The following is a 144,179-nucleotide window of genomic DNA, read 5'->3' on the forward strand; positions in this document are numbered from 1 at the left end:
GCTAATGGGAGGATTTGCCCCTATCACCGCCCAACTGGTGCCAGCCCCAACAAAAAGATTCCTTATATATTTTTTAATTAAACTTTTAAATTTATTGTGTTAACATGGATTCAACTGTCCTACCTTCAATGCCCAAAAACAAGCCCCCTATTTTATGTCCTTGGACCCCCTACTTTTGGCTCCCTCCCTCATTCCCTCTGGGATTTGCTGTTCTGTATCTATGTGTTATGTCTATATAATTTCACTAATCCCTTCACCTTTTCAGATCCCATCCCCTGATCCCCCTTCCCTCTGACAGCTGTCTGTTCCTTTGCTCCCTGTGACTCACCTCTGCCTCCATTCTGTTCCTCAGTTCACCATGTTCATTAGCTTCCATATATAAGTGAGATCATATGATATTTGTCTTTTTCTGCCTGACTTATTTGACTTGGCATAATAATCTCCAGGTCCATCCATGCCATTTCAAAAGGTAAGATTTCCTTCTTTTTCAGGGTCAAGTAATATTCTATTGTATATATAATATCAAGCTTTTTTATCCAGTTATCCACTGATGGACACTTGGGCTATTTCCAGGTCTTTGTTATTGTAAACAATTCTGCAATCAACAAGGAAATCCATATTTTTTAATTAGTTTTGGGATTCTTAGGATATACAGGATATATTTCTAAAAGTGAGATACGTAGGTTAAAAGGCAGTTCCATTTTTAACTTTTTGACAAAAAATGAAATTGAAACAGTTATCAAGCCATAAGAAATGATGACAGAGTGACATCTACGACAACATGGATGGACCTTGAGAACATTATATTGAGTGAAATAAGTAAATCAGTAAAAGCTAAGAACTGTATGATTTCACATGTAGGTGGGATATAAAACTGAGACTCATGGACATATATAAAAATGAAGTGGTTACCATAAGGAAGGGGATCTGGGGGAGAGGGATGAGAAAGGGGTGGGGGAGAAGGGTGTAAAAAAGGACAAATATAAGGTGATATAAAATGATTTGACTTTGAATGATGAGTATACAACATAAACAACAGTTCAAATGCTATAAAAATGTTTACCTAAAACCTATGTGCTTTTATTGATCAATGTCACCCTATTAAAATTAATTTTCTAAATAAAATTTAAAAATCAAAAGAGAAATTATCAAATAACTCACAGAAGACAAAAGTCCTGGACTGGAAGGATTCAGAGGCAAATTTTACCAAACATTCAAAGAGGACCTAACAGCTATCCTTCTCAAGCTATTCCAAAAATTTCAAGAGGAGGGAAGACTTCCAAGCTCATTTTATGAGGCAAGAATTATCCTCATTCTAAAACCAGGTAAAGACACTACAAAGAAAGAAACTACAGTGTTACCTTGAGATACAAGCAGACCAACATACGACTTTTTAAGATACGAGCAGACCAACATATGATATTTTTAAGATATGAGCTGCGATTTGGTCCATATTTTTGTTCGAGATCTGAGCAAAGTTCCAAGATACGAGTCATGATTCGGAAAGGTGCCACTAATTGGCGCGTTGGCACACAGGTTCAGTATAGACAGCACACCACCAGCATCTCATTCTTTCTCATGTGTTACCTGCAGAATCAAGTAGAATCTCATGCGCTGTACTCGTTCTTGCATCATTTTTGCATTTTTTACTAATTTATTTTATGTGCTATCATGGGGCTAAAGAAACTGAGTGTAAAGGACAGTGGTGAGAAGAAGAAGAGAATGATGTCGATAGAAGTAAAGCAAAATAATAGAAAAACATGAGCGTGATGTACGAGTGATTGAACTGGTAAGGCTGTATGACCACAATACATTTACAATTTGTACCATCCTTAACCAAAAGGATGCCATCAAAAGTGCAAATCCAGCAAAAGGAACTACAATTCTGTCCCAATTAAGGACAAATATCCATGAAGAAATGGAGAAGCTTCTGCTGGTATGGGTGAAAGAGAAAGAACTGGCAGGAGATACAGGGATGGAGACTGTAATATGCAAAAAGGTACATATTATTTACATCGACTTGAAGAAGAAAGAACCATTAACCTCAAAAGAGGCAGCAGAAGATACATTTAAAACAAGTCACGGCTGGTTTGAAAATTTTAAGAAGAGATCTGGCATCCACTCGGTAGTGAGGCATGGTGAAGCTGTGAGTTGATGTTAAGGTAGCTGAGGAGTACATCGCACATTTTGCTGTGCATATCCTAAAGGAAGGCTACATCCCCCAACAAGTGTTCAACTGTGATGAAACAGGATTGTTTTGGGAAAAAATGCCCCAAAGGACTTTCATCACTGCAGAGGAGAAGAAGCTGCCAGGCCATAAACCCATGAAGGACTGTCTGACCCTTGCATTGTGTACAAATATTAGCAGTGACTGTAAAGTAAAGCCACTTCTAGTGTATCATTCCGAAAATCCTAGAGCCTTTAAGACTCACAAGATTTTTAAAGAAAAACTGAAGGTTATGTGGCATGCCAATGCTAGGGCATGGGTTACACCGCAGTTTTTTATTGAATGGGTAAATCTTGTCTTTGGTCTTGCAGTGAAGAAATATCTTTAAGAAAATAAACTCCCAATGAAAGCATTACTAATCCTTGAAAATGCTCCAGCCCACCCACCTGCTCTTGAAGATGACATTCTTGATAAGTTCAAATTCATGAAAGTCCTCTACCTCCCACCCAACATGACTTCAATCTTGCAACCTATAGATCAGCGGGTCATTTCCAACCTTAAAAAGCTTTACACAAAGCACTTGTTCCGCCACTGCTTTGAGGTGACTGAGAATACAAATCTAACCCTTCGAGAGTTTTGAAAAAATCACTACAACATTGTGATATGTTTATGCATTATTGACTTGGCATGGCAAGAGGTTACAAGAAGAACCTTGAACTGGGCATGGAAAAAGTTATGATGTTGTTGCAGACAGATACTTTTAAGGATTTGAACCAGAGACTGAGACCAAGGTAGAAGCATTGGAGGAGATTGTGTCCCTCGGAAAGTCAATGGGTCTGGAGGTATACGAGGGTGATGTAAACGAGCTCATTGAGGAACATGAGGAGAAATTCTCAGCTGAGGAGTTGAAAGAGCTACAGATGATGCAACATACAGAGCTTCTGCAAGAGATTAGTAGCGAGGAGGATGTAGAGCCAGAGGAAGTGATTTCTACAAGTGAAATTAAAGACTTACTGGCAATGTGGGAGAAGCTTTCAAATTTCATTGAAAAGAAACACCCAGAAAAATTTCAACTGGTCATGCTTCAGCACTTTTTAATGACAAACACTTGTTTGTCACATTTCCGTAACATTTTAAAAGGCAGACAAAGGCAAACCTCTTTGAATAGATTTTTATTCAAAAGTCCTGCAAGTGAAATTGCTGAAAGTGCAGCCAAAAAGGCAAAAACAGGTGATGATTAAATGAAAAATACCTAACGCTAAGCTTAGGTTAAGTTTAAAGTTAAGAAAGTGGATTTTTTTTTATAATTAAGTTTATGTGGTTTCATTTTAAGTAAAGAAATTGTAGTTTTAGTTTTGTTTAAAGTGAAGAAAATGCAGTTTTAGTTCACATTTAGTGTTAAGAAAGTGCAGTTTTAGTTTACGTATCTACAATGCCTGCATCCCTTCCTCTCTCCCTCCTCCTCTGCCATTCACCTCTGTTAGCCGCACTCATCTGTCTCCAAGATAAGAATACAGTACTAAATAACACTTTTTTCTTTTATGTCATATATTTTGTTATGCATTGGTAAAGTATACATGTGTGTTTCTTAATTAAAAACATGTCTTTTTTCATAATTTAGGATGGTTTGGGGGTGTTTCACAGGGCTGGAATGGATTAAATCTATTTCAGTTATTTTAAATGGGAGAAATTTGTGTGATATATGAGTTAACTGGCCTACGAGCTCGGTTATAGGATGAATTAAACTCATATCTCAAGGTGCCACTATATATGCCAATATCTCTGATGAATATAGATGCTAAAATTCTCAACAAGTATTATCAAACCAGATCCAGCAATACACTGAAAAGATCATACCTTATGATCAAGTCGGATTTGTTCCAGGGAGGCAAAGCGGTACAATATTCACAAATCAATAAATGGGATTCATCACATAAACAAAATGAAGGACAAAAATCACATGATTATATCAATAGATGCACAGAAAGCACCCATTAATGATCAAAACTCTGAGCAGAGTGGGAATACAGGAAACCAACCTCAACAGAATAAATGCCATCTATGACAAACTGACAGCCAATATCATACTCATTGGGTAAATATATAAAAACAATGTCCTTAAGATCAGAAACAAGGCAGGGGTGCCCCCTTTTACCATTCTTCTTCAACATAGTTCTGGAAGTCCTAGACACAGCAATCAGACAAGAAGAAGAAATAAAAGGCATCCACATTGGAAAAGAAGAAATAAAACTGTCATTATTTGCTGATGACAAGATACTGTACACAGAACACCCTAAAGTCTCTGTTAAAATACTACTAGATCTGATAAATGAATTTGGCTAGGTGGCAGGATATTAAATTAATATTCAGAAATCAGTGGCATTTTTATATACCAACCATAAACTGTCAGAAAGAGAAATGAAGGAAACAATCCCCTTCACTATACCAACAAAAAGAATTAAGTACCTAAGAATAAATTTAACCAAGGACATAAAAGACATGTTCTCATAAAATCATAAGACATTGAAAAAAGAAATCAAGAAAGAAACAATGGAAGCATAAACCATGTTCATGGATAGGAAGAATTAACATCATTCAAATGTCTATATTACCCAAAGCACTCTTTAGATTCAATGTAATTCCTATTAAAATACCAATGGCATACTTCACAGATCTAGAAAAAATATCCCCAAAATTTATATGGAACCAAAAAAATAGCTTCATCAATCTTAAATAATAGACCCTGAATAGCTTCAGCAATCTTAAAAATGAGGAACAAAATAGGAAGTATTAAACTTCCTGATATCAACTTATACTACACAGCCATCATCATCAGAACAGCTTGGTATTGGCATAAGAACAGGCATACAGATCAATGGAACAGAACAGAGAACTCAGAAATAAACCCATGCCTTTATGATCAGCTGATATTTGACAAAGGCATATAGAGTGAAGAGAGTCTCCTTAATACACAGTGTTGGGAAAATTGTTAGGTACATGCAAAAAAAAATATCCTTACCTGTGGTAGCACAGTGGATAAAGCATCTATCTGGAATGCTGAAGTCACCAGTTCAAAACCCTGGGCTTGCCTGGTCAAGGCACATATGAGAGTTGGTGCTTCCTGCTCCTCCCCTTCTCTCTCTCTTTCTCTCTCTCTCTCTCTCTCTCTCTCTCTTTCTCTCTCTCTCCATCCCCTCTCAAAAATGAATTAAAAAATGAAACTAGACCACCAACTCATACTATATACAGAAACAAACTAAAAATGGATAAAAGACTTAAATGTAAGTCATGAAACTATAAAAATCTTGGACAAAAATATAGGCCATAAAATCTCCGATATCTCTTGTAGCAATATTTTTACTGATACATCTCCACAAGCAAGTCAAATAAAGGACAAAATAAACAAATCAAACTAAAAGGCTTTTGCACAGCAAAGACACACAATGGAAGAACATATTCACCATATGTCTGATAAGGGGTTAATAACCAAAATTAATAAAGAATTTCTAAAGCCCAACACCAAAAATGTAAACAACCCAATTTTAAAACGAGCAAAGGAACTAAATAGACACTTCTTAAAAGAGGATATACAGATGGCCAATAGGCATATGAAAAAATGTTGGTCACTACTCATCAGAGAAATGCAAATTATAACAATGAGATACTACTCAGACCTGTCAGAATGGTTCTCATTAACATATCAACACACAAGTGCTGGCAAGGGTGTGGAGAAAAGGAAACCTTCCTGTACTGCTGGTGCAGCTACTGTGGAAAAGAATATAGCCTTTCCAAAAAAAATTTAAAATGGAACTGCCTTTTGACCCACTTATCCCACTTTTGGGAATATATCCTAAGAATCCCAGAACACTAATTCAAAAGAAAATGTGCACACTCGTGTTTATTGCAGCATTGTTTACAATAGCCAAGATCTGGAAATATCCCAAGTGTCCATCAGTGGACAAGTCAACAAAAAAGCTTGGTACACATACACAATGGAATACTATTTAACTGTGAAAAGGAAAGAAATCTTACATTTTGCAATGGCATGGGTGGACCTGGAGATTATTATGCTAAATCAAATAAGCCAGATAAGAAAGACAAACATCGACAAGATGGTGATGGAGTAGGCAGATGTACCAACTTCCACCTCCCAGAACTAAAGTGGATTACAAACTAATTTGAAGAACCATCATCTGGATAACCAACTTTGGACTAAACTAAGAGGACTCTTCAACCAAGGAACACTGAAGAAGCCACACGAAGACTGGTAGGAAAAGCGGAAACACTGAGAGGGCTGCCCAGCTCCCCAGAGCCAACGGCAGCCAGGAGAGACTCTTGTGGCAGGAAGTGAGTTTAGCAGAGAGAGGAAGGTTCTGAGTCCCAGGAACAAAGCCCCAGCCTGCAGCCTCAGAGCCTAGAAAAGGCATATGGACAGTATTTAGCTGGAAAGAAGCAGGATACTGTTTGTGAGAAAAAGACAGACTTCTCAGACCCAGGATTCTTCTTAAAGGGACTGCACGGAAAACCTCTCTCACAACCACTCACCCGGGACTCCGGGGGACAGGGAGAGAGGAGAGGACTGGAGTAGCAGGAAGAGAGTGTAATCTAGGAGGCACAGGGAGAAGCATTTTGAGAGACAGCCACCCTAATCTCTGGGACAAGTCACTCCCCAAATCTGAAGTGAATATTTCCCCTGGAAACAGCAATACCAGCAAAGGGAAGCAGGACATCAGCCAAACAAGCTTTCCCGTGGCACTCAGAGCAGAGTCACTTAGAAGGAGGGAGCTTCCGGGACTACAGTAGTGAGTCTTAGGGTCTGAGTTGCAGTGCCCCCATCCACATGGCTGAGGGCTCACCTGAGGGCTGGTGGTGGCGGGACATGGAACTGTGGTTCTGTTGGCAAGGGCGGAAGCCGGCTGGCCACCACAGAAGCCCAGGTGTGAGCTCAGTCTTGCCTAGCTGGGGAGGAGGGGACAGCAAAAGAGGTCAAGCCCAGCTGCAGCTGCCTGAAATCCAGCCTGCGGGGAGGGGGAACCCCAGAAGGGGTGGAGACCTGCCCTTGAGCAAGGGCACAGAAGGACAGCCCTGTCCAGCCCATGGAACCACGGCTTGTGGCCTGATTGGGAGCCGGCTCCTCCCACAGGGGTGGAGCCAAGAGCCCAGAACAGGCAGAGTCCCACTACTGATTGTGGGCATGCACTCCTGCCCAGCCTGTGGAGCCAAGGCTTGCAGCCGTCCCATGAGTGGGCTCCTCCTGCAGGGGCGGGGCAAAAGCCTGGAATCAGGCCGAGACCCACAACTGAGCAAATGTGCTCACCCCTGATCTCAGGGTTGAGCATAATGACACCCGTAGGGGTGGGGCCAAGGCCAAGGCCACCGAGGCTTGTACACCCAAGCACATGATCACAGCCACTCCCTTGAAGGAGAGGCAGAAAAAACAGCAACAGCCCCAGTGGGCAGGAACCGGCAACACCCATACCTGAATGCCCTAAGCAGCAACAGCAGAAGGGGTGGTGGGCCTGCAGACAGAACACACCTAGGGAACACAGAGGCCACACCCAGTGGACTCCAGTGGCCAAAACCTTCTTTTACATAGTCAAAATCGGAAAGCAGAGAAATGCAACACAAATGAATCAAGAGAAATCCCAAGAAAAGGACCTGAATGAGTCAGATATAACCAAATTACCAGATGCAGAGTTTAAAATAATGATTGTTAGGATGCTCAAAGATTTCAGAACAACAATAGATGGTCATTATGAACACCTAAATAAAGAGATAGAAAATATAAAAAAGGACATTGAAATAATAAAAAAGAATCAGTCAAAAATGACAAATACAATATCAGAAATGAAGAACACAATGAACGGAATAAAAGCAGGATGGATGAAGCTGAGAATTGAATCAGCGAGTTAGAGGACAAGATAAATAAAGGCACTAAAGCAGAGCAGAAAAAAGAAAAGAGACTCAAAAAGTTTGAGGAAACTCTAAGAGAGCTCTGTGACAACATGAAGAGAAATAACATCTGCATCATAGGGGTTCCTGAAGAAAAAGAGAAAGAACAAGGGATAGAGACTTTGTTTAAACATATCATAGCTGAAAACTTCCCTCAATTAAGTCAGGAAAACATCTCACAAGTTCAAGAAGCACAGAAAACTCCATTAAAGAGAAACCCAAAGAAATCTACACCAAGACACATCATAATTAAAATACCAAAGCTAAGTGATAAAGAGAAAATATTAAAAGCTGCTAGAGGAAAAAAGACTATTACCCACAAAGGAGCCCCCATAAGGATGACTTCCAACTTCTCAACAGAAACACTTGAGGTCAGAAGGGAATGGCAAGAAATATTCAAAGTAATGCAAAACAAGAGCCTACAACCAAGACTACTTTATCCAGCAAGGCTATTGTTTAAAATTGAAGGAGAAATAAAAAGCTTTCCAGACAAAAAAAAAAAAAACCCTCAAAATTCACTACAACCAAACCAAGGCTGCAAGAAATGCTAAGGGGCCTGTTGTAAACAGATCAAAGGAGAAAAAGAATGTAGCAAAAGAGGAATACAGTTTTAAAGAATAAAATGGCAATAAACAATTACATATCAATAATTACCTTAAATGTAAATGGATTAAATGATCCAATCAAAAACATAGGGTAGCTGCGTGGATAAGAAAACAGGACCTATACATATGATGTCTACAAGAGACACACCTTAAAACAAAAGTTGCACATAGACTGAAGATAAAAGGATGGAAAAAAATATTTCATGCAAATGGAAATGAAAAGAAAGCTGGGGTAGCAATACTTATATCAGACAAAATGGACTTTAAAACAAAGACTATAGTAAGAGATAAAGAAGGTCACTACATAATGATAAAGGGAGCAATCCAACAGGAAGATATAACCATTATAAATATCTACACACCTAATATAGGAGCACCTAAATATATAAAGCAAACTTTGATGGATTTAAAGGGTGAGATCAACAGCAGTACTATAATAGTAGGGGATTTCAATACCCCATTAACATCACTAGATAGATCCTCAAGAAAGAAAATTAACAAAGAAACAGCAGACTTAAAGGACATCCTAGGTCAACTCAATTTAATAGATATCTTCAGAACCTTTCACCCTAAAGCAGCAGAATATACATTCTTTTCAAATGCTCATGATACATTCTCCAGGATAGACTACATGTTAGGGCACAAAAGCGGTCTCAACAAATTTAAGAAGATTGAAACCATATCGAGCACTTTTTCTAATCACAATGGCATGAAACCAGAAATCAACCACAACAGAAAATCTGAAAAATACTCAAACACTTGGAAACTAAATAGCGTGTTATTAAATAATGAATGGGTTAACAATGAAATCAAAGAAGAACTTTTAAAATTCCTAGAAACGAACGATAATGAGAATACATCAACTCAAAATTTATGGGACATAGCAAAAGCAGTGCTGAGAGGGAAGTTCATAGCATTACAGGCATACCTCAAGAAGCTAGAAAAAGCTCAAATAAACAACTTGACCCTGCATCTAAAAGAACTAGAAAAAAGAACAGCAAGTAAAGCCCAGAGCTAGTAGAAAGAAGGAAATAATAAAGATCAGAGCAGAAATAAATGACATAGAGGCTAAAGAAACATTACAGAGCATCAATGAAATCAGGAGCTGGTTCTTTGAAAAGGTAAACAAGATCAATGAACCTTTAACCAGACTCACCAAGAAAAAAAGAGAGAGGACTCAAATAAGTAAAATTAGAAATGAGAGGGGAGAAATAACAACTGACACAACAGAAATACAAAATATTGTAAGAAAATACAATGAAGAACTGTACATCAAAAAAGTAGACAACTTAGATGAAATGGACAAATTCCTTGAAACATATAATCTTCCAAAAATTAATCTGGAAGAATCAGAAAACCTAAACAGACTGATTGCAACAAATGAGATAGAAACAGTTATCAAAAAACTCCCAACAAAGAAAAGCCCTGGGCCAGATGGCTTCACAAGTGAATTCTACCAAATATTCAAAGAAGAACTAACTCCTATCTTCTTAAGTTATTTCAAAAAATTCAAGAGGAAGGAAGACTTCCAACCTCCTTTTATGAGGCGAGTATAATTCTGATTCCAAAACCAGGCAAAGACAACACAAAGAAAGAAAATTATAGGCCAATATCCCTGATGAATTTAGATGCTAAAATCTTCAACAAAATATTAGCAAACCGGATCCAGCAATATATGAAAAAAATCATACACCATATTCAAGTGGGATTTATTTTTGGGAGGCAAGGCTGGTACAATATTCGCAAATCAATCAATGTGATTCATCACATAAACAAAAAGAAGGACAAAAACCACATGATAACTTCAATAGATGCAGAAAAAGCATTTGATAAAATCTAGTACCCATTCATGATCAAAACTCTCAGCAAAGTGGGAATACAGGGAACATACCTCAACATGATAAAGACCATCTATGACAAACCCAGAGCCAACATCATACTCAATGGGCAAAAATTAAAAGCAATCCCCTTAAGATCAGGAACAAGGCAGGGGTGCCCCCTTTCACCACTCTTATTCAACATAGTTCTGGAAGTCCTAGCCACAGCATTCATACAAGAAAAGGAAATAAAAAGCATTAAAATTGGAAAAGAAGTAAAACTATCATTATTTGCAGATGATATGATATTGTATATTTCTATAGGTATATAGAAAACCCTAAAGTCTCAGCCAAAAAACTACTAGACCTGATAAATGAATTCAGCAAGGTGGCAGGATATAAAATTAATACTCAGAAATCAGAGGCATTTTTATATACTAACAATGAACTGTCAGAAAGAGAAATTAAGAAAGCAATCCCCTTTACCATTGCAACCAAAAAAATAAAGTACCTAGGAATAAATTTAACCTGGGAGATTAAAGACTTGTACTCGGAAAATTATAAAACACTGATAAAAGAAATCAGGGAAGATACAAACAAGTGGAAGCATATACCATGCTCATGGTTAGGAAGAATAAACATCATTAAAATGTCTATATTACCCAAAGCAATTTATAAATTCAATGCAATACCTATTAAAATACCAATGACTTACTTCAAAGATATAGAACACATATTCGAAAACTTTATATGGAACCAAAAGAGAACACGAATAGCCTCAGCAATCTTGAAAAGGAAGAATAAAGTGGGAGGTATCACACTTCCGGATATCAAGTTATACTACAAGGCCATTGTACTCAAAACAGCCTGGTACTGGCATAAGAACAAGCATATAGATCAATGGAACAGAACAGAGAACCCACAAATAAACCCACAGCTCTATAGACAACTGATATTTGACAAAGGAGGTAAGAGTATACAATGAAGTAAAGATAGCCTCTTTAATAAATGGTATTGGGAAAATTGGACAGCTACCTGCAAAAAAATGAAACTAGACCACCAACTTACACCATTCACAAAAATAAACTCAAAATGGTTAAAAGACTTAAATGTAAGCCGTGAAACCATAAGTATCTTAGAAGAAAACATAGGCAGTAATCTCTCCGACATCTCTCGCAGCAATATATTTGCCGATTTATCTCCAGGGGCAAGTGAAATAAAAGACAGGATAAACAAATGGGACTATATCAAAATAAAAAGCTTTTGCACAGCTAAAGACAATAAGAACAGAATAAAAAGAGAATATATTTGACAATATGTCTGATAAGGGGTTAATAACCAAAATTTATAAAGAACTTGTAAAACTCAATACCAGGAAGATAAACAATCCAATCAAAAAATGGGCGAAAGAAATGAATAGACATTTCTCCAAAGAGGACATACAGATGGCCAATAGGCATATGAAAAAATGCTCAACCTCACTAATCATTAGAGAAATGCAAATTAAAACCACAATGAGATATCACCTCATGCCAGTTAGAATGGCGCTCATCAATAAAACAACACAGAATAAGTGCTGGCGAGGATGTGGAGAAAAGGGAACCCTCTTGCACTGCTGGTGGGAATGCAAACTGGTGCAGCCACTGTGGAAAACAGTATGGAGATTCCTCAAAAAATTAAAAATCAAACTGCCTTTTGACCCAGTTATATCACTTTTAGGAATATACCCCAAGAATACCATAGCACTGTTTCAAAAAAAGAAATACATCCCCATGTTTATGGCAGCATTGTTCACAATAGCGAAGATCTGGAAACAGCCCAAGTGTCCTTCAGTGGACAAGTGGATTAAGAAGCTTTGGTACATATATACTATGGAATACTACTCAGCCATAAGAAATTATGACATCGGATAATTTACAACAACATGGATGGACCTTGATAACGTTATACTGAGCGAAATAAGTAAATCAGAAAAAACTAAGAACTTTATGATTCCATACAGAGATGGGACATAAAAATGAGACTCAGAGACATGGACAAGAGTGCGGGGGGTTACGGAGGGGGAGGAGATTGAGAGGGTTGGGGGAGGGGAGGGTCACAAAGAAAACCAGTTAGAAGGTGACGGAAGACAATTGGACTTTGGGTGATGGTAATGCAGCATAATCAAATGTCAAAATAACCTAGAGATGTTTTCTCTGAACATATGTACCCTGATTTATCAATGTCACCCCATTAAAATTAATAAAAAAAAAGACAGACAAACATCATATGACCTCACTTATATGTGGAACCTAATGAACAAAGTGAACTGAGGAACAGAATAGAGGCAGAGCAGGGTCGCAGGGAGCAGAGGGACAGCTGTCAGAGGGAAGGGGGGATGTGGGGATTGGATCAGAGAAGGTGAAGGGATTAGTGAAATTATACATACATAACACACAGATACAGGTAACAGGACAACAAATCCCAGAGGAAAGGCAGGGCAGGAGTCACGGGGAGGGAGGTAAAGGTGGTGTAATGAGGGGCACGTTGTTGGGTGGTGAGGGTGTAATATTTAGTGGGACATTTGAATCCATGTTAACACAATAAATTTAAATTTTTAATTAAAATATTAAAAAATATATATCATGGGGACATCTGGCAAAACTTGAATGCAGTTTTAGAATCAGATGGTAGCAATGTATCACTGTTAACTTTTTGATATTGATGGATTGTGGTTATGGAGGAGGAAAGTGTTCTTTCTTATAGGAAATACATACGATTTAGAGGTTATAAGACAATAGGTCAGAAACTTACTCAGGAAAAGAACAGTCATTTTGCTATACTTCCAATTTTGAAAATAAGTTTGTGGTTGTTTCAAAAATTTTTTATAAAAGAAGAAAACAGGGCCCTGGCCAGTTGGTTCAGTGGTAGAGCGTCGGCCTGGCATGCAGAAGTCCCGGGTTCGATTCCCGGCCAGGGCACACAGGAAAAGCACCCATCTGCTTCTCCACCCCTCCCCCTCTCCCTCCTCTCTGTCTCTCTCTTCCCCTCCCGCAGCAGAGGCTCCATTGGAGCAAAGATGGCCCGGGCGCTGGGGATGGCTCCTTGGCCTCTGCCCCAGGCGCTAGAGTGGCTCTGGTCGCGGCAGAGCGACGCCCCGGAGGGGCAGAGCATCGCCCCCTGGTAGGCAGAGCATCGCCCCCTGGTGGGCATGCCGGGTGGATCCCGGTCGGGCGCATGCGGGAGTCTGTCTGACTGTCTCTCCCCATTTCCAGCTTCAGAAAAATACAAAAAAAAAAAAAAGAAGAAGAAGAAGAAAATGGGGGAAAGGAAGGAAGAATAATGAAGGAAGGAAGGGAGAGGGATGGAGTAAGGGAGGGAGGGAGGGAGGGAAATGAAAATAGTGACTTTTCTAAGCATTGCAACTGACTTCAAGGACAATGGCAAAGTCGCTGAAGTAATCATTTCCCTCCCCCAAGAAAACACTGAAAGGTATTTTAAGTTGCTGAATATTAAATGTTTATTATTTTGCTTCCTACTACTGCTGAAATCCATTTTGTAAGTAGCTTCTCTTAAAACCAGTTTTATTTCACAGAAATGGTATCTTTCAATCATTTACTTCGAAATGTCCCAGGATGAGGATTGTTCAGGGCCCAGCTTGGACAATCAGGACACAGAAAGGGTCTCCCTCCCCCACTCCGAGCCCTGACCAAGAAAGCTGCAAATAACTCAGGGAACACTTCTGCAAAGCCAGACGGGTTGTTTCAATCAGCTGAAAACAGAGAACACTATACTTGATTCAAATTACAAATTCAGTATTGTACTGTATGCATCCAGCATTACCCATGCTTAAAATAATATAAACATGCATAATGACACACCGGGTTTTACTTTCAAAAAAGTAAACTCTAAGCAGGCAACTACAGAATTTAAAATTACTAAATAACCCCATTTCACCTAAAGTTAAAAATGTTGTTGAATACACATTGGCTGTTTCAGAAGTCTTTGGCATGCACAAAAGAAGTAGAGAAAATATCCAGGCTACGAATAATCATGTTACATGTATTTAAGAATCTTTCCAACCAAATCGTATTCAAAGGAAAACTATCTTGAAGGGTCGGGCCAGTTTCCAGACTGAACGGTTTCTACGAGAGGCAATCATGCTGATGCTCCCTGACACAGCTGTGCTTCTTCATCAATCCTGGAAGTACAACTGCAGGCTGATTCTCTTTGGTCCCCAGGGTGACTTCAGCCTCTGGAGGCAAGAGCACCTGGCGGTCCCTAACTCAGGGGAGTTTCTCAGCTGTTGGAACTCCACTCAGGTCTGGATGGCTGCTCCAGGCTGATAAGGGTCATTTCAACCTGCCGAGCAGGGAGGCAGGACAGCTATTCTTTGGCAGTGACCTCCAGAAACTGTAGTTTTGATGCTGAATAGATCATTGGCTCTATCCCAGGAAAATACTTGACAGTCATACATGGTTTTATTTGCTCATTTGTAATTGTAATATGACCTACAAAAATAGCCTACCTTGTAACTAATAGCACCTTGAAAACATAGAGAATGGTAGAAAACAGGATCATAAGATAAAGTCACTTTTCATTCTGGCCATTACGCTACCACTAATACCAACAAGCCAAGAAAGTACACTATTTTAACTGAATTTGGAAAAAAAGAAAAGGTGTCTTTTTTTGGAGCAAAATATTCTTGTAGGAAGAATATAGGTAAATCATATTCATTGGGCTATGAATATAAATGTATAATATATTATATGTAACCTATAGTATATGTGTATTTTACTGAGCGGTAGAGGAGAAAATGTGGACGTAGCTCCCGACTCAGAGTGTCTGTCAAATAGTCATGTAGAAGTATTATATATTAAAAGTAAAATTAGGACTAGAAGGCATCTAAACTCTTGGGGGAGTGGTGAACTGGGGTTCAGAAGTTGGAGAATACTCTGTACTAATGTATTAGCACACTATATTTACACGTTGACACCTTGGCAATAAAATGGCTACAGTTTTGAAGTATCTCCTTCTACTGTCTGATTTAAAAAGGAATGCTCATCCTACAAGAAGAGGTAGTTAGTCTGTTACTGAAATACGAACAGTTGCCGGCCCTTGGCTGCCCATTTGTTTTGTAGATTCAGTACCCTTGGCATATTTTTAAAAATGTTTGTAGATATGTTTGTTTTACTGGTGGGTGCATTGCTAGAAGCAGATGTGAAGACAGTGATTCCATCCCAGCGTGGTCTATTTGTTGAGCACGCATAAGCCGGGCTTTCTGTAAAGCTAATTGCAAGAGGATGTTTGTTTTGATAGAACGCAACAGTCCTGAGGCAGTCTGTTAACACCCCTGTTGACTGATAGAGTCACTGGTCCAGACTGAACAAAACACCAGTAAATGATGTATGTAGTCAAATTGAGCCAGACTCTCCATGGTCCAGGAAATGAGGAAATCTTGCACTTCAAGTAGGGAGGAGATGGCCAACGTGGTTCATGCCTGGGTGCCTGAGAGTCCCAAGTTACGAGTAACATCTGCAACAAAAAATTCAGCATAAATTCTTTAAAAGCTCTTCATGTGCCAGTTCCCTTCAACAAGCTTTCTCCTTTTCTCTGCCTCTTATAAACCCGTGTGTGTGCATACATGCACAGTACCCCCCATTCAAACTTCTTTATCCATCAAGACCCAGCACCGGTTCTGCATTTTCCATAAAGTTTTAATCAGCTAACTTTCAACTCTTAGAGCAGATGTTATTTGAACTTTACATGTCACAATTGAGTATGCTTGACACGGTCATGTGACTGTACCCTCCATGCAAACATATCACCTCTAAAAACAAAGACTGTCTTGGGTCTTCCCTCCCTCTACCCAACACACATTACTCAGCACAGTGTGATTTGTGATTCGCATAATAATCATTCAATATTTGACAGAGGTTCTGAGTCAGTCTGCTTGGAATTGTGTATGTGTAATGCCTTCAGAGTATAGAGAAGAAAGATCCTGGCTCCTCTCAAGAAGCTTACACTCTGGACATTTTCACAATTATTTGTTTAAATTTAATTGCAAGATATAAGCTAGGTTTGGTAGGCTAGGCATGATTTCAGAGCCGCAACTGTAGTAGACAATCCTACGCAGGCTGACTATTCTAACGCAGTAACACATTTCCATCAGACATTTATCTGCTTTTCTGCCTCAGAGCTTACTCTGAAGACTTGTGAGTCTGCTCATTCCAAGTCCAGGGCGCACAGCTCAGGGACCAGGGAGATTTATGTGCCCTCCAAACCAGTGAGGATGGGAGTCAGTGAATAAATGCCCCACTTACGGGAAACATCTGGACACCCTTCAGAGGTCTTATGGCCTCTAGCTGAGATCTCAGTAACACAACTTTCATTTGATTTTCCTCCCTACCTGCCTCACTCTCTCTGCTCCTTGACCCACTTTGCGGGGGCAGCTTCCACTTAAACTACTTGCACCCAAGTCTCTGTCTCAAGGTCTATTTTCAGGGTTCCAAAGCAAGACAGGCACATTATTATGAGCACAAATATTGGGAGAAATGTTTACTTTTGTTTTTCATTAACAAAGTTATATGAAAGACAAGCTCTTTGCTCGTATCAAAAATATGATATTCAATTTCTGGGAAACAAAGTCATTGAACATCAATTTCTTGCATCTAAAAAAAATGAGATGGACTAAAGGAGCATTCAGCTCCCTTCCCATGTGTTAATTCTAGGATGAGAAATGTTTTGTGTGTTCCTTTTTTTTTCTGACAGAGACAGAGAGTCAGAGAGAGGGACAGATAGGGACAGACAGACAAGAAGGAAGAGAGTTGAGAAGCATCAATTCTTTATTGTGGCAAATTTGTTGTTCATTGATTCCTCTCTCATATGTGCCTTGACTGGGGTGCTACATCAGACTGAGTGACCCCTGGTTTGAGCCAGCGACCTTGGGCTCAAGCTGCTGAGCCTTGCTCAAACCAGATGAGCCTGTGTTCAGGGTCTCGAACCTGGGTTTTCTGTGTCTCAGTCTGACGCTCTATCCACTGCACCACCGCCCGGTCAGGCTGTGTTTCTTTAATATAAGTTCTTCACCACTGAGTTGTGGCAAAAGTGTAATGGCTTCTGTCTCATTATGTATCTCAAATCATTGCTACCTCAAAAGCATAAAAATTATGCATTTTCCATAATAGATGCTTTAAACTTTCTGAATGCTACTCAAGTTAATGACAGTCAAGTTGACAACACTTATTCTGAATGAAAAAGGTCAAATACCACCTAACTGGCCTTCTGTGGACATCTGAGTTCTTTAAACCTGCAACAATATCCTCACCAATTCTTCCTTCTTCCCCTGGTAACACCAGCCCAGAACTCTCTTCCAAATCCCAGTAAAAAAACCCTCCATATATCGATATTAACTGATAGTCCGTAAACCTCATTGAATGACTTAATAAATTTTTTAACAAGAAAGTCTTAGACTCATCCTAATTTTATTTATTTATTTATTTATTTATTTATTTATTTATTTATTTTGTGGCAGAGACAGAGAGAGTCAGAGAGAGGGACAGAGAGGGACAGACAGACAGGAAGAAAGAGAGATGAGAAACATAAATTCTTCATTGCGGTTCCTTAGTTGTTCATTGATTGATTTCTCATATGTGCCTTGATTAGGGGCTGCAGCAGACTGAATAACCCTTTGCTCGAGCCAGCAACCTTGGTTCAAGCTGGTGAGCCTTGCTCAAACCAGATGAGCCCGTGCTCAAGCTGGCAACCTCAGGGTCTCAAACCTGGGTCCTCCACATCCCAGTCTGACACTCTATTGACTGTGCCACCGCCTGGTCAGGCTCATCTCAATTTTTAAAATAACAATTAGAATATTTCCTCGACACAATAGTGATTTATAAACTTTGTTCATTATTACAAACTTTTGTTCATTTTTAATAGCAGTTTTAAAATTTGTTTTCAATGCACTGTAGAAAATGTAAATTCAGTTAAAATAAAAATTTACTTTTTCATGGAAAATACTAAACTTTAGACTTAGAAGCATTTCCCCTTCCTTTAAAGTCATAAATTAAAAGTCCAAGCTTACTGGGAAGCATGCTCTTCCTTTCCCAAACCCATCAATGTTGCTATACCTGTGAATCCAGGCTTCTTAGCCGTGTTCACTGCTGCCATGAACATGTATTCACTATTAGGGTCATGCACACTGGATTTATATTTCTGAAAGAAAAAGTCAGAACATGGTTTGTCATTTGTTCTCCATCTCCATCCCTGTCTTGTTGTTGTTCTCTTGTTTATTAGTTTATTGTTTTCTATTCTTTATTGAAGTGGTGTATGTGACAACTATATAATGGGGCTTAGGTTCCTGACTTTAAGCTAAGTAGAAAAATAATATGAAAAGGGCTTGAGATCTTGCTAGTTGGCTCAGTGGTAGTGCATTGGTCCAGTGTGTGGATATCCTTAGTTCAATTCCCGGTCAGGCCACACAGGAGAAGTGCCCATCTGCTTCTCCACCCCTCCCCCTCTTGCTTCTCTCTCTCTCTCTCTCTCTCTCTCTCTCTCTCTCTCTCCCTCTCTCTCCTCTTCCTGCAGCCATGGCTCAATTGGAGTGAGTTGGCCCCATACTCTAAGGATGGTTCCATAGCCTTGCCTTAGGCACTAAGAAGAGCTTGGTTGCTGAGCAACAGAGCAACACCACAGATGTGTAGATTGCCCCTTAGTGAGTTTGCCAGGTGGATTCTGGTTGAGATACATGTGGATGTGTGTCTCTCTGCCTCCCCTCCAAGAAAGAAGGAAAGAAAGAAAGAAAGAAAGAAAGAAAGAAAGAAAGAAAGAAAGAGAAAGAAAGAAGGAAAGAAAGAAAGAAAGAGGAAAGAAAGGAGGAAGGGGAGGGAGGGAGGGAGGGAGGGAGGGAGGGAGGGAGGGAGGGAGGGAGGAAGAAAGGGCTTTAAATAAAAAGAGCTTTCTGCTAAACTAACTTCCTCACTTTTGCCTTTATTGTTTTTCCCATGATTAGGATCATGGGACCTATCTCACTGTCTTACTTCTTCATCTCTCTTTTCATATTCCATTCTGGCACAAATATACACAATGTCTGGCCAATGATCACACTATGGATACACTTGAGTGTTAGCATACTTTCCTAATATGCAGGATGGTTTAAGTTTTTTGAGAACTTGTAGTGTAAAAGACCAAAAAGAAAATACTTCCAGCAAAGAAAGATTTTTGTTGTTGCCATTATTGTTGGTTATTATCTTTCTGCATTCCTTTCCAGTTGTTTTCTTTATAAACAAGGAGTCCTAATAATCTACCATCCAAAGAAACTGGCCATGGACTTCTCAGCTATTCCTGGTACCTTATAAGACTTTTCCTGATTATCTTTTAACTGACCAATTGAGTGAAACATAATTGTTTCATCTTTTCCTGACTCTTAGGATGCTTAGAATCAAACATGCAACACACATTAAATAATTTGTTAAAGTCAGAAGCATCTATTTTTATGTTTTTATCTGGGGAATAGAACTGGCAACCTGTGCTTTCTGGGACAATACCCCAATCAACTTCATTATCTGGCCAGGGATTTTTTTTTTTTTTTAGAGAAAGACAGAGAGAGAAAAGGAGAGAGAGGGGAGGAGGAAAGAAAACACCCATTTGTTATTCCACTTTGTCGTCCATTCATTGGTTGCCTCCCTTGTGTGATTCCTGACCAGGGATCAAATCCATCAAATTAATGAAGCAACTGAAAAATAAATAAGCTTCTGGTCCAAGTTAGTGGTTTAACTAGTAGATATATCTTGAGAAATAGAAATTGCCTACCTGTTGATCAATTTATCTTGGCAAGAGCAACATGTACTTTGATAAGTGAATAATCACTGATACCCCTCTGTTAGAGCAGATACAAGAAAGGATAGACATTGCTCACCTTTTTGGTAAGCCAACATAAAAATATGCATGCAAAATTGTAGACTGCAACAAAAGCTGCACATCCTACGGGTAACCAGAACTTCAGTTGGCAACAAAGCTGTGATTCTGGGTTAGAAAAGAAGATCTGTTAAGAAAAAATTCTGAAAATCAAATATCCTCCGTCGTTGCTGAACTACAAGTTCTTTTACCAAATTTAAAAGAGTTATTTAATCAAATGAGCTTGTCTTCATTACTACCATGATATCCAGTCAGCAGTAAATAGATCATGTTAATATAGCAAAGATCCAAAAACTAAAATCTAAAAGACTTTATGCACATATATGTTTACAAATTTGGTTAATAAAAAATGACATTTTGTCTATATTTTGCAAAAGAATAAGTGAAAAAAGTAATGACATAAAATATTATTTTCAACGCTCTCAATGCATTCCATAAACCCAGCATAATCAAAACCTTGAGCCTTAAATGAAAAGAAGTAATAGCATTAAACTATGGGTTTAGGTATTTGTTTATATTTTTCCTGATTTTGAATGGCATATGTGTTTTAAAGACAACCTGTTTCTAACTCAGCAGTCCACATGATTAAATTTCATATTACTGATTAAAACTAATTATTCATAATAAAAAAACCCAGAAATAAACATAAAATAAAAGACAACACAAAACAAATAATAAATCATTCCTTGCATATTTTCATTATAAGTGATTGCTATCAGTTGCACCTAAATGAACTCCAACACAAAAGATAACTTGTTTGTTTTCATTAGTGAGAAAAATTGTCAAAATGCATACGTACACTACATCCAGAAGATGAAAACAATATCTTACCACGAACATGCAAATATTCTTTGTGAAGAATCTCTTGAAAAGGAGGAGGATCAAATATTAATAGTTTGCAGGAGTAATAGCTGTCAAGAGAACTGTTCAAGTTATTCATAAAAAGAGAGACACTGTAATTGGACAGCTGACAGAATTTCTGATTCTGAGTGGACGCTGCGTTTCCATTTCCGTCTGTCTTACTGACATCACAGATTACTTGCGTTCCTTTCAGCAACTGCATTTTAAATTGCCGGACACTCTCAGGGCATTTGCATAAAATTTGTACACCTCCATTGTGAAATGTAAACATCTCAGAGGAGGTGGAAACATTGATTTCTCCTGGATAAAAAGAAAAAAGCCAAAGTGATACTTTATAAATATGTTGCCCTAATAATTATATTTAAATACAAAAGTAATCTCTTTGTACAATCACTTCTATTGCACCCAAATGAAAGAACTTTACAACAAAAAAGGAACATGACAATAGTGAAAACTATACCTAAGCAGAAACTTGCTTGTCATACATGAATATATAATATGCAATATATTAGATAATATATTTACGAAGTATGAATCAGATATGGTTTCTGCCCTTTGGCAACTTCTGTATTGGAAACGGATGGTGAAAAAATAAATATGTAGTAATGCGCCATAATTTGTGCAAGGAATGGAGTACTAATCAAATAAGGGTGGTGGGATGGATTCTAATTTTGACTAGAGAATCAGAAAATGCCACTTTGAGGAAACAACTTTAATATTGAAATTGATGGAGGATTAGCATCCACTCAAACATGGAGAGGTTAGGGGAGAGAGTTGGAAAATACTGGAGTCAAGAAAAAAAAATTTAAAGTGCAAATAGCTTAAACTAAAAATAAGCGATTGTATTTAAATATATATTTACATTATACCCCCCTGCTAGAGCGTAAAAGAAACAGATGAATCTTCAAATGCTAGAAATGTTTCTATTCTGAACATTGAAAACTAAATCAAGGTCTGATGAGAAAGGTAAGGCCCCAGAATTTTGCTGTTTCTTTTATTTTATTTTTTAACTTGAAGCTAGAGATTGGAAGCCAAGGTTGTTTTGGTGGGCTACATAAGGATCACAGAAGTAAGGCTTGGCTACGGATTCTGAGTTATTACACTATAAATTCCAAATGTTTTTTCTTTTCTTTTTATTTAAATTTTTTATTATTTATTTATTTGTTTATTTTGAAAGAAAGAGAGAGAAGAGGGGATAGAGAGTGACAGGCAGACAGAAAGGGAGTGAAATGAGAAGCAGCCAGCGACTTTAAACTTCAAGTCAGCAACCATAATGTCATGTCTGTGATCCCTCACTCAAGCCAGCGGCCCTCTGCTCAAGCTGGTGAGACCACGCTCAAGCTGGATGAGCCCACACTCAAGCCCACAACCTTGGGGTTTCAAACCTGAGTCCTCAGCATCCCAGGCTGATGCTCTATCTACTGTGCCACTGCATGGTCAGGTTTTTTCTTTTCTTTTCTTTTCTTATGTGAGAAAGTTTTATGCTGAAATTGTTTGGAAAATTTTTATCACAACAGTTTTTTTTACTTGTTTTAAAATATCTGTCTTTATTCTGAAATATTTGTGTATTTTTGCTTTTTATCATTTAGATTTATACTTGTTTTATGTAGGAAGCATACTATTTTGTGTTCCTCTATTCTCACTTAATATTGCATCATAAACCTTCCATTTTGACATGGACATCATAATTATCCTTTTTAATGATTGTGTAAAAAGCCATAATATTACTCTATTGTAATCTGTTAATGCATTCTACTAATGTTGAATATTGAGGGTTTTAATATTTTACTTTTATGTAAATATTACAACATTTAGTAAAAATTTTTAAACATTGCTAGGACACTGTATTGCCATATTGCTGAAAGAACTACTCCAATTTATGATGTAACCAACATTATGCAGAAAAATTCATTTACCACAACTCTACTTGCACTATTTGCCTTAATTTTATTTAATATTGCCACAGTTACTTATTTTACCTGATATCTGTAGGCTTCAATTTATATCTTTCATATTACTAAGAAATAGATTTTCAACTTGAGGTTTCTTGTGAATATACACTCAAGTATTCTGGTTATCAGTTATGGTAGTACAGATTATCCAAACTAATTCCCACACCCAAACAACTAAAATGCTGAGTAAAATGTCTGAAAATATTATTTAAAATATTATAGAGCTGACACAAAGAGAAGAAATTACTAGATCAAATTTGAAGATCCAGAACCCAGAGAGATAAGCAGAGTTTAGGAGCTGCTTTTACTTTGATAGCAAATACTGTTGTCCCAGATTAAAGCTTTTGTTTCCACATTTCAACTCCCAGAGTTTGAAAAGTGATTAATCTAGTAGAAGACTCTTTCCTCAATAAGCTGGGATCCAAAAAGGTTACATTCTTGGAGTACAGGTAAACCAGTCTTCATGCAGATTATAATCTGCCTTTGAATCACTTTAAGCGTTCACAAAACTTCAATTCTTATATTTGTTTAAGATTATTTTGGATTATTATCACCCCCTAGCCTTTTGCAAACACAAATATAAATTATTTCAGGAAGAAAAGACTTACATTCTAGGCAAATCATATCTACAAATAATTTTTAAATACAATGACCAGCACACCATAAAAAATAATCAGATACAAAGAAAACAAGATAGCAATAGAATTAACAAACTACAGAAACAAACTTAAAATAATCATGTTTTTGAATTATCAGATTCACAAAATATAACAATTGAGTTTATTATGTTGAAGAAAACCAAAAACAAACTTTTAATATCCAGATCATAGAACACTTGAAAACAATCAATTAATTTGAAAAAGAACCAACTGGAACTGGCAAAAACTACACTAACTCAGATTAAAAACTCAATGGAAAGGTTAAGAGAATTAGAACTAAAGAGAGAGTTGATGAACTGGAAAATAGATTAGAAAAATTATTCAGAGTGCAGTCATAATCCACATATTCAAGAATCCCAACAAATCACAAGCAGATGTTTTTAAAATATTTACATTGACTGACCAGGTGATGGTGCAGTGGATAGAGTGTTGGCCTGGGACACTAAAGACCCAGGCTGGAAACCCCAAGGTTGCTGGCTTGAGTTTGGGATCATAGACACAACCCCACGATCTCTGGCTTGAGCTCAAAGATCACTGGCTTGAAGCCCAAGGTCACCAATTTAAGCCCAAGGTTGCTGGCTTGAGCAAGAGGTCACAGGCTTGGCTGGAACTCCTCAGTCAAAACACATAAGAGAAAGCAATCAGTGACAAACTAGGGCACTGCAACAAAGAATTGATGTCTTTCGTCTCTCTTCCTTCTGTTTTTCCCTGTCTGTTTATCTTTCTTGTGTGCATGTGCACATGCACTAAAAAAGTAAAAATAAAAAATAAAATATTTACATCTACATATAACATAATGAAAACTCTAAAAGCAGCAGGATAAAAAAAACACTGATTGCCTTCCAAGGAGGTAATTAGATTATTAGACTTATAGATTAGTCTATTAGATTGACAGGTGATGTTGCAATATCAATAATAAAAGCCATGGTACAGCGGAATCATGTCTTGTATCTTCGGTGTGCTGAAAGAAACTACCAGTCAACCTAGAACATACGGTCTAAAACAGTGATTTTCAAGCAGTGTGCTGCAAGAAATTTTAAAGCATGCAATTCAGTCAGAGGCACTGGCCTCTTTTCCCTTAGATTGTCAAATAAAAAAAAAATTACAACAGTCAGTATAACAATAGCTATCCAGTATGAATGAATCAAAATAATACCTATTTTTTTGTTAGCTCAGCAAAAAAATATATATATTTTTTGTGTATGCCACAGAATTTTAGTAATTAACTTATGTGTGCCATCAGATGAAAATGTTGAAAATCACTGGTATAAGACAATCAAAGTATTTGTGTAACTTGAAACTTGGATAAATGAAGTATGCATGTTGTGATGACTAAAAGAATAGATGGAGACAGAATATATGGCCTAAATGAATACCACAAAGTTCAATCTGAAGGGGTTGAGGAGTTGGAATAGTTGAAATCAGGAAGGCCAACACAGGCAATGGAAAGGCTTCTGTGTGCTGACAATGTTTTACTTCTTGACCTGTAGTAATTGTAGGAATGAGGTAGTGCTCTTTATTATTATTCTTTAACAGAACATTTATGATTGTTCCCTTTTCTTTATAGATGTTTTGTTCTAGAATTTAAAAGTTTTAAAAGTATAGAGAAAATAATGCTTGTTTTATCTTTTCAATAGAGGGAATAATACAAGCAAAGGGGAAAGAACCAATAGCATGAGAATAGACGAAGTCTGCGTTATAAAAATGAAAGGTGTTTGACTTAGGGACTTATTTGAGTAAATTACATTGTACTACTCCTTGTGTTGATGCTTATGTCTCTACTGTCTGTTGTAGAAGGTAAAATCATGGAGCAGGTTCTCAAGTCCTTTAGAAATTATCAGAGTAAATTACCCATGGACTTGAGAATGGTAACAAGTGAACCACAAAGACTCTTTGAGTAAAAGTTTCTGTGGTCACTATGTGTAGAAACAGACATAAAAGCATTGCTTTCTATTTCTGAAGATGATTTTGTCATCAACTTCTTCCCCTTTTGTATCCACAGAATGACTTATAACCCAACACAAGATGAAATGCAATGGTTGGTGGTACCGGATGGTAGAAGTCCGATGCAGTGGCACCCAAGGAAACCAGAAGCAAATTCTAGCTCTGGCATTAGCAAGACTCTGTGACTAAAGTACCTTTCTGGACTTCAGTCTCTTCATCTGTGGAATAAGGAAGTGAGACAAAAACATCTTAAAGTTCTTTCTAACACTTATTCTTTATGGATCCAGGACCAGAGCATACCCATATGAGACATTTACAAATAACTGAGAGAGCTATTACTTTGCTATTGGATCTTCCAAAGAAGAAATTGTTTTCCCATATACCTTTTTCTGTCCCTGCATCTTACTGGACTGTTCCAGGGATTCAAAAAAAATAAAAAATGAATGAAACTATCTTATTTTCCATTAAAGTATTTAGGTCTAGAAAGACTACCTAAGGTTTTCTTGAGTGACAGTGCCAAGGGTGTGTGCCAGCAACATCAGAAGAATAAATGGAGATTCCAAAGTGTCATTGCTACCGGACATTCTTAATTTTTCATTTCATCATAGTTAATCTAAAAACCACCTAGGTTACCCATTTATTATCAAATGTCATAACAAGAAGCCTGACTTCAATTTCCACATATACGATGCTTAAGCTCTCCATTCAGAAAACTACTTGGCAAATCTAAGTCTTCAAATTGAATAATTTCAACTAAAGGAACCAGGGGTGGTATTAAATCAATTGTTTCATAATTACTTTAGCATCTATAGACTAGATATGCTCAAATACCTAATCATAAGTTCTCCTTAGTCTTTGGTGATATTTAAAAAACGGTATCAAATTGAGATTATACCCATAACCATGACTAAAGCATTTAATAGATAGACTAAATTTAAGGAAAATCTGTACATTAATTTCATAAAAAGTACAGAAACAGAATCTTTTCTCCACCCTTCCTGGTTGTTCTTAACTCCAAAGCTAATATTCAACTGGGAGTACTGATAGGATAGCACCATTTTTATAAGTAGAGTCTGTTTTAACCAGTTGGGTGTCAAATTTGTTTGGTCAGTTCCTCTGCCATACCATTAGTTAAAAATTGTGAGGGTGCCCTTCACCAATCTGTTTATTCTTGTTCTTTCTTTCCTTTTATCACTCTTAAAATTTCTTCACACATCACCTCTTAATATAAAGCCATTCCCCCAAATATCCTCTCCCAAACTGTCTATGTTCCTCACTCTCTGCAACACAACATCTCTATCTCTACTGCACATAAATTCTTACATACATTGTCCATGTTTCAGACATCCTGTAAACACTCCCACACTCTCATACACATTTCCTATCACATAATTCAAACTTTCCCCAGCATCATGCACAGTCATACCTGGTAAACTTAGAAATCATACATTGATCTGATTCTTTCGTGTACAGACAACTGATGGCTTAGACAGTTTAGATTTGTTGTCTGTAAGGTCTCACATAACCTCTTGGGTACATGAAAGATTTGGGGTTTGATCTAAGGTTGGGATGCCACTAGCAACAACCAAGGGAAGTGCAATAGAAGCAGGCAACCACATGAAGCTAGACAATAGTCACCTCAGACTGAGTCTTCCTGGACTACTGTTAAAATCTGTCTACAGAAAGAAAGTCTAATTTCCTGTACCTCTGTCTTATGCCCAGGAAAACATATTCACTTTTTCTCCATCTAAAGTATGACTGTCCAAATCAGCATCCTCTCTCTGGGATTACAAAAGTATACTAACTCTCTGATATCACTCTTGCCCATTTACCATCCAATCTCTTCAAAGCAACCAGAATGATTTTTTAACACACACAATCGGCTAGTGCCATTGTCCTGCTTATAAGATATCTAAGGTCTTCCCATTTCACTTAGAATAAAATCTAAGTCCCTACCCTGGTTTCCATAACCTGCATGACATACTCTTTTTCTCTAAAATTATTTATACCAGTCATTCACTACATTGCAGTCACATTGCTCCTCCTCTTCCTCAAACACAAGAAGCTGGTCCCCAAGCTTTGAAACTGTTGCCTGGAATGTTCTCTCTGATCTTCATATGCTTCTTACTACTGCAGCAACCACTGACCACTCAACCCAAAGTGCACCCCAAGTCACCTTCTAGCATATTACCTGAGGGAAAGTATTTATCATTGCCTGAAATCATCTGATTAATTCATTTATTTGCTTGCCTGGTTACCCCACCATAATGTAATCTTTAAAATCAGGGACCTTCTTTATCTTATCATGGATTTATCCCAAAGTATCTATAAGAGTATCTGGTAGGTAATAGATCACAATAAAAATTTCTTGGGTGGATGGATGAAGAATGGATGGATGAATGGACAAATAAATATGTAGATATTCATAAATCTGGAGAGATTAAACATTGAATATAGAATGTAAGAAACAAAGGGCTCTCAATAAACTCAAAAACATTGGTACGCAAAGACACATGCACCCCCACGCTCATCACGGCATGATTCACAATGGCCAAAACAGGGAAGCAAGCGAAGTATCCCTGATAGAGGACTAGATAAAGAAGATGTGGTACATATATACAATGGAATACTACTCAACCATAAGAAATGATGATATATTGTGATGCACAACAACATGGATAGAACTTAAGAAAATCAGGAAAAGCTAAAAACCATATAATTTCTCACATAGGTGGGATATAAAACTGAGACTCATGGACATAGATAAAAATGAAGCAGTTGCCATGGGAAAAGGATTGGTGAGGAAGGGACTGGAGAAAGACAAATATATGGTGACGGAAAATTATTTGACTTTGGGTGATGGGTACACAACATAATCAACAGTTCAAATTCTATAGAAATGTTTACCTGAAACCTATGTAATCTTATTGATCAATGTCACCTTGTTAAATTTAACTTTATAAATGAAATGATCTATTTAAGCTTCATTTTAAATTTACGCTTATCAATCTAAACTGAGGCCAAAAAAGTGAGTAGCTTGCCCAGGATTATAGCTCGTCTGTGGAGTGGGACATGATCCCAAGGTTAGCTACACCATGTAGCCTTTCTTCTGGAAACAAGGACATGAAAATATACACTCAAGAGTAAAACACACCTTCTCAACTAAGATGTCAGATTTTAATTTAAATTGTCTCTCTGAGCTTCAAAGAAACAGGTTATTTACCTATAAACATCCCCCAGGTTCTTAAAAATTTGTTTAGATGGTTAATGATACTCTTAGTTCTTTTATGTTTATAGAGGGAAGGTTAGGTTTAAATCTCGTTGATTATTTTATCTCCAGAGTGCATAGTCATTAAATTTTTCCAATGTACAGGGGTCCTGGGACCAATAACTGTTCTAATACACCTAGATGTTTCATAACCACAGCATGTTAGTAATTTTTTATATAAACATCATACTATATCTTTTAGCATTTACATTATTAAAAACACAAATAATCAATATATTCTCTTAAACCCTGGTGATGAGTCTTAAAATCTGAATATTCTTAGTTTTTGTTTTGATATTATATCTGTTTATTTCTTGTTGATACTCTCGGATTTTAAGTACTCTAGAGTAGCAATTTTGAACCTTTTTTCATCTCATGGTACTAAATTAATTGCTAAAATTCTATATAGCACACCAAAAAATATTTTTGCCAATCTGACAAAAAACAAAACAAAAACTGGTTTAATTTTGGTTCATTCACACCAGACAGCTACTGTTGTATTAGTTATTACCTTTTTTATTTGACAATCTAAGGGAAAAGAGGTGAGTGCCCTTGAGTAAATAGATAGGTAATCCATGTTTTAATATTTCCTATGGCACACCAGTTGGAAATTGCTGCTCTAGAGCACAGGTACTATATCTTTTTAATCATATAAACTGCTATGTCTAAAGGGTACAATCTTCCCCATAGAGGTTCAAATCTGTTAACTATGGTTTTTATAATATTACTGTTGATATCAGTAGACTAATGTTTTCAAGAGAAAAATCAGAATCTTTATATAGGTAATTTCTTTAGGTTTCCAAATTTTTCATCTTCATTTTTTAGGAGCTGTTAAGAAAATCTCTGAAGAAAATTGTATTCACCTGAGAGTTACACTATGGTTCAAAAGTTTATTTGCTCATTTATTATTTTAAGATATAAACTATTTCATTTCTTGAGCCATAAGATGGTCTTACTAGAACCCATACTGTCAGCACTCTTTGTAAGCAGTTGTATTATCCCCAGTTGAAAAACTTTTGACAAAAACATTCAGAAAATACACACAATACAAGCGATGTGAGACAAATCAGCAATCTGACTTTATTCTTCTTAGCTCAGACTTCTAACCACAATCCTCCCAAAGGTGTCAGAGTAATAGAAAGATAAAATCTCCTGAGGTCACAATTATTGATAGTGCTTATTAAAAACATTTTCTGTAATCAGACAATGATAAGCTTTAGCTGAGCATCATACATGAATGTGACATAAGAGACAAAGTACTAAAAAATATAATGTTTATTTTAGATTTTTGTAACCTTTGCTCTTTTACTAAGAAATTCTAAAAATGTGCTTTCTATCACTTTTTTTTTACCTTTCAAAAAAGCATTGTCATTTCTTATGAATCTACTAGCTAAAATTTTATATATATGCACCATTTCTATATTTGCATTATTAAGCAAAGGTATCTGTAATATAAAGAAATGAAAAAAAAAAGAAATGATTAAAATTGGTAGAAAGAGTAGGGAAAATATTTTTATAAAGATTTTATTTATTCATTTTTGAGAGGAGAGAGAAAGAGAAGAAAGAACGAAAGGGGGAGGAGAGGAAGCATCAACTCCCACATGTGCCTTGACCAGGTAAACCCAGGGTTTCAAACTGGTGACCTCAGCATTCCATGTCAACATTTTATCCACTGTGATGCCACAGGTCAGGCACAGTCTAAATTCTTAACATTTGCAGAAAAGAAAGACAAAAGTGTGAAAAAGAAAGTGAAGAGAAAAATTTTAAAAACTAAAAGAGTGCACACTTTCTCACACACACAATGTGTGAGTTGTTTATACTCTCCAAGCCACCCTGTAGCAGAGAATTAAAAAATCCTTGGCACTTCAAGTTAAATGAAAGATTCATTTTCCTCTGTTAAAAACCCTTTTTCTTCGAGAAAATGGAAAAATTCAAGAAATGTTATAAAACTTTGTAGCAAATACTTATAAAGTAATTAATCTGTAAACAAGTTAATTCTTTAATTATTTCCATTTTACTATTGCCATTGATTTGAAATTGCCCTACTAGAGAAATCACATGAGATTAAACAGACCCAACTCTCTTCCAGGAAGGAGAGGGAATTTTATCAGTATCCATAAATATTCACATCACTTTCTATCCTTCAGCTGCTGTGTAAAGCGCTTTGGGCACACAGAGCAGATGTTCAGTGGGTGAACTTGTTTATAATTAAGGGTCCAGCTCTTATTTCTACCTAAGAGACCCATACCTTTCTCTCAAACCCACCTCTTCCCTTGGCTCCAGGCAATATTTCCAATTTCCTTTCAGCATCTCTATCTGGAAATCCCCTGACACATCAAGAATAACATTTCCAAACTGAATTCAATATTCACTTACAAACCTAAACCTCTTAAGGGAGTCATTAGTTTGACTCACATCTCAGAGTTTTCCTCATTTCTTCTTTGACACTCCTGATCCAATTGGTCACCAGGTCCAATTTATTCTACATCAAGGGAATCTCTTGAATTCAATTATTTTTCTCCACTCTTACTGCCAATCCAGATCTTTTCATGTCTCCCTTCATCTGTGAAAGCATCTTCTTCTGTCCTTTCCAACAGCAGTCTTTCCCTTCTGAGTCCCCCCAAGTTGCTCCCCAAATTGTACTTCTAAAAAAAATTACACTTCCCAGTTTAAAAATATACATTACATTGTTGTTTATGAGGTAAAAAAAAAAAATCAAGTTTTTGGCATGACACAAAATTCTTTGAAAATCTTATAGACTATATATTCAAGTCACATTGAATTTTTTGGCCATTCCTTCTACATTCTTAATCTTATTTCCATAGACTAGACTTTTTTACCCCTTTATCTGCCTAGAAACCCTCCTTTATTCTTTTTTTTTTTTTTTTTTTGCATTTTTCTGAAGCTGGAAACAGGGAGAGACAGTCAGACAGACTCCCGCATGCGCCCGACCGGGATCCACCCGGCACGCCCACCAGGGGGCGACGCTCTGCCCACCAGGGGGCGATGCTCTGCCCATCCTGGGCGTCGCCATGTTGCGACCCTCCTGGGTGTCGCCATGTTGCGACCAGAGCCACTCTAGCGCCTGAGGCAGAGGCCACAGAGCCATCCCCAGCGCCTGGGCCATCTTTGCTCCAATGGAGCCTTGGCTGCGGGAGGGGAAGAGAGAGACAGAGAGGAAAGCGCGGCGGAGGGGTGGAGAAGCAAATGGGCGCTTCTCCTATGTGCCCTGGCCGGGAATCGAACCCGGGTCCTCCGCACGCTAGGCCGACGCTCTACCGCTGAGCCAACCGGCCAGGGCCCCTCCTTTATTCTTTAAGAATCATTTTGTATTGGTCTTGAGCACTCGCCCCCCACCCAACAAATACTACAACCTCTATTGTCTCAATAGTACTTTGCTTACAGTAATATACTTATAATGTAAATACACTTAGAGCATAATTATTTTGTTTATCTTTCTCATTTGACCATGAGCTTCATAAGAATAAGGATGGCATCATGGTCCCCTAAATAATCCCAGGATCTAGAATATATTAGAAGCTCAATAATATTAAATAAATGAGTACATAGAAGAATATAAAGGTTGAACAGGGCTGGTAAATGTCCTGCAAAAGGCTAAGAAAAAGAGCAAAAAAGGCAGGGTAAGGAATCCTATTTACTGGAGATTGGAGAATACTTGTTTCCCAGTCCAAAGACAAAGACTCATACTGAATGATTCCCAGCCAATTTTCTGGAGCCTAACACGTCTAGAAATTATATCTATAAATATCTAAGCTTTCAATAAGCAAAGCTAAGGTGAGAATTCAGGTCCTTCTTACATACCTACATTCTGTTTCTACCAAGAAATGAGAACATGCTGCTAGTAATTTAAAAACTATAATATTCCATTTCATCTGAGGGAATTATTAACAGCAATGGCAAGTTAAGAAAACCATTTTGTTCACTAATGATAAAAAATAAGAGACTCCAGATCTCATAAGACATTAATAAGTACTCCTAGAAATAAGAAGGGGGAAAAAAAGAAAAAGATATAATTTATTAAACTAATGGGAAAAAAAGAAAAAGATATAATTTATTAAACTAATGGAAGAAAAATATCCTTGAACTAAAAAAAAAAAAAAAAGAACACAGCATGTCAGGTTGCAGATTGAAAAGGCTCACCTAATCCCAAATAACACTAATAAAAATAATCACAGAAACAGGAAATCCGGTTGCAGTTCCTGAATTCCAATAAAATGGGTAGCTCACAAGATTCTAGAGAATTTTTAAAACTGCTTACAAAGGAATGAGAATGGGATTAGCATGGAATTCTCCATGACAACCCTACTAGCCAGCAGACAGTGAGTGAATAGTCACAAACTATTAAAAGAATAATGAGAATCAAATCAGCAATTTGGAATATAAGAAAGCAAAAAACACTTAATCAGAACAGCAAAAAGAAAAAAGAATCCAAAAAAATTAAATATAGTGTAAGGAGCCTCTGGGACAACTTCAAGCATACCAACATTTGCATCATGGGTGTACTGGAAGGAGAAGAGAGAGAACAAAAAAAATTAAAAACCTATTTTAAAAAATAATGACAGAAAACCTTCCTTAACCTGGGGAAGGAAATAGACATACAAGTCCAGGAAGCACAGAGTTCCAAACAGGATGAACCCAAAGAGGCCCATACTATGACACATCATAATTACAATAAAAAAGGTTAAAGCCAAAGAATTTTAAAAGCAGAAAGAGAATAGCAGTTAGTTACCAAACAAAGAATCTTCCATGAGACTGTCAACTGATTTCCCAACAGAAACACTTCAGGCCAGAAGGGAGAGGCAAGAAATATTCAAAGTGATGAAAAGCAAGGATTTACAACCAACATTACTCTACCTAGCAAAACAATTATTTAGAATTGAAGGACATATAAAGAGCTTTAGAGACAAGAAAAAGCTAAAGGAGTTCATCACCACCAAACCAGTATTGTATAAAATTTAAAAGGGTCTTCTTTAAGAAGAAGAAAAAAGCAGATGCAAAATATGAACAATAAAATGGCAATAAATACATATCTATCCACAACTGAATCTAGAAAATAAAATAAGTAAGTAGAACATAAAGAAACTCATAGATACAGAGAACATTTTGACTGTTGCCAAATGGGTGAGGGGTTAGAAGGGCAGGTAAAGAAGGTGAAGGGATTAAGAAATACAAATTGATTGTTAGAGGATAATCATGGAGATGTAAAGTACAACGTAGGGAATATAGTTAATAATACTCTAATAACCATATGGTGTCAGATGGGTAAGACATTTATTAGGTACAGCTCTCTTAGTAAATTATATGCTGTCTAATGACTGTGTTGTACACCTGAAACTAATATAATAATGAATGTCAACTGTAATTGAAAATAAAAAATGATTAAATAATTTAAATGGTAAATAAATAAAAGATTGCGGTCCAAGAATCCATCCCCAGAAAAGGTGTTTAGTCACCCATTAGAGTAAAAGAAAGATATCTTCCTCGTGCTAGAATTTAGAGTTTGTAACTGAAGAAAATAATGGAAATCTTCAGATCATCGGATCAGAATATAGATCATAACACAGGAGAACATGGCAAGAGGAATATTGTCACTGTTGACACAAGTCCTTTTGCCTTTCATCTTTCTCTAAGAATAGTAAGTCACTCTTCTAGTTTAACCATTAAAAGATAACTTCAAGCCGGTAATTTAAAATTTTAATGGTCTGATAAAACATTTTTCTTTATCTTAAAACATAGAATCAAAGGAAGCAGTACAAACTCCATGCCATCAACAGTGACATGGGTGACAAACGCCCTCCGCCATCCGTGTACCTGGGCGCTTCTGCAATTGTTCTTATTTAAAAAGAAAACAAAAACCTTGTTTGGTGCCAGATTTTCTACCTTTGATTTCTTTTTACTCTTATCTTGAATTAGAACTTAATAAGAAATATTCAATAGACCACTTACCTGTTAGAACTTCAACCTGGAAACAGAAGAGAAAAAAATACCAAAGGTCTAACTTCATCTTTGCCCAGAATAGATAAAATCCTCTCCTTCAGTGTTGAAAAAAAAAATGACAGCAAAATTCATGTTCCCAGCTGTTTTCTACTTGCTGGAAAGGAAGTGGTTTTGTGGGGGTTGACATAATGTCACACTATCAAGGCAAAGAGGTGTCTTTTAATTGGTGACAAGTGGCTATATGAGAGGCATTATTGCCAATGGGGACGAAGCATAATTCAAGGATTGTTGATGATTTTGAAGACAGAGGAAAACTCTACCTTCATTCTGGTTCATCAAACAGGGAAAGTAACACTGCCTCTTTTCAAAACCATACTACTTCTCTTTTTGTTTTCTTTGTATTTTCCCAAAGTGAGAAGCCAGAGAGGCAGGGGGCAGGGCACAGTTAGCAGACAGACAGACTCCTGCATGTGCCCGACTGGGTCCACTCGGCATTCCCACCAAGAGGCGATGCTCTGCCCATTTGGGCTGTTGCTCCACTGCAATCAGAGCCATTCTAGCACCTGAGGTGGAGGCCATGGAGCCATCCTCAGCGCCGGGGCCAACTTTGCTCCAATGGAACCTTGGCTATGGGAAGGGAAGAGAGAGATAGAGAGAAAGGACAGGAGGAAGGGTGGAGAAGCAGATGGGCACTTCTCCTGTGTGCCCTGGTGGGGAATCAAACCTGGGACTTCCACACACTGGGCCAATGCTCGACCACTGAGCCAACTGGCCAGGACCCTCCTACTTTTCTAAATCAGTAGTTATTGCGGATAATAGGATCTAAAAATAATTACATGATAAATAATATATTTTGATATACAGTGTGTCCATAAAGTCATGGTGCACTTTTGACCGGTCACAGGAAATCAACAAAAGATGATAGAAATGTGAAATCTGCACCAAATAAAAGGAAAACCCTCCCAGTTTCTGTAGGATGATGTGGCAGCATGTGCGCATGCACAGATGATGACGTAACACCGTGTATACAGCGGAGCAGCCCACGGCCATGCCAGTTGAGATGTGGATGGTACAGAGGAAAGTTCAGTGTGTTCTGTGGCTCGCTAAATTTGAATTCATGACCAAAGTGCAACATGAATATCGGCACGTTTATAACGAAGTGCCACCACATAGGAATAACATTACTCAGTGGGATAAGCAGTTGAAAGAAACCGGCAGTTTGGTGGAGAAACCCTGTTCTGGTAGGCCATCAGTCAGTGACGAGTCTGTAGAGGCTATACAGGATAGCTACCTAAGGAGCCCTAAAAAATCTGTGCGTGAGCCCACATTGAACTTCACTGAATAGGTATGAAACTGGGAGAGTTTTCCTTTTATTTGGTGCAGATTTTACATTTCTATCATCTTTTGTTGCTTTCCTGTGACAGGTCAAAAGTACACCATGACTTTACGGGCACACTGTACTGTATTTCTCTTATGCTATTTGCTTGAGAAAAGGAAAGTCTTTGAAATAGGATAAGAAATAAAATCATTACAGAAATTTAAGAGAAGTTATCTGAAAGAGGAGCAACATGATAATCTGAGAAATAATATTTACATGGCAGTCATTGTTGATTATAATTCTCCAAATGATGGAGTCAGTTTTAATCCATGTAAACCCTGCTCTGCATATTTTGGAGAGTCTGAAAAACCAGAGACCCTGCATTTATAGCCTCAGATGAAAGTTGAAAAGTTTACCCCTGGCCCTGGCCAGTTGGCTCAGTGGTAGAGCGTCGGCCTGGCGTGCGGGGGACCCGGGTTCGATTCCCGGCCAGGGCACATAGGAGAAGTGCCCATCTGCTTCTCCACCCCCCCCCCCTCCTCTCTGTCTCTCTCTTCCCCTCCTGCAGCCGAGGCTCCATTGGAGCAGGGATGGCCCGGGCGCTGGGGATGGCTCCTTGGCCTCGAGTGGCTCTGGTCGCGGCAGAGCGATGCCCCCGAAGGGGCAGAGCATCGCCCCCTGGTGGGCAGAGCTTCACCGTGGTGGGCGTGCCGGGTGGATCCCAGTCGGGCGCATGCGGGAGTCTGACTGTCTCTCCCCGTTTCCAGCTTCAGAAAAATATACAAAAAAGAAAAAGAAAAAGAAAAGTTTACCCCTGATTTCTCTGCCTCTTCAGGGAGATAGATAAACAAAAACAACAATAATAGCAATATAAATAATTATATTTATATGTACACAAATGTTTTATATAAAATAATACATGTTAATGCAAAAAAGTATAAAATTAAATGTAAATAGTATATATTTAATATGTATAAAATATAATATGAATATAGCTAATATTTTTATGTTTTCACTTGTGTTTCCATGAATTAGTTGTATATACAGTGTGGGACAAAAGTAGATTTACAGTTGTTCATATGAAAAATAATACAATAACTAATAAACAATAATACAAGAATAAGCTGTTTTGCATACTCACAACTGTAAATCCACTTTTGCTACACCCTGTGTATTTATATTATGTTTTATACATGTATTACTCTATTTAACCTTCTTAACTATCCTAGGAGATGGGAACTACTAGTCATTCATTTTACAGATAAGTAAAACTGAGGCACAAGAGTATAAAGGACTTGTCTCAAGCTCTGTAAGTGGCAAGGCTGGGACTTGGCGAGTCTGGCTGTAGAGGCCTCACTCTTAACCAAGCAGGTGAAACCATTAGTGCCATGAGTTCTGAGAATACCATCCAGAGGTCTGAACAGTTTCCAGAAGGCTGAATCCAGGCTTGTTTTCTGAGGAGTGACAGAGAAGGAGCAACTCTCAGCCTGCAGTGGTGACATCCAAGTGAAGTTGAAGCAGTTGGGTAGGGCAACCAAGGTGGCAGTCCAAAATGTGCAGATTCTAAAGTGGAATCCAGGTTTTGGGCTATAGAATAGAACAAGTAAGGATACAAAGGGGAAGGAGGAGGCTGATTCTGCAATGATTTCCTTAAGATGCTAAGGTTTTCCCAGGCACAGTTTTTTAGGGCTCATGGGCCTCAGTAGTAGATATGAGAAAGCTATTTGTGATGTTGAGTCAGCTCCAGCTGTAAAGATTGATCCTCCAGGATCTCTTGGAACCTGCTACACTGATTCTTTCCTTTCCCTTCCACTATCTCCCCTGGACAGCACCAAGAGGAAGTGCTTCCAGATACATTGTCACTGCCTTGGAGTCCTTTTCCAGCAAAGATACAAGCAGTGGAAAATAATTGACTTTTTTTAACATTTTTGTGGCCTAGCTCTGGAATGAAATATTGTATGGAGAGTTTTTACTTAATTTGATGAAAGCTGCCACAGATTCTAGAGCTCAGGTGCAATGATGCAGAGGGAATTAGGGTAGGCCTCTAATAATGAACATTTATTGAGCACATACTATGTGCCAGACACTCTACCTCATGTGAATTATCTCATTCAGTTCTCACAGCTACTCTCTGAGGTATACCCCATTATTATTCCCATTTTACAGATGAAGAAACTGATAGCTACAGAGACTAAGTAATTTGCCCAGGATCACACAGCCATTAATTGATTGAGCCAGGTCAGACCCAGACAAAGAAACTCTGCATTCCACACTCTTAATTACCACACCACACTCTCACATCAATCTTTATTTATTTAGACAAAAATTACTAGTAACATAATTTTTTGGCTTCATATTTTAGTTGAAGAAGGGTACTTTTAGATCCTAGATGAAGTTTCAAAACATTTAAATAAAAAAGAGATTTCCTAATAAAATTTAAGTGCGGTGTTTCTATCTCAAGAGGAGAAAAGTGCACAACAGTAAATACAATTACTTATGATTTAAAATATTTAGAACACTTTTCATGCGCCTACAAAATAAACTGAGCAAAAATTTCCACTCACCGCACAGGAAGCAATCATGTTTGCTTTTATGTTATTTTTTTTTTCATTCCATGACTTAAGAAGGTTTTGATTTGTGTGTGCAGATGCCTGGGGCAAAGGCGGGGAATGGAAAGTCTGTTACATTAAAAGTGAAATGTTTATTATTACTTGTCTTCTGGGCACCAGAGTTCATTGATGTTGAGTTCTTGCTTTTCTGAAGTTCCACAGGTAAATACCTTTCTTACGCTCTGCTTGAAACTTACTGAAAGCAACATTTGATGTTTAGGGGCCCACACACCAAGGCCTCTGAGTCCAAACAATGAGGTTAAAAAGTACCCCCAAAGTATCTATGTGCCCCTGAACTCGGCTTGCCAATTTGATAGACAAACCTGGAAAGAGAAGGGTTCTTCCTTATCAAAATTGTCTCTCCTCATTTATTCCCTTTATTGTTGCGTGGCAACACCATCCAGTCACTTAGCCAGGAATCTGTGTGTCAGCCCTCTCTGCTCTGCATTAACTCAATAATAAGCCCTTTTCTTCTTCCTGCTGTCTGCCACATTTTCTTCCCCTTCTCTTGCCAGGGACACTGCCTCCAGTATTACTCTCCTGGTCTTTCTGTCCCCACTCTTACTCCATTTCAATCTGCCTCCACACCACAACCAGAGTAAATAATCTTTGCAAAATGTAAATCTAATTCATCTGGCCTCCACTGTTTCACTTCTTGTCAGTCAAAGATAAGGCCCAAACCCCTTTACGTTAGACCTCCAATTCAGCTCCATCTCTTGACACATTTGTTTCTTCTTCCTCCTGCACTGGAAACATCAGCCATATGGAATGATGCTGCCTCCTCCAAATTCCCCAAGCTAATGCTTCCTCCAACTGTCAGGAGTCCTCTCCCATCTCACTGCCCCTCTTTACCACTCTAGTCTCTTTTCTTCTGCAGAAATCCTACCATTCTTCAGATCTCTGCTTACATGTGTATCAATTCATCACATACACAAAAAAAGGCTTTCCTGTTCCATTCACACACAACCAACCACTTCCATAACTAGTGTCCATTAGGTAGCTTTCTGCATCTTCTTAAAGCCCTTATGCAGCCGCCATTCTGTAATAGAATTCATCCTGCTACTGTAATGGCCTGTTTGCATTCTTACAGCCCCCACTGCATTGTGAACATCATCAGAACAAGGACTGAAGATGCCTTCTCTGAAGCCATACCTGCAATAGCCAACACAGTGCCTGCTCCCTAACTATGTCTTCAATGAATGAGTGTTTGAAGAATCATTGACTTTCAAAGGAACTATATTACCTCAGGAACAACTAACACTGCTCCTTCAATCATAATGCATAATGTGAGAAGAGAAAATTATCAAGATATTTTAGTATTTCACATTGAAATTAATTCAATAACTATAATAATTATCCTCATTTATCTCTTATTTGATCACTTTCCATCCTAATCATCAAATCAAAAGAACATTCTGTTTCAACAGCCAAATCATATTTTCTCATTTAAAAGTTATTAATTTATTAAGCCTAGAAAACTAATTGCACATTTCCATGAATGGTAAATAAATCACAGTATAAGATATGACTCTAAAGTAATATGATTGATTATTTTTAACATAAATATCCCAACTTGGTCATGTTGGCAGCAAAGCTTTCATTCTGATGATGATGCCATTGCTCAGCATCGTAAAGCACCTCACTGGACCTCATTTTCCCTTCATCCTCTACAGGGTTCTGGATCCCTCAGTTCTATCTTTTTTTTTTAGGTGAGAGGAGGGGATAGTGAGGCAGACTCCCGTATGCACCCTGACCAGGATCCACCCAGCAACCCCATTTAAGGCCAATGCTCTAGTACTGAGCTATTTTTAGCACCTCAGGCTGATACGCTCCAATGGAGCTATCCTCAGTGACCAGGGCCACGCTTAAACCAGTCAAGCCACTGGTTGTGGGAGGGGAAGAGGAAGAGAAGGGAAAGTGAAAGGTGGGGAGAAGCAGATGGTTACTTCTCTTGTGTACTCTGACTGGGAATTGAACCCAGGATATCTGCATACTGTGCCAACACTCTATCCACTGAGCCACTGTCCAGGGCCCCCTCAGTCCTGCTTTTGTTCCTGGACTGCCTGCCATCCAAAGCTCCTTCCCTTATTTATGAACATGAGAGTATGTCTTCAATCATTAACACATACAAACACATTTCCTCATATCCTATAAGCCCTGCCATCTATATTTCTCTCTTCTTTCTTAGTAAAGACAAGTTCACACTTAGCCTCAACCCCTTGATGCTTCTTAGATGATCCTCAACCCACTGTAGATGGGTTTCTAACTCAATCATACCCCTGAAACTGCTTCCCCAAAGCCCACCCATGAACTCCACATTGCCAGGTCTCACCACCACTCTCTAGCCTTCCCTTCCTTGACCTTTGTAAATCATTTGATGCTATACTTACTGTATGTTGAAACAGTACCAACCATTCCTGACTGACTTACCAGAACTAAGGGCCATTCTGCATATTTTAGGTTGCTTTGCATGCTTCTACTCTGATTTCTTCTATGTTAAATTTTAGATCTAAGTCTCAGAAGAAAATCTTTATCCTCTTAATTTTAAACAATACTTCATTGAAACCCCTCTGTGGTCCCTAGGTATGGTCAGAATTATTGCTTTCTTCTTTATTACTCACATCTCAGTTGCCTTCCAGCTTGGGTTTTTCTGCCAGTTGTAATCCCTCTCTTCTCCTAAATGTTAATGTTATATTGCCCAGAACTGGAGCTCTTATTCTCGGCTTCCTTCATTCTGTCTACTCCTCCTGAGTGATCAAGTAGATAATGTCCCTTGTTAGTTAAAAAAATTAAGAAGGCTAAAATACCAACACTATTTTTCTTCTGTGATCTTAATCTGATACTGAAAGCTATTTCAAAAATATTTGAACCATAATTACATTGTTAAAGTGAGTACCTAATTCTTCCAAAAGACTAAAACTCAAACACTTACAGATATTCAAGGGCCAACCAGTTGGAAAAAATGAAAGAAGTAGACCTGGTATAAAGCAATAAGGAGTAGTGAAAATTGAGGCAAATTAAAAAACACAAAAATTAGAAGAAGCAGCCACTTAGATTCTATGTACAGTGCCACAAGGGAATGTGAGTCCAATATAGACATATCTTCTGATTTTTTTCCAAATAAATATGAAAGTCTAGCCTTTGTGGATATATTCTAATGTTTAAATTTTTCGACTTATTTAAAATATTTTTATTAATTTTAATGGGATGACATTGATAAATCAGGGTACATATGTTCAGAGAAAACATCTCCAGATTATTTTGACATTTGATTATGTTGCATTCCCATCACCCAAAGTCAAATTGTCTTCCGTCACCTTCTATCTGGTTTTCTTTGTGCCCCTCCCCTCCCCCCCACCCCTTCCCTCTTCTTCCTCTTCCCCCCCCCCCCCCGTTACCATTACATTCTTGTCCATGTCTCTGAGTCTCATTTTTATGTCCCATCTATGTATATAATCATATAGTTCTTAGTTTTTTCTGATTTACTTATTTCACTCAGTATAATGTTATCAAGGTCCATCCATGTTATTGTAAATGATCCTATGTCATCATTTCTTATGGCTGAGTAGTATTTCATAGTAAAGACAGCCTCTTTAATAAATAGTGTTGGGAAAATTGGACCTGCAAATAAATGAAACTAGACCACCAACTTACTCCATTCACAAAAATAAACTCAAAATGGATAAAAGACTTAAATGTAAACAGTGAAACCATAAGCATCTTAGAAGAAAACATAGGCAGTAAGCTCTCCGACCTCTCTCACAGCAATATATTTGCCGATTTATCTCCACGGGCAAGGATAAACAAAGGGGACTATATCAAAACATTTTAAGTACAGTGTGAGCCAACACTATAAGAAGCAAACAAAACACATCTGAAGATCCAGTTTGGCCCATGGACTATCAATTTTTAACCTCTGCTTCAAAGGATAACACGCATTTGAAAGTACCTACACATATATATGCATATAAATTCAGGAGATCCTTGTTCTAGACTTGTCTGTATCATTTACTAGTGGGGTGGCCCTGAGCAAAACCAGGGCCTTTTCTGGCAGTTTATTCATTTGTAACCTCAGAGGATTCTTGCGCAGACCCAAAGGTAATGAATGGATAGGAAAGGTCTTAAGAACTATTACATGATACCAAAAAAAATCTGGCTCTTATAATCAAATTTTGACTTAAAATTTTATGACTTTTAAATAATTTTTGATATTTTAAAAATATCTCATTACATTTCAACTTATCTTGAATTTTTATACATGGGATTAAGATTGGTAAACATTTTGAAAAAATAAAAACAAAAAAACATGACAATAGCTTCACTGACCTTTGTGGATGCCTATTCAGTGTAAGATTTTAATAACCTCTTAGAGTAATTAATGTATTTTTAGAAAAATAAAATGATCACTCCAAGTCTATTTAATGCATTCCATTTCAAAACTGGTCTTTTGTTTCTTTTTTTCTTTCTTTGCAAGCAATTTAAGGGCAAAGGTAGCATCTTCTCCAATTTCTGTTTAGTACCTAGATGCCCTTCACCCAAGTGTCTCAGATCAGCTAGAAGACAGTACTGGAATTCAGTAGATATTACAGAGATTAAGTTAAATTATATTAGGTTTCTTGGGTGAGCTTTTTGCGAACGGATGACACCTACTGGTATAAACTGATAATGTGCATTTTATTTTCAAGATGAAAAAGAATTGTTCATTTTTTTAAGCCAAGAGAAAACACAAGAGAAAGAAAACTATATCCAGCAGAGTCCAATGCTGTCAAAAGTATAATTACCAGAAGTATCCATCAAGGGTTTTATAAAATCATGAGAAAATGTTCAAGATACAGTAAGTGGAAAAAAGCAAGTTATATGTATTACATGTATGTGAGCTTAATGTTTAAATTTTTATAGAAAAATTTACAAGAAGGCATATATAATACCATACATAAAAACTATAATAGACAATATTCAAAGGGGAAGCACCAGAAATTAGTTTGCTAGTATTACAAATTATGTTTCCATTTTGTATTTCTGCACTTTTGAATTTTTTCCTATGACCAAGTATCATTCTCATACCAAGAATAAACAAACACAGTGTGTGCTTGTGTTTGTGTGTACGTGTGTGTGACAGTTCTTTCTTTCCTAAAGGTTTTATTAAATTACCTTATACAGGAGAAAGCAGGATACCTAAAACACAAAGGACAAAAGTGATTAAAACGCTTAATAGTGAGCTTGAAATTTTGCCTGGCAAAGACCTCCGATTTGTTTTTCTTTTTCAAAAATATCCATTGTTACCTAATTGTTTTTCCACTTACACCTGAGAATCATTGTCATATTTTTACAAGTTCTCCCTGTCCAACTTCCACACCTCAAATTCCACTGATATTTGATTCAATACTGTATTGAGTGCCCAGAACTTTGTTACTACTTCACAAGTCTAGGAGCATCTTACAGCCCAGTAGTTCTTAGCTTTCATAAACCACTTTATTTAAAAGTCAAATGAAAGTTAAACAGATATAAAACTAATTTTATACTTTTATCAATGTTCACCTTTATTTCTTAATCACTATCTCATGCTTTGAAGAAGCTTTGGTGACTATAAAAAATGAACATGTCACAAGAGTTTTCCCCATTCCCTAGTGCTGAACCATTTGAAGAAAGAGGCAAGGATCTCATAATGGCTAGTGGGATTTGACAGAAAATTATATGAGCAATAAGAACTAAGGCACATGGATAGCTGTGTAGGACTCATGATGAGTCAAGAAAAAAATAAGAGAGGGCTTAAAAGTTTGAAGAAGAAGATAGAGCAGAACCTTGACAATTAAAGTAGATTAAAAGAGTATAAAGGACTGTATAAGTTAACTCACATTTGTATGGCATGAGAGAGTTTACATAATATCTACACATACATTGTGTTAAAAACCAATGACTTTCACAGAACAGGTAGAAATGGAAACCTGTATTAAAGAGAAGTTAAATGTTTTACCTAAATTAACTAGTCCAGAACTCACACATACTTGTTTATAGATTAGTGCTCTTATAAAGGTCTGGATAGAAAGAGAAAGAGAAAAAAAACATGCTAGGCTTATAGAAGTTTGTTCTGGAAGCTTGGTTCTATTTCACTCTCTGAGTTTACATTTTCCTATGCCAAAAGAATGCAACTTTAAATAATCTTGTTCTCAACCTCTTCAGATTATAGAACATTAAATTGTCCAACCTTTTTAAAAAAATTTTTTTATTAATTTTAATGGGGTGACATTGATCAGTCAGGGTACATAGGTTTAGAGAAAACATCTCCAGGTTATTTTGACATTTGATTATGTTGCATACCCATCACTCAAAGTCAAATTGTCTTCCATCACCTTCTATCGGGTTTTCTTCGTGCCCTTCCCCTCCCCCCACCCCTCCCTTTCTCCCCCCCTATAACCCCCACACTCTGTCCACGTCCCTGAGTCTCATTTTTATGTCCCACCTCTATATGGAATCATATAGTTCTTAGTTTTTTCTGATTTACTTATTTCACTCAGTATAATGTTATCAAGGTCCATCCATGTTGTTGTAAATGATCCAATGTCATCATTTCTTATGGCTGATTAGTATTCCATAGTGTATAGGTACCACATCTTCTTTATCCAGTCATCTATTGAAGGGCTTTTGGGTTGTTTCCATGTCTTGGCCACTGTGAACAATGCTGCAATGAACATGGGGCTGCATGTGTCTTTACATAACAATGTTTTTGAGTTTTGGAGGTATATACCTAGTAGAGGGATTGCTGAGTCATATGGTAGTTCTATTTTTAATGTTTTTTAATTTTTTAAAAATTTTATTTATTCATTTTAGAGAGGAGAGAGAAAGGAAGAGAGGGGGGGAGAGAGAGAGAGAGAGGAGAGAGAGACAAAGAGAGAAGGTGGGGAGGAACTGAAAGCATCAACTCCCATATGTGCCTTGACCAGGCAAGCCCAGGGTTTTGAAACGGCGACCTCAGCATTTCCAGGTTGATGCTTTATCCACTGGGCCACCACAGGTCAGGCTATTTTTAATTTTTTGAGGAACCACCATACTTTCTTTCATAATGGTTGTACTACTTTACATTCCCACCAACAGTGGATGAGGGTTCCTTTTTCTCCACAGCCTCTCCAACACTTATTATTACCTGTCTTGTTGATAGTAGCTAATCTAACAGATGTGAGGTGGTATCTCATTGTAGTTTTGATTTGTATTTCTCTAATAGTTAGTGAAGATGAACATCTTTTCATATATCTGTTGGTCATTTGTGTTTCTTCCTGGGAGAAGCGTCTGTTCATGTCCTCTTCTCATTTTTTTATTGGATTGTTTGCTTGTTTGTTGTTGAGTTTTATGAGTTCTTTGTATATTTTGGATGTTAGGCCCTTATCTGAGCTGTTGTTTGAAAACATCAACTCCCATTTAGTTGGCTGTCTGTTTATTTTGTTATCAGTTTCTCTTGCTGTGCAAAAACTTCTTAGTCTGATGTGGTCCCATTCATTTATCTTTGTCTTCACTTCCCTTGCCTTTGGAGTCAAATTTATAAAATGCACTTTATAACCAAGGTCCATGAGTTTAGTACCTATGTTTTTGTGTATGTCATTTATTGTTTCAGGTCTTGTATTTAGATCTTTGATCCATTTTGAATTAATTTTAGTACAAGGGTACAAACTATAGTCAAGTTTCATTCTTTAGCATGTGGCTTTCCAGTTTTCCCAGCACCATTTGTTGAAGAGGCTTTCTTTTCTCCACTGTGTGTTGTTGGCCCCTTGATCAAAAATTACTTGACCATATACATGTGGTTTTATTTCTGGGCTTTCTATTCTGTTCTATTGGTCTGAATGTCTATTTTTCTGTCAATGTTTTCCATTTCATTATATCTTTTTCAATTTCCCTTAACAATGCTTTGTTGTTTTCATTATATAGGTCCTTTATATTCTTTGTTATGTTTATTCCTAGGTATTTTATTTTTTTGGTTGCAACCATGAGGGGGATTATTTTTTTAGCTCGTTTTCTGATGTTTTATTGTTGGCATATAGGAAGACAATGGACTTTTGTATATTAATTTTGTATCCTGTGACCTTACTGTATTGGTTTATATTGGTTTATTGTTTCTAGTAGTCTTTTTGTGGAGTCTGTAGTTTTCGATGTATAGGATCATATATCATCTGCAAAAAGTGAAACCTTTACTTCTTCTTTCCCAGTATGAATGCCTTTTATTTATTTCTCTTGTCTGATTGCTCTGGCTAGAACTTCTAGCAGTACGTTGAATAAGAGTGGAGAGAGTGGACAACCTTGTCTTGTTGATGATTTTAGGGGAAAAGTTCTCAGTTTTATGCCATTTAATATGATGTTAGCTGATGGTTTATCATAGATGGCTTTTACTATGTTGAGGTTTTTTCCTTCTATACCTATTTTGTTGAGTGTTTTAAACATAAAATGATGTTGTATTTTATCAAATGCCTTTTCTGCATCTATTGATAAGATCATATGGTTTTTGTTCTTTGTTTTGTTGATATGATGTATTATATTAACCATTTTACGTATGTTGAACCATCCCCTTGAGATTCTGGGATGAATCCCACTTGATCATGATGAATTATTTTTTTAATGTGTTGTTGAATTCAATTTGCTAGTGTTTTATTTAGTATTTTAGCATCTGTATTTATTAGAGATATTGGTCTGTAGTTTTCCTTTTTTGTGTTGTCTTTGCCAGGTTTTGGTATGAGGGTTATGTTATTGTCCAACCTCTTTGATGTTAGCTTTTCATAAGTTATTTAATATAAAAATATAAACAAAGTTTTGGCAGGTGCTATTACAAAGCCATGGAAATTAATGTCACATTTTATTACTAAAACCTCATCTTAAGTTCTTAGAATTATTTTGTGACAATTTTACTAGGTTTATTTTCAAGATACTGTGAAGCCCAACCTGGATCTCCAGCCCAGATAATGAGCAGTTACCTCAAGTGGCATATTGAATCAAAATCCCCAAGGGATAGAATGAGTGTAGAGTGAGGACTATGAGGAAATTGTCTGTTATACTAAGGGAAGTCCAGAAGAGTATTTTTAAATATTGGTTTGCCATATATTAAAGTATATTATAAAGTTATAATAATTGCATCATTTTGTACTGTCACAAAAATAGACAATTCAAAGAAAAAGGATATATATTCAGAACTAAGTACCTATACATATAGGAATTTAATGTTTGATAAAGGCAATGTACTAGATATGGTTCGGTTGCAGATAACAGAAACCATTCTGTTTAGTTTAACCCAAGCAGGCTTTGTTACCAGAGATTACAAAATTTTCAGAAGGATTGGAGAAGCAGATTCTGGGCTGAGCATGCAGAAATAATTTCCAGTTCCTAGACTTACATGGTTTTTCTATTATGATCCTAAGGGTTGCCAAGGCCACTGTTGGAGGCTGCCATATCAGGAATATACTGACTTTAAGACATTCTACCTCTGCCATAATTTGTGCTAGTAAAATAGATGATTTCCCCTTTTCTTCCATTATGTGATCCCAAAAGTAAATGTTGTTGGTTGTACCAAAATTACATCTGAACCATAGCTGCAAGAGATCCCAGAAGAGTAGTTATCAGATTTACTCTAAAATATAAGAAGGTTCACTTGGAGGTTGAAATAAAATTTGAGCAAGCCAATTTTCAGTATCTACCAAACAGCATTTCACATCAGCTAGAAAGGAAAAGTTTTTGAAAAAAATGGTGCCAGAATATTTGGATAGCTAAGTGGGAAAAAATTATTTAAATCTACACCTTACAAAATACATAAAAATAAACTGCATATGAATTTGAGTTAAATTGTACAATTCACATTAAAAATAAAAGAATAAAAAATTATATTCTAACTATAAAAATAATTTCATAAAAACATTAATGGATTGTGTCAAAATAAAATTTTCTACACATGAAAATAAGGATCCTAATTCAAACAGATTAGAAACAATAATTATAAGAGGCAAATAATTTTTTTCATATGTAAAATGCTTAGGCAAATTGATAAAAACAAAACTATTAACACTTGATAGATAGGCAAAGCATTTGCATATAGAATTGACAAAAGAGGAAAAATGTAAAAAGATGTTCATAAAACAGTAATAAATCAAAAGAAAAAATGGGGTCAAAATATTAATATCAAAAAAAAACTAAAGACAAAAAGTCATTTTATTTTATTTTGTGTGTGTGTGTGACAGAGACAGAGAGAGGGGCAGACAGGAAGGAAGAGAGATGAGAAGCATCAATTCTTTGTTGTGGCACTTGAGTTGTTCACTGATTGCTTTGTTATATGTGCTTTGACGGGGGGAGGGAGGTGCTACAGCAGACTGAGTGACCCCCTTGCTCAAGTCAGTGACCTTGGGCTCAAGCTGGTGAGCCTTGCTCAAACCAGATGAGCCTGCACTCTAGCTGGCAACCTCAGAGTCTTGAACCTGGGTCCTCCAAGTCCTAGTCCAACACTCTATCCACTGTGCCACCACCTGGTCAGGCTGAAAAGTCATTTTATTTTGATGAAAAGTACAATTCACAATGAAACTCTAGTGGCCATAAAACTTCACATTTACAGGGGTCCTTGGGTAATGCAGTCTTGACATACAACGTTTCAAGTTTACAACACTCACTCCCATAAAAACTTAAAAAATATTGAGATATGAGTTTTTCAGCTTATGCCATCAGCATCATACTTATGTGCTATGCAGGCAAATTAGTTTGGTTGTGCACAGTAGAATAAGAGCAGTAATGTGACATGTGTTTTTTTTTATGTTCTAGATTATAATTTTATAACTGTGTTAGGATAGCTAAGTGACAGGCTAGGGTGTGTTTCAACTTACACCAATATTTGGGCTACATCACTGTCATGGGAAAAAAAAACTGTGTCATAACCCAAGGACTCCCTATAAATACCACTGAAATATAGAAAATAAAAACTACCAGAAATACATGAAAAATTGACAGAAACACATTAGTAACAGATTATTTCTGGACTTGAAGAGTTAAATCAGAAAATTTTTAAAGATAGTATTTGAATAACAAAATTATAGAAGTTAATTTATTGAAAATATATTAAATTTTTTGTCTATTAGAGAATATATCTGTTTTTTAACACATCTAGAACATTTATAAAATGACTATGTACTAAGACTCAAAGAAACTTTCAATGTAAATCAAAGGCAGCTAATATATACTTTCTTTGATTACTATGCAATAAAACTAAAAATTAGTAAGAAAAGTTTGTGTTAAAACATGACTTAAAAATTTCAAAAATCACTTTAATTACTTTGGTCAAAGAGTAAAAGTAAATTTCAGTTATAGACTAGTTGGGGGAAATGATAATAAAATAAAACTTATCAAAACATGTTAGATGCGGCTAAAGCTATAATTAGGCTAAAATGTATTCATATAACTTTAGTTTTTTATTATAAAATATGAAATAATGCTAATGAATTAACCATTTAGATCAAGAGATACAGAGAAAAAACTAAACAAGCTTTTAAAACACAGAAACATAGAATTAATATATATTTTAAATAAAAAAATAGCTAATTAAGAAAGAGAAACTATAATAAATTGAAAGTTGCTTTTGTTTTTTAAAAATATTAATTTGAGCATGCTTAACTATAGGAATCACCTAAAATTTTAAGGAAGCATGACTCTTGCTATTTTCCAATATTTAGAAATATATTTAAAAGAAATAGTGCTATACATTTTTAAAAAGAAGAAAAACAATAATCAGATATTTGTTGTGATATGATTGATTACCAAGGAAGTCTAAGAGAATGAACTAGACTGTATGATAATTAAAAAAGTTTAGTAAGGCAGCCAACAACAAAATAAATATAGTAAAAATTGTAGTTTTTTCATATGTCAGGGGAAAAATGAATAGTTAGAAAACTATAAGGAGAAAATAACAATAAGTATGTATAATCTTTATGAAGAAAGTTATGACTTGCTAAGGGACTTACAAAAATATTTAAATAAATGGAAAAGCACACCAATGCCTCTGGAAGACTCAATGTTATAAAAGTATTAATTCTTTCCAAATTAACTTATAAATGAAATGTTTTTCTAACCAAAATACCAACTGGATTTTTCATGTTTGAGATTCCAACCAAATGATCCAAGAGTTCTTTTGAAAGGATAAAGTTAAGAATATCCTAGACAATTAATGGACTGGAATGTGAAGTGACAAGGGGGTTGAGCATTAAGAATGGGTATAAGCATTAGTTAAACCAAATACAAAATCTAGGCACAAATCCAAATAACATAAGAACTTAGTAAAATGATAGATACACAGAGTTTCAAGTCAGTGGGGGAAATTTGCATTTTTCAGTAAATAAGGAATTAGTAATAACTAGCCTACTATTTGGGGAAAAAACTTAAGTTACAGTACTACATTATTAACAGAAAAATAAATTGATGATTCTAAATTAAATGTAAAAATAAAATTATAAAATAATTTGAAGAAAATGGATAAACTCCATCATAGTTATTTCTTAGGCATTTATTACTCTGTATCATCTAATTGTGTGTGTGTGTGTGTGTGTGTGAGAGAGAGAGAGAGAGAGAGAGAGAGAGAGAGAGAGAGAGACAGGGACAGAAAGACAGAGAGAGGGACAGATAGGGACAGAAATGAGAAGCATCAATTTTTCATTGCAGCATCTTAGTTGTTCATTATTTGCTTTCTCATATGTGCTTTGACTGGGGTGAGACTAAATCAGAGGGAGTGACCTCTTGCTCAAGCCAGCGACCTTGACCTCAAGTCAGTGACCTTGAGCTTCAAGTCAGGAACCTTTGTGTTCAAGTCAGCAAACATAGAGTCATGTCTATGATCCCACACTCAAGCCAGCGACTCTATGCCCAAGCTGGTGAGCCCATGCTCAAGCCAGATGAGCTTGCACTCAAGCTGGTGACTTTGGGGTTTTGAACCTGGGTCCTCTGCATCTCAATCCAACACTCTATCCACTGTGCCACTGCCTGGTCAGCCTGTATGATTTATTTTTAATCAATATTCATGAGTTATAAAAAACAATAAAGACATTTTTGTAAAAATATATAGATAACTAATTGCCTGATAACAGTATAAAGAAATTACCCTAAACCAAAAACAAAGGAAAAATAAAACATAGTGGAGAAAACTAGATACATTAAATTTATAAAAACTCACAAGTTTTCATGCATCAAAAAATCTAAAATTAGACATCAGAGTAATGATGGCATGAGAGATAGTTCTGACCTCTCCCATTGAAATTTCAACAAATTGAACAACTATAATGCCGTGAAGAAACCTCTTCTGGGCTCACAGGCATGTCTGAAAGATCCATGCACCAAATAGACTGAAGGTGGGACAGGTTGAAAAGGGGGGTGAAAAATAAAATGTACTTGCAATTGGCTCTGGAGAGGAGAGAAGCAGGAGTGACCTGAGAGTTTTCCTTTTTCTTGCTGGATTGAGAAAGGGAGACTCCTATTGCTTAAGTTTTGTTTTCCAGAAAACAGAGAGTAAAACCAAAAGTGCCTGGGCCTTCTTTAGCCAGGAGGATGTGGAAAAATTGAGGGGAAGTGGTGGAGGTGCTAAAATAAGGCAGAGTGCTGTCAAGTGCCAAGTCAAGGCCAAGTTCCCACAGCCTGCCTGTGGCCTGCACTCTGCCCTCAAAATTTAGCCTGTGTTCTGCCTGCAGTGCTTGACCCACACTGTGCCCATGGCAGGGCTATCTGCACAGTGTCAGGGAAGAACAAGGTTGGCCCCCCTACCTTCCCAGACCCTGTTTCCTTCCCCTCATGGATACGAAGAGTGGCAGTGGCAGACTCCACAACTGATTCTCCAGGGCCACTCTGTCCCCTGACAAGCAGAGGTGTTTCGTATCTGATCCCTTGGTCTGTTGAGACATGAGGAGGAGCACCCAGAGACTGGAAATCACCATTGCTAGAGCCGTAAAGCCACAGAGCTATAAAATCACAAAGCTATAAAGCTAAAGCTGTAAAGCCCTCACAACATGCCCTACCCACCAATACAACTGCAGCCCTGCCTGAGTGATTAGGACAGAACATAGTAATGGAGTTCTGCTCAAGAACTTCACAGAGACAAGACTTGTAGTACAGTGACACCTAGTGGGAAGAAAAGTAATCTCTCAAAACTGAAAAAAAAAATTTTTACTCATTTATCTTTCCATTTTTTGTTCTCTTTTTCCCATCTGAATTCCATTATCTTTAATATTTATATATTTATTATAAATTTTTGTTTTGTTTTTTTTCTTTTTTACTCTTTTTTCTTCCTTTTTCTTCTTTTATATATGAATTTTATTTTCTTCAATTTTTATATTTTTACTCATTTTTTTGGTATTTTGTCTGATTTTGATTTATTCCTATTGTTTTTATTCTTTTTTTCTTGGTCTTTGTTCTTTGTTTTCTGTGTTTTTTTTTTCTTTTCTACCAATCATTATTTTTAGAATTTTTATTTTTTCACTGTATTGTTTTAATTTTAATTTTTAAATTTTTAGTTTGTCCTTAAAAATACTACCCTCAAATGCTCTCAAGAAAGAAGAAATCAAATACCATAGATACACAAGACAGAGGCATAGTTCAGAAAGAAAATGAAAAATCTCCAGGAAAAAAATCTCAATCACATGAAAACCTTGGAGTTAAATGACAGAGAAATCAAAATTGAAATTCTAAAAAAATACTCAATGAGATGCAAGGAAACACTGATAGGCAATTTAATGAGCTCAAGAAACAAATTAATGAACAAAAACAGTACTTCACCAAAGAGACTGAAACTTTAAAAAAGAAACAAAGATTAAGAATGCAGTATATAAACTGAAAAATGAAGTGGCAAGCTTAGCTAGTAGAACAGGGAAGAGAATCAGTGATATCAAAGACAGGCAACTAGAGATGCTACAGAGAGAAGAAAAAAGACTAGTGAATTTTAAAAATGAGAGAGCTCTACAAGAATTTTCTGACTCCATCAAAAAAATCAGTGTAAGAACAATGGGTATATCAGAAAAAGAAGAAAGGGAGAAGAGAATAGAGACCCTATTCAAACAAATACTTGAGGAGAACTTCCCAAACCTATGGAAAGAGTTAGCATCTCAAACCCAAGAAACAAACAGAATGCCAAGTTACCTCAACTCAAATAGACCTAATCCAAGGCACATCATAATGAAATTGTCACAAATCAATAACAAAGAAAAAATCCTCAAAGCATCTAGGGAAAAGAAGAATATAACATATAAAGAAAGGCCCATTAAGTTATCATTGAACTTTTCGCAGAAACTCTACAAGCTAGAAGAGAGTAGACCCAAACATTTAAAGTACTGAAAGAGAGGAATTATCAGCCAAGAATACTATATCCAGCAAAGCTACCCTTCAAACACGAAGGAGAAATAAAAAATTTTATAGACATAGAGAAGCTAAGGGAATTTATCACCAGAAAAACCCCCAATGCAGGAAATACTTAAGGGGTTATTTGACCAGATACAAAAAAAAAAAACAAATCAAAACTACAAGTAAAAGCTCCAACAAGGTCACAATAAAAACAAGGATAATCTGTGACAGCAATAACATAAAAAGGGAGATGATAAAGATCAGCTGTACCAAAGGAGGATGGAGTGCAGAAGCACTTATAAGACAATAGACTCTTGTAAATATGACAATTATTCTCTTAATAACCTAATGAAAAAGCCACTACTGAAACACATAGCTTGAAAAAATAAGAAAAGGAGAAAGAAGTGTGGAATACCACCAAACAAAACACCAGACAGAAACAAACAAACAAACAAACAAACAAAAACCCCAGAAGAACCAAAGAAGACACAGAGCTACCAGAAAGCAAAACATAAAATGTCTATAGGAAATCCTCAAGTGTCAAAAATTGCCCTAAGTGTAAATGGATTGAACTCACCAATATAAAGTCACAGAGTTGCAGATTGGATCAAAAAGCAAAACCCTATCATATGCTGCCTTCAAGAGATACATCTTTGCTTCAAGGACAAAAGTAGACTCAAAGTGAAAGGTTGGAAAATGATTCTCCAAGCAAATAATACCCAAAGAAAAGCAGGTGTAGCCATACTCATAGCTCACAATGCTGACTTCAAGACAACAAAGGTAACCAGAGACAAAGATGGACATTTCATAATGATAAAGGGGGCATTCATCAAGAAGACATAACATTCTTAATATGTAGGCACCAAACCAGGGAGCATCAAAATATATAAGACATTTAACTAATCCAAAAATGGAAACAGACAAAAACATAATTATACTTGGAGATCTCAACACACCATTGAAAGTCTAGATCAATCATCCAAACAGAAAATCAATAAAAAAAATATTGGCCTTAAATGACACACAGGACCAAATGGACATAATAAACATTTATAGGACATTTCATCCCAGAACTTCAGATTATACATTTTTCTCCAGTGTACATGGAACATTCTCAAGAATAGACCATATGTTGGGCCACAAAATGAACATCAACAAATTCAGGAAGATTGAAATTATATCAAGCGTATTCTCTGACCATAAGTTTTTAAAATTAGAACTCAATTATAAAAAGAAAATAAAGAAACCCACAAAAACATGGAAATTAAACAATATACTTCTAAAAAAAAATGACAGGGTCAAAGAAAAAATAAAAGCAGAGATCAAAAGATATTTACAGACAAATGAAAATAACAACATAATATATCAAAATTTCTGGGATACAGCAAAAGCAGTAATAAGAAGAGAGTTTATGTCATTACAGGCATATAAAGAAACAAGAGAGATCCCAAGTAAACAAATTAACATCACATCTTAAGGAACTAGAAAAAAAAGAACAAAGGCAACCCAAAGTTAGCAGAAGAGAAAGGAAATAATAAAAATTAGAGCAGAACTAAATGAAGTAGAAAGCAGAAAAACTATAGAAAAAATTAACACAGCAAAGAGATGGGTTTTTTGAAAAAATTAGTAGAATTGACAAACCCCTGGCTAGACTTACTTACTAAGAAAAAAAGAGAAAGGACTCATATAAAAAAATTTGAAATGAAAAAGGAAAAATTACCACATATCATAGATATACAAAGAATCATAGTAGAATACTATGAAAAATTATATGCCACCAAATTCAACAATCTAGAAGAAATGGGTAAATTCCTAGAACTATACAATCTTCCTAGACAAGTCATGAAGAAGTGGAAAACCTAAACAGACCCATAAGCAGGGAGGAAATAGAAACAACTATCAAAACTTCCCCAAAAATAAAAGTCCAGGACCAGATGGCTGCACTAGTGAATTCTACCAAACATTTATAAAAGATTTGGTTTCTATCCTTCTCAAAGTGTTCCAAAAAATAGAAGAAGACACAATACTTTTTAACACATTTTATGAACCCAACATAACTCTCATACCAAAACCTGGCAAGGACAATACAAAAAAGAAAACTACAGACCAATATCTCTAATGAATATAGATACAAAAATTCTAAACAAAATATTAGCAAATAAAATACAACAACACATTAAAAAAGTAATACATCACAATCAAGTGGGATTTGTTCCAGGAGCATAGGCTGGTTCAACATATGTAAATCAATTAATATAAAATATCATATTAACAAAACAAAGAACAAAAATCATATGATCCTATCAATAGATGTTGAGAAGTCATTTGATAAGATACATCATCCCTTTATGTTTAAAACACTCAATAATCGCCAGACCCTTGGTGACGCAGTGGATAAAGCGTCAACCTAGAATGCTGAGTTCGCCAATTCAAAACCCTGCACTTGTCTGGTCAAGGCACATATGGGAGTTGATGCTTCCTGCTCCTCCCCCTTCTCTCTCTCTCTCTCTTTCATTCTCCTCTCTAAAAAATGAATAAGAAAATAAATAAAGATAATATTTTTTTAAAAAACACTCAATAAAATGGGCATAGAAGAAAAATATCTCAACATAATAAAGGCCAAATATGACAAATCATCATACTAAATGGTGAAAAACTGAAAGCTTTACCTTTAAAATCAAGAACCAGACAAAGCTGCCCACTCTCTCCACTCCTATTCAATATAGTGCTGGAACTTTTAGCCAGAGCAATCAGGCAAGAGAAAGAAATAAAAGTCATTCATATCAGGAAAGAAGAATTAAAAGTGTCACTTTTTGCAGATGAAATGATCCTTCATATAGAAAACCCAAAGATTGCACTGAAAGGCTATCAGAAACAATAAACCAAAACAGTAAGGTCACAGGATACAAAATCAGTATGCAAAAGTTTATTGCTTTCATATATGCCAATGATAAAATCTCAAAAATGAACTAAAAAAAACAATCCCTTTTACAGTTGCTACAAAAATAATAAAATATGTAGCAATACAATTTACAAAGAATGTAAAGGATCTATACAAGGAAAACTACAAAGCTCATTAAAAGAAATTGAAAAAGACACAATGAAATAAAAAAATATTTCTTGTTTATGGATTGAAAAAATCAACATAGTTAAAATGGCCATATTACCCAAAACAATATAAAAATTTAATGCAATTTCCATCAAAATTCCAATGTCATTCTTTAAAAAAAATGAAACTAAAAAATTAACAGGTTTGTATGGTGATCCCAAAGAGCCAAAGCAATCCTGAGGAAAAAAACAAAGCTGGAAGTATTATAATTCCTGACTTCAAATTATACTACAGAGCCATGATAATCAAAGCAGCATGGGATTGGCAGGAAAAATAGACACTCAGACCAATGGAACAGAATCAAGAGCCCAGAAATAAGACCACATATATATGGATAAATAATCTTTGACAAAGTAGCCAAAAACACACACTGGAGGAAAGAAAGCCTCTTCAATAAATGATGCTGGGAAAACTGGAAAGCCACATGCAAAAGAATGAAACTTGACTACAGTTTGTTCCCATAAAAATTAATTCAAAATGGATCAAAGACCTAAATATAAGACCTGAAACAATAAGTTACACAGAAGAAAATATAGGTACTAAACTCAGGGATCTTGACTGTAAAGAACAATGTATAAATTTGACCCCAAAGGTAAGAGAAATACAGGCAAAAATAAGTGAATGGGACTATATCAAACTAAAACATTTCTGCATGGCAAAAGAAACTGACAACAAAACAAATAGGCAGCCAACTAAATGGGAGATGATATTTGCAAACAACAGCTCCAAGAAGGAATTCATATTCAAAATACATAAAGAACTTATAAAGCTCAGCAATAAAAAAGCAAGCAATCCAATTAAAAAATGGGGCGAGTACCTGAACAGACACTTCTTCCAAGAGGACATACAAATGACCAACAAGTATATGAAAAGATGCTCATTTTCACTAGCTATTCGAGAAATGCAAATCAAAACTATAATGAGATATCACCTCACACCTGTTAGATTAGCTATTATCAACAAGACAGGTAATAACAAGTGTTGGAGAGGCTGTGGAGAAAAGGAACCCTCATTCACTGCTGGTGGGAATGTAAAGTAGTACAACCATTATGGAAGAAAGTATAGTGATTCCTCAAAAAATTAAGAATAGAACTACCATATGACCCAGCAATTCCTCTACTGGGTATCTACCCCCGAAACTCAAAAACATTGATACATAAAGGTACATGCACCTCTATGTTCATCGCAGCATTATTCACAGTGGCCAAGACATGGAAACAACCAAAGTGTTCCTCGATAGAGGATTGTATAAAGAAGATGAGGTACATCCATATAATGGAATACTACTTAGCCATAAGAAATGGTGACATAGTGACATTTATAACAACATGGATGGACTTTGATAGATAAGAGTGCTGTGGTTACCGGGGGAGGGAGTTGTGGGGGTGTGGGTTTGGGGGGAAGGACATAAAGAGGGACAAATATAAGGTGATGGAAAATGATTTGACTTTGGTTGATGGGTATACAACGTTATCAACAGTTCAAATGCTATAGAACTGTTTACCTGAAACCTATGTACTCTTCTGGATCAATGTCACCCGAGTAAATATAATTTTCTAAATTTAAAACAAGCTAAAATTAAAAGTCAAATGGCAAAGGCAGAAAAGATATTTGCAACTTATGTACAGCAAAAGGCCAATGTGATCAATATGTAAGACTTTTTACAAGTCATTTCATAACAAGGTGGATACTTCAACTTTAAAACTTAAATTAAAAATCTAAGTAGGCGATTTATGAAAGAAGAAATGCAGAAGTCCAAATTCACATTAAGAAAAACAAAGTTCATTCTCACCAGTAAGCAAGGAGAAATGAGATACATAAAACCATGAGATACATTTTTGTCCTACCAAGTTGGCAAAGATATTTAAATAGTATTTTGCCTACCAAGTTGGCAAAGATATTTAAATAGTATTTTAAATATATTAAATGATATTTGAAAAATATTAAATTAATCTAAAAATATTAGATGAAATCTAATGTTTGGTTTTGGAAAGGAAATAGGTAATGACATTTTTATCCACTGCCAGTAGGAATGAAAATTGATACAACCTTCTGAAGGGCAACTTGATAATAAATATCAGTCTTATAGCGCACCATACAGGGTCCTGATCAAGCAGCACTTTCCCAGAAGGCCTACTCTACCACTTTATCAGACATTTCAGACATGTCAGGGCCCCCGTAGAAGCTCATATGGACCCCAAACCCATATACAGCTATGCATCTACATTATAAATTATGCCCAAACTCCAAACATCTAGATTTTTAAAATCTGCTTTGTAGGTATTTAGAATCAACCAAATAATTGAATGAATGTGATTCTTATAGTTGTTTAGTATTAGATGAGCAAAGGCTGAACAGTAATTGACAGAGTATTTCAGCTTTGAAAATTTGCCCTGGAAATAGCCTTAAGAACATATTTATGACCTGAAAGAGAATAATAGCATAATAAATAGAAATCGTAATAAGAACTAGTCTGCTTTACTTTCCAGACTGACAGAAGCAGGTCTTGGAATATAATTCATGTAACTTAAAGACATATAAGAAAAAAGAAGCATTCCTAAATGTGCTATATTTTCCATAGCTGTAGTAGACTTGCTATTATCATATATTTTTAAAAAATTAATGCTACATATTCCTGTGGATAAACTATGCCTGCACTTTATATCATTTCATCAAATAAGTGATATTCCTTACAACTAGGTAAGATAGGTGGCTTCTATTCCCAAGAAAACACTCCAACTGATGGCCTATAAGTAATTCTACTTTTCTGTTAATAATTGTATTTTCAATGCTAATCCCCCATCCCTGAAGTGCATCACTACTAAGCACTAAACTCAGGCCATCCAATAGTAAATAAGATGCATAGAACTCAATATGAAGTAGTATTGACTTTAAGATCACAGAGAATAGATTACTCAGGAGTTTTTTTGTTTTGTTTTGTTTTGTTTTGTTTTTTCCGAAGCTGGAAACGGGGAGAGACAGACAGACTCCCGCATGCGCCCAACCGGGATCCATCCGGCACGCCCACCAGGGGGCGAAGCTCTGCCCACCAGGGGGCAATGCTCTGCCCCTCCGGGGCGTCGCTCTGTTGTGACCAGAGCCACTCTAGTGCCTGGGGCAGAGGCCAAGGAGCCATCCCCAGCACCCGGGCCATCTTTGCTCCAATGGAGCCTCGGCTGCGAGAGGGGAAGAGAGAGACAGAGAGGAAGGAGAGGGGGAGGGGTGGAGAAGCAGATGGGCGCTTTTCCTGTGTGCCCTGGCCGGGAATCGAACCCGGGACTTCTGCACACCAGGCCGACGCTCTACCACTAAGCCAACCAGCCAGAGCCAGGAGTTTCTATTACACGTTACAGAAACCCAAATTGGCTTAAGAAAATAAATCATGACTCATCAAACTACAAGTAAGTTCAAGAGAATATCATGTACAAATAGATCTAGGAATCTACCTTTATTTGCATTTCCTTTCTGCTGTTTTGTGTGTTGGCCTCATTTTGATACCGGTTATTCCAAGGAACACTGGGTTTATATCTTCCCACCTTTGCAAATGTGACAGTTTATAAACAGAAGGTGTGGCACTAACAGAAGTTCTGTATGATGCCCTAGAGACTGTTGGGGGCATGTGCGGTTTGTGTTGTGTTTTGTTTTGCTTTTAAGAATCCCTGTAGCATACCTGACTTCAAACTCTATTATAGGTCCACGACAATCAAAACAGCATGGTATTGGCAGAAAAATAGACACTCAGACCAATGGAACAGAATAGAAAGTCCAGAAATAAAACCACATATATACAGTCAAATAATTTTTGATAAAGGGGCCAACAACACACAATGGAGAAAAGAAAGCTTCTTCAATAAATGGTGCTGGGAAAACTGGAAAGCCACATGCAAAAGAATGAAACTGGACTACAGTTTGTCTCCCTGTACTAAAATTAACTCAAAATGGATCAAAGATCTAAACATAAGACCTGAAACAATTAAGTACATAGAAGAAGACATAGGTACTAAACTCATGGACCTGGGTTTTAAAGAGCATTTTATGAATTTGACTCCAAAGGCAAGAGAAGTGAAGGCAAAAATTAATGAATGGGACTACATCAGACTAAGAAGTTTTTTGCTCAGCAAGAGAAACTGATAACAAAATAAACAGACAGCCAACTAAATGGGAAATGATATTTTCAAACAACAGCTCAGATAAAGGCCTAATATCCAAAATATACAAAGAACTCATAAAACTCAACAACAAACAAACAAACAATCCAATCAAGAGGACATGAACAGACACTTCTCCCAGGAAGAAATACAAATGGCCAACAGATATATGAAAAGATGCTCATCTTCTTTAGTTATTAGAGAAATGCAAATCAAAACTGCAATGAGATACCACCTCACACCTGTTAGATTGGCTATTATTAACAAGACAGGTAATAGCAAATGTTGGAGAGGCTGTGGAGAAAAAGGAACCCTCATACACTGTTGGTGGGAATATAAAGTAGTACAACTATTGTGGAAAAAAGTATGGTGGTTCCTCAAAAAACTGAAAATAGAACTACCTTATGACCCAGCAATCCCTCTACTGGGTATATACCCCAAAACTCAGAAATATTGATACGTAAAGACATATGCAGCCCATGTTCATTGCAGCATTGTTCACAGTGGCCAGGACATGGAAACAACCAAAAAGCCCATCAATAGATGACTGGATAAAGAAGATGTGGCACATATACACTATGGAGTACTACTCAGCCATAAGAAATGATAACATCAGATCATTTACAGCAAAATGGTGGGATCTTGATAACATTATCAAGTGAAATGAGTAAATCAGAAAAAACCAGGAACTGCATTATTCCATACGTAGGTGGGACATAAAAGTGAAACTAAGAGACATTGATTAGAGTGTGGTGGTTACGGGGGAGGGGGGAAAGGGAGAAGGAAAGGGGGAGGGGGAGGGGCACAAAGAAAACTAGATAGAAGGTGACAGAGGACAATCTGACTTTGGGTGATGGGTATGCAACATAATTGAATGACGAGAAAACCTGGACTTGTTATCTTTGAATATATGTATCCTGATTTATTGATGTCGCACCATTAAAAAAATAAAATTATTAAAAAAAAAAGAATCCCTGTAGCAAAAGAGATGCAATCACCTGTGGGTCCCAGAGGTTGGCACCCACAGGTGACAGCCACCCCAGCCCAACCATATGAACTAAGAGGTGGGGGACAGTGGTCCCTAAAGAAAAATCAAGGTGCTGTTACTGGAAAAAAGGAAAAGGAACATTGGGCGGACAAAATCAGAAGTCTGCAAAGATGGGACAATGGTTCCTTCCCTTGACACTGGGGATAAAATAAATGTTCAAGGCACAGTATGGAAACGCATTGTGGTAGGATGTGTATAATCAGACATTTAGACTAAGTCACTGGCAGTGATTAACAGAAGCTTTCTCTTAGTCATTTCCTTTTTCAAAATAGAGGAGAAAATAGGAGCCAATAATTAGCACTCACTGTTTGTTCAAGGGCTTTGAATGGTTACCCCACTTGCAACAAAAAGTACCACTTTGAGTGAGAAGGACTTTTCCACTCTGCTCTGTGCTTTGGGAGGTTGAACCGACTGACTGCATTAACTCCCTCAACCTCTGGCTTCCACTAGCTTTCAGCTGTGAGAGCTCCGATGGGAGAAGGTAGGGCAGGAGCAAAGTAAAGGTGAGTCGTTATTCCCTGGGCCGCTCTTCAAAACCATAGCTTCTGTTGGAAAGCCCTCCCTCACAGCTATGGGCCCTCCCACAACTCTGTCTGTGTTCTGGTAACCTTCCCTCTCCTTGATCTTTAGATCTGGTAATGGCTTCCCTCCGGTAAATGCTTGCCCCAGTATGTTCTCCATCTCACACTGGTTTTCTTTAACCCTCTTTACACCTTTCAAATAATCTCTTTATTAAACTTTTTTCAGTGACTCCTGCTCGAGTTTATTGCCTACTTCCTTTGAGGAGGGAAGGTGCCTTCTAGAGCTGAAGACCAGTTTTGTAAAGAGGTTAACAGTAATGCCTGGCTATATGTGTATTGTTAGTGCAAGGCAAAGGCCTTCATCTCACCCTACCCCTCACCTATTGATCTACTCACTGATGGGTGAATTTCCTTTAAGTGGAGATAAAGCCTTTCATTACACTATTATAGAAAGGAACATAATGTATGCATTTCCTTGGCTTATAGTTTCTTCACTCTATAAATGATTGATAGCGGATTCTCTCTTTAGAGAGAACACCGGTGATAGAAGGAGATAGAACAATGAGACAGTCTGATAAGGACCAAAAAGATGTTGTCAACACAATGAAAGATCAAGGGGGAGAAAGACATTGTATACCAAAGATAGACTTTTTCCATTTATAATTTCAAAGACTAACTCTAAAGCTAAGCATCTCTTCTCTATCAGCCTAGAATAAATGAAGTTACCCATGGTCAGGGACTGAATTGTGTCTCCCTGAAATTTTGTATGTCGAAGTCCTACCCCCCAGTTCCTCATATGTGACTATATTTGGAGACAGGACCCTTAGAGAAGTAATTCAGGTAAAATGAGGTCATGTAGGTGTGCTCTGATCTAATACAACTAGTGTGCTGATAAGAAGAGGACATTAGGACCGACATGCACAGAGAAGAGACAACGTGAAGACATAGGGAGAAAAGCCACGCTCCCTGGGAAGGGGTTCATGAAGCACTTTTCTGGGCTCCAGTCATAGCATAAAGGGAAAATTGCACAATGCTCAGGGCCCGCAATGTCTTATAAACGAAGGAGGAGAATTTCCACAAATTCTTTGTAGTGAGAATCCCCTTAGGTGTCACCAATATACATCTACAAAAGGAAAAGCGATGGCCTCCTCCACGTGAAGAGAACCTGAGAGAAGATTCTGCTGGCAGCTCGTGCTGTTACAAACCCGGCCTGGATGTCAGTCATGTCCTTCAGGAGTACTGGTGGCAGGCTCTGCCGGAGTTGACTGCCGCCTCTGGAGCCGCTGGCCAGGCCCAGTCCCGAAGCCTGCCTGACCAGGTCCAGGCACTGTCTGGTGGTTACTGATCTCAGCCGAGGCTGACCACCAGCCTCTGACGGAGATGTCTTACGTTAACCCACCTGCCAAAGCCCTGGGTCACACAGGCGCGCCTCTGCACTGTGTGGACATTCCCAACAAGTCCAACAACCAAAGGAGCTCACTCAGTGGGTCTGACGTGGTGGACGTGAGGTCCGGGAAGTTCTGCGCATGCGTGCACCATCTTTCATCAGCACCTGCAGCAGGTCACATCTGATCTCTGCTTCCACAGAGATCTTAAAGAGACTGAAAAGGAAAAGCAGCTGCTGCTGAAAAGGCTGTAACCAAGAAGGAATTTCAGGGTGAATATAGCGCTTCAGCTCCTGGATTTACTGCTACTCAACCCAAGGTCGCAGACTGATCTGAAGGTATGCAGTGTCCCTGTGTGACTGTTCAGCAGTTTCCTGCTGACGCCTGGAGCACCTAGCCCGCCACTGCAGACTGGTCTGCAGCCCCCGCTCTCAGGCCACTGAATGGGTAGAAACAGCCACTGAGCAGTCTCAAGCTTGTCTTCCACAGACTCTTAATCAGAAAATGGATATACAGTTGGCAGAAAATACAGTTACTAAAAAATATATTTAATTAAAATAAAAGCCAAGGGTTGAGGCCTGGAATAGATCCTTTTCTCATGGCTCTCAGAAGAAGCCTATCCCGCCAACACTTTGATCTTGGACTTCTAGTTTCCAGAACTATGAGAAATGTCTGTGGTTTAAGCCACCCAGTCTGTGGCACTTTCGTTATGGCAGCCCTAGCAAACTAATACATTTACCCCCGTGGCTTCTAAGGTAAAAGATTCTCTTCTGGAACACAAGCAAACAAAACAAACAAACAAACAAAAAACCCAAAATAAAAATTCCTTCTCCACCCAACCAAGAAAACCAAAACAATCCATTGTTTTAATATCATGAAGCTGCAACTTACGCATATAAATCCTAAAGGGAGGTAACCATCAATATATGTCACTAGAGCCATTATTTAAGGCAACAAAGTTGCCAGTGCCTTTAGCCATTTTTTTGGAACTAGCTTATGGTTGGACTGCTGCCCATCCTATCAAGTATTAGGACAAAGCTCCATTTCCAAGCAAAGGATTGGCATTTTAAGACATAACATGTTATTTCTTCTCACACAAATATACTATATAAGGACCACTGAACTTAGAAGAATTAAAATTCAACTGACATGAGAAGAAAGAAAGAAAATGTGGTGAGATAAGATGCCTGGAGAGCCCTGTCTAGATAGCTCAGTTGGTTAGAACATCATCCTGATACAGCAACATTCCATCACCAGTCAGGGTATATTCAGGAGTCAACCAGCGAACACGTGGATGGTGGAGCAAGGGCCGGTGTTTCTCTGTCTCTCTCCCTTCTCTCTCTAAAATCAATCAACAAATAAATATTAAAAAAAAAAAAAATAGAATCCTGGAGTGTCCAGGTCAATTCCATACCTAACCTGTAGGTGTTGCTACTCCAACAAAAGTAATTTATAAAACCTTACCTAAAACTCTGAGTCTGCTTGAGCCCCACGCCCCTAAATTTGCAGGATTTGCTTGTTAAAGATGGTAGTTCCTTGTTGGTCAGTGCCTTGCATGAACAGGGAAAGTACATCTTAACAGCAATAGAGAGCAAAGCAAAGAAGGGCTCCCAGTTACATTTGGTTTTTCTCTCTACAGGAATAAATACACGGTGGGGCAAAAGTAGGTTTCCAGTTGTGAGTATATGAAACAGAGTTTATTATTGTAGTGTTTATTAATTATTTTTTTTAAGATTTTATTTATTCTTTATAGAGAGGGAAGAGATAGAGAGAGAGAGAGAAGGGGGGAGGAGCAGGAAGCATCAACTCCCATATGTGCCTTGACCAGGCAAGCCCAGGGTTTTGAACCGGCAACCTCAGCATTTCCAGGTCGACTCTTTATCCACTGCGCCACCACAGGTCAGGCCCAATGTTTATTAATTATTGCATTATTTTCCATACACACAACTGGAAAGCTACTTTTGCCCCACCCTGTACTGCTACGGTACCTCCTACTTCTTTGCAATCAATGAACAACTAAGGTGCTACAATGAAGAATTAATGTTTCTAAAATCCCTCCCTCCTGCCTCTCTGTCCCTATCTGTTCCTCTCTCTGTCTCTCTTGCTAAAAAAAAAAAAAAAAAAAAGCAACAGAATTCTCCTTTGATATTTGTGCGTGGGAATTTGTTGCCTTAGAGTAAGCGTAAAAATATCAAGTAGTCTGTGGAATGATTAAAAGAACACACACACACACACACACACACACACAAAGAAAACCAAATTGCTGAAATTTTAGAGAACTCAGCCTCAAAAATAGAATATCATGTGTGACAGAAACCCCATTAATGGAACCATCTGTTTGACTGTCTTATTTTAATCCCAAATTCCAGAGTTATTCATTTTTTTCTTTTCTTTCCTCCCTCCCCCCCCCCTTTTTTTTTAGTGAGGCTCCGTGTTCTTAACAATACAGTAAATTTAGAGGAGTGAGTTTTTCTTTCAAGTACATAAAATGGTAAGTTTTGCCTCATTCTTAAATGTGATGTTCATTACACCCCGTGCCCAGGAATTTTTCCAATGGACTACAACTTGATTTCAAAACACAAAAACTGGATTCTCTTCACAGACTCTTGCTGGCTCCAAACGCTGCGGAAGCAACAGTGCTTCTTCATCCAGAGGGTTTCTGGATTGGAACCCAAGCTTCTGGTTTTACTAGTTACTGGCCCGGATGGAAGGGACTGAATTTCGACGTTCAGTTTTCTCATCTGTAAAATGAAGATAATGCCACTACCAGCATCGTTCGTTTGTTGTGGGAATCAAATAACTCAGTACAAGTAAAGTTCTTCCACTAGTAATTGACATGGTTTATTTGTTCGGTAAGTCCTGTCTGCCTCTGGTGTTGCGGGGCGGGGAAACAGCGCCTGAGTTTTCACCCCTTATCTGCAAGTTGCTGCTCTAGCCTCCCACGCCAGTCGAAAGCCAATCAGTGGGCTGGGGATGCCTGTGTGAATCAAGGGGTGACCTGCGTGGTTAGCGGTCAAACCTCGAGCTGCCTTTTGGGGAGACCCTGAACTGAGCCTGTGGTGGTGGCGGTGAGGTTTTGTGACACCAGCTTTGTTGGTGGGTTGTGTTTTGAAACGATGCAGAAATTGATTACCTGTTTTTTGTGTGTTTTTTTTAAATCACTTTAAGCTTTCTCTTTCTTGACCTGTGAAACATGGTAAAAATTTTAAACTATTTCTTATGTGTGCTCAAAAGCTGAATATAAAAGGATGACTGATGGGAAATGTAAGAAAGAAGAAGAGTTGTGAAAGAAGCTAAAAGCAGAACTTGACATTATTTTTAGGTCTGAGGTGGAAAGTTGTATATATATGTATATGATCTCATAATGGGAAAGACTTCAATGAATCTTTCCTATCAAACTCCATCCATAACAATGGTAGAAGAGAGGGAAAAATTACTTTTGCCCAAATCATTTTCAAATTGACTGCCTTGTTGGATACATTTATCAATAGCTTCATATTGGCAGTGTTTGCCCTAAATACCCCCAGAATTTGATGCAATAATATCCTTCAAGGACATAACTTATCCAAGCCAGATTCTAGGAGTATTATCTTTGTGCAAAGAAAAAAAAAATAAGAAGAAAGACGATGTGCAGCACAACCTGAAAAACCCACCTCTCTGATCCAAGGAAGACATGGCAAATGTTTGCTCTATGAAGAATAGTTCCTTCCAGTTGCCCAGAATTTGAACCCAGAAATTGTTAAGTAACCTTAAAGGAATTGAAAAATATCCAGGAACTGTATTGTATATGCATGGGTCCTCTTTTTAATTTTTGATTGATTTTTTTTTTTTTTTTTTAGAGAGAGAGTAAGAGAGAAAGAAACACCAATTTGTGTTCCACTTATTTATGCATTCATTGGTTGGTTCTTTTATGTGTCCTGACAAGGATCAAACCCACAACCTTGGCATAGCTGAATGCTCTTACCAACGGAGCTACCCCGCCAGGGCCTACATGAGTCCTCTTTTGAAGATAACCAGAGGAAGCGGAAAGCCCAATGATTCAGAACCTGCATCCTGATTGGTCAGGTCTCAAAGTAAAGTCAGAAGCCAACAGTGATTGGTGGGTGAGAAGAGCCAGAACTTTGGCCAAAAGGTGGGAAATAAAAGAGGGAAATGTAAGAGGGAGCCGAGAAAGAACAGAGGCATGAGAAATAATGTGAAAGGGGGAGGGACAGGCAACAACCAGAGGAAGAGAGAACTGTGAAAAGAAAAACAGTCTTTCTAGAGAAAGATTGAATTAGGAAGTTGGTTTATCGAAACACCCCATTCTGCCTCCCAAGACTTAATTGTTTTCTTAGAGGTTTCTTTACGGCAGCACTTCTGAAACTGAGAATTGATCTACAACTCCCCAAATTTCAAATGTTTTTGTAGTCACTTGATGATTTGGGGAGATGAGTTTGGTTTTATGTTCCTGTTTTTGCTATGTCTCAGGGCCACTTGGGCTACAGTTATCTTTTGTTTGTTTGTTTGGTGTGTTTCAGGGAGTTACGGTTATGTTAATAATTGTATATTTATTAATTTTGTTCTTATATTTATATTTTTATTTAAAAATTAAAAAATAATAATTTCATAACACTAATTAAATGGAAAGCCAGTATTATTTTCCATAAATAAAAGGTGGTGGCAAAAATAAATGAACTAGAAACAGTTAATGCATAATTCTAGCCAGAGAGAGAAAGAGAGAGTTTAAGATTAGCAAATATTGGGGAGGTGTTAAGATATAAAGGCAGTAAATGAGACTTGATCCCTGATGTAATAAAAAAGAATGAAAGAAAACAGAAACGGGGGGAAATATTCTCACTCTGTGAGTCCATGTAATTTAATGAAATGTCCAAGTACCACCTAAAGTCATTCTTTCTCACACCCATCTTAAAACTACAGGTGTTTTGTCTTCTTTTCTCATGATTGGAAGGTGGTTGTGGATTTTGGGAAAGAAAACACAGCTTTTTCAGTGCATCCTGTCAAGGAGTTCATGATGTCTCTATGTCTTGTTACTGCTGATTTTGACTTTTATTTAACAACCGTAATTGAACATGGCTAAATAAACACTTTAATTGTGTAAGTTGCTTACAATATTGTTCTATTGGACAGTGCTAGTTGATATCAACAGAAAGTAATAAGTATGTGATTTAAAAGAACATGTTCATAACATACATAAATTTAATTGTTTTTATAGACAGTTTTGACATATTTTACCTTTTAATATTAATAACAACTAACATTTATAGAGAACCTACTCTATGCCAGATTCTTTTGTAAATACTTCCTTCCATTAAATTACAATATTTAATCTCATCTGATATGGAGATGCCATCATTATCCATGCTATGCAGCCAAGGAGCTTGAACAGCAAAGAGATTGTAAATTGCACAGGGTCCCTTGGCTTGTTAGGTGGCAGATTCAGAATTGGAACAGAAGGAGAGAATTCCAGAGCCAATGTTTATAACCACTATACTTTTTATTAAAGCCACGGAGTCAGTTAAATCAAATCTCACAACTCAAGCTTTCTTAACAGTAAATTCTGTTGTAGCTCTTCTCTCTTTTTCTACATGGCAGAAAGTAGGAGAATTGACAGTTAAGCTTCTATGCACTGTGCTAAGAATTCAACACACATTATCTCATTTGATGCTTAGAGCAGTTCCATTTTACAAATAAGAAAACTGACTCAAGAAAATAGCAACTGTCAGAGTCTGGGATTCACACATTTTACTCATTCTCTGTTATGCTCATTCTCCAGTTGGCTCAACTGCTTAAGTATTTCATTTTATCAGATTTCCATTTTTAATTTTAAAAAACTAGTGCTATACTCTAGGGATTATATCCATCAGCAGATTTTATGATAAAATATAACGACCCTGATATGCCTATTCAAGTGACCAAAAAGAGAAAATGATGTCACTTTAGTACAAAGTACAAAATTGGTTAGGCTCCAAGTATGTGAAACCTCCTCATGTATGTGAGGAATATAAGGTAACTCTTAATTAGCTAGAATGCCTAATTGAGAGCATCTGACCTATTTGAAATGATCTGGGATAATTTATTTTGCAAGTAGTACAAATACTTAGCATTCATAGCATAGAAAGTGATTTCAAAATGGAGCTGCCTGTGGTTGAATACAGAATCCGTTGTGTTCAAGGCCCACTCCAGTGGTTGAATGACAGATCTTTTTCAGTAAAAGAGTAGGACTAGGCATCACTTCCTAGGGCTATGCTGCTAAAGTGGAAACAGACAGAAATGAGGCCCAAATGGAATATTTCAATGACTCCTGAGCCCAAAGCAGAGCAATGCAGTTGGTTTTCGTTGTTCATTTGCATTGCCTTAGAAAAACTAATGAAGTGATTTAAAAAATTTCTCTGTAATTAAACATACTTGGAGTAGTTGGTGTAGCTCATGTAATTACTGGTGTTTAAAATTTTTTATTTCTGCTCGTTTCCTACTTTGAAGTCCCAGGATTCCTTTACGTCTCAGAGCCTTTTACAGTTCCCAAATATAGCCACTAGGGGGTGCTGCTGAATCATGCTTCACACAAAATTCCCAGCTTTACAATGCTTTTGTTTCTTTTCTGGGGAGGAAAACTCATTTCATAGTCATGTGTGCAGTACAGTGTAAGGAGCAAGAATTTAAAAAAAAAACAAAAAAAAATTTTTTAATACAGTCCCATAGTGCAAATTTTGTGAATTCCTGTTTTGCCATCAGAAGCAAGCAAATCTCAGCAAGAAGAAACCAATTATCTGATGTAGTGATACCCTGCCTTGAGTTTTTCTCTTAAAACAATTTTGTGTTTGGGCCCTGGCCGGTTGGCTCAGCGGTAGAGCGTCGGCCTAGCGTGCAGAGGACCCGGGTTCGATTCCCGGCCAGGGCACATAGGAGAAGCGCCCATTTGCTTCTCCACCCCTCTCCCTCTCCTTCCTCTCTGTCTCTCTCTTCCCCTCCCGCAGCCAAGGCTCCATTGGAGCAGAGATGGCCCGGGCGCTGGGGATGGCTCTGTGGCCTCTGCCTCAGGCGCTAGAGTGGCTCTGGTCGCAACATGGCGACGCCCAGGATGGGCAGAGCATCGCCCCCTGGTGGGCAGAGCGTCGCCCCATGGTGGGCGTGCCGGGTGGATCCCGGTCGGGCGCATGCGGGAGTCTGTCTGACTATCTCTCCCTGTTTCCAGCTTCAGAAAAATGCAAAAATAAAAACAAAAAAAAAAAAACAATTTTGTGTTTGCATTGAAGAAGATAACTGCCTATGCAATGTTTGTTTTGCTTTGCTTTGAGGGGTAATGAGAGAGCTTCCCCTCAGATATCTGAGAAGGAATCTGAGATACCCTTGGAGGACTGTATCTCCCAATGTGAGCAAAAAAGCCAGCTGAAATCGATATGTGCCCACTGGGCTCATCATGGTCCCATTGCCACACCTTTTAACTGCAAACACACTTTGTCATCTCCCTCATGAGTTTGTCTGAGCAGCAGTAAATCTGTCCCCCACAGAGCAGGATGAATAACTTGAAATAAAATATGCATATTCCTTCATGCAAGAATGAAACAAAAGGAGGTGGCAGAGGCTGCTGAGAACAGAGCATGGTCCCCATGTCCTCAGATAGGTCACGAACCGCTTGAAAAGAACGGACAATCAGGAAGCAGGTATGTCCCAACTCACTGAGAACACACATGCCGAAAGTCCATTGGCAGGCCCATGTTTGAAAGTGAGAGAACTATGAAGGACGCTTAGAGACCCGGGGCAGCCAATCAGACACATCCAATCCATAGGCTGGACTATAAGTAATAAGGGCAGAGGGAAACAGACTGTCCTGGCCTAAACTATATACCCCCACCACCGACCATACTTTACTTATTGTACTCTCAAAGCAATGCTTTAAGGTGGGTATTATTATCCTTGTTTTACAGATGCAGCTAGGGATTAGAAAGCTCATCAAAACTCGCCCCTACTCACACAGCCAGCAAATGGCAGAGATAAGCCAACTGGCTTCAAAGCTTGCGCCCTTTCACTTTACTGGCCTGTGCCTATCGAGTGTACCAGGCACTCTTCCAAGTGCGTCACCTGCATCATTTCATTTACACCCAAAATAGATGTAACAGGTAGGCACTGTTATTATTTCCATTTTTAAAATGAGGCATTTGAAGCATAGAGAGGTTAAGAAACTTGTCCAAAGTGAAAAACACAGTGACAAAGTCCTAGGGCCTGGATTGAACACCAGGCCATTGGCTCCCGATCTGTTGCTCAGAACCAAACCACCACCCAGGGTATCCACATGGCCCTTCAGCGAGTTCTCAGGCACTGGCTGAGTTATAAATTATCAGGCCAAAAGCGTGAGCCCAAAGGGAAAGAAAAAAGATTGTTCTCCCTGAGCCGGGCATGAGATGAACTCTTGTGTAGAGCCTATTATTTACCAGGTTCCAGGCTTAGTATTTATATATATATATATAAATGATATCCTTTGGTTCTCACAATAGTCCTGGGACAAAGAAATAACTATCCTCATGTTCAAATGAGAAATCATGTACCATAAAGTTTACCTAACCTACCCAAGGGCATGCAATGAAAAATACGCTAATAAATAGCAGAGGCAAGACTAAAATGTAACATCTGTGTAACTTGGAGCGGTTTCCATGAAGTATTGTTATATGAGCAAAGCGAACTCCAAAATAGTAGAGACCTTGCACAAATCATTATCAAGAAAACATGGTTGGCTATATCTTGCATTGTTAATCTAAGTTATAGGAGAAAATGTGGTAAGGATATAAAAAGTACGTACATCACACATTTCTGCATCTATGAATATTCTCCATGTGCGTAAGTAAATGTACACAAATAGTTATGAAATTTATATAAAAATTACAGTAAGTAAAACTAAATAATTTGAATTAATAGATATTTGATATGGTTCAATAGCCATATCTAATAAAAGTACTTAGTACAGTTTATTGTTATGAATGTGTTGTTTTTCTAATCCTAGATTGTTAACAGAAATAAAAAGTAAGCATTACATTTAGGATTAAGACTTTGGATGAATTCATATTAAAGTCAGGAACAAGGCTAGGAATCCAACTATTATTCTCTGTTACTCAACATTATTCTAGAAATTCTAATTAATGGAATAGACAAGAAAAAGAATTGAGAAGTAAAAGCATTAGAAAGACACAAACTTGTATGTGCTAATATACACATTACATCAGGGGTCAGGAACCTTTTTGGCTGAGAGAGCCATGAACGCCACATATTTTAAAATGTAATTCCATGAGAGCCATACAACGACCCGTGTACATTACACATTATCCAATAAAAATTTGGTGTTGTCCCGGAGGACAGCTGTGATTGGCTCCAGCCACCCACAACCATGAACATGAGTGGTAGGAAATGAATGGATTGTAATACATGAGAATGTTTTATATTTTTAATGTTATTATTTTTTTTTATTAAAGATTTCTCTGAGAGCCAGATGCAGCCATCAAAAGAGCCACAACTGGCTCACGAGCCATGGGTTCTCGATCACTGCATTACATTATATATTTGTTATAAACACATCAAAACAACAATGCCTTCACATGACATAGGGCCAACCCTATATACCATTTTTAAAATGGCAAAAATTAACATTGGTTTCATTTTAACTCTACTACATAACACCTACTAATTTCTCCTCCTCCAAGTCTCACTCTATTATGTTTCTCTAAACCATAAAATTACTATCTTCTTCTTTTCTCTACCCATAATCAACTCTCACTTTCCCCCTTGGTAGAAGAAAAATGACTCTCCCAAGACACAAACTAACTGACACTAACTTGTGAATGACCATTAAATTTTCCATGCTAAATCTCCCATACTGTTCCAAATGTGTACATGTATATACATTATTAATACACTTCATTTTAAATCTTTTTAATAAATATAAAAAATATTAATAAGGCATTTTATTCTTTAAAGAAATTTTAGATTCACAGAACAATTGAGTGGAAATTCTAGTTTTTATATTTAACTGTGTCCCCACACTTAGCCTACCCCACCATCAAAATCTTTTAAGATAGTGATACACTTGTTAAAATCAATTAACTCGTCTTGACACATTGTTCTCACCCAAAGTTCAGATTTATAGTAAAGTTCACTCTTGGTGCTGTACTTTCTATGGATTTTGACCAAGTATAATGACATGTATTAACCATTTCAGTATTATTATACAGAGTAGTTTCAATGCCCTACAAATCCTCTGTGCTATGTTTATTCAACCCTCTCTCTCCCCTAACCCGGAGCATCACTAATCTTTTTACTGCCTCTGTAGTTTTGCCTTTTCCAGAATGTTATGTAGTTTAAATAATACAGCATGTAGCCTTTTCAGATTGACTTCTTTCACTTCATAATAGAAACTTATATTTCCTCCATGTCTTCTTTAGCTGGATAGCTCATTTCTTTTTTAGTACGAAATAACTTCCATTGTCTGGATATCCACAATTTATTTACCCATTCAGCTACAGAAGTACAACTTGGTTGCTTCCATGTTTTGGCAATTATGAATAAAACTGCTATAAACATCTGTGTGCAGGCTTTTGTATAAACATAAGTTTTTGATTCATTTGAGTAAATAACAAGGAACATAATTGATGGATTATGTGGTAAGAATACTTTTAATTCTGTAAGAAACTGCCAAATGGTCTTCCAAGTGCCTGTGCCATTTTTCATTCCCACCAGCAATGAATGAAAGTTGCCTCGTGTCCTTGTCAGCATTACATGGTGTCACTGTTCTGGATGTAGGCTATTCTAATAAATATGTAGTGGTAACTCATTTTAATTTGCAGTTCCCTAATGACATATGTTGTTGAACATATATTCATTTGCTTATTTGCCATCTCTACACCTTCTTTGGTGAGATGTCTGCCCAAGTCTCTGCTCCATCTTTTAATCAGGTTCTTTTTTTTAATTGTTGAGTTTTAAGGCTTCTTTGCATATTTTGGATAACAATCATTTATCCAACGTGTCTTTGCAAATATTTTCTACCAGTCTGTGGCTTAGTCTTCTCATTCCCTTGACATTGTCTTTTACAAGCAGGAATTCTTCATTTTAATGAAGCGATCCAACTATCATTATCACTATCCTAGATGATCGATTATTTCTTTCATGGATTATGTCTTGAATGTTGTATCTAAGTCATTGCCATACCCAAGATCAGCTAAGTTTTTACCTACGTTATCCTCTATCAGTTTTATAGTTTTATATTTTGCAATTAGATCTGTGATCCATTTTGAGTTAATTTTTGTAAAGACTTTAAGTCTGTGTCTAGGTTTATTTTTTTCCATGGAGATGTCCAATTGTCCCAGTATCTTTGTTGAATAAATTATTTTTGCTTCATTGTATGGCCTTTGCTCCTTGGTCAAAGACCTTTTGATGACATTTGTGTGGGTCTTTTTATAGGCTCCCTTTTCTGTTCCATTGATCTACAGTCATGTGTTGATTAATGATGGATTTACCTTCTGAAAAATGTATCATTAGGGCAATTTTGGTATTGAGCAAACATCATAGAGTACTTATAGAAAACTAGTGGTATAGTCTACTATACACCTAAGCTATATGATATAACCTATTCCTCCTAAGCTACAAACCTGTACAGCATGTTACTGTACAATACAACACAAAATTAAATCAAGCACAAGAGAACATGATGCAATCAAGAAATTGTCTGGGTCAGCTGCCATTGTAGCACAGCATAGTGGTTCACAGAAAACTTTTTATAAGTTCAAAGAGTATACTCTGAAATAATGATAAAAAGTATAGTACAGCAAATACAAAACCAGTAGCATAGACATTTAGTATCATTATCAAGTATTATGTACTGAATATAATTGAAGCAATGTATTGTGCTATGACATTATAACGGCTATGATGTCATTAGACAATAAGACTTTTTTCAGCTTCATTATAATCTTATGGGACCACCGTGGTATATAGCATCCATTGTTGACCAAAAAGTTATGTGATGCATGACTGTATTTGTTTATTCTTTTACCAATAACACACTGTCTAATTACTGTAGCTTTATAATAAATCTTAAAGTCAGGTAGCATCAATTCTTTAACTTTTTTCTTTTCCTTCGGTATTAAGTTAGCCATTCTAGGTCTTTTGCCTTTTTATATAAACTTTAGAATTGGTTTGTCCATAGACACAAAACAAATTTCTGAGATGCTGACTGGGATTGCATTCAATCTATAGCTCGAGTTAGGAAGAGTCAATACCTTGACAATGTTGAGTCTATCTATCCATGAATATAGACTAGCTCACCATTTATATAACTCTCCTTTGATTTTTGTTCACCAGTTTTGTGCTTTACCTCATATAGATCTTGTACATATTTTATTAGATTTATACCTAAGTATTTCATTTGGGAGGCGCTAATGTAAATATTACTGTGCTCCCCTGCACTATAAACTTTTCCAGTGTTTCTCAGTTTCTCTTTTTTCCTCATAGATGGGACAGGATGGCTGGAGGACACTAGAGTTGGATAGTTCCTTCACCAAGCAACTACATGAAAGACTAGAGCAGATTTGAGTTTGGTACTTCTTTCCACCCAGATAAGTGAGGCTCTGACAAAACACCAGCAGATTAGGCTCTGGTGAAATAGTTTCTCCTGAGAGAAGAAGAGTAGAATGTTCTGGCATATTTTCAAATGGTTTCTTTTCCCATCCTACTATGAATCATGTGAATTTTCCTCCAAGATTCACTATGAGACCTAATAGAGCTCCTAGAGATAAAACACACAAAAAAATGTAGGGGCTTCTCTATAATTGGGTCTCCTAGAAGTTTTTAATTTTCTCAGTTTCCACACTGAGTCTCCAGCAATTCACCAGTTACATTGCAAATTTTCCTATTTAAAACTAAGAACTATATGAATCAATGCATAGATGGGACATAAAAATGAGACTTAGAGACATGGACAAGAATGTGATGGTAACAGGGCATGGGGTGGAGGGGTGGGGAAGGGGCAAGGAAGGAGAGGGAGGGAGTGGGGGGAGGGTAGGGGCACAAAGAAAACCAGATAGAAGGTGACGGAGGACGATTTGACTTTGAGTGAGGGGTATGCAGCATAATCAAAGGTCAAAATAATCTGGAGATGTTTTCTCGGAACATATGTACCCTGATTTATCAATGTCACTGCATTAAAATTAATAAAAATAATATTAAAAAAAAGAACTGGTTTTCACAGAGGGTTCTGCTCTTGTTAGTGTGATTCTCTGTATCTATCTGTTTCTCCAATTTTAGGGACAGCAGTTGGCTCTGTGATCTCAACTCTTGATTTATAATGGAATTTATAAAGAGCTGTTGAGTTTTTAGTTTGTTCAGATCCTTACTTGTATGATGGGATGGCAACTTCTAAGCTTCTTGCATGCTGAATCAGAAACCAGAAGTCTGTTTCTTTCTAGTTTTGAGGAAAATGCTTGATAAACTAAATGAAGTGATAATGAATAGAATTCCAGTCAATGAAGCAAAATTAATGTTAAAACATGCAGATACGGCCTAGCGTGCGGAGGACCCGGGTTCGATTCCCGTCCAGGGCACATAGGAGAAGTGCCCATTTGCTTCTCCACCCCTCCGCCGCGCCTTCCTCTCTGTCTCTCTCTTCCCCTCCCGCAGCCAAGGCTCCATTGGAGCAAAGATGGCCCAGGCGCTGGGGATGGCTCTGTGGCCTCTGCCCCAGGCGCTAGAGTGGCTCTGGTCGCAATATGGCGACACCCAGGAGGGTCGCAACATGGCGACGCCCAGGATGGGCAGAGCATCGCCCCCTGGTGGGCAGAGCGTCGCCCCCTGGTGGGCGTGCCGGGTGGATCCCAGTCGGGCGCATGCGAGAGTCTGTCTGACTGTCTCTCCCTGTTTCCAGCTTCAGAAAAATGCAAAAAAACAAACAACAAAAAAAAAACAAACATGCAGATAAATGTCAATTTGGACACTATTGTATTAGTCAAGTTTCTCCAGAGGAAAGAAGCAACTGCGTGTGTATGTGTGTGTGTGTGTGTATGTGGTGTGTGTATGAGAGAGAGAGAAAGAGAGAGAGAGAAAGAGAGAGAGAGAGAGAGAGAGAGAGAGAGAAAGAGATAGTCATGCAATTATGGAAGCTGATGAGCCCCAAGATTTGCAGTCAGCAAGCCAAACACACAGAAGAACTGATGGTGTAACTCCAATCCAAGTCCAGAGAACTGAAAACCAGGAAAGCTCACAGTATAATTCTGGTCCAAAGACCAGCAGGCTTTACACCCAGGAAGAGCTGATCTTTTCAATTCAAGTCTGAAGACAAGTAAAAGCCAATGTCTTAGTTCAAAAGCAGTCAGGCAAGCAAAAGGAATTCTCTCTTAATCAAGGGGTGGTCAGCCTTTTTGTTCCATTCATGTCTTCAACTGATTGAATAAGATCCTCACACGTTACGGAGAGCAATCTGCTTTACACAATCTACCAATTTAAGTTCTCACTCATTCAAAAACACCCTAACTAACACACTCAGAATGATGTTGTCCAGTATCTTAGCACCTAGGGCCTGGTCAAATTGACACATGAAATTAACCATCACAACTATATGGGAATAGGAAGAATTGTCCTTGCTGAGACTCTAGCTTCAGAATTAGCTCCTGGTTGTTCCTGCTTTCATAGCCTCTGCCTTTCCTGTGTCTCTGAACCCACAGATTATTTAAGAGCTCCAGGTGTTTTTTGAAGTGGGTTCTAGGGCAGCAGCAGCAACAGCAGGGAGGGACTGACAATGCTGGCTGTTGTGAAAGTGAATGATTTCTCCACACAAACGGAGTTGAAATAAGATCCAAAGAGTAAGTACATGGAACGTTAACATGTTCAGGGTGATAAGTAATGCACATATTCATACACATACACAAACTTGTGTACGTGTGTCTTTTACACATAACATAAATAATTACAAAAATTAAAGCCCAAACATATAGCAAAGGGAAATTAAAGAAAAAAAATTAAATCAGATTCTAATTAGCAGAGAGGGAAAAAATATATTTCCCACAAAAGGAATGAGAAAATCAGATGGCATTAGATTACTATGCCAATAACAATATGCCTTCAAAGTTCTAAAGGAAAATTATTTTTTTATTTTATTTTATTTTATTTTATTTTTTTGTATTTTTCTGAAGCTGGAAATGGGGAGAGACAGTCAGACAGACTCCCGCATGCACCCGACTGGGATCCACCCGGCACGCCCACCAGGGGGCCACGCTCTGCCCACCAGGGGGCGATGCTCTGCCCCTCCGGGCGTCGCTCTGTTGCGACCAGAGCTACTCTAGCGCCTGGGGCAGAGGCCAAGGAGCCATCCCCAGTGCCCGGGCCATCTTTGTTCCAATGGAGCTTTGGCTGCGGGAGGGGAAGAGAGAGACAGAGAGGAAGGAGAGGGGGAGGAGTGGAGAAGCAGATGGGCGCTTCTCCTGTGTGCCCTGGGAAAATTATTTTCAATCTACATACTTATAATCAAGTATAATTGCCAAATTAAAACTTTTTCAGACTTGCAAAGGGATCAAATATTTGCCTTATGCCCATCCTTTCTTAGGAATTTACGTGAGGGTATAATTTAAGAAAACAAAGGTATCTTCTCAATTTCCCCAGAGGTAAAAGAAGGGCCAAAGATCAGGCCTTTGACCTTTAAACTGCTCACTGCAGAGGCCAATACTCTAACACAAAGGTCTCAGGGCTAGGGGGTGACAAAGGAAGTGAGACAGACCCCAACTCCTGCCCCCACCTTAATGGGAGAAGCTTTGCTTGAAAGTACTTTTTATAACGGATTTCTATGGAAGGTTTTATTTAAAGAAATATTTCTGCAGCTTTGAATCATTCAGAAGCCTCTAGACTAGGCAACCTCAAAAGTCCCCCAGCTTCTAACACTTCACAAATCAGTGAACACAATTAAGTTTGATCAAACACCACCATTTGTTGAAATGTGGAATGCCAGAGTTCCGTTTTGCAAACTAAATCATTGCATCCTTCACCAAAAATGAAAAGGCTTTCAGAGATGTGCCACAATTTCTCTCACGCTACTTGAATCTTTCTCTTTGGTGTTTATTTTATTCAGAGCAGAAATCCTGAGGAAGACAGTTTGATGATACAGAAAGCCTATAGGTGAGAAATCCTTACGGCATTACCTTAAGCAAGGCCGTTAACATCTGCGAATCTTCACTCCGTTCCTTGCACAGAGTTAGAGAACATTTTCTTAGCTCAAAAAGGACAAAACAGAATGCCATTCAGAGCAAGATTCTAAGTCCAATGTTATGAAAATGTGTAACTTTTTAGATAAAGAATATATTAGAAAATACTTAACTTTTTATTTCCCTATGCTGAAGACAGAAAAAGCACTTCAGGCTTTCCAAAACTGTTGTTGGCTTGCGTGCATAAGGTTTGTCAGATTTTATTATTATGAACAAGATAATCATGAAATACTTCAAGTCAACAGAACATTGAAAATGAATAGTTCAAACTCTAGATACTGCATTTTAGTTGTTGTCACTTTATCGGTTAAGGCACACATTTTTAAGCCTGTAGGTCAGTACTGATTTATAGACCTTCCTTTAAAAACTTGGAAAGCTCAACATGTAGTGATGTAAAAATCAAGCAGGAATTTTGGGTGGGCTATCAAAATGTTTTATAATTAGACAGCGGGAATGATTCTCCAGAGGTTATCAGGTCAAGCTTAATGTCTGAAACCTGTCCAGCATTCCACAGGGACAGAAACTCCAAACTGGATCTCAGAAGGCAGTTCCAAGGTTAAAAACCGCTTCATTTCATGAATTCCTTCCTGTTGCTCAACCAAATGCTCAACGATTTTAATCCTGCTCTTCCTATTTTAATAACTAAAAAATATTTAAGGTCCATGCCCTTCACATGACAACTTCTCTATTTTTGAGGAATGATATGAAGACTCAAAGTTGAGTAATCTCAAACCTTTCAAGCTATTTTTTTCCCACCCAAACGTTTTCTTAGTTCATAACAGACAAAAGAGTTCAGAAGACAAGCTTGTTAGATAAACTAAAACAGGAAAAGAAAAAGGAAGAAGAGACCAAGAAAGACTGGAGATACAGTTAAGGTGAAGCTAGGAAGAGCTCTAAAACATATGCAGTAAACACAGCTAATGTAGTTTCCACATATGGTTTCTAGACTCTTGAATTTGACAAAGTAAATTTTCAAAAGTAAATTGATTAAACAGTAGAGAACTTTATTAGCTTTTGCTTTGCCAGGTAATAAAATTAAATAAATAAAATTTTCAAAACAACAAAGATCATAGTATAAACTACCAGACAAATTCATAGAAAGACTATATTCTCAAAATAAAAGCTGTTCTTTAAATGGAATTAAAAGTGCACTATGTGAATCATGTTTTTCTCATCTAACTTCAGACAAGTGAAACTTGGACAAAAAAAAAAAATACTCTTCCTTCTAGGTCTGTCTTTTGAAAACCACTAGACTACTCCATTGTAAGTATGAAATTAAACAGAAAAGCCCAGGATGCTGCATGCAGAGCACGCTTTCATAGTGCTACATAGAAAGCACCTTGTCATAGAAGACTCTGAAGAGTCTTCTTACAATGCCCATCAGAAAGTGATTATGTTTTCCAAAAGAAGCAACCTACTAACCTTCACCATGCTTTCAGTAGATACAATGGATTTTTGTATATTGGTCTTATATCCTGCAGACTTGAACTTGTATAACAGTACTAATAGTTTCTTCTGGAGTCTTTAGGTTTTCTCTATATATATGATTGTGTCATTCACAAAACAGAGTTTCATTTCTTCTTTTTCAATCTGGGTACTTCTATTTCTTTTTCTTCCTTAAATTCTCTGGCTAAAATGTTCAGTACAATGTGAATTAGAAGGAGTAAGAAGAAATATCCTTGTCTTGTTCCTGTTATTTGGGGGAAAGTTTTTGGTCTTTCACTATTGACTGTGATGTTAGCTAGGGTTTTTCATAGATGACCCTTATCAGGTTGAGGAAGCTCCCTTTTCTTGTTAGTTTAAGTGTTTTTTATCATGAAAGATATTAGATTTTGTCAAATGCCTCTTCTGCATCTATTGAGACAATCTTTTATTCCATTAATATGGTTCATTATATTGATTAATTTTTGTATTTTGGACCAAATTTGCACCCTTAGGACAAATCTCATTTAATCCCAGTATGTAATCCTTCCTATGTACTGGTGAATTCAATTTGCTATTACTTTGTTAAAAATTTTACAACTCTATTTGTAAGGGATATTGGTCTGTACTTTCTTTTTTTGTGTGATATTTTTGTCTGATTTTGGTGTTTGGGTAATACTGACCTCATAAAATGGGTTAGAAAATGTTCTTTGGAGAGACACTGAAGCAGGAAACAATAAGCAGAAGCAATAGAAAGAAGCTGTACCTTTTTAAACAAATAGCTGGCAGTAGGCACTTTGTAGACTATACATAACCAAAAGTATTTTCAGAAAATTTTTTTTTACATATTGTAGATACAAGATACAGGCTAGACAAAAGAAAATAACCATTGTAGCATATAAAATGGCCAATTTTGGTTTATTCTTAATGGGAAAAAAACTTGTTTAATTTTAAATTATTTCTTAAATATAAATATGCTCATCGGCCTTGGCTGGTTGGCTCAGTGATAGAGTGTTGGCCTAGCGTGCAGGAGTCCCAGGTTCGATTCCCGGCCAGAGCACACAGGAGAGGCGCTCATCTGCTTCTCCACCCCTCCCCTTCTCCTTCCTCTCTGTTTCTCTCTTCCCCTCCCACAGCCGAGGCTCCATTGGAGCAAAGTTGGCCCGGGCACTGAGGATCGCTATGTGGCCTCTGCCTCAGGCGCTAGAGTGGCTCTGGTTGCAACAGAGCAATGCCCCAGATGGGCAGAGCATCGCCCCCTGGTGGGCGTACTGGGTGGACCCCGGTCGGGTGCATGCAAGAGTCTGTCTGACTGCCTCCCTGTTTCCAACTTCAGAAAAAAAAAATATGCTCATTAATTATATAGAAAAAAATGTTTAAAATTTTCATTTCATAGTCATAGTTCAGTTGTTTTCAATCAATCTTTGTAACATTGTTAATTCTCCCTTATTATCTTGTCCTTTTTTCATTTTTAGTAATAGTAAAATATAGTTGGACATATAACTACACAGCCAAAGCCTACATTTTTTAGTTACCCTTGCACTTAAGTGTACTCATGAGACTGGCTAGGTTCTGGCCAACAGGAAGTAAGAGAAAGTGATGTACAACTTATAGGTCACAGATTTAAAAATATAGGAATATCCTCTTCCTTATTTTTATTTGCTAGAATGTGGAAGTCATGGTGGAAGTAAGTGCAGCTATCATAGGCCACAAAAAGGAAGCTATATGTTGAGTATGGTAGAGCAAGAAGGACCCCAACATCATTGATCATCTTGAATTTCTTCATTAAGACCATTAAGTGAGGGAGAGAGATTTTCTTTTTTTTTTTTTTTCTTCTTTTCCAAGTGAGATAGAAAAACAAACTCCCACATGTACCGTGACTGGGATCCATCTGGCAATCCCCCATCTAGGGCCAATGCTCTGTCTGTCTGGGGCCATGCTTGCAACTGAGCTATTTTTAGCACCTGAGGCAGAGGCTCCACCAAGCATCCTCAGTGCCCTGGGCTCATGTGCTCAAATCAAACCAATCAAGCCATGGCTGCGGGAGGGGAAGAGAGAGGGAGAGAGAGAGAAAGAAGGAGTAGAGGTGGAGAAGCAGATGGTCACTTCTCCTGTGTGCTCTGAACATCAAACCTAAGACATCCACATACCAGGCCAATGCTCTACCACTGAGCCAACTGGCCAGGGTCAAGAGAAATTTTCATATTGTTTGATCGACTGCTATTTTGGCCTTTCTTACAGCAGCCAAATGAGTATCCCAACCATTACAATCTTTGTCTAAAATTCCAGGTTTAAAAAAAATAAAACAGCACCTTAAGAATTGTTGAAAACTGGTATTTTTATCTAACAGCCTTCAGATTTTGATTATAGTTACAATATTGGTATTACAGAATAAATGAACAAAAAAAGCAAGTAAATAATATTCTTTACTGAATGTTGCTCTGATAGAGATTTATTTATTTTATAATTTTGGCCATTTATTTCTCTCTTTTCACTCAGTCTTGAACGTGCATCAGTCAAGACCTTTCTCCTCACCCTTCCACCAAAACTGATGTTTTCAGGATCAATAATTACCTCGTGTCATGAAATTCTATGGGTAATACTGAGCCCTCATTGTACTCATCTACTAACATCTAACACATTTGTATATGTTCTCCTCTTTGAAACATTTCATTTAGTTTACAGAACCCCTCACTCTCCTGGATTTCCTACATCCTGAGTAGCTTTTCTTTCTTACTGCATGTTATTGGAGTGCTGCTCAGTCCTTGGAAATCTCTAGTCGATCTACATTCACTTCCTTAGTGATCCTACCCAGTCTCATAGCTTTAATACCATGCAGATATCACCACTCTTAAGTTTTTTTCCAGCCTACCCTGTGTGAGTCCTATGAGGACAGGAACCCTTGTCTGCTTCTTTCCTGGTACATTTCAATGCCTAGAACTGGACTTGCCATCTGTCAGTGCAGCAAATAAATATTTATTAAATGAATTAATAAATAACTAAAAGCTGCTTTGCTTTATAAATAATCTCTTTAAAGTGCTTGATATTTACTTCCCTCTTGAAAGTCTTATTAGAGGGCAGGGAAAACAGTATCCTTGCTCAATATACAGAGCATGTGTAGAATACATTTCAACTACAAATTTCTCATGGCATAGCTAGGCTGTCTTGTTGTCACTATTCTTGGCCAGCTACGCAGACTCTGTGATGACGAAGTCTTCAGTTGGTTCTAAGAATTTATAGCACTGCAGAATAAGGAATGATACGCCAAAGTCAATAATAGTTTTAAAGAAAATGAATGCTTATTAGTATTCAACTCTTTATGTCTGTGAATTCTAATCTCTAAGACAAACTCTTCTAGGGTCATAAACAATGCTCAAAGATCAACACTTTCAAAGGGTATTTACAGTGTCTTATTTGCTTCTAGGCATATTTAACAACCAATTATACTGAGTGGGATACAAAGATCTCAGAAAAGAGCTCATGTGCCTAATTAGAAATATTATCAGTTAAATGCAGGCTCAGTTAGTCCTAGAACAACCCAGACTTAGGCAAAACTAAACCAGGACTGAAATTAGCTTTTCCCCTTAAAAACCATGATAGTAGTGTGCACAAGTTTGTTGAATGGTCTCTGAGTGAGCAGCTCAGATGGGCGATTCTTTGTATAGCTTTGCATGTGTCAGCATGTTTATATATGTGTGAGAGTGTGTGCCTAAGAGAGCATGTTGATGTCTCTGTTCTAAAATACTTTCTTCAAATTTCCAGAGGAAAAAGCAGAGCTAATCGTTACCTGAAAATCTGTTTATAAACAGAGAAAGCATGGCTCTGGCCAGTTGGCTCAGCGATAGAGCGTCGGCCTGGTGTGCAGGAGTCCCGGGTTCGATTCTTGGCCAGGGCACACAGGAGAAGCACCCGTCTGCTTCTCCACCCCTCCCCCTCTCCTTCCTCTCTGTCTCTCTCTTCCCCTCCCGCGGCGGGGCTCCATTGGAGCGAAGATGGCCCCGGCACTGAGGATGGCTCTGTGGCCTCTGCCTCAGGTGCTGGAGTGGCTCTGGGTGCAGCAGGGCGACTCCCCAGAGGGGCAGAGCATCGCCCCCTGGTGGGTGTGCCGGGTGGATCCCAGTCGGGCGCATGCGGGAGTCTGTCTGACTGCCTCCCCGTTTCCAGCTTTGGAAATATTGGAAAAAAAAATTAAAAGACAAAAAAGTTATCTTAAAAAAATAAATAAATAAATAAACAGAGAAAGCAGAACATTCAGGAGACATACTTTCCATCTGGAAAACTAATTCTCAGAAAGAATATCTTCAGATCTTGGACTTGGCAGATCATTGCCAGTGCCTCAGTTTGGCAGTGCAGACTCACCCCCACACCAGAGAGAGGTGGAGAGGCTAAGAAGAGGTACTGTTGTGAACTCAATTGGCTGCCAATACAACCAACATCTATTTCTCCCTTCTTCCTTCTTACAGACTGTTCAGATATTCAACCCTGCCCTCCATGCAACTCAGGGGATAGTTGACACCATTCTCAAATCTAGAGGTAGATTGTAATCCATCTAAGCTAAGGGCCAGCAAACTATTGCTGTAAAGGGCCAGATAATAAATATATTAGGGTTTTTAACTACATAAGACCCTGTCATATATTCTTTGTTTTGCATATTTATTTTTTATAACTTTTTTAAAATGTAAAAACCTTTTTTAGGTTATGGGTTTTATAAAAATAGGCCACAGGCTGAGTTTGACCCATAGGCTATAATTTGCCAAACTTCTGTCTAACCCACAATAACACTTTATGCCCCTTGTCAGTAGCTACTATTGACGAGGGCATGTGATCTAATTCTAGCCAATGAGATGTAAGAGAAAATCTACTGAAGGCTTTAAGTGAAGTTCCCTCATCTCTTTTGTTCCCAAGATGCTACTGCAACCATATTACCATATGAACCAATACAAGGAGACAGAGACAGAAGGCCACAGGTAGAAACAAGATATAGACACTTAAATGCACTAGTGTTTTCAGTAACCTGTAGTCCAAAGCCTACGTTCTAATCAGTCCAGATGATAATGAATTCTGGGCAGATGAGGGGAAGAACAAAGGGAATCCTTGGAAAGATAAGAAGTCAGATACCGTTTCCACACATTTCCTAGGAGATTCCCTATCTTTCCCTTTATTCTCATCAACTCCCTCTCAGATTTCATTTTATAAAGATAATTTGAATGAATATTGATCATTGTAGTTTTATAAACCATAGAATCAGTGATTAAAGTGACATTAAAGATAAGCTAATACAATTTCTTCATATAGTGGATAAATAAGTTGAACCACAGAGAGAAGTAACTTGTCCCTAATCATGCAACTAGTTGGTGGCAAAGATGGGATTAAAAACCATGTCTCAAATTCAAGTTTTCATACTAAAACAAGTGATCCAAGCTCTAAACCCTAAGACTATAAACCCTAACAGGGTTTATCATGAAAATCTAAAAATCAAGATTCTCATTGCAACCTAAAGAGGTAAATATAACCATTAGGATGAGAGAGAGAGAGAGAAAGAGAGAGGGAGAGAATATCAGGAATTAGCTCACACCATTATGGAGGCTGAAAATCCCAAGATTTGTAGTCAACAGCTGGAGACTCAAAAGAGCCCATGTGTAGTTTCGGTCTAAACACTGGCAGGATTCAGACCCAGGAAGAGTTGATGTTTCAGTTCAAGTTCTAAAGCAGGAAAAAAAAACAAAAACAAAACACAATGTCCCCAGTCGAGTCAATCAGACAGGAGGAGTTCTTTCTTACTGACAGGAAGGTCAGCCTTTTTCCTAGTAAAGCCTTCAACTGATTGAATGAGGCCCACCCACATTAAAGAGGGTAATCTTCTTTACTCTACCAATTTAAATGTTGCCTTCATCTGGAAATACACATTCAGAATAACATTTGGCCCAATATCTGAGCAACCATGACCCAGACAAGTTGACACAAAATTAACCATCACAATCTGTCACCACTGAATTTCTGGGATTTCTAGGTCTGGGTAAAAGAGAGACAGAGGTGCACACACAGACCCCAGCACATCTATCTTTGACGATCGCCCCTGACTCATAAGCTTTGGAGGATCATGGTATCAGAGGAAGAAGAGGTGCTTCCTTTCTGAGTCTATTTTTTTGGAGCTAGAGAAAAGGTGGATAAACTAGTGTTAAAAATAATAACCTCTTTTACAGTAGAATTTGAAATATAAATCCTGACATTTAAGAATAAAATGGAAGTGTAATAAAAAGGTAAGATGTGGTTTTAGAGAAATGTATTCTTAAATCGCAAGGATTTTAGAAAGGCAGGTAGTTTTATGAGAATAGAATTATGTGGGTTTTCTAGAAAGCGAGGGTCCTCAAGTTTTGATGACAAGAGCCATTTTTCATTTCCCCAAAGTCTTGTGCTCTCACAGTATCAGTGTCATACAGCAACAAAGGGAGACAGCTATAACATAAAATAGAGTGGAGAAAGGGGCTCTTCCTTACTGACTGAAATTTTGGCAAACCACAGAGCTCTCTGCTTATATACTGCTCACAAAAATTAGGGGATATTTCAAAATGAATATGAAGCTATAAAATATTCCCTAATTTTTGTGAGCAGTGTAGACATAAGGAACTTAGAGCTCCATTCTGAAAAGATTAAAGACACATGGTTGAGATTAATTGGTGTTGACACTTAACACTTTGAAAATATTCAACAAAACAAAGAAACAGAAGAAAATATAAAAAGGAGCTCTATAGAAGTTACAAAGAGTAATAAGTATACAAGAAAAGAATAAAAGTCACATCAGCAGTTTCTAATGGGAAGTGAAAGACAGATGAGGAACTCACTATCTAAAGAAATCAAGAGAGGCCCCATGAAAATGAAGGTTCCATTCATAGTCTTAAATAAAATGTTCTCTGAAATTTTTGAGTGATGAACAGGAATGATTTTTAGGCAAAGTACATTTTGCAGTTTCATTGCCTGGATTACATGGCTTAGAGAGAGTCTAATCAGAGGCAGGAAGGAAGCTTGGCCATTATTTGAGAATGTGATTCTATGGCTCGTGCCAGCACAGATCTTAGGAAGAACACCCAATAAGACCACAAATGTAACACACCTGAGCAGCAATATCCTGTTTTTTAAAAAATTAAAGAGAGGTCGGTTAATTATCACACTTTAGAGATCAAATCTGGTTCCACCCTTCTAGGCCGACAACATTTTCTACCAAATAAGTATTCGGCAACCTCCCCAAAAAGGGTACATGTGACCGCTATCCCACCTGAGAATTCATCTCTTCACTTTCTGCCAGAGCAAAAACATGGGGTAGGAGGTATCTAATTCTTGAGGCCACAGGACTGGCACACTGTTAGCCTGCCTTCCTTCAGAACTGTGGCAAACGGTAGAAAGATTAGAAACAACATATTTGAAATTGGGCTATAAAATAAGTCAAAGAGCCCAAAGTAAAAAATGCTCAATATCTACTTACCATCCAGGCCATTGTCAAGGAACGGAATTGCTATCAGCTTAGCAGAGTTAGCCATTCAGGATCGTCCCCTCCGCGCAACCTCACCACCTCCACCACTGGCGCGTCCCTCCAGGGAGCAGCAGGAGGGAACCGCAGGCTCTAAGCAAAGGGAACGGAATGGATGAGGAGGGGGAGGAAAGTACGGGTGAGGGGCGGTCAGGAATCTTGCCTGATGACTTTCCAAGCCATATTAATACAGAAAAATAGGTATTATATATTAACTCAGGAAATAAAAATGAAATTCTTTACAATAATTAAATGCTGTGGTGTTTGGGGACATGACTATATAAATTGTATATGATTTTAAAAAAAATCTTTTATGATCTGACCACTTAAAATTAAAATTACTGACAAACCCAAAGGCATTACTACACTGAATCCACACAATAACATTGGGGAGGGGTGGGGGGATAGGTACAATTAACTTCTCTGTTCTTTATAAAAGAAAGGAAAGTAGGTCTCAGAAATCAATCAAACTGTCAAGCAGTCATTTAAAGGCCTGGCTGGGAGGTAAGGCTGACCCCGATTCCAGTGGGCTCGGTTTGTTCCTCCACCTGCCATTATACTTCTCTTCAAAATTGAGAAAAAGAAGAGAAAAGAGAGAAAAAAAATTCAGAAACTTTAAAAGACATTTGTTTCATTTCATGTAGCCTTTTTGTTTGTTTTTTGCCTAGAATTTTGAAATCTTGTAGGAAAGTGCCAGACATATTGTAAATAATAGTAGGAAATATGCACATGTGTAAGCAATCAAGTGTTAATGCTATCCTGCATTTTTTAACAACCCCTGAAATAGCTGCTTATCTACCAATTTTTCTTTTTCCAAGGTCAAAAGTACAGAGAAAGTAAAGCTATAGCTCTCCTTGGCTTGACTAATAAATGTGCTCCATTAAAGATGACTTTAAAGGCACTGTCGTTTCCAAATCCCTTTGGTTTTCATTATAGCCAGTGAGCGAAAGTGGCAAGAAAAAAGCGACGTGGGAGGGGCTGAGCTCATAACCCTCAGCAGGAGTTGTGTGCAGTCTTAGACTGAACGGTCTCAGTCCCGCGTGCCCAGTGCCTGAGCCAGCGCCGGTTCTCAGAGGGACAAGTTGAGGTGTCTGATTCTTGGCCAGCAAGGTGCAAATAATGGGCTAGGGGACTAGGGTCCTCTGCCAGGAGGACGAGCTAGTGCCAATTGACAAAGAACAACCAAGTAAATCTTGGGGTTAATAGGTATTTAGAGGGATAGGTGAAGGCTGTTCGGGATAAGGGAATTGAATGAAATAACTCTCTGTAGACAAGTGAGATGGGGAATGGCACTTGACACAGCCCAGGTCCCCATGCCTCATGCTTCAGAACATGAAACATGTTCGGTGGTAAAGAAAGTATAACCATTATACTCTGGTTCCTCCTCTTGGCAGATCACTCCCCATCTTAAGGAACTTGCTTATACTAAAAGGATGGAGGCTTTCTGACCATGCGTCAGAAATGGTGTGAGAGAGGCTGATCACATCCTCAGCTCAGCTGGAGCCCTGGGCAGAAAGGCGGAGGTGGTCCCTGTTGTAGAGAAACAAAAACTGAGTATGAGAGTCCATGTCCTCTGTGACCCAGAACAAAGACAAGAAGCCTTAGAAAGCTTAATTTACCCAGCTTCAAGGCAACTTAACTGTGGCTACCCTAAATGTTTCTGAGGAACCTTCAAGCTCTGGAATCTTCCTTCCTGACTTACAGTCATCAATTTTTCCTAAACAATACATTTTCTTTCTTGCCGGGGTATTTTCTGAGCCCATTCCTTATTCCTCAGCATCCTTCTTTATGACTGGACCCATTTATCGAGCTTAATAAACCCAAATCGTAATGCCCCGCTTGACCACCTCATGTCATAATAAATGACCCAAAGAATTCCTTATGTTCAGAGTTTCGGGCGCTGAAAAATAAAATTATCCTTTTTTTTTTTAAACTCGCTTCTCTAGGTTCACATTTTTAAATGAACTACTTGGAGAGGGATTCTGGAAACATGAGGAAGAAACACAGAAGTATATCCCTTCTGGCTTTATTCTACAGTTGTCCATAACAAGAAATGTCCACTTGTACATGGCAACTTTTCTGATTGAGCACTTTCTCTGCAGTTCTCAGCGCTGGCTACACGTTAGAATCACCAGGAGAGCTTTTAAAGACTAATGCCTGTGTCCCGGCCCTGGTGGTTCTGATACAGTTGGTCTGAGTGGGAACCCAAGCAAAAACAGTTTTTAAAAGATGGTTGTAATGAACAGCTCTGGCTGAGAACCACTGTTAACTTCATAAACAGTGCCTCATTGAATCCATTTTTATGAGTCAGAATTCTATGTTCGTGTCTGAGGAAAGCGGCTCAGAGGAGATATTGATAGTTCCTTGATTCGTGTGCTGCACTTGCCTGTCACGTACATTTTCTTCATAACTGACTAGATTGGTGCTCTGACTCATTTCTCAAAAGTTAAAAAAGCCCAAATTTCATTTTAAGTAGGTCTGAACAACTACAACAATTCTCATTCCCTTGCTTTTGAAATGTGCACGTTACTTCACAGACCACTTTCCTGATGCTCTCATTCGATCCTAAAACAATCCTAAGGTAAACAAATCAGATGTCATTCTCCCATTTTAAAGATGAGAAAATCAATGCCTATAGAGAGGGAGTGATTTCCCCAGGGTCACACCGAGGGGAAGTGGCAGAAATGGGTCTAGACCAGGTTTCGTATCTCAGACTGGTCTTCTGCACATCCCCCTCTGCTGCCCCTGCCACATCTGCTCCCTATCCTCCTGATTCAATACTACAGCCTGGTTTTGTCTATCTTTTATTATACTTCTCAGTCCTACGGTGTACGTGGGTAACCTGGGCATCTCGGTGAAAACGCAGAATCTGAGTCACTGGACCTGGGGTGCAGCCTGAGACTCTGTATTTCTGACCCACTCCAAGTGATGAGGCTGGTCCACAAACCACACTTTGAGGAAGAAAGTCAGAACAAAATCACAAAATATGTCCCTTTGAGTAGTGCTAAAGAAAAGAATTAAACTCAGCTTTACCCAGCTTCTGGAGGCTCATGAAACAAGACACACTTATTGAAGCAAGTCATCAGATGCTTGGATGTTCTCGCTCTGGCTGGAATATGTGTTACTCTTTTGTCAGTCAGATCGTTGTCATGCTCATGTCTGGAATCAGATCAACAGCTAGAGTTGCAGCAGCCACTGGCTATAATTTCTCTCTCTCTCTCTCTCTCTCTCTCTCTCTCTCTCTCTCTGCTCTAGTTCTCAGGCCAACAAGATAATCCCAGTATAGCATTGGGCCATCTGGCCATGCAGCTGGCCTGGGCTTCTGAGTCTGAGAACACAATGATGATTCACCGCATGAAATCCAAGTCCTTAGATGACATCTTCAGTTCCTGGAAATAAACTCCCAGAAGCAGTTATACTGACAAAAGGTTTTGTCTTAAAACCCATTAAAATAGTATATTGTTGATATTAAAATGTTTTTTTCACAGTTTGTTTTTTCTCCTCAAAATTATAACCTCATTGTTAAATACCTTTACAATATACAAGAATGTCCTAAGGAGCACAAGGGACAAGGACCCCAAAGACATGGGCTTAGTTCCATTCCTGCCATGGACTAGACAACCTAGGGCAAATGTTATGACCTTTCCGTACTTTACAAAATGAAATTATAAAACTATAGGCTCTTCAACAGTCTTTTTTAGCACTGATTCTAGTTTTATAAAGTAAAATAAGATAGGATTTTGGAGAAATTATGTCTCCCTTCCTTCTACTTAGCTCATCTGCCAGCCCCCAAAATATATCCTACATTCCAATTGCCCTATAGACTATTTGATCACTGCTCACTATACTATGAAGCTATTCAATCCTAAACAATCATTTTTAAGAGCTACCCATTTTTATGTCATCTAATTTTTAAAAGGCACCATTGAGAATGCACAGCTATGTCTGAACATGCTAAAAGTCCTCTCAATCCTGTGTGAGGTGGATTCTTCTTTCCTCTTAGGCCTTGTCCTCTTGCCCCTCCCTGTGTAGGTATTTTGATGAGTGGGTACATTTATTTCCACTGGGTTGTTAAAGGATAATATTTTAATATAACCACTTATTTTTCCCTCCCAGTACTGTTCTCTTTCACTTCTTCTCTCTGCCCTCTTTGCATGTTCCTATAACTTGCTCTTCTTTGCCTCAGGGAAAGAATGTTCCAGAGAAAAAAAGCAGAACTACTCCCATTAGTCTTTCTGCCTCTTGTTTAACTTAATGTCTCAGGGTAAGGAAGTCTCTCAAAGAAACCTACACAGAGAAGGACTTTCCTCAGCCCCTAAAGAGACAACCCCGAGGGTAAGGGGGAGAGAGGGTAGGTCAGGGAACAGAGGGTACTATACTTCACCCCCTGATGCAACCATCTGGAACCTCAGAGAAAGAAAGGATTGGCTATAGGCTACAAAAGAGCCAATGGAACCAGACACCGCCTCATTCAAAATGCCCAGCCTCAAACTTAGCGGCTGGGTGTTGTTATCGCTGAGGGATGGAGAAGACAGAAACGGTGGAACTGGATAGATGTTAGAGGACCTAATGACAACCTACCCCAGTTGTCTTAACATTGTGTAAGATCCAGAAGTATTACGCAATTTTGTGGAGAGATAGGGAAACCCCAGAAAGAATTGAGGTTAAAGTTTCTTTCCACTAGCCTAGCAGAATGAAGCTTACAGTCAAACTTTAAACTTTGCAATTGATTAATGAAAATGAACTGAAATACACATATGCCTTTCTAAGTAAGATTCATACTTACTCTATATTCATAGGGTGCTATATTGTATTGCCTTGCACAAGCAGATCTAGTTGGAATCTACCCTTCACAATCCTGGGGAATCCAATGATTGATCATTAAGTATTCCTTGCAAGCTAGGTATCCCTGAGGCACCTAGAGCAATGCATGACGTACAGCAGCCTCTATGAACATTGCTTGCTGGTTGCAAAGACCAGCATATTTAATGAAGCTCTGAAACAACTCCCTTCTTTATTCTATTGTGCTAGTTTAAATAGGGAAAGATAGAAAACTATCTGAATCAGTAAAATGTGAGCTAGGAGTGGCCCCTTAAAAGTAGCTTTTTCCAGATCCATTTCCTCAGATTACTCCAAAGATCTAGCCAGCAAAAATTTAATCATTTTCACCAGAGAGCTAACCCTGGGTGGCAGACAGCTGGTATATGTGGTTTTACGAGGACTGTAAGGGCATTAACAGTTTTAAAGCTCTAGGGCCGCTGTGAAATCTGGGATCCTATGTTTTGAAGTAAGAAGTTCACCCTTGGCAACTCGGCTATAACCAGACACGACTGGGTGTTGTGTGAAATTGAAAATAGCTTTTCAACAGCCCAAGGTCCTCATTATTTTTAACATTATAGTTCGTATTTCTAAAAGTAGCCCCAAATCTCTTCCTTTGGAAGGGGTGGTATTATATTGGAAAATAGCTAAATAACCCCCTCCTTAGTGGAAGTTCAGAATAAATCCCAGTGAAGGCATCAGCCTCTCTCTGAGTGGCAGCCATATTGGCTTCTATCTGTTGCTGCAGAGGTCTCCCTCCTCCTGGCTAAGAGACACTTCAAACAAGAACTTCTACTTCTCTTCTGAAAGTGACATGATTTTTTTTCACATTTCAGATCTCTAACAGTCACTGCTTCAAAGTAATAACTCACCATCTACAAGTTCTGTTTTGTTGCTTTCTTTCTCTTGACAAATATTTCTTTTAATGGAGCTTGGAATTTAAAGTATAAACAAGAAAACAGGGAAGGGACATGATTTCCATACTCAGTCACACATGTCAGGGTTTTGATACTGGGTCCTATTTCAGTGAGAATACTGATGCCTGATGAGAAGGCCTTCCTTATTGAAATTTCAAAGCCTATTTATGTTTATTTAGCTCACTGGTCAGATGATTTTACTGGTTGCTGTATACTTTAAACCCCAAGCAAAAAAGAATGAAGGAGTGAGATCAATTGTTACTCTCCAGTTCTAGTAGAATGCAAAGGATTCTACAGACACAAATGACTAACAAGAATCTCCTGTCTAAGTTTCAAAGACACCAGCTAGAAAAGAAGACACCACAGACTCAAGATTTACTAACAAGTCAGAAACCTGCATATTGGTTATGGAGCAAAGATATATACTATGGAATACTACTCAGCCATAAGAAATGATGACATCGAATCATTTACAACAGGGGTCGGGAACCTATGGCTCACGAACCAGATGTGGCTCTTTTGATGGTTTCATCTGGCTCACAGAGAAATCTTTAATAAAAAAAATAATGTTAACAATATAAAACATTCTCATGTATTACAATCCATTCATTTCTTACTGCTCATGTTCATGGTTGTGGGTGGCTGGAGCCAATCACAGCTGTCCTCTGGGACAACACCAAATTTTTATTGGATAATGCATAACATACATGGGTCGTTGTATGGCTCTCATGGAATTATATTTTAAAATATGTGGCATTTATGGCTGTCTCAGCCAAAAAGCTTCCCGACCACTAATTTACAATAACATGGATGGACCTTGATAACATTATACTGAGTGAAATAAGTAAATCAGAAAAAACTAAGAACTATATGAATCCATACATGGTTGGGACAAAAAAATGAGACACAGAGACAGGACAAGAATGTGATGGTAACGGGGAAGGGGAGGAGAAGAAGGGGGTGGGGGAAAGGAAGGACCCAAAGAAAACCAGATAGAAGGTGATGGAAGACAATTTGACTTTGGGTGAGGGGTATGCAACATAATCAAATGTCAAAATAGTCTGGAGATGTTTTTTCTGAACATATGTACCCAGATTTATCAATGTCACCCCATTAAAATTAATAATAAAAAAAGAAAAATACTCTCAGCTTACCTACCCTAGGTACTCTTCCACAAGCTTAATTAGCTCACTTGAAATTAGTCATCCTATCTCTGAATGCCCAACACAGTTACACAGGTCTTTGCTGTATGTGTGATATTACAGTGAAGATAATAATCTTATGAAGTAAACTGAATAATTTAATTTTAAGGGTTGAAAACAGTTTTTGGTACATAGATACACTAAATATTTATAATCATTACCTCTGAAGTCTCTGAAAGACTTTTTCTTAAATATACTGCTCACAAAAATTAAGGGATATTTCAAAATGTACTTTCAAGATTAGGGACCATGTAGATACTGCAGTATTTTAAGCTTTTGTATAGTCCATTTTCACCAGTGAAATAAAAGTTGGTTTTGCATCTCATTTGCATAATCAAACAACTTTCTTTGACTTGTTTGCTTTCTGATGTTCTTGTTTAATTAAAAAAACCCAAATGCTTCTTTTTTTTTATTGCTTCATATTAATTTTGAAATATCTCCTAATTTTTGTGAGGAGTATACACACAGATACAAAGATATCACTTGCCAATATTACAGAAATGCCATTTTCAATAGATGTATCATAATTATTCTAGAACCTGTAAGCTAATTACACATTCTTTGTTAGGGTCTTATCTTACTGTGGTGAGTCTACCATCATTTTCTACAAGTTCTTTGGGCAAGGCAGCCTTTGTGATTGCCTACTTGGCTTATAGTTTTTCTATCAAACAGTCAGTGAGAAACTCATAGGTGTCACTATTGAACCTACGCTTAGCTCCATTGACCCAGAAGCCATCCTTCTAGTCTCACTCTAAGAAAGTCCTCTCTCTCAACCAACCAGCAACAAGAGACAATGTTGACTCTGCAGCTAGACAGAGACAATTTAGGGCTCTTCAACTAGATGCATAATCAGTGAGGAGGTGGCAAAGATTTTTAAAGTGTAGCTGTGCTGATAAAAGCTGTCCCATGGAATCTTAAAGAATAGCTACATCTCAACAAAACTGACCATTGTTCACCTGCTCTCCTCTCTGCCCTCTTCTCTTAGACTAAGACTTTTAGCCAAACAGACTACCAACAGTTATATCAGCAGTAGATTTCTATAGTAAGGAGGCTATAATTCCCACTTAAAAGTGGTTGTTAGAATAAGCAGAACATTTATAAAATTGGGACAGATATCATATCTCTATGGTGACTACAAAATCAAGCTTCTTCCTATTCAAAAATGGTTGCTAGAACCTTGATTGAACCCCATAGGTTCCCAGGTTTCCAAGGTTTCCTGACAACAGGCAGCTCAATTAATTTCTGACAAACATTTGATAGTATTTTTTTTAATGAGGCCTATCTCCCAGCTCTTTCTGATCCTGAAATCAGAGCAGTTCACCTTATACCTCTAGATGTGGACTAACTGCAATAATTCATTTGTAAACATTTACTGAATTCTGACTTCTTAAGCAACCACAAATTACCAAATGGTCTTCTCTTGCCTAATCCCCTCCACATTCCTCACTACACTAACCCATCTCAGTACTTCTTTCCCTTTACAAGATCTCATGCCTTTGCTTTTACTCCATCCTTCCCAGTCCTAAAGCTGTCTTAACTTAATGGCTGTGTGGAGGTAGATGACCAGATTCTGTGCAAGCTTCTTAAAGGAGACAAGTAAACAAGACTATGTTTGTTCAACATGTTCTTACTAAACATTACTCAGTACTTATTCTGTTAGCAGTGTGCGGGTATGATAGAAAATACAGCAGAAATGTAAGGTATGAACTTGACCTTAGGAAGCTTATAATCATTATTAATCTTCTCTAATGCAAAACACCTCCCATTTTCCTATGTTCTAAAAAATGGTTAGTAAGTTCCATGAGTGTGGAATGATGTTATGGCATAACATGCTGACAATAAGTGGATGCTAAATAAATTCCCCACTTTCCCAACCCCAGCCCAGCAAAAGAATTAAGTATCTCATATAATAAGTGAGTCTTCGAATGAAAAAGGCATCAAATCATGTGATGGGGCTGTCAAATGCATGTGTATGCACAAATGAACTAGACTTTCCTAAATTATTAATTTGAAGACATTTTTCTAATTCTTGACAAATGGGCCAAGTTCAGAGCATGTGTCCCTTTAAAAAAAACTAACATCTGTTTCTTGTAAGTCATTAAGTGGCAAAATGCCACTCTGCTGCTTCTATTCACCTATTGTTTAACTTGCTTCTGTTTTCAGCAGTTTGAATGGTATTCTCTCAGATAGACAATGTGTTTACTCATGTAGCTGTTGCTATTCTCTTATTAGAAACAGAATTCTAATGTCTAGAAGGAAGGGAAACACCCAGAAGAAAAAAATTAAGCATATACTATTTTTTTCTTAATACTCTTTTCCCTTACACAAACATTAAACTCATCATACGCCTGAGAACATCTTTAGAGAAGGTATAGTTACCAAAAGAATAAAAGACTATTCTGAGATTGAGTCTAGGTGGATGAGGTCCTATTCCTTATTGCTCAAACATTGATAGACCTTCACCTGCTACTTCTTTCTCTATGGAAGACAGGATAATGCTTCTGCTCATCTTGTAATGTTAAAAATGGCAAAACAAATGCTCCGACTGTGACAAAATGAATAGTATTTATTGTAATTTTTAGTACACCATCTTTGCATTTAAGGCATCATTTTGTTGTGAGGGGAGCCAAAGATTTTGAAAGGTAGCATGGAAAGAAATTGAAGAGCACTTCCTGATGGAATATTTCAAAGGTGATGGAGGGAAAGATTGTTGGGTCCACCTGTTTATGGGTTCAAGATGAGAAAACTGAATGGCTACTCTTGGGAGAAGGGAGTGTGCCTAAAGGACCTATTGAGTCCCTTCAAGCTATAGTACTGAATGATTCCAGAACAATAATGTGACTGTGTTCTCAAAAAGTACAGTGGTGACCAGATTTGCTAAGGAGATAACACAAAGGAAAATTTGAGTAATGAGTGAAGCTGCCTGTCAATCACAAAGGAATTCAATAGGTGAAACAGAAAGAGGTCTCTTGAGAAATAGTTGGCCTCAAGGCGTAACACCTCATCAAATTTCTGGCTGTCGAAACCTTCTTGCTATGCCGAGAGGGCTCATTTGCTGAGTTTTCACAGATGTAGAAATATGGACTCAGCAGGTTGCAAAGCCAATTGGCAGTTTCAGTCGTGTCACTTACAAGAAGAATTTGACAACCAATTCAGAAATGAATTGTGCTCCTTTCCTCTCTTGATTAGCACACCTCACCAAACCCATTCTGACTGTTCCAAGTGTGTGGTCTCGAGTCCAATTTGTTGTGGAGCTTATGTCTTGAGTTCTTTCCAGAAAGCAAAGCTCTGGGGTTTCAGGGTGGTAGAGTGGGGAGGAGAGGTGGGCAAATATTTTAAAAATCATATGACTTTCCTTTCATTCTATGATAAAAGTGAACTTTCTAGCAAGAAGAAACTAGAAATACAGCTTGCGTTGAATAAATTTTATTTTCTTGTTTTAAAACTTGTAGGACAATAACTACATGAACATTTAGGTTCTTTATCAAAGATGTCATAGAAATAGCACCACAATAATAAAGCTGAAAGTAGACTGAACAAGTAAAAGCATCCTATAAGAAGATCTGGGGCTGGTTTGTTTTTTTTTAATCTTTTTTCCACACTACAAGAAAAAATATATTAGAGTCATAGACGTGAAAGTGAGCTATAGAAGAAATGGGCTCAGGAAACGAGTTACAGAAAAGGTAGGAATACTGGAGCTTAGGGGGGAAGAGAGAGAGAGAGAGAGAGAGAGAGAGAGAGAGAGATACGTACCTTGAGAGATGAAATAAGGAGGAAAGGCGTGATGGGCACCAGAAAAAGTAAGAGAGAGAGCACAGCAGGACTGTTTTTTAACTTGTTAATTAAGACCCTTAAACCTTTACCTTCTCATCTATACCCTATGACCAGCCTGGCACTACCTACTTCTTAGGGCAATTATCATGTTCAAAGGAACCACCATTTCCTTTGACTATTGCATTTCAGCAATATACCTAAAATGCTTTGAAAATAGAAAGGTGTTCCTCAAATGGAAGGCACTGAGAAAATTCAGGCCCAGAGGGTAAATTACTTGCCTGATGCTGGCAGCTAATTAGTGATGGGACTCCAGTCTTCATTTGTAATCCAGCAGTATTTCCTCACTTGCTTTAGAAATAAGCACTACATTCAATCCGTGTCATCTGAAAGGATCTGAAAGAGTTTAACATCAAAATATGAAACAGACCTATTTGAATGGTCCTCTTCCAACTAAAATGACTCAATATCTGCTTTGAAACCAATGTTTGTGTTACTGAACAGTAAGCATTTGTCCACCCAGTGCTAGCAGAGCCAAACACTAAACATCGAGAACTGCAGTGGAGAAATGTTGGCTATTTTATCACAAATGGTGCCATCCAGGTGAATGGGAGGCTAATGCTCTAAAGCCAAACTCCTCGATGGAGTGCAGATTACGGATTATATAGGGAAAAATCACAAGACACGGTGAGTTAGGGGTTGGGGTGGTGCTGGGAGCTGATTGGTTGGAAGTGAGGTGAGGCTAATTAATCATTTCTTCCAGTCTTGCTGACAGCTCTGAGGTTTTTTCCAGCATCCCTCTGTGGGTTTCATGGGAAAGTAGCCAGGGCTCGGTTCCACTTAGGGCTCAGGAACTGAAACATAACTGAGGTCAAGATGTTATCTTTAGCCTGCTAGAGGTCCAAACCCTGTGACCATTAGTCCGGTCCAAGCTATTGTCTTCTGCTACCTCGAGGGTTGCTTATTTTTCAGGGATAAGGCTAGGTCTCTGAGGGGTATCGACAGAGAGATATACTGTTTCTAGAGCTAGAATGTAAAACTAATTTTAACCAAAGTCATAAGGGTCCTTGGTTTCCATTGGAGAACAGATAGACACAGCCCTAGGTTGTCCTTCTTGAGTGACATGCCCCTCCTTCCTAAATTATCCACCAAGGAGGCATGTGAATTTTTGCCCGCTCCCTTCCATATCCAATTCCCCCTCTGGAATGGGCCACAAGCTAGGTATGCTTCCAGCCACTTGAGGGACTTTGTTAATGAAATTTTGTAATTGATATTTGTTCTTAAAATATGCAGAATTCCAGAATACAGCTTATTCTTAATATCATTTCCTGAGAAGTAGGTTGTGGGTTCACACCTAATAAGTAAAGATTCTGTGACCCTTTGAAATGTGCTTCTTATATTGATCTTAAGTTCAATGGTGCTCTTAGCCCCCACTTTCATATTTAATCAGGAACTCGTTCTACCAGAGGTATTGGTTGAAAACCTACTCTGTGCCTGTCTGCTCATTGCCTAAGCTATTACAGTAGGGGGAAAAAATGAGCGGAGTGTAAAGAATATGTTTTCAAGACCCTACCACCACCAGTGACAAGCCCACTAACAACATACAAATCCCTGACCATGGTAATCCATGCCCAGGATTACACTCATAATTAGCCAAAATGCAACTTATTCAACATAGTGCATTTCCAGGACACAGAGACTTGAAATGTCCTTTCATATGAATGAGGACTGCTCCTTAATTCTACCTCCAGGTTCTTAACAAAGGGAGAAAGAGAGGATGGAAAAAATTAATTGACCTTTCCATAAGTCATTCTTTTATTTCCAATATAACTTAGGGTTTCTTTTCTCTTAAGAACCCGTCTTTTAAGTTACTGAGCTGAATCAAATAACAGCACTCCAGCTTGGCACGTGCAATCACCGGCAAGCAGGGATGGCCTTGCACTTTCTACAGATCATGCACTGTGTATATCCCCCAGATTTATTCAATTCGATCAACATTGTGGATAGTTTGCTCATCCCTGAGTCTTTTGCTGAGGTAGTCACATACACCCAGGCATTTATCACCTGGTATTTCTAATTGTTTGTCTTCCCCAAGCACATTTCTCTATTCTTGGTCTTCAGTGAAACTCATTTTGTTTATATCTAAAAACCTCTGTGGGTTATCAGGGTAACTCTGCATTCTAAGGACAGCTCCGTAGACTTCCAGGGCGAGAAGGGACCTTGGATATAGCAAGTCTGACCAACCCCCTTATTCAATGGAGAAGGAAATGGATACCCAGGGGCACATAGGTCATTTCCAAGGATGTATGGTGTATAAGTTAGAATCTCAGCCTCAAACAATTCATCGCAGGCACTTCAACTGAAGTAACTTACATAAAGGAACTCCTTACAGGGCTGTGGACAGAGTTCAGGGAAAACAGCAGATGCAGGGATCCTCAGCGACTAGCCATAGTAGAAATGTCCTCTCCTGAAGCTAACAGAGAAGGGAAGAATGTAGTGACAGAGCTCAGTAAAAGCAGGAAATGGGAAGAAGCCACCCAACCAGAGCTGTGGTCAGGGAAGGACACTACTGCCCTAGATTCTGTGTCAAAGCAGGGATGACTGGAAGAGATACTCCATTACATTCTTTTGTTTTTTCATTTATTCTATTCTTCTTTGTTACTATTTAAAGTACAATGCAATATTTGTGAAAATTTTTGGTGAAGAGATTGAGAAGTACTAATTGGCCATTACAGGATAGTCATAGGGATGTAAAGTATAGCATAAGGAATATAGTCAATAATATTATAATAACTATGTATGGTGTCAGGCGGGTACTGGAAATATCGGGGGCACAAAAAATACCCCCATCACTTTCTCCTCAGTCCCATCTCCTGTTGGTGCCTTCCAGTGGTGGATTGACAGAGGCAAGGGAGACAGATGACGTGGTCCATTCAGGTCAGCTTCCCCCAAACGGGGGGGGGGGGGGGGGTAGGGAGAAGAAAGAAGAAATTTTGGGGGCAAAAACAGCCAATATAGTGAATTCAATTCCCCAGCATTAATGTGCATCTCCACATGAACCTGTATCAATCCTATTATAAATGTTATGTTTGCCTAACAAAGACTTACTGAAGAGGAAATGAAAAAAAATGGTGAGAAAAGGAAGGCAAGGAGGAAACATGTAGAACTGTACCAAGGGTCAGTATGAGGGTTCACAAAAAAATAGTAAAAGTATCTGTAGTAATGTATAGTACTTACTACGTATATACATATATGTAGGGTAAAACATAACACAGAATTTACCCTATACCAGGCCATGCTCAGCACCTTATATACACTAACTCATTTAACCTGCAACCTCATTCAACAGATGAGAAAATGGAGGCACAGAATATGAAGTAGGATGAGCCTCAGTCCCCTCACTGTCAATGGTATGTTTTAACCACTACTCCACACTGCCTCTATAAAGTAAAAGAAGCCCATCACAGAATCAGATGTACTGGGCATGGGGCACGAAAACTTAATTATGATGGTGAAACATAACAAATTACATCTTTGTAAGACAACATAAGAATCAGTCCAGGAGTTCAGCCTGGCTGGAGCAATCAGCAAAGAGATCTGGTGACTATAAAACACTATCTAAACCAGAAATGGCATCAGGCAACTGCAAACCTGCTGGGGCAGAGCCAAGAGCAGACCAGGTCTCCTAGCTCTGAATGAAGATTAGTAGGCCCCTTGCCTTTGACAATTCACTTTCAGAGTTCCACAGAAGCTTCCTCTGGGACAGGGTTCCAAAGGACAGATCTGGTACCTCACCCCACAAGACCTCTGATGTCACCTTGGCCAGACTCCTGCCCTCAGGCCAGGATATATTGATATACTCTTTGGCCAAATGAAGCAATTCTTCTGCACTCATTTTCTGGATTCTGTGAAAAATGCAGGGATCAGTATTTTTAAGGAACTGAACAGACTTATAAACCTATGCACAAGAAACCTTTTAAACAATAGCATATATGCAAAATAAGATTAACTTTTTTTTTCCTATTATCACTTTTGAATATAATTTAGATTTTTGGAGTGAATGATTGCAATTATTTTTTTCACTATCTGTCTCTTAGAAAGTTACCACATTTAATAAAATATTAACAGAGCTCTTTTTGTTCAAGGACAAAGCAAATAATTTTCTTTACATTTGCACATGTATTTTGACCTTGAAGGGAACAAACATTACATTTGGTTGTGTAATGTTACTGTGTGTGGTTTTTAATTAGGTTTCTGTTATGTTCTGCATACAGAAAAAGCAGCCTGTATCTAATTTAATACCAATAAATTTCCACAGATGGTCGCAGAATACTGTGTAGTCTAGTGGATAAAGACTGCTGCATATATTCCAATTTATGACTTAAAATTGTGTTTTAACCACATTTTTTTATTAAAAATTTCCATTGACTATTTTTTTTCCAGTGAGTGTGATTATAAAATAATTCTCTCAGTTTCACTAGGCATAGAGACATCTAATTTGGAAAAACTTTTAGGTTAGATAGCCAAGTTATGACAAAAATAGTTCAGCGGCAGCTGAATCAAGGCAATAGTGTTCATGCGGTTGTCAAAAGTCAGATTCATCAAGAATCATTTGATCTCAGTTTATATAATGCACCACAGAAGGTGGAAGTTTCTGAGGGTGGAGCCAGGGACGCCACTTTGAGAACAGTCACCCAATTCCGTCTATGTGAGGGAAGCCTGTCCCCCTCCTGCCCCAGCCTGTGCCAGTGTGCTGAAGGGCCCGCCATCAGTGCGGGGTGAAAGGAAGAGAGCACAGGGTTCAAACAAAAGACTGACTTGAACTGAATCCTTCCCACTTGCTTTTTTGTGATGAGAACTTGGCCAAATCATTTAACAAAAATAGAAATAGTATTTTTCTTTTTCTTTTCTTTTTTTTTTTTTGTATTTTTCTGAAGCTAGAAATGAGCAGAGACAGTCAGACTCCCGCATGCGCCCTACCGGGATCCACCCGGCACTCCCACCAGGGGCGACGCTCTGCCCACCAGGGGGCGATGCTCTGCCCATCCGGGGCGTCGCTCTGCCGCGACCAGAGCCACTCTAGCGCCTGGGGCAGAGGCCAAGGAGCCATCCCCAGCGCCCGGGCCATCTTTGCTCCAATGGAGCCTCTGCTGCAGGAGGGGAAGAGAGAGACAGAGAGGAAGGAGAGGGGGAGGGGTGGAGAAGCAGATGGGCGCCTCTCCTATGTGCCCTGGCCGGGAATCGAACCCGGGACTTCTGCACACCAGACCGACACTCTACCACTGAGCCAACTGGCCAGGGCCGAAATAGTATTTTTCAATCTAAAGGCTGGGTAGACAAGTATGGAAAGGGCTCTCCCATTGCCCACAGTGAGCTCCACGGAAAGAAGATAAAAGGCTATAAATGAGTTGATGCTGCAGAGGAGTTAAGAGTGGGAAGAACCAAGTGCAATAAGAGAAACTGTGTGCAAAAGTTCAAGAACGCTTTACAGAAGAGGGGCCATTGGAGCTGAGTCTTGGAAAAGATAGAAGTGGTTAAAATCCCTGAAGTTACCAATGACATCTTGAATGCCATCTGTGATGACACTCTGAGATTATTCCTAGGATCAGTGGCCTAGTGGCTAATCCCAGACACAGTCTATGACAGTATCTCCAGGCCGGGTCTCCAGGACAATGCAGCCCTCCTCAATTCATGAAGTTCTATTGGACTTTGGCCCCACTTCACTTGCCCCGCATGCCAATTCTCCCAACAGCCTTCATACCTTCCCCTGAGCAGGGATCCTATTGTCTGTTCCCCCAAATGTCTGAAGGGGTCTTAATGTGAACCAGCTGACCCACCAGAACTTTAATAGCTATCAGGCTCTGGGTATTATTTTTTCTTTCGTTCTTTTTTTTATTTTTATTTTTTTTTACAGAGACAGAGAGAGGGACAGATAAGGACAGACAGACAGACAGGAAAGGGAAGAAATGAGAAGCATCAATTCTTCATTGCGGCTTCTTAGCTGTTCATTGATTGCTTTCTCATATGTGCCTTGACCAGGGGTCTCCAGCAGAGGGAGTGACCCCTTGCTCAAGCCAGCTACCTTTGGGCTCAAGACAGCGACCATGGGGTCATATCTATGATCCCACACAAGCCAGCAACGTCAGGGTTTCAAACCTGGGTCCTACACATCCTAGTGCAACGCTCTATCCACTGCACCACCACCTGGTCAGGTTGGCTCTGAGTATTTTCTACCATATCATTTCCTGCTATATCACCTGCCTGCCAGGTTAGATTTCCATGGACAGTGATGGCTACCTTAATGGAGCCTGAACCCAATACAAGTTTCAGATGCTGTCCGCAGGAGTGCTGCCTGCCCAGCAGGAGCTAGTCCTGCACTCAGGTCCATCTCCCCAACCCCTGCCCAAACTCCTGATTCTTTCCCTTACCCGCCAGTTGATGTTGATCAGGGTCCTCAGGACTGCTCCAAGTTAGTCTGCAATATCACCGAATGAATGCACTCCCCTGGCTCTGAGCGCAAGTCCACATGTAGGAAGAAAGGTCATGCTGATCCCCCTTCTCTTTAGCCCCCTGTCCCCCCCCCACCTTCTATCATGTTCTCCTCTGGAACACCAGGTCAGATTGCTACAGGAAACCCATAAAGCAGATCTAATTCCTCTTTCGTGTGACAGCCCTTCACATCTTAAGCACAGCTACCCATGCCCTTCAGGAATCACCTTTTCAAGCACAAATTACAAACACTGTAAACACTCAAGTTGGCACAAGTGCAGCCCATGCTGCTCAGGTTCACACAGGTTCAAAGCCCTTCCTGGTGATGCTCCCTGACACTGCCCCTCAAATCAGCTTCCACCTCTACACAGTGCCCAACCCCCACACATACCTGCTTCCACCACCAAGAGAGGAACCATTGCCTTTAATGCCCATTCCTGGCAGGGAAGGTTGCTTTTAGTTTTAACCCCAGATGTTCCCACACCTTAACTTCTAGTAGAAATTATTTCTGTGCAGCTACCTCCGCCATAGTCTTGGCTGGACAGTCCTCTCATCCTGACCTGGGCTTCTCTCAATCTTCAGTCTTCTATGTGGCATTGAGCCTTGCTCGATAATTTTGTTCACAGAATACAGGCCCACTTTATTTATTTATTTTTTTAATATGTCATTGGGAGATCTTCAGGCCTCTGTTTTCTGCTTTTGTTCCCTATTTATTTTTCCTCAAAAGGACTCATTTTTATTTTCCAGCACCCCTCAACCTCAACTCAGACTCTCCCGTCTCTTTCACCCCACCCCCACCCCCACCTTCTGCTCTAGGCTGACTATCGTTCTCTTACAAACTAGCCCCGTTTCAAGGTTCACAGATACACGTGCAAGGTAACTCCCACTGACTTTCACTGGTCATTACTTTTTATTACCTCCAGCCTATTTTGAATGGGGAATGGCTCATTTGCACAATAGATTATGCAAAACTCAGAAATTGCAATAGCCGTATCAGTGGTTTCCATTTTCCCCACCTCTGAATAAGAGGCCACGCGGCTGCACTGACTTTGGCCCAGTGAGTAGGAAGCAGCTACTGCTAACAGCACAGACTGAAACCAGGGGTCCACTCTTCACTGTCTTCAACGTCCCGCTTTCCTCTTTCTTTGGTTACAACACTCAGCTGCTGGGTTAATCTCAGCATGAGCATCTTCAAAAAACCTTTGAAAATATTTGTCCAAAGATTTTCTTATTCTAACCCCTGTTTGTAACCTCCATGATACATGCTTTACTTCTCTAGCACTTTCCACTTACTTTCCATTCCCCCTTTTTTATTTCTGCAGATAAACTCCCAGAACTTAAATATGGTCATTTGAAAGAAAGTGGGCTTTGGGATTCAACACCAATTCTAATGCTAACTCTGCTACATACTAGCTGTGTGGCTTTCAGAGAGTAACAAAACCTTTCTGAACCTCAGTTTCCTCATCTGTAAAAATGGAGATGATGGCACTACCTCTTCTGCAGGGTTATTGTGAGAATTGCTCTATATAACTACAGCCATGCAATGAGTGTACTTCACAAGTTGGCTTTCTTTCCTAGTTTATTCAGAATGAGAAGTTCATGAGTTGTATCCAACATGGTGACTTCCTAAACAGAAAAAGAATACTAGAGAATGTTCATCTTCATTCACAAATCTGAGCTTTCTGTCTTTAAAGTCCAATCATATTTAAAGATAACTTTGATGTGCCAGGGGCAAAAAAATAAAAAAAAATTTTCACAGGAGACTAGAGACTACATTTGAGTTGCAATTTAACACCAAAGAAGGAAAGTGAGACTCATGTTCAACAAAGTAAAGAAAATAAACTAATACCGGAATGACCGCAGAATGGACTAAAATGTTGTCAAGAGAAAGTGAGAAGAGGAAGGAATCATCCTATGAAAAGTGCTGTATGTGAGAAATTGTGAGCATTGCTCTCTAAAATTTGAACTCACATCCTGAAATGTATTTTTTATAATTCTTCCCAGAGAGAGCCTCCTTTTTTGTTGTTGTTGTTCAAATAGCTTATATCATTTTGTGTGATTAATATCATGCTTTTAAAACACTATTGGTTGCTATGATAACCTGACTGTGTGTGCTAAAAAGAGCATGTGTCTTTACCTTGGGTTGTTACGTACTTCCAGCAGAACTTAGATGGTCTCTTAGTGTCCTGCAGGCCTTGCTGATAGACTATGGGTAGTGGTGGCTTTGTGTTTTCCTCTGCAGCATTCTTCTGCAGGTTGGCTGAGGACAGGCTGAATCACCTGAGAGTCTCTTACTAGTGCCTGTGAGGTTAAGGGAGAAAAAGAAAAGATGGAGCCAAACTCAGGCCAGAAACAATGGTGGTGACCACACTGAGACTTGGCAGAACAGCTGGGGTGGAGATGGGAGGAAAAGCAGCAAGGAAAGAACAGCCCCTGGGCAGAAAGGCCCATAATGGCAACCACTGCAAAGCCCGGATGTGAATATCGACAGACCTGGCCTCTCAGCATGGTTTAGTCCTGCCTCCTTCTGTGACCTTGGACAAGTTTCCTGATGCCTTTGAGCTTCATTTTTTCTTCTAAAATAATTTCCAAGATTGCTTCTCCGGTCCTCATCATCTATGATGGTAGGGTCTTGAGTTAGATCACCACTTCTGAAAATATGATCCATTGGAAAATTAAAAACTTCAGGCTCTGCCTCAAGTCTTACAAATGAGAAGATCTGGGTTGAGGCACCTTGATCTTCATTTTCCCCAAGTGTTTCAGGGAACTACCATACACAATAAACGAAAGAACAGCTATAATACTATAATAGAGTGCCCCCATGAAAGCAATGATTCTCAAGAAGGGGCTGAATGTCCGATTCCATGCCAGATAGACCAGAGGACTTTGAATTCTGCTAAGCGAAATGTTTAGAAGATTAATAGCTGCCCCCTTTGCCGGGCCCATGTGTCTCAGTGACACTAAATAAGCCTCCAGCCCACTTGTGCCCAGGAGTGGCCGTAGGAGATTGTGTTAGAACTGAAACAGTGGCCACAGTCTCAGGTTGTTCCTGCCCAGAAACCCCTGGGGAGGAGTTTCCAGCAAACATTTTATTCACACTGCATTAAAGGCATAATTTTTCCTGCTGATAGGGTTGTCAGATCAAATACAAGTTATTCTGGTTTGGAGGTAAGGAGTTGTTTTGTTTTGTTTTGGTTAGGTTTGTTTTTGACTGAATCTATAAACCCCTATCCCAGCCTATAGCCAAGGACACAAAGAAGAGGAAATAAAAAACCTTTTCTCCCCCTATATCAGTATGGTGTGTTACCTTTCTGGAAAAAGAAAAGATATAAAAGAAAACAAGGCTTCTAAAGCACCTGAGCAATGGTTCCAACAAGATGCAAAAAAGAACGGAAGCAATAGGAAAACTTTCCAAGGTAAGTCATTTTCTGCTTTGCTTCGAGGCCTCCCAAAGCAATAACTGAAATTTATCAGTTCTTGAACTTCTTAACTAGCTTTGCTCCAATTAACAGCACAGTGACATCAACATTTTGCAAGTGTAATCCCAAGTATATTAAGCATATATCAAGTATGGAGATAGAGAAAGGCTCAGACTTAATAAAAAAATATAGTCAACTTTAGCAATAATCCCACAGTTCAAAAGAGAGAGGGTAAAAATGAGTATTTTTGCCTTCACACACACACACACACACACACACACACACACACACACACACACAAAGTAAAAAGCTGAATTGAGATAAAAGTAGAACATGGGGGAAGGGTAGCCAGCTGGGAGTCTAAAGCAAAGTCTTAAATGTTAAACCAAGAGATAGATTAACCTACACATAGTTCTTCTGGTCAAAGGGGAAAGATATTAAGCTGAGGCCACCTAAGAAAATGCAGCCACATTCTGCAAAAAAAGACAGCTGTCTCTCCTATAATCCCTAGCTCCCTAAGTCTTCAGGACATTTATTTGAGCACCTATTGTGTGCCTAAAGAAGTGATGATTCTTATTTTGGAGAAGTTCCCACTCCAGTTAGTGAGAAAAGACATGCACATTTGAAATTATTAGAGACAAAAATAAATATAGTTGCGAACAGAAGAAGAGAAATCCATGTGGGCTTGAAATGCCAGCGAATCTGATGGAGGAAGTAGAATTTCAGATGAGTCCCAATGGATATAAAAATGAGGGCTAAAGATATTTGGGGAGAAGTAAATAATGAAGAAACAGGAAGTAGCAGAAATGAAAGTACCAGGTGGAAGAAAAAAGATGAGCAAAAGTATGTGCTGGGAACTGGTAGGAGTTGGGGATGACCCAGGCAGCTCTATTAGGTTTCCCTTGTCATCCACATTCCTACCTGGAACCAGTGGTTCCAGTGAGAAAGGTTCTAGTGTCCAGGCTCTTCCTCCGTGGTGGGCCATGCCTCATTTGGGTCTACCCAAGACCCAGATCCCAGATATGGGGATACTGATGAAAGTTGGAACATCATTAAACAGTTGGTCCTCTGATTTGGGAGCAATAAATCTCTGATTATTGCAGGCAAAGGACCAGCAATCTACCCTTATAAACAAAATGAGTATTAGAAGAGGCTTTCATCTAGTGACCAGATGCCCTCACTTCATATTTTCTTTCTCTTTCAGTATAATCTCAAGTCACAGGCTTTCTTACCCATTTCTTCTGTCATAAGGGAATTTTTTTTTTATTTAGTGAAAGGAGGGAGGCAGAGACAGACTCCCACATGCACCACAACAGGGATCCACCCAGCAAGCACCCTAGGGGGTGGTGCTCTGGGCTTTGTAACTGGAGGCATTTTTTACCTTCTGAGATGGAGGCCATGGAGCCATCCTCAGAGCCTGGAGCCAAATCGCTCTAATGAAGCCATGGCTGCAGGAGAGGAGGAGAAGAAAAAGAGAAAGCAAGAGGGAGAAGGGTGGGGAAGCAGATGGGTGCTTCTCTTCTGTGCCCTGACCAGGAATCAAACCCCAGATATCCACACATTGGGCTGACACTCTACCACTGTACCAACCAGCTAGGGCTCATAGGGGAAAATTTTTGAGCTGAGGCATAGTTTTTTAAGATTGAGACTGAATGAGAAGCAATGCTCAACTCAATGAATAGTTAATAGTAAATTTTCAAGTAATAGCAGAGGAGATATTAAACTTATATAAAGTAGTCCATCATTCTTTTCTTTCTTTTTTTTTTTTTATTAAGTGAGAGATAGGGAGGTAGAGACAGACTCCTGCATGCTCCCCAACCAGGATTCACCTGGCAACCCTATCTGGGGCTGATGCTCTGCCCACCTGGGGCTGCTACTCCATTGCTCATCAACCAAGCTATATTTGCACCTGAGGCAAGGCTATGGAACCCCCCTTGGCACCAGGGGCCAATTTGTTCAAACCATTTGAGCCATGATTGCCGGAGAGGAAGAGAGAAAGAGAGGAGTGAGAGAGAGAGAGAAGAGGGAGGGGTGGAGAAGCATATGGTTGCTTCTCCTGTGTGCCCTGACCAGGAATCGAACCTAGGACTTCCACATGCCCGGCTGACGCTCTACCCCTGAATCAACCGGGGAGTGCCAGTAGTCCATCGTTCAATGGTATCTGAAAAACACCTGAGAGGTCTCTTGTCTAAGGCCCTCTCTGACATTTAGATTGACCATTAATTATGGAAAAGAATGATCTCTCTAAAGACATTTGGAGGAGTAAAAATGGAATGAATCTATTTATTGTAATCCCTAAACTGTGTGTTTCTTCATGGCCTCCAACCAAAGACCAAGAAGTATAGTTTTTAACATAATAGGAGCTCATTCTAGGTAACTGCTATTACCATATATTGAAAAACCTATTTATTTTTATTGAGGTGACACTGGTTTAAAAGTTATACATATTCAGGTATATAATTCTGCAACACATCATCTGTACATCATATTATGTATTCACCACCCTTAGTCAAATCTCCTATCACCATTTATCCTCTATACCTTTCTCCATCTTCCCCTAAGTCCCCCTCCTCCCAGCAATCACCATACTGTTTTCTGTGTCCATGAGTTTTTTTCTCTTTTCTAAAAATTTTTTTTTATTTCTTTTTTTTTTTTTTTTGGTATTTTTCTGAAGTTAGAAACGGGGAGGCAGTCAGACTCCCACATGCACCCAACCAGGATCCACCCGGCATGCCCACCAGGGGGTGTGGCTCTGCCCATCCAGGGCATTGCTCTGTTGCAACCAGAGCCATTCTAGTGCCTGAGGCAGAAGCCATGGAGCCATCCTCAGTGCCCAGGCCAACTTTGCTCCAATGGAACCTTGGCTGCAGGAGGGGAAGAGAGAGACAGAGAGGATGGAGAGGGGGAGGGGTGGAGAATCAGATGGACACCTATCCTGTGTGCCCTGGCTGGGAATTGAACCCAGGACTCCTGCATGCCAGGCTGATGACTCTACCACTGAGCCAACCGGCCAGGGTTTTTCTCCTTTTTTTGTTGGTGGGAATGCAGATAGGTGCAAACACTGTGGAAAGTTGTGTGATGTTAATACAGAAAAATTAAAAATGGAACTTCCTTATAGCCCATCAATTCTACTTCTGGGAATTTATTTTTAAAAAACCTGAAATGCTAATTTGAAAGAATACATGCCCCAATGGTCATTGCAGCATTATCTACCATAGCCAATATTTAGAAGCAGCTGAAGTGTCCTTAAATAGAAAAATGGATAAAAAAAGCTGCAGTATATTTGTACAAAGGAATACTACTTGATCATAAAAAAGAAGGAAATCATACCTTTGTGACAGCATGGATGGACCTGGAGAGCATTATGCTAAGTGAAGTAAGCCAGGCAAAGAAGGCAAGTACTACACGATTTCACTTCTATGTGGAATCTAATGAATAAAATGCACTCTCAAGCAAACTCGAGACAGACTCATAAATAAAGAGTAGACTGACAGCTGTAAAGGAAGGGGAGTTGGGGGCTGTATAAGGAGATGGGGTGGAGAGACTGAGCATGAAAGGAAAAAAAAAAGACCTATTCATTCTTTTTCCTTTAACAAATCTTTATAGAATGTTCACTATATGCTGTCTCATTTGTTTCTTAGCACTTTCTGGAAAAAGAAAGAGAGGGAGAGATTGAGAGGAAGTGAGCAAGAGGAGAGATGCCTAAACTGTGATTCTCAAAACTGGATAGGTATGAGAAGCACTGAGTTCTGGTTGGAAAAGAAAACTCCTGGCTCCATCGCCCCAAAATTCTGAATCAATGCGTCTGAACTTAAGCGCTTGAATCAGCATATTTAGCAAATTGATTAAATTACAAGTGGTCCCTGGTGACACTGAGAAACACTTCACAAGACAATAACAGGATGTGGAAGTCAAGAATGAGAAATCTTGTGTGGAAACCGAGCAGGCTGAGACTACAACTGGTTAACCAAGAATCATAGAAGACTCAGTGGGCCAGGCCTGCCAGCTGACAGCAATACAGGACCACAGGTGTGTTTTCCCACATTTGTGAAAGAGTCCATTTGGAAGCTTCAAGGAAAAGCTCTATTTGCCATAGAAGCAGCTCAAAATGGCTGCCAGGGGGGTATGGTTCACAACACTGGAGTTGCCATAGCAACTGTAATGGGTGGCCGACTTGAGCTGAGAAAGCTGTGGGTAAGAAAAATGAGGTGAAGAACTTGCTAAAGAGAGTGCTCTGTGATTTATCAAGAACTGCTACATCTCTGGCAGTCCACTCTGTATCTCAAATAACTGTGAAGAAATCAAAGGGACAGAAGCTGAATTCTTCCAAGAATGCCTTACAGGTAATGGGCTGGTAGACAGCTAACACATGAAGCATTATCACCCCTTAGGAGTTTTAAATTTTATTTCCAGTATTTCTAATATTGGCAACCCCACCTACTGCTGAATGAATCCATCAAAAACAAACTCCAACACATTCCCCAAATACAAGGAAAATAATGACAACTCCAGGAAACGACCACCACAGATTTTATTTAATTAAAAATATTATACATGTTGTTGCATTTTCATGGAAAATATTGAGTTAAAAAACACCAACAGTGTTAGTTCAGAAACCTCCATGCATCCCATTTTGCTACCTGCCTCTCTTTCCTCTTGTGTCATTAAGCAGGTGTGGAGAATTGGGGTCCCGGGTAACTGGAGCTTCCTTGAGGTTCACACCTATAGGACTCCTGGAATGAGCCATTTTCTCCACAGTGGTGTTCTATCAAAGCTAACTCTGATACCACCAACTTTGGTTTCCTCGCAGGCCATTCGAAGGAACTGGCATAAAAGTCCAAAGCACGTGTCAACACCCATTCAGCCTCACATGTCTGTAAGAAATCCACCATGACCTTATCCAGTTTTCGAGACAGTTAGCAGGCTCTCTTGTATTCTACATGGTGTCTTAGTGTCCTGAGCCCCTTCATCAAACTTCCCCTGAACCCACAGTGGGAAGACACTGCCACATAGTGTTCATATTCAAACTATCAGCAAGTGCACAGAAGCACGTGTGACCCCCATGCACAACACTATCAGATAAGGAGCACATATTGGTACAATACAACTCTTGAAATCACTGGCTAACGTACAGCCATGTGAGTATTTTAAACTATTTATATAATCATTCACTTGTTAAGAAAAGTAACACAACATAAAAATTTAACTTGAAGACATCATTTTAGCTAGAGACTTCTCGCAAGTAAATACAAGGTGTGTACAATATCACCCTCACCCTCACTTCGTTCCTTTGTTTCCCCAGGACAGTACCACCTCCTAACTTGTTTCCTTGATTCCACATCCTACGGCTGCATCTGCACATGGACCCTCAATGATGCTTTTGCTAACCCTGAATCTGATGTGACAGAAGCACCCTGCTCTGCTTTTCTGCTCCTTTTCTTTAAATTGTAGTACATGTGATTTGAATTTGGCATCCAGCTTTACATTTAAAGAGAGATGAATTCCCCCAAAAGTACACAAACAAATTAAAAGAACTGGATAGAAAGAAAAAAAAAAAGTAGAATGCCTCAGCTCTTAATAATTGGAAAATGGTCTTTCTTGTTCATAATGGACTCTCAATTGATGGGAATAAAATAAGGCTGAAATTGCTTTTCACATTCTGGCTCTGTTGGGGGCATTTTCACATAGACTCCTGTAGTAAGAGGGCTTCTTTTCTTTAGCTGTCAAACACAAAAAGAAACAGTAAGTATTATTGAGGAATAGAGAAGCCACTTCTAACCATAATGAGACTCAACAACTATTGGGTCCCTTCCCTGTTGAAAAATGAATAGTCCCAACATACAGAATTATAAGCCCCAGGCAATTTTCTTGATTCAGCTATTAAAATTCACTTTACTTAAATAACTCTGTGTTCTGAGTGTAAAATAGCAAACATGTTCCCTGACTGGAAGATAGAAGAAAGAGACTTGGAGAAAACTTCAGAAAAAACACGCCAAATGCCTATGGTAAGTGACTACACGCCATCAGGGGTGGGGGTAAGTTTGATAATATGATATAATAAACTTTAGTTATCCTGTTTGAGAGCTGTAGTTCTCACTTCTAGTCCTCATATCCTTTTTACTATTTTTTTTTTTTGTCCATGTCAGTTCCCAGTTTTTATCACCTCAGTAAACTGAGGTCCAGACTACTAGTCTGCTTGGCAGTTTGTAGCAAATGAGGTTAGAAGAAGCAACAAAACAGGTTAAAAGAGGATCCTAAAGGGGAGGGGTGATGAAGGGAGAGAGGAAGGCAGAGAGAGAAATAAAATGGGGGAGGGAGAGAAGGAGAGAGAAAAGGAGGGAGGAAAGAGAGGGACAAGTTTATGTCAAAGCCAGGCTTAGGCAGAAATGACTGAAAATGACTGTCAGAAAGAAATCCTGATAAGAGGCCAGATTCTCTATACCTCTTTCTCTTCCACCAACAACTGTAGTAAATAAAAACCGGGGTTCTCTTTTACTGGGCTGGAGGGGAGGTCAAGACTTCCCAGTCAAGCCAACTGTGTAACAGGGAGCCCTAGACAGGTGTTATGTGGATAGCTACAGTGTGGACAAAGAAGGCGTAAGTTGTGTGACACTAAGCCCTGGACAGCTGTTATGTGGATAGCTACAGTGTGGACAAAGAAGACGTAAGTTGTGTGACACTAAGAAATGACTTCCTGGTGAAGTTGAAGGACATTAAGGGACAGAATAAAATTTATCCAGATGGATAGTCCTCTCTAGCAACATTTTGTTCAACCTATTCGAGTGTTTCAGGCTTATTAACGTAGGCACAATTGTCATGAAGATAAAGAGCAAAACAGCTGCCCTATGTTGTTCAAATGGTTACTCAAATTGAAACCCTGTTCAGAAGCACACAAACATTCAATGTCAAACATGCTCATCTAAAGTATTACTCATCCCGAAACCTCAAAGGCCAGTGCCATGGGTTCTAGTGTATTCTTTATCACCGTCTTTCCCCTTCCTCATTTATTGCTTCACCTCAAAAAAAAACAAAAAAAAAACTCAAAAGCGTCATCTGGTCAGTTGTTATCACTAAAGGTATCCCCACCAAAAATGGTACATTGTCAGCATCACACTCACCATTCTGCTCAAAGAAACAGCTGTAATGAGGAAGCTGTAAAAAAACAACCCCGAACTAACTGCTGCAAGGATCCAGAGGAGGAAATCAGAATCCGGGCATGGTTCGGGTTCTGCAACAGAAAGCACAGCAGAGCCTCCCTGAGACACTCTTGAAACTTCAGGGTCCCGTTTCCCCATTGATGAAAAAAATGGAAGGAATCTGAGCTTTCAGACCTTGATAATATTGCTAGCCCACAGGTAAATCCAACTAATTGGAGCTACTTCCCCTGAGTACCATATCAAAGGTGTAGGGCAAACTTGATGATTGTCATCATCCCAGAGTGAGTGCCCCAACCTGCCAATTGAAAAAAGACCTTCCCCACCCCACTTTATTTTATAGTCAGAATCCAATTTGGGTTGCCACACACACTAAAAAAAAAAAAAAAAAAAAAAAAAAAAAAAAAAAAAAAAAAAATACCATGTGGTGTGCCAGAGAACCCTTAAAAGAGAATTTTCAGGATATTTGAAGTGAACCACCTGATTATTAAGGAGCAGAACTATTTTTATGCAAAGAAGACACCTTAATGATATGGCGCTGCTCACCAATGACATAAATCTGGGTTCCATTGCCCATGCCTTCATAGTAGGGAGGTGGGTACATGAGCTCCACCTTACAGATGTAGAGTCCCGTGTCCATGGCCCTCAGTCCTTGGATGGTGAGGTTCACTTTGTTTCCACTGGAAGTGCCAATGCAGGTGGAATCATCGAGGAAGGTCAACGCATTCTCCACCACGTATGTTGCGGCGCAGACTTCTGTCATCTGGCTGCCAACCTGCCGCAACACTGTCACCCGGACCTCAGTGGCTTTTCCTGAAGACCCATACTCACACACAAAGCTGGCGACACCCTGGCTGCTGGCCAGCACCACTGCAGGTTGAGCCACATGCATCCCTAACATGGAAAACCAAAGGAAACTCAGTGAACTCGTGCTCACCCACCAGGTGGAAAAACGCCAGAGAAGGGTTATCTTTGATGAGCAACCTCCAACATTACCTTTCAGTTATTCTCTTCCCCTCAACCCAGCCCGTCAACCTCCCCTATCCTTCTCCTTCTCCACCCACCCATCTATCTGTTGTCTTCCAGAATAAAGGAGTTTGGTTTTCTGGTTTTTGTTTGTTTGTTTTTGTGACAGAGACAGAGAGAGGGACAGAGAGGGACAGAAAGACAGGAAGGAGAGAGATGAGAAGCATCAAGTCTTCGTTGCGGCACCTTAATTGTTCATTGATTGTTTTCTCATATGTGCTTTGACTGGAGGGCTACAACAGAGGGAGTGACCCCTTGCTCAAGCCAGCGACCTTTGGGCTCAAGCCAGTGACCATGGGGTCATGTCTATGATCCCATGCTCAAACCAGATGAGCCCGTGCTCAAGCTAGTGACCTCGAGGTTTCAAACCTGGGTCCTCTGCATCCCAGTCTGATACTCTATCCACTGCATCATTGCCTGGTCAGGCAATGAGTTTTCTTATTGGAAAATACTTTCCTGAAGATGGTTGTGGCAGAAAGAACACTGATATAACAGAAGACCTGGCTCTACCCTGAAATATATGGTTTGTCATGCCTCCCCTGTGGACTTCATTTCCCTCACATGTATGTAAAGGGGATTTGATCAGATCAGTGCCTTCCAAGTCTGGTATTCTAAGGTTATAATAGAACTAAAGGAAGTATAGTTTAAGAACTATGGGTAGTAAAGGAAATTTTGGAGGCTGAGGTACAGAACATTGCCCTATATCTTAAAGCATACCTCGGAAGCTTTTGCCTACAATTCCCTGGCCCTATATCTCTATTACCCATGAGTAGCTGCACATTGGTTCACTGTGCTCGCCACCTCCTTCCCTGGCATTATTATCATAGAGGAAGGGATGCTGCTAGATTAAGAAAGCCACAGAGCAGAGGGCACCGGGTCGTTTCCTCTCCAAGCTGAGGCATCCCTGCAGTTAAGCTTGTGGGCTTCCCCTGCCACTGCCACCACATCTTCCGCCACCCTCTCTCCTCCCTTGAGCACCTGCACGGGTGCTCTTTTACCCTCTGGTTTCTATAGGATAAGAGAGGCCTGCTCTCTGGACAAGAAGGCTCACACCTTCTAAAATACAGTGACTTCATGTCAAATTATTATCTTCCTTTAACTAATCCCTCTCCTCTCAATCATCCAAGTGACATGGAAAATTCTGCTTAAACTTTTTGATGCCTACATAACACTTACTGCAAAAAACAAGTACATTCACTATCCTTCATATTCCAATCCCAACCCGGCACTCCAGACTGAGGTTCCAGGACAACTGTTCCTGTATATAAATTTCTCTATATTGAAGGTGCTAGTCTTTCCCCAGGAACCTGCACTGGGCAACAGCTATCCTCAGAAAAGACAGCAATATGGCAGCAGCCATTGTCATAGTTAATGCAGCAGCCCTGGTTAGACAATAGTCTCCTTCCACAACCTTCATTTTCATCTATCAGAGATACCCTCTGAACATCCGCTGAGCTGCTATAACTCGATTACAGTACTTAATCAAATTCTGCCCCATATTAAACTTTTTTGTGTGCACTAATAATACCTCCTCCAACTTATGCCTTTAGCTAATAAACTCTTAGGAGCAAACATTATATCCTGCCCAGATGGACACTCAATAATCATTGTATTGACTCTAAGCCTAAAGGAGACCAAGTTTCCTGCCCTCCTCGAGGCAAGCTCTCAACTGTCACTATTGAATTTGGTGGCATTCAATTTCCCAGTATCTACTATGGGAGGATTTCAGTTACAGGTTGAGATAAATGTCCTAAACAGGAAATTTAAATACCTTTAAAGGCATTTAATCTTAATGTTCAAAACAGGTGAAATAATAAAAGGTATATGAATATTTCTTATCTAGTAAAAATTAGATCATTAAACATCTTTTGACTTGATACAAACTACATGGCTTCTGAGCAAGACTACCCAGAGAGATGTTTGAAATGCAGTGGGAATGCTCATCATTTTACACCATGTAACAAATCTGGTATCAGCCTCTGAAGGTTTTATTCTATCTGAAACATGGGGAATCTGCTTCTGAAGGTCACAGGTAGCTCAGGCAGCAGTTAAACACCTTATGCCAAACAGACTGATGGGTTTTTTTCTTTCATTCGTTGTTTTACAACTTCAAACTGCTTTCATTTTTAAAATAGTTAGCTCACTAGTTTATAGAGTTGATTAAATAGTGCTTTTCAACTGCCTGTCCATGGACCGGTCTGCCAGAAATTTCGTGCTGGTCCACAAGAGAGTTAACCACCCTGATGTTGTATGAAAATTATAGACTCAATGATCTTAGTCAAATTTGCTTATGCTCAGGATGATTAGCGGTCCCCAAAATCTCTTATTAACTACCAGTTCCCCAAGTGTAAAAGGTTGAAAACCACTAGATTAAGAAGACCTTAAAACCTTGAATTGGGCAGAGAAGAAGCTTTCCATAATTTGCTTCAATAGAATTTTTTATTTTTTAAGAAAAATCTTGATCTCACCCTGATTCCAAGCTCAGATATATACAGGACTGTGGATATCTTTTCTCTCCTAAATCACTTAACTTTACAGTATTTTCTTTCTGTCTGAAATTGCTCATGTCTTCCAAATCAATTCAGATGTATTCGCTAAGCCTCCACTCGGGGGCCTGGCGCTCTGCTGAGGTCTGGATCTCTGCTTATTCGCTGCTGCAAGCCCGGCCCGACTTGCCTTGGAATACGGAGCGATCCAAGCCTGGAGACTGGAGTTTTTACCTTTCGCTTCTGGCTTTGCTAGAAATCACTGCCCCTGACTGCTGAAAGAAATGAAACCCAGGTGGGAGAAACACCTCCTCCACCTTCATGTTCCAAAAGCCTCACTCACCTTTGGAGAAGATGGGGATGAAAAGAAGAGAAAACAGGGCAGTGCAGGGCCAGGTGTTACCCGCCAGGTCCCGCGGAGCCCCGTGCCTCCGGAATCCAAGCCAAGCCATGGCTGACGGAGCAGTGATCAGGTCTCCAGGAAGCAGAGTGAAACCTTTCAAGATCCCGAAGCTTTGAAATGTGTTTGAACCCACACAGAATCGAGGACTTTATATAGCTGGCTTTTATCCCAGGTATGCATTACACATTCATTATATGTAAAAGGCACCTGAATTGAAGGCCTTTTTGTTTTGGTTTTACGAGAAAGGAAGTCGTGGGTTTAGCTGTTACGTCGAAATGATAACCTCAAACACTCAAAGTAAAACTGAACAAAACAAGCCAATCCATGGGTGGAAAATGCACTCAACTTGAAACTGAAGCGTTTCTTCACTCTGAGGATAACTAAAAGGAGACTTGGAAATTTTCCTGGAGTGCAGGAGTCTTCCTACATCCCAATTTCATCCAATTATCTAGGCAACTTTCACCCCAGAACTACTAAGTGGCCGGCTCTCCTGAGCCCTTGAGCTAAGGACAGTATTAGTCTATAGATCTCGTTAATAAGAACTCTGCCTTCTACCCATGAGGCACCATCCCTGGCTTGCTTTACAAATAAGAATTTTACTTTCTCCAAGCTCCATTTAGCCTTTCCTTGAGAGAAAATACCCAAACTCACAAAAAAATAAAATAAAATGATATGCCTCTGGCTTTAAAGATTAAGAAAGCATTCAGGCAGTCTTGCAAGCCTTACCTCAACAAAGAGAAAACAGAGCTGGGGAAGGTCCAGAGAGAGCCACCCAAGAGGATCTGAGAGGTTCAAGCCTTCCCTAAGAAGACAGACATTGTGTTCTTTCTTTCCTTTTTTTTTACAGAGACAGAGTGAGAGTCAGAGAGAGGGATAGACAGGGACAGACAGACAGGAACGGAGAGAGATGAGAAGCATCAATCATCAGTTTTTTGTTGCGACACCTTAGTTGTTCATTGATTGTTCTCTCATATGTGCCTTGACCGTGGGCCTTCAGCCGACCGAGTAACCCCTTGCTCAAGCCAGTGACCTTGGGTCCAAGCTGGTGGGCTTTTGCTCAAACCAGATGAGCCCGTGCTCAAGCTGGCGACCTCGGGGTCTCGAACCTGGGTCCTCGGCATCACAGTCTGACACTCTATCCACTGAGCCACCGCTGGGTCAGGCTTTTTTTTTTTTTTTTAATGGGAATTTTTCAAGCAGAAAATCTAGAAATTATGACAGAAGTTCTTAAATTTATGAAAATTTTAAGGACAAATGTTCATCTTACTAGAAAATACTAAGCACCAAGGACCTTTCTTTAAAAATGGGGGATTTCCATATATTTAAACTAGGAAAGAAATATTTATTGATCATCCATGACATTCCAGAAATTGTGTACACTTAGGGTTGAGTAATGACAAGACAAAAACAGAGTTAATGCTTTGAGAAGCTTCTAGAAGACTGACATGCAAACAGACAGTTACAACGTGAAGTAAGTACGGTGTTTGCCTACCAGACCCCTGGTGGTTCCCATTGCCTGCGCAGCCAGCGCAGCGCTGCTGGGGAGGCTCTGCGGGATGCGCATCTAACGCTCTCTTCTTAGCGGATCACCCAGCATCCTCTCTCATGCCTCCTTCCTCTGCCTGCCATTTCTCCAACACACTCCTTTCAGGTCTCATCGCTGACTTTTTTTTCTCCTGTTATCTTGTTTTATCCTTCTCATCCTCCAGCTGTGTGCTTGGGCATCAGCTCCTCTAGGAAGGTTTCCCTGACCTACCTTTTTTCTCTCCTCTCCTAGCACCTCACAGAAGCCTTCAAACTGCAGCTGAAATGCCCGCAGAGAATAACAACTAATGGGAATTTACTAAGGGCCAGATCCCAGACTGGACACGGGAGATACACAAGTGAAAAATGTACGTTCTCACCCTTGAAAGGAAGCCACAGCAGTGGCAGGGGCAGATCATGACAGCTAACCCCATGACAGTGTGGATCCACGCTGGAAATGAGGTTTGCACCAGCTGTAGCAGAGCCATTGGTTCAGCCTTGAGAAATCAGAAAGAGTTTCTTGGAGAATGTATCAATAAAACCTGAGCTTATTACTGAGGACAAAAGCAAAGGGTGGGTATTCAGACAACAACAACAACAAAAAAAAAACCCCCAGCATGTGCCAAGGTTAGAAGGGACATAAAGCATTCATTATGGTCAGAGGACAAGGCCAGTATGGGGCTCAGCAGTAGGTGGAAGCTGACATTTTTAGGAGTGAGAGCCAATGCACCATGAGGAACAAATTGGCATGATTGAATTCCCATATTTGGGGAAATTCCCCCTCACACAGGAAGAGAGGTGGGGAGGATGGGTTCAGGGAGTTAAAAGCAAGAAGGAGACTATTGCAATACCCCAGGCAACAAAGACCTGGCAGACTTTTTCTGTAAAGGGCCAGGTAGTAAATACATACATTGGGCTTTTTTGCTGGGTGAAAGCAGCCACAGAAAATATGTAAATGAATGAGTATGGTTGTGTCAATAAAACATTATTTACAATGTCAATTATACCTCAATTAAAGAAAAACACAATTTACAAAAACAGATGAAGGCTAGATTTGGCCCATGGACCATGATTTGCCAATTCCTGGTCTCAACTAAGACGATGACAGCAGTGGTGACAAGGTTATTAAGGAGTTTTGTTTTTTTTTTAATTTTTTTAATTCATTTTAGAGAGCAGAAAGAAAGGGAGAGAGAGAGACAGAGAGGGAGAGAGAGAGGAGAGAGAGACAGAGAGAGAAGTGGGGAGGAGCTGGAAGCATCAACTCCCATATGTGCCTTGACCAGGCAAGCCCAGGGTTTTGAACCGGCGACCTCAGCATTTCCAGGTCGACGCTTTATCCACTGCGCCACCACAGGTCAGGCCAAGGAGTTTTATTTTTAAGAATTAGTATCCACAAGCAGTGAATGGATGAAAAAGTTTAGGATCACACAAAATTTATGTCTTTGGAAGTACTGTGGTACTGCCTGACCTGACTTTTTTCTATCCTCTTTTCTATGCCAGGAATTGTTCAAATGTTTGTTAAATTTAATCTAATTCAAGTTCAAAACAACTCTACAAGGCAGGAATTACTGCTTTTCTCAATTTATAAAGGAGTAAACCAAGGTACTGAGAGTTAAGGAAACTTAACCAATCCCTTGTAGTTGGTGGTAAAGCCAACATTTGAAGCGAGTATGTTGTTAATCACTACACTAAAGCAAAGACTTTAAAGTCAAAGGGAAGTGAATTTGAAACCTAGTGCAAAGACTTGCTAACTGTTAATCTGGGGCTGAGATCCCAATGTCCTCCAGAAAACAGTGCCTATTTATTTCTCAAGGCTATTGCAAAGATTAAATGAGATAATGCATGTAATATGCGTAAAAGACCTATTATGGTGGCTTGCTACTCAATAAAGAGGAGTCCTTTTTTATTATAGTCATTGAAAAAACAGAAGTGCAATTGACTGGAATAGAGACATAAGAAGAAGATTAGATTTAAGATGATGAGTGCAATTTGGACATTTGAATTTAAGACATCTATAGCTGGCAAGTTTCAGACACATAAAAGCAACTGCCAATATGGCTCTGGAGCACAGGATAAGGATCCAATCTATAGACCCTCATTTAGGCAGCCATGAAGCCCCGATGCAAGTTTCACAGGACTGGGGAACATGATGAACACTCTATAAACATTTGTTAACTGAAGAGATAAATGAATGGTAACCATTGAACATAAAAAGAGATGAATGTTGATAACAAGAACTTTCAAAGAGGTCTTCCTAGGTGCCCTAATTTTACTTTTATGAAACTATATCTGCCATAGCAAGAAAATTCAATGGTTTCGAAAACCACTGGGTGAAAGAATGTTGGTAAAGAAATGAAAAAAGATATATGATCCCACAGATTGCTTGATAATTACAAAGGGGCAAAGTCAATGGATAAACCTAGCAGATACTGCCTTAACCAAGTGATCAAAGTGAAGCTCACCCACAATGGGACATTCTGGCATTAGGTGCCTCCACATACAATGCACAGAGAAGGATGTGACGCCCTGCAGTAAGATTGTCAAAATTGTTCAAACTAAATTTAAGCATGAGAAAACAACTAGAGAAACCCATATTGGGGTCTTTCTGCAAAACAACTGACCATCAAAACAAGACTTGGATTTCTCAAAAATTTTAATATCATGAAGGATTAAGAAAGAAAAAAACCTTTAAGAACTTTTAATTTAAAAAAGATTAAGGAGACATGACGACAAAATTTCACATGTGATCCTTGATTATAAAAAGATTTGCACATTACTGAGACGGTTGGAGAAGTTTGAATTAGCTATATTTAATAATAGCATTGTATTAATGTTAAATTTGCTGAGTGTGATCATTTTGTTGGGGTTATTTGGGGAAACATTGTTGTTTTTAGGTGATATTTACTTAACTATTTAGGAAGAAAGTCCTAAATACTCTCAAATGGCAAATAACTTTCAAATGATTCAGAAAAAAATATGTGTGTATGTTTATGTTAGTAGAGAGAGAGAGAAACAGTAACAATGTTAATGATTGGAGAATCTAGGTGAAGAGTATATCTCCTGTTCATGGTACTGTTCTTATAAATTCTTTGTAAGATTGAAATTTTTCAAAATAGAAAGTGGAAAGTAAAAATTACATGGCTACTATGAATACAGAAGACATTCATAAACAAACTTAAATTTAGAGAGAGGAGGTGACTTGTTCAAGGTTATGCTGCAAACTCTGTCCTCAAATCCATTCTCCACCTGGAAGACAGACCCCATGGTAGACTGGGGTTCCTGGCAGGTTAGCTTTGGGGAGGGATCAGCTTATGGGAGGCACCAGCAGAAGATCAGAGACCATGAGAATGGAAGCTAGGGGATTTCTTCCCTGCTCCCTCCCAGATTTAGGGCCTTGTCTCTGGCAGTAACAGTAGCTCTGCACAATAGCACTTGACAGGTGGCCCCAAACTTCCTTCTGTGATGCCAGTTCTCACTATTCCTTCCCCTGGTCTTTTCAGTCCTGAGAATGGTATCAGCTTCCACTGTTTGTAGCACCTGAGTGTATTAACATCTTCTGCCCCTTAACATCTTTAATACCTCTCAAAATATAGTCCTTTCACTGGGTGTCTTATTTGATACCACAAGTCCGGTAGAGTCTCTGATCGATCCAGTCCTGCAACTGGCAAGTGGCAAAAGCCAAATTTAAATCCAGTCTCATTTCTGTCCAGTATTTATTTTTTCCCCTATTTATAACATGTTGTATGCAATAACATGTTGAATCCTACATGTATATTATTACAGCCAGTCATGTGGAATTCTGTATCTCTTATTTCAAATTATATTTCCACTCTCACCCTCACCTCACACATAGCATTTAACTAGGACCTCTTTTGTGTATAACAGGTGACAGAGAATTTCTGTGTTTTGACTTAGGTCTCAATTCTTTTTATTTCTGTTCCACCTCATTTCCAGCTCTGGGGAAAGTGCTAATAAGTAAGGCTTCAATGAGAGGACAGTGATGCACTAGTGAGCCCAGCAATGTAGTTAAGAGCATTACCGGAGTCAGACAGGCATGAATTCAAGTCCTGGTGGCTCTATTGCTTAGTAGATGTGTGGCCTGGATGGGGTTTTTGAACTTCTCTTATCCTAAATTTCCTCATCTGAAAAATTTCCTCATATGGCTAATTGTGGTAACCATCTTATGAGGTTATTGTAATGATTCAATGAGGCTACTAATAAAATATTGATAACTGTGGCTAGAATATTATATGTGCTTAGTAAAATGTTAGTTTATATATTAAATACAAAGAAAACTTTGGATTTCAATTTTCAATGGATATACAAATCCCTCTTTCATTATAATCTCCAATGAATAGATGACACATTAAACTAAAAATCAGGTACTATTTGAATACTCACACATTTATTAAATTTCTGCCCTGACATTGTCTCCAAATAGCTTATTATGTCTCCAACTAGCTTATTATTTGCCTCCTGGTTGAGTCTAAAAACTCACAATTTTAGACATAATCTAAGAATTATGTATTGGAAGACCTCAGTCATTCAAATATCTAAGGATACCACATCCTTGGATTGTTTCATCTCAGGGTAGGAAAGGGAAAAGTCAAGTTTTACTTTTACTATTCCAATTTTTAAAAATGATTGATAGTAAAGGAAATGAAAATAATTAGCTAAAATTAGGGTTTGGGGATTCACTGTAATTTAATTTTCTTACTATCTTCCTGTATCCTACTAGGTTGAGGAAACCCCAAATTGGTTTGTAGTAGTACTCTTAGTGGTTTCTGGATTTGAAAGCTCTCTCAAGATTTGCATAATTCACAGTGATGTCTACAGCGTAGTATCTTCAGAATTCCAAATGTGATTTGGTTTGAGCAGGGTAACTGCATTGCTTTATTCAATGGTAAAATTTCTCTGAATTTGTAAAGCTCATTCTGAATTTAATTAAACTGTTTAGTTCCTTTAAAGTTTTTTTTTCCCAAATCCCTTCATATTATCCTTTCCTCAACTAGTACACCCCAAAAAACCAACTTTTTGTTGAAAGATTTGTACCTGGCATTGACTATAGTACATACTTCAAAACATCCTTTGCTTGATGGTTTCAGATGTAATGGGAAGAATGAAAAGTCTAATATTTGCATAGCATGCAGTTTCAGGACATCCCATTACGTTGAGCCTATACTCATGCCTAATTAAGGTTATATACTCTGTGTTTTTGTACTAATTAACTCATCACAGTACACTCCTTTCAAAACTTACTTCAAAGGAAAAATAAAATCATCTACCAAAGTAAATGATCTATCAATCATCTCACTTCAGAGAGTTTTAAAAAAGGAAATTATATGCAAACTGACTGGAAAGAAATTTTAGCTTCATTACCATTAAAGGGTGAAAATATAGGCTGGGCAAGAACTCAATTAAATGTGGTAGGTGTATTTTCAGTCCCTAGGAAACTGTAATCTACATAATGAAGTCAGGTAAAATGAGTACTTTTGAGTTGTGGACTTTTCTGCCAGTCTCTTAGTGGGGAAATAGAGTAGGCTCCTCCCAGCTTTTCAGTCTACATTCTCCCCTCGCTGGGGGATAAAGTAGAAAGTGTGGTTGGTCAGGAAAGCCAAGATTTATTTGTTGATCTGGAGGGCAAAGTGGAATGCAGAGGTTGCTTCAGTTGAAGGATAATCCTCACCTATCAGAGCTTTACTTATGTGAGTGAAAACAGCTAGCATTTTTGAATGATGACAAAGTCAAATGAGGACACAAAGCAATTTGTAAGATGATCTCTATTCTAAATGCCAAACTCCTTCCTTTATATGATAAAATCCATTTGGATATCTTATCTTCATTTATGGATAATAATTTCTTATTATATTTCTGGTTTTAGCCATTATTATCTATGATTATCTCTCAATCTCCTTAGCTTCTCATCCCTGAAAGTAAAATTAAATTTGGATTGTGTTTTATTTGTAATTCTTCACCCCTGTTGCAACAAGCCAGCCACAAATAACTTTAGGTAAGTGACTTTATCAAAAGCCATGAATAGACGTTTTCAAAATAGGTAACCCCTTTATTTTACAGATTGGAAAACAGATGCCGAAAAGTTAATTAACTTTCCCAGGGTCACACATGTAGATTTAGTCCTCTAAATTTAGATCCTCTACCATCATCAAGGAGAAATGAACAGAAAGGGGAGGGTAAATAACCCATTGCTTGACCTATGATGCACCCCAGCTTACATCATCTGAATGGTACACTCAGAGTGTATCTGACTCCTATTTAGAACAAGTTGAGATGGCTCAGTACAACCTCCCTTTTACAAAAGAGAAAACTTCACAAGTTATTAATGTGTTTTTTTTTTGTCTTAGTGTAAAGAAGAGGAAACCTTGGAATGTGACTGAAATTTTTCTTTACTATTGAATAACCCACTCACCCAAACCCCAAAAGTTGTTAGTTATCTATAAGTAGTGACATTGAAAATGTCAAACATTTGATGGAACCCATTACTCCCATGATATTGGTGGCCGGTGTACTATCAGTCTCAAGCACTTATTTCAGCTTCTTGGTAAATGAAAATCACTGTTTCATAGTTTGAGCTGTGTTGTTTCAAGCCCCGCTGCTACTGCAGCACGTGAATGATTTCAAGCCATGACCCCTTTCGCACCTCCAGCTCACAAGAAACTGTTATGTTCATACCCAGAGTGTAGAAAAGCAGCATCTTTACTCCTTTTCTGTGTTAGTGATAGCATTTGTGATGGTAGAGAAATTTGTGGGCCTTAAATCCTGGAGCTAGAAGAAATGTCAGTGAGTTCTGCTTTCCCACTTTATGGATGCAAAAAGAAAGGCCTAGGGAGGTGAAATGATCTACTCAAAATTACATGTGCAGCCTGTTGCTGGCAGAACCAAAACCAGAGTCGAAATATCCTTAACTCAAGTATAATTTTTTTCTTACTATATGCTTTCACCATTATTCATTATCTTCCCAAAACCTGTTAAACTAACATGGCTTCTGGCTCTAATTTCCTGCTAGTTTGCAACTTGAAACCCAGAACTACCAAGTGATCTGGTAAGTCTTGGGTACCCACAAACACAAATCTGCACATCAGATTTTATTTAAGTAAAAAAATATATATATGGTCTCATAGTAGCACCAATCACAACAGCCAAAAGATGGAAACAACCCAAGTGTCCATCAACTGATGAATGGTTAACAAAATGTCATCTATCCATACAATGTAATGCTATTTAGCAATAAAAAGAAATAAAGTACTAATGTATGATATAACATGAATGAACATTTAAAATATTATATTGCATGAAAGAAGTGAGACACAAAACCCATATGATTCCATTTATGTTAAATATCCAGAATAGGCAATTCCATAGAGACAGAGAGCAGACAATTAATTACCCAGAACTGAGAAGAGTAGTGAATGGAGAATGATTGATGGGTATAGGATTTCTTATGGGCTGATGAAAATGTTTTTGAATGAGATAGAGATGATGGTTGCAGAACATAGTGAATCTACTAAATGCCATTGAATTGTACATTTTTAATGTTTAAAAAATGTTAACTTCATGTCACATGTACTTTAGTACACACAAAAAAATATATATGATCATGCTGATGGATTCAGTAGGCATCCACCATCTTAAAAAGTACACCATAGGTCTTACAGTATGAATTGGCCATACTGTTTGCTCTTCTGTAAATGTAATCTAGACACAATCAATAGCCAAATTCACTTCTTTCCAAGTATGAAAAGAATGAGCTGGTAAACATATTCTTAATGGCTGATGCAAGAGAGAAAGATTCTGGTTATTTCTCATCATCTACAATTCTGAACACACATCACACTGAACCCTCACCAACCAGTATCTGAGATATGGATCATTGGGCTCTAGGAACAGATTTCAAACTGGTTATTCAATTGTGGAGTAACTAAATGAGATGGAGGGAGGCCATGTTTAGAAACTTAGGCTCAATGAACTGTATTATTCAAGCAAATTTTAGAAGAATATTATTTAAAAGCAGCTGGTTATACTTAGCAGCTTTCCTTAAGCAGGCCCCATTTCATGGATTATGCTCTGTGAAAAAAAAAAATCTCTAGCCCAGTGTTTCATTCATGGGTAGAAAACTAAATAATTGTTCTGTTATGGTCACATCAGGGCCTGCTGAAGGCAGTCAGAGTAATGCACTGTGACTGAAGCTCAGGGCCTTTAGTTTTTGTTTGGCATGTGTATAGAGACCAGCATCTGTACTCATCAAAGAGAATCATGTTACTATAATGACATTTCCTTTAAAATGCTGAGGAATCCACTGCTTGTGTTCTTATTATTTCTTAACATTATCTCAATCAGTCTGATCACGTGAAGTTCTTGCCTCATTTAAATTTTGCAATTCTAGTCATTTCTGTTATATTGGTTAAGAACTACTGACAGGTAGAATATACCAGAAACATTTGTTCCCTATCCTCCAACAATGTAAGCAGGTCAGGAGGCATCATTGAACTATATCCCCTGCAGTTTACCCTTTGGAGAAGATAGATAAATAGGTGCTTAAAAACAAATGAGATTGTTAGAAATTTTTAACTCATGATATATATTTTTTTTTTAAGCTGAAGAAAGTTATGAATTTTAAAAATTGAATCTTTGCTACTGTAATTTATTATCTTGATTTATTAGGATAAATTCAATAACCAAGTTTATAGTGATAACTGATGTTTAATAAATGCATTTTCTTTCTCATCATGTAGAACTACTTTTTTTTATTTAAGAAAATAAATCACTTCCAAAGTCTCTGGCTCTTTCTTTAGATATCTAGGCCTTCTTTTAATCAGCATCATAAAATTTTTATGTAAGTGAATGTCATTTTTATAATCTGAATATATTCATTGACTTCAATATCTCTTAGAGCAAAGAAAAAACAAGAGGGTGACCCTTAAGGTATTTATTTTAAGAGAATGGGAATAAAGAGAAAAATGAGAAGAAATAATAAAAGAAATGAGAAACAAATAGAGCAGAGGAAAAGAGGCAAAACAGGAACTTTAAATAGAGGATAATTTGCATATATTCAATTTTGACCTATCTCACAGAATTAATGATAAAAGAACTTTGAGTTTTTTTTCTTTTTTTTTTAATAAATTTTTATTAATGGTAATGGGATGACATTAATAAATCAGGGTACATATATTCAAAGAAAACATGTCTAGGTTATTTTGTCATTAAATTATGTTGTATACCCCTCGCCCAAAGTCAGATTGTCCTCCGCCACCCTCTATCTAGTTCTCTGTGCCCTTCCCCCTCCCCCTCTCTCCCTCCCTCCCTCCCATATCCTCCCTCCCCCCACCCCTGGTAACCACCACACTCTTGTCCATGAAAAGAACTTTGATTTTCATTGTGGGTGGAACTATCATAAAATTCCAAAAACCTCTCAATATCACAAAACCCAAAAAAAAAGGTGTTCTGCTAGATATTTTTATACAAATACTGTGCAGTTAAGGTCACTCTAGTACTAAATTTAGCAAGTAAAATTGATTGTGATTGATAAGATTCATAGAACCTTTTCTTAAAGTCTTTAACTCAAATTACTGCAACGTAAATGGTTTTTTTAAGTCATCAACTTAAAAGTCAGGAAACTCTTACTTAGATATAACTATATTTCTATTAACAATGGGTTATATAGCAACTTTTTATAGATTTACAACAGTTTGGGACGTCACCAAGATTCAGTGCCTCAAACCCTCTTGTTTCTGCAAAGAGGCCTTAACTTGAAGCTTTTACAATTGAAAACCAAATGACACAATACACAAATTATTTTCTATATAATGAGACAGAACAAGACAATCAAAGCACTCAGTCTTCTAAGACTCAAAGGGACTTGGAAGAAGCTGGGCCTTACTTGATTATGGAAGAAACCCAGTGGCCATTTCCCACAGTGAGAACCCAACTGTAAGAACTTCATTGGATTCTAGTCTTGGATAGTGAGTAGTGCTAAACCCCATTCAATGCAGGACTGAAACTTTTTAAATGCTTGTAACTCCATTTTGGACTGAAGTAAAACAGAGCCTGCAGGCGAGGTAAGACATTTTGGAACACGGTGGAAGAAACTGGTCAAGATAGAGATAAGAGACATAAATAAAGGTTGATTGGATGGCCAAGTCCACTTTCTGAAGAGACCAGCACTCATAAATTCTGATACATTTTTTTATCTATCCCTTTACTCTACTGTAAAGCTAATAAGAAAAATGCCACACATTTTCCCCCTCTGGGTTTATTGTCCTTAGAAAGGTGCTATTGGATTCCATGGGTTGATGGGATTTTCCAGTCACTATTTTTTTTTAATTAACTATCCAAATTTAGTTGGGTTGAAACCAGACCATGGTTTTCAAAGAGCAGACAAATTGAGACCAGACTACATTCTAAACTCCCCCACGTACTAGTTTCATTACGTTTTTGAAACCCAGATCAACTTTATAAAAAGAGTTGGTAAAACTGGGCTTGCTTCTTAGCAAACCTGACCCAGTTAAAACTTAAGGTTGGAGTGAATTCAGCTATAATTTTGGGGTGCAGTGCTAAGGGTAGAAGTGAAACTAAATATACGCAAATGTTAAGAGCTGAAGAGGAGGAAGAAATTATTAAGTGATAAATTTATTAACACAAATCTCTGAGCAATGAGTGGACAAGAACTGGTAGAAAAATGTTTCCAGATCTAAAAGCTCAGCAATTGCTCTAAGATTATAATTCTAACATAATTTTTCTGATTAAGTTTAAACTTTCCAAGAACATTCACCCGTCATCTGAAAATGAACCATGAGAAATTTTAAACCAAAACCAATGTCAACTACATGCATGAGAATTATGTTTTTATGATGGAACTATCGAGTAATCATTGTCATTTACTAACTACGATATTGAAGCATGAGACCAAAAAAAAAAAATCACTGGCACCAGAGAAGAAAAAGAAAAGAAACAAAAGAGAAGGAGAAAGGGGGAGTGAGTGCAGGGAGAAGAGAAAGAAAGAGGGAATCAAAGAAGAAAGATGGAAAGGCAAAAGGGATGAAGAAAGGAAGGAAAGAAGAAAGAAGTAAGCAAATAAGAATTATTAAGTCCATGCATTCTCATAGCAAATCAGTTCTGACCAAACCCCTCCCCACAGGAACAGGACACTGTGAATCTTGTTCCAGCTGCCTCTCAGAAGCAACGTTTTCCTTGGTGCAGCATCTACTGTCAACACCAGTCCTGGAGAGTTCCATCTCCAGGGAATCATAAAGTAATTGGGCCAATACTGATACCCAACTCCCACTGTTATAAACTTTCTAAGTCAGGGTTTCTCAAATTCAGAACTATTGACATGCAAGGGTTTTGTTAGAGGAAATATCTGTGAAAGAAATTTAGGGAAAGCTGGGAGAAACATCAGATGAAGACGCACATCTGACCTGCAAGAGACAAAGAGAGGGAAGAAAGATTGGATGGAAGCATTTCAGACCATGTGAGCACTAAGAAGGGTTTGGCAAGAATGCCAGGGGTCCCTGAGCCAAGGTGGGCCATCCAGAACAGACTTGCTTTAGAATTCCTGCTACACACAGGTATTACCTGGGAGCAGCCTACAGGAAGCAAGACCTCAGCATAAACAGGGCAATGGATGTCAGAGTGCAGTAGCTTGGGCTCTTGGTCCATTACCTTCCTTACACTAGGGGTTTGTGTAAGGCTCCTTCTCACAGATTACCCTTAGTTTACCTTTGTGCCACATGCATACACTTCTTCACATAGGTTCATGCAGCCCCTCTTCCACAGTTTCTGCAGGACTTTATTTCTAAGGAAAGACTAAAAGGAGGGAGGTTAATTGATTCCAAAATCACAACTAGTCTTCTTCCTCTCTTTCCTCCACTCTCCACTCTAAATTCCTTCCCTACATCCTCAGCTATCATTATGGCAGGTCTTTTTGGCCTACCTAGTGGTATGACCCAAACCTTCATTCCTAAGTAGTCTGAGCCCCTGATAATCATACCCTTCACAGTCTAGATGGCTACACATTTGTTCATAGTATATTTTTTTCTGTGTTCCACCCCTGTTGTTCCTTGTCCTATCCTGTAGAAGCAGCCTTACCTTCTCCACCTGTGATCAGGGTCAATTACCTCTACCAATATGATGACTATTCTTCCTGCCTGCTGCTCCTGGGACATAGGACTCCAAGGTGTTCTCCTGGTACCTGTAATGTGTAGTTCAATGGCAACATTTCTGTGTCTTCTAGCAAGAATGTAACCCCTTTGAGTAGCAGAGACTGGAAACACAAAATCTCCCCAGTGGGTTATTGGAAGTAATGGTAAATGAGCCTACTTCTGCTTCTACTCCTTCATTCGTGGGCTCATGTTCTTTTCTTCCTGGGGACACAGTACCACAGAGCAGTCTGATTTAATAACCATCTATATATTGTATCCTAAAGGATGGCACCACTTTCTTTCAAAAGGTTTCTTCCAAGCTGTTCCTTTTTAATGACATTGCGACATTATATAAGGTTGACTGCCTCTGGTACAGTAGGTGATACAATCAGTAAACATTTCACCTCCTTCAATATGAAGTGAGTTACTTGGTAAAATGACACTTAGAATGGAATTCTCTTCATGTGAATCAGTTATTCTAGAAGTCCCCAGATAGTAGTGTTGATATGAGGCTCTGCAGGTGGAAAAAGCAAGTCCATCCCTTCCAGGATGGAAAAGTCTTAATGTAATCAGCATGACACCAAGTGGCCAGATGGTATCCTCAAGGAATAGTGCCCTATGGGAGGCTCAGTGGTGATAACAACTGAAATTCGTATATAGCATTATATCTGCCTTGATAAGTAGATGCAAATATGGCTGAACCACAATGTCACCTCCATCGCTTCCACTATTTATGTGTCCATCACACCAGTTCTTGGTTGACAAATGATGAAGACTGATTAATGTCAACTGGTCAAATCATTTAGTCCACTTGGTTGTTCAGTGTTTCTTCCATGGTAAGTGTTTTCTGGTGAGCATGTATGAAACAAAATATTTGCACTTAGTGCAAAGTTGTCCCCGGTTGTCCAATCTTCCAATCCTTTTCCTCTCAAGTCCTTGATTAGATGTCTAAGCCATTGCCACTTTTCAAGATCTACAATATCATTTTAGACCACTTATTCTTCCACAAAAAGTGGGTGACTGGGAGCATGGTTCACAGATCTACCCACTGGGAAGATGTTTCCTCCCCACAGTCTTTCAGAGCCACCTCTGAATGAGCCTATAATGGGGCTATTTTCAACATTGTGTTTGCATCTAAGTGCCAAGCAGAGCCACCCATAAACAAAACTCTGGATTTTTCCTCTTTTTTCAGCTGGTCATATTGGAACATTCATTTGGCTATCGGTGCAAGCTTGAGGAGGGGCACTACTACAGCCATGATAGATGACATGAGATCTAAGCTCTTTGCTCATGCAGCTTACTCATGCCCTCTAGTTCTTCTTGGGCTCAATCCCAAATGATAGACTGCTTTTGGCTTTATGGCTTTATCCAATGATAGACTGCTTTTGGCTTTATGGCTTGGTGTATCTAACAGAACTCATCTCAAAATGGGCAGTTCCAGACCCATAGTCACTTGTAGACCATTGATCAAGTGTTCTATTTTGGGGAAGGGTCTAGTAGCAAGTCGAGAGCTATTTCTCAAAAGGTAATACTACAAAAACCATTGCCTTACTCTAGAAACCCAGAGCCCTGCATGCTGGAACTTGCAATAAACTCCAGACTGCATCTTTTTCTATCACTGATACCTTCTATATCATAAGGTCTATTGATTCATATGACCCAAGTGGCAAGGTTGGTTGCACCTGGATCTTCTGTAGTTTCTTTTTGTGCTCTGAACCACACTCAAAGCTGAGAAACTTTCATGTCACCCAGTACAAGAGTGGTAGTGATATCTCTAGATATGGGATGTGTTGTCTCCAGAACTCAAAGAGACCAGATGCTAATGCTATTGCTTTTCTTTCTTTCTTTCTTTCTTTCTTTCTTTCTTTCTTTCTTTCTTTCTTTCTTTCTTTCTTCCTTCCTTCCTTTCTTTCTTTCTTTCTTTCTCTTTCTTTCTCTCTCTATTTTTTTCTTTCTTTCGGTTTGATAGGTGATGCAAGATAAAGAAATTTGTCTTTTACTTTGGAGAGGATATTCCAGAATGCCACTGAGCACTGGACGGCTAAGACCTTCACTAAGGTGGTTGTCACTGAATCTTCCCACCCACTAGCACATATATATCAATAGTTTACCCAGACCCTGCATTCTAGTCCTTGCTCAACCTGTTCAATCATCCTAATGTTATCAGTGAAACACAGATGACTCCTGACTTAATACTGTTTGACTTTACAATGGCAGAAAAGCAATATGCATCTAGTAGAAACCATACTTCAAATTATAAATTTTGATCTTTTCCTGAGCTATCAGTGTGAGATAGAAGCAGCAAGATTTGGTTTTGCCCAACTGTAGACTAATGTAAGTATTCTGAGCATGTTTAAGGTAAGCTAAGCTATGCTGTAATGCTTGGTGGGTTGAATTACTAAATGCATTTGACTTATATTTTCAACTTGCAATGAGTTTATCTGTGTGTAACCCCATTACAAGTTGAGGAACATCTGTAGATAACTGTGATATTCTGTGGGATGTCCAGGCAAATATAGGTCTCTTCAGGCTATATTATGACAGAGGATGGGAGAAACTTGGACCTGAGACAAAATCGTAAATGGATTTTGTTGTCTATCTCATGTGAATGCAAAGTTTTCAGATCCTCTTTTCTACAGAAAATTGAAAAGAATGTATTGACCAAGACAGTGGCTGCATGCCATAAACTTGAGCCCTTATTAATGCATTCTAGGAATGATTCCACATCTGGTATAGCAGCTGCACTTGAAAATATTACTACTATGGTAGTCTACAGAACTATTAGGATCTATCCAGTTTTTGAAGGGGTTAGACTAGTAAACTAAATAGAGAAATGATAGAGTCTATCACTCTTGCATCTTTTAGGTCTTTAATGACGGGACAAGTCTTTATTATTCCTTCACCCCAAGATATGATATTTTTTGGTCTATTATCTTGAGTGAGGTAAGAAAGGGTTGGAAAATTTTAAAGGTTTCCATTTGGCTTTCACATCTATGGTAATTCTCATTCTACAGATCAGGAAGTCTCTGTGGGGGCTACTCCAGCTTCCAAATATGTACTGTATCAACTCCAATTATGCAATCCCTCAGGATTCCATTTATTACCTGGCCTGTATAGGCTCTCACTCTAACAAAGGGTACTGTGATGATACTCTGGAGCTCCAAGTATTGATATCATCTCAGATTTGTCCTTTAATCCTCAAGATGTCTGGGTATTCTCCTTTCCCCTATCAGAGTAAGTGGTCATAAATTCATTGGGGGAAGGACTGAGGGAATTGTCACAGTATATTCTTGCCATGGTGCTGAAGGGTCCTTCTTCCTAGGTACCTAGTCACTTCTTGTGCTAATGGGTTCTAGATCTGAAAACTAGCCCAGGTCAAGGAATTGAGCAAGGAATTATGACTTTTGATCAGAGTAATTGTCCTCAGCCTCCTAATCCTCCACTTCTGCCTTTATTTTTCTCTCAGTCTCCTGAATTTTCAGAGCTCCATTATTTCCATGGTTACTAACAAGCCTAGTTCCGTGATTGCCTCTCTTACCATATCCCTGGCATACAGAAAAGGTGTCACTGACATGCTGATCCTCCTTCCCAGCATATTTCTTATGGCCTTGGTGAATAATTTGTCCTCTGGTATCTTTCATGGAACATCGTTCTCTGGTGGGACTTCTAGTCTCACAAAATATATCCATTCCTGCATATCCACTTCTTCAGTCTCTATTTCTTCTTTACCACCTTCCAGGGCAACTAAGGCACTTCCATGTCATGATTGTTAGTCATTGTTTAGCCTTCTAAGAGCCTTCCCAGTAGCGAGTTTGTCCCGTCCCCTAACAATTCCATTAAGGTATTAAATCCCATGTCTCAAGAAAGCATTCTTAAAGTAATTAATTCTTTCTTATCCAGTCTTATATTCTAGCCTCCCTGATCAAGCAGCCTTGAAATCCAATTCCAAGAGTATTCCCCTGGTTCCTGTCAATATATGTTGACTAATTATTGCAATTCTTTGGGCATAGTGTCTCTTTCATTCCTTACCAGGCCCAGCAAGTCCTCAGCCATGGTATTGGCCTGGCAGGCAGGAGAAGAGGTGGGGACAGGTTCTGCAGGTGGCCCCTGTTATGGAGATGGTATATCTATAGCATATTCCTGTACCATAAATCTGCTAGCCCTTAGTATGGAAGGTGGACCACCTCTGGAAGCCAAGAAGATATGAGGAGTTTACAGAATCAATATCTTCCAGATGCCATGCACATGCCCTCATTCCATGTTTCAGTATTCTATATTTCCCACCAGACCCGTAACCTTTGCATAACAGACCTTCTTTGGCTGAGTAGTCATATTTTTCTGGAGCTCTTCAAATATTAGATCTTCAAACTGTTCCTCAGTAAATCTACCCTTTTACTGAAAGGGATACAGGCCTCTTTGAGAGCTACTGCAAAAGTTCTCTGGCTCTCACGTTTAGCAGTAAACTGCTTCCTAACAGTCCTCGGTCTGCCAATATCCTTCTGCAGAGCTTTAATACATTAGTAAAACTTCGGAGTAGTCAGCCAACTCCTCATCTCTGTAAGCGTTATTCCCTTTATAGCTTTCAACAGCCTGGATCAGCATTCACTTCCACCCGAATATGTTCTCAGGTCACCACTGGTGAAATCTTTAGCAACTGAACCTCCACATTGTCTAGGAACTATGTGTACTCCACCTACTAGCCAAGATTCTGTCCTTTCTACCAGCTGGTTGGTGGGAAAGTCAACCTCAAATTCCAAGGTTAAAGCCTATTTCCTCTGAGAAATGAATGCCAACATGAGATTAAACATGCAAGGATTTTATTTGAGGATATGCCTGGGATAAAATGAAGAGGGAGCTGAAGGAGGCTGGGAAAGCCAACAGAAATTATGCAAGTCTAATCCTGCGTGGAGAGAGGGAAGGATGGTTAAATGAAAGCATCGTCAGTGGTTTCACAGAGCAAAGCCTCACACTAAAGACAGCTGTCAAAGGAGTCTTGTACCTCCCAACAAGAAGCCTGCCTCAGTATCCCTGCCACATGTCACCGTTGTCTGGAAGCAGCCGTGAAGTGTGGCTGCAGCACACGTACATGGTGGACTTCAGAGCGCAGCGTCTGGGGCCTTGGTCGGTGATGCTCCTTGTAGTTGAAGGTCCGGACACCGGGAAGTTTGTGATTGTTTGCTGTGAGCTCATCTTCACTGGAGTTGGTTACTTGGCATCCCAGGGCATTCAGATCCCTGTCGGGCTATTTCTAGTTTGCTTCTGCTGGAACCCTAAGTACCAGATAAAAAATACTTTTAATGTTATTTTCTTGGTTAGGTTTACTTAATCCAAGTAGAAAATTCTAATTCAAATTTTGTGTACTCATCCGTAGTCTTCTTTTCAGCTTCCCCAAACAACAAGGAATAATTTTCCCAGTGTTTACTACTGCGTGAGTGGGTGTCACAGTTATTTATGTCCCAAATTTATGCAGGAAAATAAGTCCCAGATTTTTTCTTAAAATTAAAACTGAATTTTATCCTTTTAAATTAAGTTTCAGCAGGGGGATTCTGAGTAAGAATTTTATGTACATATATAGACAAATGTATTGATTTACATTTCCATCATTAGAACATAGATTTTGTGGCTTTTCTAGCATGCTTCTTTCTCATGACCTTAGTCTCTTCTTATGAATTAGTTTTGGTCATAACACTGAGCATTAAACGATTAAAGAGCAACGACAGGCTGAGGCGATGCCACCTGAGGAATGTTTAAAAATATCGCACAGACAGTCCAGGAGGGGGAGGTCTGCCTGCGCTGAAGCTTCCGCCTGTCTCTTGATTCTTCCACCCCCTCTGCGTGCCACTCTTGCATCAGACCAATATACTGAACCTTCCAGGTTTTTGGAAACTTGTTTTGCCTTCTGCCTGAGCTTCTCTACCTTTTCGCTAGCCTGGCAGATACTTTTTTCATAAAGTCTTTACTCTTTTCTTCCTTCCTAATCTCCACCCCATAACTTCTCCTCTGGCCGCTGCTGTGCTTTATTGGTACTTCTATTTATTTATTTATTTTTTTATTTTTTTAAAGACTTTATTTATTTATTTGAGAGAGGAGCAGGAATCATCAACTCCCATATGTGCCTTGACTGGGCAAGCCCAGGGTTTCAAACCAGTGACCTCAGTGTTCCAGGTCAATGTTTAATCCACTGCACCACCACAGGTCAGGTAGGTTTTTTTATTTTTATTTTTTTAATATTATTTTTCTTATCGGTACTTCTATCAGCATCCACAACACTCCATTGTCTTTATTAATTAGCAGGTGTTTTCTACACATTTTATTCTTTAAAGACAAGGACTATATCCCTTTTATCATTATGCCGTCAGCATTTTGAACTGTTAAGTATGCACATAATAAATAAATTAAATGCTAAAGGATTATCTCCAAGAGAAGAGGGAAAATGTAGCATGGCTTCACATTCATGTTTATTTCTCTTTGTGTCTTTTCTATGGACAACCAGCATACTCAGGTGTCCATCAACCCTACCAGACTACCTTGCATTATGGTGGCTTCTCAAAGACAGCCGTGAAACCTTTCCAAATGTGGAAATAGTCTGAGTTCACATATTTTAGAGGATCCGGGCAGGTATCAAAAATCACAATGGATATTCCAACAGTCAGGCACCTAGACTTTTAAAAAAATCTAGATGTGGAATGTTAAACTGAAAAACATATGAATGCCAAGTCAGAACTTTTCATTTTAATCTGGTCACAGCCCTGCTTTTAATAGGAAGCTAGAAGGAATGTTGTTAAAGATCACAGCTGCTCTTATGAATTTGCAACTTCCAAATTGCTTTGGAGTTGACAGCATTTGTGGAGCCTCCAGTGTGCATGAGGCAGAGGTCCTAAATGGTTTCCAGATGTCCATGGAAAAAGATTCTCAGTGGCTTTGGGCTGAGAAATGGAATAAACAATAATCGAATACTATTCTTCAGATTTCTGCATCACAGCCTCTTTTCAGGTGAATGTGACCTTGAAGTGAAGTTCTCACTCCCACAAACCCACGCACAGCCTGGTCACACACAGAAAACATCTTAGCAATGCTTTATCATTTCCAGAATAGTAATAGCTCAACAGTGAACATGGAGTGAGTGTAGGAGAGAGGCTTTAGGGAGAAGTCCCTCTCCCCTCTTTCCACTACGTTCTCCCACAGTTCTAAGCCTTCACAATGGTCCAGAAGAAGCATGAGGCTTATCATAGACTTGACTGCAGGCTACACTTAACATTAGAAATGCATGAGGAACCGGATTTGTTGGAAGGAAATCAAACAAAGGCATTTGTGAGTTGAAAATGTTAAAAACCTAATACAATATGATAACCAAGAGTTTTGATGGCTTTGCTAAGCAAGAAAAGAAGGAAAGAAAATGTGTTTCTCATTTTTAGATTTGCATTATATGGAGTAACAGAATACTTGTCCAAAAGGTTTCCTCAGGTCTTAGGCTCCAATAATGTTGAATTTAAAGAGATGGCACCTGTTCAGTCTTCTTATAGCTTATAAAATCGAAGCTTTCTGAAACTATGCCTATAAAGTAAGAGAGTCTTTAAACCGAGCCTGCTCAGGAGGAAAGGGGAAGGCAAAAGAGCTGCCTAACTCAATTCCTGCTTCTCCTCTTTCACTCGATGGCCCCTTTCTTAACCAATACAGCCAAGTTCAACATGCTTCCCTGTTAAAAACACTTGACTGCCTTTAGTTACTGTCCATCCTTGTTTGGTACTGGAAGAGGAATTAATGAGAATTGAACATAAAACCACAGGGAGGACTCAGCACTACAGACCTAAGTGAAATACACTGAGACGTATGGCTACTGACTCCTGCCTTCTTCACCAGGAATTATTACTCATTTGTGTATCGTGTAGCTTGAACTAGAAAAATGCATCATAGTGGAGAGGAGATAACAGGAAAAATGATCATGAATAATATTTATGCAAACACATATTTGTATGTCCATATGTAATATATGAGTAATAAGTGAAATGAACATAATTTCTCTTCACACATAGTTGGTGGAATATAACTGAAAACCTGTATATAGAAAAGAAAGGGTAGACCATGGTCAAAAGAAACCAGTGTAAAAGAAGATAAGAACAGAAAGCGCTGTTAAAAATTTAGGCACTGCCATGAAATGTGATTCATAAAATCAATGGTATATATGATGAATCAATTATATTCCATTTTTATTATTTTTACTATAAAACAATGCATGTTAACTACATATAAATTAGAAAATTTATATAAGCAGTTGAAATTCTTATATTCATAAACAGTGTGCTAGCTCAATAAATGATATTTGTATATACACTAGATTGTGGACAAAGGACCCTATCATTCTTGTTCACCACTGTTAATTCAATGAATATTCTTTTGGATAAATGAATTTAAGAGTTTTCTTTTTCTATGCATATATACATGTAAAATAGTATTATCCCATACACACTGTTTTGCATTTGACAATATATAACAGATATATTTCATGTCAATATATATTCATCTACAGCACTTGATTGATGTGTTTTATGATAGTTCTTTGTACCATAATTTACATAATGGGTTTCTTTTCTGTCTGACCTCACTGGTTTGAGGCCTTTTTTCCTCCTTACTCTCCTAAAGCAGGATCATTGCTGATTCCTTTTTCCCCTCCCTTTTCTTGAGCTCTAATGGAAGTATTCTCAAATTTTTCTGAGCATTATGGTTTTCTGAAATATTGGTTAAACATTCAGACTCCTGAGTCCCACCCCTAGAAAACTCAGTTCATTTGACTGAAGTGTATCATGGGACCTGTTTGTTTAAAAAGAATATCAGGTTATTCTTCTGAGGCAGGATGGGGAGACTACACTGTGAGAATCCTCTTTTTCCAAACTACAGAATGTTAAGAGCACATTTTCACTCTTTCTCATTATTTGCAACTCCCACCTTTTGGAAGCCATGGCCCTGATTTCAGAAGATATACAAAGATATGCTTCCATGTCCCAGAGATCTAAAGAAAAAGACTTGGTGCTTATAGATTCTTATCCACAGGGATGGGTCAATGTATATAGTCAGTCAGAAACACTCAGGCCACGTCACC

General features: G+C 38.6%; 2 protein-coding genes across 4 annotated transcripts; both read right to left on the reverse strand.

The window, feature by feature from the left end:
* Positions 1-14,030: 14,030 nt before the first annotated feature.
* ICOS (inducible T cell costimulator) lies at positions 14,031-89,805 on the reverse strand. Of its 2 annotated transcripts, none has more exons than XM_066280163.1 (5): positions 89,674-89,805; positions 21,267-21,596; positions 20,437-20,543; positions 18,650-18,734; positions 14,031-16,055 (listed from the first exon to the last, which is right to left on the reverse strand). In XM_066280163.1, exons 1-5 carry the CDS (start codon positions 89,726-89,728, stop codon positions 16,015-16,017), a joined length of 618 nt encoding a protein of 205 aa, XP_066136260.1. In that variant the 5' UTR covers positions 89,729-89,805; the 3' UTR covers positions 14,031-16,014. The 2 variants fall into 2 exon arrangements, with proteins under 2 accessions (XP_066136260.1, XP_066136259.1); XM_066280162.1 differs by lacking the exon at positions 89,674-89,805 and adding an exon at positions 35,087-35,167.
* Positions 89,806-114,992: 25,187 nt separating this feature from the next.
* Positions 114,993-121,454, reverse strand: CTLA4 (cytotoxic T-lymphocyte associated protein 4). Of its 2 annotated transcripts, XM_066280811.1 has the most exons (4): positions 121,344-121,454; positions 118,035-118,382; positions 117,453-117,562; positions 114,993-116,054 (listed from the first exon to the last, which is right to left on the reverse strand). In XM_066280811.1, exons 1-4 carry the CDS (start codon positions 121,450-121,452, stop codon positions 115,950-115,952), a joined length of 672 nt encoding a protein of 223 aa, XP_066136908.1. In that variant the 5' UTR covers positions 121,453-121,454; the 3' UTR covers positions 114,993-115,949. The 2 variants fall into 2 exon arrangements, with proteins under 2 accessions (XP_066136908.1, XP_066136909.1); XM_066280812.1 differs by lacking the exon at positions 117,453-117,562.
* Between the last annotated feature and the right edge of the window lie 22,725 nt (positions 121,455-144,179).

The sequence above is a fragment of the Saccopteryx bilineata genome, chromosome 5, assembly GCF_036850765.1.
Source record: "Saccopteryx bilineata isolate mSacBil1 chromosome 5, mSacBil1_pri_phased_curated, whole genome shotgun sequence".
NCBI classification, from domain to species: domain Eukaryota; kingdom Metazoa; phylum Chordata; class Mammalia; order Chiroptera; family Emballonuridae; genus Saccopteryx; species Saccopteryx bilineata.

What these genes read in the sequence shown, in the direction of transcription:
- CTLA4 (XM_066280811.1), bottom strand. Translation starts at nt 121,452, where the DNA reads ATGGCTTGGCTTGGATTCCGGAGGCACGGGGCTCCGCGGGACCTGGCG. An exon ending in CATCCCCATCTTCTCCAAAG is followed by an intron (nt 118,383 to 121,343) that starts GTGAGTGAGGCT and finishes TTTCCATGTTAG; the next exon opens with GGATGCATGTGGCTCAACCT. An exon ending in CTGTTTCTTTGAGCAGAATG is followed by an intron (nt 116,055 to 117,452) that starts GTGAGTGTGATG and finishes TGTGTTTGACAG; the next exon opens with CTAAAGAAAAGAAGCCCTCT.
- ICOS (XM_066280162.1), bottom strand. Translation starts at nt 35,144, where the DNA reads ATGAAGTTAGACCTTTGGTATTTTTTTCTCTTCTGTTTCCAGGTTGAA. An exon ending in TATGTTGGCTTACCAAAAAG is followed by an intron (nt 18,735 to 20,436) that starts GTGAGCAATGTC and finishes TTTTTCTTTCAG; the next exon opens with AAATATAAATCCAGTGTGCA. An exon ending in TAAGAAGCCTGGATTCACAG is followed by an intron (nt 16,056 to 18,649) that starts GTATAGCAACAT and finishes TTTTTGTTGCAG; the next exon opens with ATGTTACTCGTAACTTGGGA.